Source organism: Phaseolus vulgaris, chromosome 5, assembly GCF_051622355.1.
Source record: "Phaseolus vulgaris cultivar YP4 chromosome 5, ASM5162235v1, whole genome shotgun sequence".
NCBI classification, from domain to species: Eukaryota; Viridiplantae; Streptophyta; class Magnoliopsida; order Fabales; family Fabaceae; genus Phaseolus; species Phaseolus vulgaris.
Genome location: NC_143502.1, coordinates 6931394 through 7075572, shown reverse-complemented (window position 1 = coordinate 7075572; position 144179 = coordinate 6931394). Strand labels below are relative to the sequence as shown.

Sequence of the window (144179 nt, the reverse complement as noted above, 5' to 3'; positions counted from 1 at the left end):
TCTTCTTACATACAATTTTCTTACACTCTTAACACTCGTCCGTAGTTTGGAGATTGCGAACTCCAAGAATCATTCTCAAAAGGTTCAAACCTATTGAATGAAAACAATTTTGTAAACATAATGCAATTTGATCTTCTGAAAAACTCAATTAATTTTAAGTCTTGTAACTTCCATTACTGATAGTATCTTTGATGTATCTTATAATCTTTGTTGTCTTCATCATACTGCGTGAATTTTGATAAAAAGCTTTTTGAAAATAGATGTTAAGCCTTGTACCCAATCAAAGCTCCTAAAATCAACTTCATTTGTACCATCCTGATCCCTAATGAATTTCTCCTTCCAATTCATAAGAATGTTCATTATTTTTGCATTCATCAAGTTGATTTTTGTTCTCGTGTGGGGGTTAGGGTCTAGAGAACTATTGAGAGGATTTTTCTATCTCCTTCTATCGGTCAGTCGTACTGTCCTCAAGCTCCCTTCCTTCACTTTTCCTTCCTAGCCTCGACTCTCGGTCTTCTCGTAATCCAGACTCGGAGGATACCTGTAGAAGACACTCCGACGCTCAAGTCAGGAAAGACGTTCGGTACTCGGTTCTCAGAGCACTGTATATGATAACGTACCTGATTCTTGGAATATGTGCTATTTATATTACCTTTTCTGGGCTTTCCCTATTGGGCCAGGTTAAGGAGTTGAATCGTGTTTAGGACTGCATTACCTAACTCTTAATCACGAATTAGGTTCGCTGACCTTGGTTGAGCGTAATTGGACTTGAGTTATCGGTCGACCCAACGAACGTGTGTCTTGGCTAACTTCGGTTGGCCCAATGATGGGAACCGAGGCGTGACATCAGTCGTATGACCCTTACTGGTACACTTGCCCCCCAGGCTCGAGGATGGTTAATTTGAAGAGTCTTTTGAGAGTGATTTTTGGTCGGGCTTCTTAACTTGGTGTGACGATTGGGGTTCTCGATGTCTGACGTGACGTCAGGCGACGCGTGACGTGACTCGCATTGATGAGGGGTTTTTTTGGGCGAGAGCTGACGAAGATCGTTGGATTGAAAAGTTCTAACGGTTAAGATGGTTGCGACGTTTCGCCTCTCGATACCCTTGGGGGCTATAAATAGTGGTCCAATAGTGTCGAAACACCACACTATTACTCAGACATTTGCTCCAAGACCCGAATGGTTCTCATCCTCCTAAGTTGTTGTGTTTCGACTTTCATAAGGTTAGTCATGTCTTCTCTGTCTCGACCTACCTCGACCGGGATCATGGCTTCGGTCCCATACGTTAGGTTGTATGGTGTCTCTTGGATGGACGTCTGAGGGAGCAACAATATGCCCACATGACTTCTAACAGTTCTTCAGCCCATCGGCCTTTTGCTTTTCCGAGTCGCTTCTTCAGTTCGTTCAAGATGATCTTATTGGCAGCCTCGGTTTATCCATTGGTCTGGGGGTGCTCGACCAAGGATGTTATGGACTTGATACTGAGGTCATCGTAGAAGGATTGAAGTCCTTGGTCGATGAATTGTCGGCTGTTGTCAGTTATTATTGTGTGTGGCACGCCAAACCAACACACGATACTTCGCCACACAAAGTTTTGCATGTTCTTGGCGGAGTTTGATGCGAGTGGCTCGGCCTCGATCTATTTGGTGAAATAATCGAATCCGACTAGGAGGAATTTTGTATGTCCTTTCCTAGAGCAAAGGGACCGATGATGTCCATCCCCCAGATGGCGAATGACCATGGGGATGTCATGCTGTGTAACACTTATGGCTTCAGGTGGTGCAGGGGACCGAACTCCTGACACTTGTCGCATTTCTTCACATATTCTGTGCAGTCTCCTTGGATATTCAACCAATAGTAACCGACCCTGAGGACTTTGGCAGCCATCATCCGGGCGCCCGAGTGACTGCCACATACCCCCTTGTGGATTCCCTTGAGGACATACTTGGCCTGGTCCTTGGTGACGCACTTCAGCAACGGGGTCGAGTAGCCCCTCGGTATAGATCTTAGTTGATTATGTTGTACCTTGAACACTACTGCTTCATGGCTTTCTCCTCTTCGGGCTTGCATGTGCCGTGTTCAAGATATTGAACGATCGGGGTCCTCTAAGTCTCGGTCTCGGTGTTGGTGACCGCTAGGCATTCAGCCTCTACCACGCTAGGTTGTCTTAGCCAGATTTGCATGACTGGCCTATGGTGGCTCTTCTTCTTGGTTGTTAATAGCCGAGACAGCACATCAACACGTTTGTTCTCTTGTTGGCGAATATGCTCTAGTGTTGCCTTTTGGAACCGAGTGATGTTTTTGCAAACCGTGTGATAATACCTTTGGAGAAAAGGCTCCTTCACTTCAAATTCCCCAGTGATCTGACCGATCATAACTTGAGAGTCACTCAAGTTACCTCGCGAGCACTCATGTCATACGCTAGGTTCAACCCAGCAAGGAGAGTTTCGTACTCGGCCTGGTTATTGGTGGCCCTAAACCCAGACTTGAGAGCTTGCTCTAAGAGGAGATCACCAGGTCCCTCTAGAACGACTCCTGCTCCACATGCGGTCTTGTTTAAGGAGTCGTCCACGTACAACGTCCATCCGGCCGAGAGGTCCGACAGAGGTGTGAGCTCAGCGGAGAAATCTCCTCGCCATGGTTTCTCTTCTTTCGCGCGACCGGGAGCGCTTCCTTGAACACTAAAAGCTTGTGCATCATGATATCTAGACTTACCCCCGACATATCGGATGTCGTCCATGAAAAAAGGTCTACGTTCTGCTTTAGTGTGGCATGCATCAACTTGACCTCGACCTCGACAGCTACTATGGTTTTGCCGACAAATATATTGTGTTCTTCGTCTAGAAGAGGCACTCGGCGCAGCTCTTCTCTGGCCTCCAGCCTATCCTAGAGAGACTGTATGCTTCATTGGCATAGGTTGGTCTTCTCTACGAGGAGATTTCTATTCTCGAGAGGATTTGCGCTTAGAGGACCAGTCACTGCACAACGGCTCCACCCTAAGGCTCTCGACATAACATTCTCGTGCAACCCTTTGATCCACGTGCACCGTGAGAATGTCCCCTGAAGATCAAGAGAACTTCATTGCCAGATGGGGTGTTGAGACGATCTCCATCAGCCAGTTGATGGACGGTCGTCCGAGGAGGATGTTATACGAGGTGTTACCGTCAATCACCAAGTATCTGATCTTGATGGTCTTGTTGTTCTTCCCCTTGTCAAAGGTGGTGTAAAGCTCAATGTAGCCTTTTGTACCGACCTTCTCACCTGCGATCCCTATTTAAGCCTTTCCACTTGTTCAGCAGTGGTACCCCGATGATAGAATCGGTAAACGGGTGTCGGTGCACGATATCCATGGTACAGGTCGTGCAGACCGACTTGTTACGACAGGACTCTCCATCCATCTCCTGTGTGGGGGCCTTGTCCTTGGTCTCCTAAACCTTTCTCGGGTTAGAAGGGGAGGTAAACGACCTACCAACAAGATTAGTCGGCACAACGGATGATCCTCCCTCAATCAGCTTCCTTTTCATATCCTCGTTCTCCCTACGAAGAGCTTGGATCTGCTGCTCGTTCTTTCTGCTCACTTCTTCATTCCTTCTTCTCAGCTCGTCCATCTCTCTATACAAAGACAACAACAACATGGTCTAGTCAACTTCGGTCATCCTCTCGCTTGTCATGCTTCGAGTTGATACCATCTACTAGTGTCTAAAACTCGATTTCTCCCGGCCCCACAGTGGGCGCCAACTGTTCTCGTGTGAGGGTTAGGGCCTAGAGAACTATTGAGAGGATTATTCTATCTCCTTTTATCGATCGGATGTACTATTCTCAAGATCCCTTCCTCCATTTTTCCTTCGTAGCCTCGGCTCTCGGTCTTCTCGTAATCCAGACTCGGAGGGTACCTACAGAAGGCACTTCGACGCTCAAGTAAGTAAAGACGTTCGGTACTTAGTTCTCAGAGCACTGTATATGATGACGTACCTGATTCTTAGAATATGTGTTATTTATATTACCTTTGTGGGCTTTCCCTATTGGGTCAGGTTAAGGAGTTGGATCGTGTTTAGGACTGCATTACCTAGCTCCTAATAACGGATTAGCTTCGCTGACCTTGGTTGAGCGTAATTGGACTTGAGTTATCGGTCGGCCCAACGAATGTGGGCCTTGGCTAACTTCAGTCGGCCCAATGATGGGAACCGAGGCATGACATCAGTCATACGACCCTTACCGCTGGTACACATTTTTTATAAACAAAGATCTCGGTATTCTTTCGGGTGATCTCCATCCCCAAAAAATAAATCATAAGATGAAGATCAAATGTCTCAAATACATCTTTCATTTATTGCTTAAAGTCTTGAAGTAGGGCTACATTACGTACAAAACAATGATTAAGATTTCAGCACCAACATGCTTAACCTAAAACGTAGTTTCAGATAGGCTCTTTTTGAAACCCAAGTACAACAGTGATAATTTATTCTATTATACCACTTTTTTTTTGGGTTTCCTTTAAGTTACGCAATGGTTTTTTAGCATTTAGCTAGGGATATTAGCTTCGTAATATTTGCATTGACAAGGGTAGGATGTGAATTTCGTCGGTCAAACCCACAAAAAATCGACGCAAAGAAGATGTTGCATAGATCAACTGACGCATGAAGGACGTGAAAAGAAAGTGAATAATAATAATAATGTTGTGTTACCTAGACCGACGCATGGGGTCGATGCGAAGTGTGTTTCCATGTTTTCGTTCTTTTACGTTAGACTTGACTGACACAAAGTCTTTAATATATAGCGAAATTTCGTTGTCTTGTGTTCAATTTGTTGGGTCTATTAGTGTCTAAGTTCAAGAGGGGATGGGTGAATTGAGCTTATAAAATTTTCGCAAGAACACACAATTTTCAGTATACCAGAGGCAAAAAGAACAGATTGTTTTTACATGAAACAGATTGATTCTTCAGAGCAATCTAGCACAATTTGAACTTATTCAATATAACATTGTGATCAACAGAGGATTATAACAAAGTCAGATCAGCTGAATATTATGAGGATGAAGGATACAACGATGCTTAGAAATCAAAAAAATTTACTCAACACAAGGTTCTAAGGAGAATGATTCTTTTTCAGATTTTAATTAATAGACTGTTTGTTCACAGATCACTTAAACCATCATATACAACTGCCTTGTTTGTGATTAGAAAGCTTTAACAAATCAGGAAGAACAATTTTTACTTAAACCCAGAATTAACAGATTCAATTTCAAAAGAACAGATTTAGTTCTTGACAGAATTAAGCAAAACCAGAAATGAGTGCAGGGATGAGAAGAAAAGACACACAAGTTTTTATACTGGTTCACTCATACAGAGCTACGTCCAGTCTCACCTTACCCCAAGGTGGAATCCACTAAAAAAAGTACCAAACACTTACAAACACAGCAGTTCTTGAACACTACAAGAACAACACAACCAAAGCTGAAAAACCCTATTTCAGCACACCTTGCACTCCAAGAAACCCTATCAAGGAGTGACTAACACTTACACCTTTACAAACCAGAATAAAGGAAAGATTACACCTGAAAAGAAGATGCAAGAACTCAAAACCAGTAGTTCAATTTGCTGCAGAACTGCACCAGCACCTTCACCAAGATCAAAGGTTTCCTAGAACAAGCACACTTGAAAATCTCTTTGTAAAACCTTTCAAAAAATCTTTCAATCCTTCTTCTCACATTGAAAATGTTTGATCTCTGTCAAAATCGTAGTTGCTCAGCCCTTTTCATGTGAGAGAGACTTTTCTTTATATAGAAAACAGTTTCTAACTTCTTTTCAAAAAACAATTGAAAAGAAGTTATGAAAACAACAGATTCATTTTTGAACTTAACAGATTTATTTTGTGAAAACTGCCAACTCAGCTAACTGAAATAACAGTTTGAGTTGTACCTTTGGTGCCCTAACTAACTTGTGAAAAACCTTTCAGCTGACCAAAGAATAAACCTGTTCTTTCACAGTGAAACAGATTAAAATATAGCAAACAGGCCAGCTCAGCTTTAACTGAAATAACTGACTAAGCTTTACCTGTGGTGCCCTAACAGAATTTTAGAAAAGCCTTTTAATAGAGAAGAAATAAACCGATTCTTTCTCCATAAAACAGATTTATTTTTTGTACTGATTTAAAACTTTTAAGAGCACTTTTAAAAGCTTTTCAAAAACCATTTTACCACATCATGTGCTTGATCTAGACTTGGTTAGGCATCTAGGATGGGTCATACAGCAAAAGGCAACCTTACACAATTACAAGCCTACATACAAGATCATCTAAACCTATTACAAACTTCAAAGCAAACTAGCTATTTTTCTACATCAAACACACACAACACTAGGTAGAGAAGAGACTTCATCCATCTTCAACAATCTCCCCCTGTTTGATGGAGACAAATCCCCTTTGCACAGCATAGTTTGATGATCACAATCTGTATTAGACTAGCTGCCAAAACCTGCACAAAATTTTTAGACATAAAACCATAATAGAGCAGTTGTGAGTTTTGTGCTACCTTCATGTACCATGTAGCTTTTTGTGGCTGTTCTTCTCCCCCTTTGGATTCATCAAACAGAATAAAGCATGGGATAAAACATACAAGCCATTCATAGCAGTTTAAACTATAACTCCAGTATTAAGTTCTATTACAAACCTCAATGAAATTAACTAAAAACCAGTGCAGAATAAAGACAAACAGATTAATTCCAAAATGTTCAACATATGAAAGCTAAAGACTTAGATATAGGATCACTTGTCATTGTAGTAGAGCTCAACTAGCTGCACTTGAACTCCTTCAAGTTGGTCATCCAAGTGTTGAAACCTAGCGTAAGTCATTTCATAGTGTGCCTTCTGCTCATATGTGAGTGTGTCCAGCCTGCTTAGCACTTGTCTTTCAAACATAGACAGAGGTTCACCTCTGTACTCGGGTGCCTCATATGCAACCATTGCATTTTGGCTTGTAGCAGCAACATCTTAATGTCCAGCAGAGTGCACTGGTGATGCATCCATGTTCTGCACTCCATCAGCATTTTCTTCTTCATTTTCTGGATCAGCTGCTTCATTTTCAGCTCTGTTTGCAGCAGTCCTTCTAAATACCCAGCTGTCATCTTCCTTTTGAAAGCCCATCTTCAAGAGAGTGGAGTTGTCTATTTCACTTGCTGCCTTACTTGAGTTGGTTCATGATACAGTACAGCAGAATCAAATCTTCTTCATGGAGAGTTGCATGATTACTTCCTCTTGGAGTAAGCTGCCAAGCAATGATGTAGGCAAGGAGTCTGGGAATGATTGTGAGATTTTCAGCATGGAATCTAGCCACTGGTTCAGCAGGGTTTCTCACACAACTTCTGTAAAACTGCATCTTGTTGAATCCCTGAATTCCAGCAGTGTTACCTTTGCTTACCTTCATTCCAGAGTACTTGATTCCTTTGATTCCTCCCACATTACTCCATATTTCTCTTGTAATCTTCAGCTTCACACCTTTCACATGGGAGACCAAATTTTTTCCATCTTGAACCAAGTTGTTGTAGAAGACTTTCACCAAGTCTGGATAGACATTTCCAGTCATTTCTAGGAAGTTCTTCAGCTTTTGATGCTTGAGCAAGGTTTTTGCTTCAGTCAGATTTTCTTCTCTCAACCAAGAAAATTCCAGCACTTTGGGCGCATTGACTTGCTTTCTGCTTGTCTCATGGATGAACCTTGTCATTGCTTCAGAGTCTCCAACAAACCATTTCTCCATAATACCTTGGTTGCTGCTGGATTGCTCCTTGGATTTCTTCTTTCTGTGTGATGAGGATGCCATGCTCAATCTGTTTTTACCTGCACCAGTTTATTAATATACAATTCCAGCTAGAGAAAAAAAAATTGCAGTTCAGATTAACACTCAGAACAGAAACGAAACCTGTGGTGAAGCAAGTGTGAACCTGGACAGCTTATAGCACAAATGAGAAAGTGTGAGGAAAAGAAACTGATTTGTGCTAGGTTTATATAGCATCTTTAAATTAAATTTTGAAAATCATAAATTTTAAAGAAGAACGATTTGATCAGATTTTAGGAATTATGGGTTTTGAAGAAAAATGAAATCCATCAGATATGCTTCAGATTTTATTCCTATGGTGCAGCACGTTCAGGTGTTGATTCAGTAAGAATATCTTGGAACCTGATTTTGGCAAACCAAATCTGTTGCACCTACACAATATCCAATCAATTAGGATACCCACACACTAATTGCCATAGGCTTGCTGGTTAATAACCGAAAAAGGAGTCAAAGATAAAGTGAGAGAGAGAAAAGTAAATCTTTCTCTTTCCTAGTCACAGCTGTAATTCTGAAACAGGGAACAAAACATGTTAAACAATAAAACAACAGATTGAAATCTTACTGCAGAGGACAATTTAAGCTAATGATTCCCAATTCATTTAGAAGAAAATAAAACCTGTCTTTAGCAAGAGGTTTAATGAATAGATCAGCCAATTGAAATTCAGTGCCAATGAATTTTATATCACAAGTTCCATTAGCTATATGTTCTCTTAGAAAGTGATGTCTAATTTCAATATGTTTAGTCCTTGAGTGCATGACAGGATTCTTAGACAGATTTATGGCACTAGTATTATCACAATTTATAGGTATCTTTTTTAACAAAATTCCAAAATCACTTAGCTGCTGCCTTAACCATAAGGTTTGAGCACAACAACTTCCAGCAGCTGTGTATTCTGCCTCTGCTGTGGAGAGAGCAACACAAGCTTGTTTCTTGCAATGCCAAGAGATTAGACTTGATCCAAGCATGTGACAAGTTCCACTTGGGTTTTTCTATCCACCTTGCAACCTGCAAAGTCAAAATCTGAAAAACCAGTTAAATTTAAAGATACCTTGTTAGGATACCATAATCCAACATCCTTAGATCCTTGCAAATATTTCAGAATTCTCTTTGCTGCATTGTAGTGTGATTCCTTTGGATCTGATTGATATCTAGCACATAAACACACAACAAACATAATGTCAGGCTTGCTAGCAGTTAAGTATAATAAGGAACCAATTAAACCCCTATACTTGGTTTGATCCACTGATTTTCCTGCAAAATCTTGATCCAGCTGGCAGCTTGTTGAAATAGGAGTGATGATTGCTTTGCATTGATCCATATCAAACCTCTTACGCAGTTCCTTGCAGTATTTTTCTTGGCTTATGAAAATTCCATCCTTGAGTTGCTTAACTTGTAGTCCAAGGAAGAAATTCATTTCTCCTAACATTGACATCTCAAACTCACTTTTCATGGTTTTCACAAAGTCTTCACACATCTCTTCATTTGTGGATCCAAAGATAATATCATCTACATAGACTTGCACAAGTATAATGTCTTCTCTTTTTTTCTTTATAAAGAGAGTTTTATCAGAATTGCCACGGCTATATCCTTGAGAGAGCAGAAATTCGCTTAGCCTTTCATACCATTGCCTAGGTGCTTGCTTCAATCCATATAAGGCCTTCTTAAGCATGTACACATGTTCTGGTTTTTTGTGATCTTCAAACCCTGGAGGCTGAGATACAAACACCTCTTCATTGATTTAGCCATTTAGAAATGCACTCTTGACATCCATTTGAAACAGCTTGAAACCTTGTATGCTAGAAAATGCTAGAAGTAATCTGACAGCTTCAAGACGTGCTACTGGTGTATAGGTTTCACCAAAATCAATACCTTCTTCTTGGTTATAACCTTTAGCAACCAGCCTTGCTTTATTTCTAGTGATAGCTCCATGTTCATCCATCTTGTTCCTGTACACCCACTTGGTTCCTGTGATGTTCATCTCATGCTTTCTTGGAACCAAAGTCCACACTTCATTGTATTCAAACTGGTTCAGCTCTTCCTGCATTGCTGTTATCCAATTGCTGTCTTGCAGTGCTTCTTCCAGGCTTTTAGGCTCAATCTGTGACACAAAAGCCACTGTTATGCAGAAATTGTTGAGTGAATTCCTTGTTGAGACTCCTTTCTCAATTTTACCAATTACATTGTCAAGAGTGAGATCCATTGGAGTATTCCATTCTTTAGGCAGTCCTGCATTCACAGTAGATTCTTTGATAGAATTTAAATTAGTTGCATCAAGCTCACTATATTGATTCTGTTGCATAATGGTTCTTAAATCATCCATACCAGGTTCATCCAGAACAGATTTGGGCACAGAAAAATCTGTTTCATCAAATACAACATGTATAGATTCTTCAACTGCAAGCAATCTTTTGTTATACACTTTATAAGCATGACCATTTATAGCATATCCAATGTGTATTCCTTCATCTGATTTAGGATCAAATTTCCCCAGATTATCTTTACCATTATTTAAAACAAAGCATTTGCAGCCAAACACCCTAAGATGACTAATGCTAGGCTTCCTACCTTTAGCTAATTCATAGGGAGTTTTCTTAAGAATTGGTCTAATCAATTTTCTGTTAAGCACATAAGAAGCAGTGTATACAGCATCAGCCCAAAAGTATTTAGGTAAACCAGATTCATTTAGCATAGTTCTAGCTAACTCTTCTAGTGATCTATTCTTTCTTTCAACAACACCATTTTGTTGGGGTGTCCTAGGAGCAGAATAACTATGTATGATCCCATGTTTTTCACAATATTTATCAAACTTTGCATTTTGAAATTCTCCCCCATGATCACTACGAATCTGTTTTATCCTATTTTCATTTTCATTATGCAAAACCTTAGCTAGTTTCTTAAAGGCTTTATATGCATCATTTTTAGAAGCAAGAAACAAGGTCCATGTATATCTTGAAAAGTCATCAACAATCACCAAAGCATAGTAATTTCCAGCTAAGCTAGCAGTCCTAGATGGTCCAAACAAGTCCATATGCAAAACATCCAAAACTTTATTTGAAGAAACCATATCTTTTGATTTAAAGGTAGTTCTAATCTGTTTTCCCTTTACACAAGCATCACACAATCTGTTATTTTGAAATTTTATGTTTGGTAAACCAGAAACAAGTTCCTTAGACTTTAGCTTATTCAAATGATTTGTGTGAATATGAGCTAGCCTCCTATGCCACAGCCATGAATCATCATTTTTAGACAACAAACACTCATTTTCAGAACAACTCTTTATAATGTCTAAGAGATAGATGTTGTTTACCCTTTTTCAAGTGAACAACACCTTACCAGAAATTTCATTTGAAATTGTACAAGTGTTGGCTTCGAAATTGACCTTGTATCCCTTGTCACACAGTTGGCTAATGCTTAGAAGACTATGTTTTAGCCCTTCAACATACAATACATTCTCAATAGTGGTTGAGTCTTTAGTACCAACATCTCCTCCTCCAAGAATTTTTCCTCTATTGTTATCCCTGGTTGAGTCTTTAATACCACTGGTTTTTCCTGCTGTTTTTCTGCAACAAAATAGATTTAGCACATATGGTACCCCTTTAGTTTAGGGTCCAGCATGATTAATACCTTTCCTTAGGAAGCCATTTGGCCAATCCTTTAGGAACAAGGTACCTCCTAGCTTTACATGTTCTAGATACATGACCAGACTTCATACAATAAAAACATGTTGCAGTATGCATTGTTTTTGAATAACTAAGAGAGGAAAAACCTGTTTTGGAAGGAACAAAAAAACTAGACAGCTTTTTCACATTACTTTTCATTCCAGGATTATATCCTAGACCATTTTTATTGAAAACAGCATTCTGTGAACCTAATAAGGTTTCAAGATTTTCTCTTCCTTTAGTGAAATTTGAAAGAGTTTTTAACAAATATTCAACCTGTTTTTCCAGTTTTCTTACAATTATCACAGGATTTAATTGATGCATGCAAACATGTTAATTCAAGGCTAACCAATTCAGTTTTAGCTTTGTGCAGTTCTTCTTCAAGAGCTTTGACCTAGGTTCAAGTACCCTATTTATTCTATTCAATCTGTTGCACATTATAGCCAACCTGTTTGCTTCATCATGTGTTTCCTTAAAAGCTATTAACAACTGATCATAGTTTTCAGAATCAGTGGAAAAATTACTTACTGAGTCAGAGTTGGATTCTTTATCATTCACCATGAAGCACAGATTTGCTTCTTCACTTTCAGTTGAGGAATTACTGGATGAGGATACATCATTTTCTTCCCATGAGATGTATGCTCTTCTACCTTTGCCTTTGTCACTCTTCTTGCTTGCTGATTTTTCTTTATTTTGATTGTTTGGACAATCACCTTTTATATGACTTGGTTTACCACATCCAAAGCACGTGTAATTGGAAGAATTTGAATCATTAGGTTGTTTGGAGTACCTCTTTCTTTGTTGAGTTCTGTCACGGTTTTTCTTTCTAAGAAACCTGCTGAATTTTCTGGTGAGCAGACTCACGGTCTCATCATGTTCAGGATCAACTTCTTCCTCACTTGTATCATGTTCCATGGTAGTTTTCAGAGCAATTCCTTTGGCCTTCTTCTCCACAGTTTCTTGTTCTTTCAATCTTTTCAGCTCTATTTCATGCTCTATCAGCTTTCCAAAAAGTGCAGCAGTGGACATCTTGGATAAATCTCTGGATTCTAAGATTGCTGTTACCTTAGGCTGCCAGCTCCTATCAAGACATTTTAGCACCTTTATGTTAAGCTCTTCCTTGTCAAAGACTTTACCAAGGCCAGTGAGGTGATTTACAATGTGTGTAAATCGTTTCTGCACATCTGCAATACTTTCTTCTGATTGCATTCTGAACAGCTCGTACTCCTGAATTAGTGAGTGCTTCCTTGCCCGTTTCACATCATCAGTTCCTTCATGAGTCACCTCTAGTACATCCCACATCTCCTTTGCTGAGTTACATTGAGAGACTCTAAAGAACTCATCCATATTCAGTGCAGAGGTGATGATATTCTTGGATAAGGAGTCATATTGGGTCTTCTTCTTCTCGGTTTCACTCCATTTAGACCAAGGCTTCTTTATTGTTTCATCTTTGACAACCTGCATAGGTATAAAAGGTCCACTGACCACTGCATCCCAGATTCCCATGTCAATAGACTCCATAAAGATCTTCATCCAGATTTTCCAGAAAGCAAAGTTAAAACCACCAAACATAGGAGGTCTATTAATAGACGCACCTTCAGCAAAAGGCATTTTCAACTCAGACATCATGCATACACTTGAGCAAAATACAATCCCTAGCTCTTGATACCAATTGTTGGGTCTATTAGTGTCTAAGTTCAAGAGGGGAGGGGTGAATTGAGCTTATAAAATTTTCGCAAGAACACACAATTTTCAGTATACCAGAGGCAAAAAGAACAGATTGTTTTTACATGAAACAGATTGATTCTTCAGAGCAGTCTAACACAATTTGAACTTGTTCAATATAACATTGTGATCAACAGAGGATTATAACAGAGTCAGATCAGCTGAATATTATGAGGATGAAGGATACAGCTATGCTTAGAAATCAAACAAATTTACTCAACACACGGTTCTAAGGAGAATGATTCTTTCTCAGATTTTAATGAATAGACTGTTTGTTCACAGATCACTTAAACCATCATATACAACTGCCTTGTTTGTGATTAGAAAGCTTTAACAAATCAGGAAGAACAGTTTTTACTTAAACCCAGAATTAACAGATTCAATTTCAAAAGAACAGATTTAGTTCTTGACAGAATTAAGCAAAACCAGAAATGAGTGTAGGGATGAGAAGAAAAGACACACAAGTTTTTATACTGGTTCACTCATACAGAGCTACGTCCAGTCTCACCTTACCCCAAGGTGGAATCCACTAAAAAAAGTACCAAACACTTACAAACACAGCAGTTCTTGAACACTACAAGAACAACACAACCAAAGCTGAAAAACCCTATTTCAGCACACCTTGCACTCCAAGAAACCCTATCAAGGAGTGACTAACACTTACACCTTTACAAACCAGAATAAAGGAAAGATTACACCTGAAAAGAAGATGCAAGAACTCAAAACCAGTAGTTCAATTTGCTGCAGAACTGCACCAACACCTTCACCAAGATCAAAGGTTTCCTAGAACAAGCACACTTGAAAATCTCTTTGGAAAACCTTTCAAAAAATCTTTCAATCCTTCTTCTCACATTGAAAATGTTTGATCTCTGTCAAAAACGTAGTTGCTCAGCCCTTTTCATGTGAGAGAGACTTTTCTTTATATAGAAAACAGTTTCTAACTTCTTTTCAAAAAACAATTGAAAAGCAGTTATGAAAACAACAGATTCATTTTTGAACTTAACAGATTTATTTTGTGAAAACCGCCAACTCAGCTAACTGAAATAATTGTCTGAGTTGTACCTTTGGTGCCCTAACTAACTTGTGAAAAACCTTGCAGCTGACCAAAGAATAAACCTGTTCTTTCACAGTGAAACAGATTAAAATATAGCAAACAGGCCAGCTCAGCTTTAACTGAAATAACTGACTAAGCTTTACCTGTGGTGCCCTAACAGAATTTTAGAAAAGCCTTTTAACAGAGAAGAAATAAACCGATTCTTTCTCCATAAAACAGATTTATTTTTTGTACTGATTTAAAACTTTTAAGAGCACTTTTAAAAGCTTTTCAAAAACCATTTTACCACATCATGTGCTTGATCTAGACTTGGTTAGGCATCTAGGATGGGTCATACAACAAAAGGCAACCTCACACAATTACAAGCCTACATACAAGATCATCTAAACCTATTACAAACTTCAAAGCAAACTAGCTATTTTTCTACATCAAACACACACAACACTAGGTAGAGAAGAGACTTCATCCATCTTTAACACAATTCCCCCAAATTAAAAACCTAACTTAATTTTGGTCTCTTCTCTCTCTTTACTCTCGAAGTTTCCTCCGCCCCCAAGTCCCACCCCCGCACTACCTTCCCCGCAGTCTCGCCAGTTACTCCGTTGATATTTCCTCCACCGCTACCGCTGGTCCACCAGCTCCAACTCCAACTTTGTTGTCCATCTTAATTGGCGAAAGGTAAATTTGAGAAATTTCAAACTTTAGTTTAAGATTTAGAGTTTTTTTTTTTTTTTATGTTTGTTTGTTAACGTTGTCGTTTATGTTTATGATTTTATCTTAATGGTTTGTTTTGATTTAGTTTACTGTTTATAACTGTTTTGTTTTATGTTTTTGTTTTATTGTTTGTGGGAGAAAAAGGAAATACAAAATTAGGTATAAAATAATAGGTTTGGCAAATTAATTAATTTCAAATTGTTTTTATGAATAATGTTTTAGGTTTTTAATAATTTTTAACAGCATTTGAAATTTGAAAATCTAATTTTGATAATTATTAAAGTAAAATTTCAAATATTTATAAGGTTTGATTATATAGTCTTTATTTTTCTACCACATGCAAATTATTAATAATCTTTATTTTTTTACTTCCTTTTTTGTGTGGACTAGGCCATGCTAGTTTTGTTTTTTCAATTGTTTTCTAGCTTCCATTCTAATTTCACTTTGTTTTTATTTCTTTTGCATCGTCTTGACCGACGCATAATGGTGTTTCTGATACACCTGGGTTAGTTTGACCGACGATATTTTGTCCATGTTTAAGTCTGCTAGGTCAACGATATCCATGTCTGTCTCAAGTCAGTTTGACCCACGCAATGTTAGTTGCTCTCCCTGCCCAACATAAAATAAACTTTGCTTCTGCTCTTTTCTTGTCAGCTTCTTGGCCAACGCATAACCAACGTTTTTTCATCAATTTTCGTTGGTTTGTGTCACGTTTTGGCCGACAAAAACTCTCATCCATATTAACTCGAATTAAAAGCGTGTCTAGTTGTTTAAAGTAATCATCCACACTTAGCGCGCCTTCATGAAACCGTTGGAGTTTCAAGATAAGGTCTTTCCTAAAGTGTGGGGGTACGAATCTAGCGCGTAAACATGCTTTCAAATCGTTCCAAGAGACCACGGGCGGCCTCTTGTGTAGGTCAATGTCCATGAGGTATTGATGCCACCATTGCATGGCATAGTCCAAAAATTCTAAAGAAGCTAACTTAACCCTATGCTCATCCCTAACCCCATTTACATCAAAAATTTGTTCAACCTTAGCCTCCCATCCTAAGTATACATTGGGATCACTTTCACCACTAAAACTAGGAAGTTTTACATTAGGAGAACAAGGGCCAGCCACATGTTGGCGCCTCTCTTCATGGTGATGATGTCTTGGCCTTGGATTGTCTTCATAATAACCATGAGAAGAATGGGAGTGCCTTGAAGAATGCCGAATAGGAGGAGGAGTTCTTCTCTGACGGTTTTGATGCATTTCTTCTCGGTTTAACTCCAAACTTTGGAGCCGTGCTTCCATCTTCCTTATCACCTCAAGATAGTGAACATTGGATTGCTTGGCATTCTTTAAGTCTTCATAAAGGGCTGCCTTTGGTGGTGAGCACGGTTTGGAGGACTCTCCACTAGAGAAATGAGCCATGAGCAGAAAATACACAAAAACAGAAAACAAAACAGTGAAAGAAACTTGTTAGACAATTAAAAACAGTGAGATATAGGTTGCTGGAAAATGCCCAAGAAAGCACTCAAACCACTCCAAGAAAATATTCTGTCCTCAACCAAGCCTTGCTTGTGGAATGGAGTAGCTTCAAGTGAAATATGTCACAGCAAACCAACTTACTTAAGAACAAGTCTCCACACAACTTTAAGAAGAACAAAAAGACAAGCAAGAAAAGGTGTAAACAATAAAAGCTAAACCAAAAAAAACAGAGAGCAATGTATGACAAACTAGAAAGAATATGAATGAAAGACAATCAAGAATATTCCTTCACTCTAACTTTTAATTTAGTTGGGTCTTCGCACCATTGATCTCCGACCTTAATGTTTAAGTTGTATTTTGAAAAATTATATGCGACCTCTCTTGAATTTATAGTGAAGTAGATAGTTTGATGGGGTATTAATTATATATTAAGAATGCTAAATTATATATATGTATATAACTTTTAAATTAAAAATATTATGACAAAAAAATAACATAACAAGTTTAAAAAATTTAATAATTTTTTTTATTAATAGTAATATAATGATAAATGTTATATATTGTATCTAGTAAGAGCCTCGTCTTGGAGACTGAGAACAAATGGGTTTGGAAGGGTTGCAAGTTGGTAGAGTTTCCTATCAAATCTACTTACGGCTTATTAAGGGGAGAGAAAGCATAGGAACATTCGTGGATGTACAACTTTTTCTGGAGGATTAAGGCTCTTCCTTCAGCTCATGTCACTACTTGGAGGGTGATTGGAAACAAGATTGCTACTAAGGTCAACCTGGAAAGACAAGGAGTTCAAGTTGAAAGCAATCTTTTTTGTTTGTGCAGGGTCTCAGAAGAGTCGACAAGTTATCTGTTCTTTGGATGCAAAGTCGCTTGGCTAGTTTGGAATCTATGTTACGCTCGGTTAGGAGTGAGCTCGGTAAATCTTCTCTCTCCCACATTTTGAGCAGTTTAAAATTCTTGATGCGACCACTTCAGTTAATCTTATTTTGGGTAATGTTTAAATTGCATTGGTAAGCGAGATTTAGAGACGTAGGAATAAATGTTTATTTAATAGAGGAGTCTTATTCTGAAGTCTTTTCCTTGCCACAAGTTTAGGTTTGGTCTTGGATCTGGTTAAAGGTACCATCAACGAGTTTCTCATTCTTTGAATGGTGTCTTGAACCTCTGGTATGTATGTATTCAATAAAAAATTGTTGATAGAGCGACATGGTTAGTCCTTAAAATTTAAGTCATTTTTAGCTAGTTTTAGCAAGGTGGGCAGTTGAGGTTATTTTTGAGTTCTATGTCTCTTTTGCTTTATATTTCTCATACTTGGTATAAAGTATAGGTACAGACTATAATGAGGCATACTATTTATAATTAATTTCATTTAAAATTAACACTAAAATTATGTATGACATAGATTAAATAGATTTATAACTACATATATTACATGTGTTTGTCATTAAAAATTATAATTTTTTAGTGAATCAAATAAATAAAAGATAAAAAAAACTTACAAAAAGTAGAAGAAGTGTGTGGCATGAAAATGATCAGAAAAATAGTAAAGAAATTTGAGATGTATTCAGCAATTACTACAACCTGTTCAGATAACCATAACCATACTGAAAAATGTTCATAAGATTACTGATCAGAACACATTATTTAATATATTTTTTTAAATCTTCACAAGAGCTAGAAATATTCTCAAAAAAACATAGTTTATATCTATTAATATATAGCATAGCATGTGATCAAACAATAGTTTTATACATTTATCAGATTATTTTATGTTATATATTCCTAAGTTTATTTTATTAAAAGAACTTTCAAAGATTTCCAATTGTTGACTTGCATGCTCCATGCTGCAGAGGAATATGTAGACTAATATTCATCTTTTAGTGTTAGTGACTTGGTGTGAACACATTGCAGGCTTCGGATATGCTTCAACATTCTCATTCTACACAGAATGTGAAAAGAACCAAATAGAACTTAAGATTCCATCTCTATTCATTTTCCTCAATTTATTATTAATGAGACTAGCAACTTCCACACGCTTGATGATTCACTACCAAAAATTGACAATTTTTTATTCAATGATGTCACAATATTTTTTTGTATACATGCACAGTATTATGGTTATAGGTTTAGTTATGTCCATGAAATTGTACTAAACGGTTATGGCCACAAATTTTTTCTATCATAGTGCATATATAATAGAAACAGATGCTGGTCTTAAACAAGAAAAAACCATTATAATATTTAAAACAAAATTCTTACTCTAACCAAAATAAAAGTATACATAAATTAATATATGTAAACTTATATATACAGCTTTTAAAAGACTAATACAATATCAAAATATTTTATTAAAAAACAAATAATAATAAGAATTCAATCCATATTTTCTTGCACTATCAAACACATGAAAAGGAATCCCATGTGAATTTTTAAGTAGTTATTATTAAAGATTTATTATATATAACTGTATGTAATTGAATAGGAGAAGACTTTTATTATGTATATATACTAATATATTAACTATAAGGAAAATGTTATAATCGGTATCACGCATTAAAGAATAAAAAACTATTAAAAATATTATTCTAAACCCAAATTCAATGTATTACTAACATAATTTCTAGTAAAAAATTTCAATTTATTAATTTCTTAATAATATACCCACAATAAAAACGTAATTAATAATAACAATAATAATATTTAAATTAAAGGACTTACTAAATTAAAAAACCACTTAGCTAACCTAATATTTCAAATTAAATAAATTTTTAAAAAGAATTTACCCAATTCAAATAAATAGTAAATACATTGCTAGCTTAGGCAAGAAATAAGCCAAGTTAGACATATTTTGAGTCTTTATTTGTGATGCATAAAATTTTGTATCATTCCAAATATTCAGATTATTATTAGACAACACCTATCTTTCACCATCATGTATTCAGGTGTTTACATGGTTAATTTGAAGGCATGAAACACCCTTTTGTAGTTGACTAGTTATGGATTTCAGAACAACATAGTTAAATAATTGTCCAACAAATGGTTGTACCTTTCAATCCATGCCCATGAAGCTATAAATAGTTTAAGCTTTCTCACTTTTTTCCACAAGGCAAACAGAAAACCTCAGTGTTGTGATTAATTTAGTCCAGTTCATCTTTCAAATCATTTCAACCCAATGGCTTCTTTCCAAAACATCAACATTGAGACTCAAATACCAGAAGAGATTCTCATAGCTCAGATTATGCAACTTCATGAAAGCATCTCCAAACTTGAATCCCTTAGGCCTTGCAAGCAAGTGAATAGCCTTTTCACTCGTCTTGTGAAACTTTGCACTCTCCCTTCATCCATTGACATTGAGGCCTTGCCTCAAGAGGTGAAAGAGATGCGTGACAGCCTCATTAACCTTAGTGGCCATGCCGAGGGACTCTTAGAGTTTGAGTTCTCAACCTTCATAAGCCTAACACCCGAGCCCTTCAAGAATGTGACCCTTTTCCCTTACTATGGGAACTATGTGAAACTAGCACACATGGAGAACAAAATCCTCAAAGAAAATGGGATGGTTAATGCAAAGAAAGTGGCCTTTGTAGGGTCAGGTCCAATGCCACTCACTTCCATCATAATGGCCACTCACCACATGGAGTCCACACACTTTGACAACTTTGACATTGATGAGAAGGCAAACGAGGTGGCTCGAAAGATTGTTGCTTCTGATGCAGCACTTGAGAAGAGGATGAAGTTTGTGACACAAGACATCATGGAAGTTAGAGAGAGGTTGGGGCAATATGATTGCATCTTTTTGGCAGCACTTGTGGGCATGAATAGGGAAGCAAAAGTGAAGATTTTGGGACACATAAGGAAGTATATGAAGGAGGGAGGGATCTTGCTTGTGAGAAGTGCAAAAGGGTCAAGAGCTTTCTTGTACCCTATTCTTGAGGAACCTGACATGGTGAATTTTGAGGTTCTTACCATCTTTCACCCCACAAATGATGTGATCAATTCGGTAGTTCTTCTTCGCAAGCCTAAAGCTTAGTTTCACCACCACCACCCCAACTTGTAGTTCTATCTACTTGAAGAAGATAAGTGCTATGTAGTTTCTATGTGTGTGTTTGTTGTTGTGTTACTTTATTCTATGCAAATTAAAAGAGTTGTATTAGTAAGAATTATAAACGTGCTAATAAATATGCTATTGTTCACAAAGAGTATTTCCACTCAATAAACAGCTCATGAAGCACAAATTTTATTTATTTATTTATTTTTGGAAAAGAATAATTGTACTACTACCCTATAATATATATGGAGTTGAGATTACCTATTTCTAAATCACTACAAGAAAATCATTAACTAAAAAACTAATTTTAGAGATGAAATAATTAGTTATTATATTGATTAAATTAGAGACTAAAAAATTATTGGTATCTAATTAAAGTAGTTTCTAAATTTAAAAACTAGTTTATAAATTGGTATCTAATTCGCTATCAATTTTAGAATCTAAATAGTTGATAGCTAAGACCTTAATAGCTAATTAGATACCAATTTAGAAAATAATTTATAAATTTAGAAACTACTTTAGATACCAATAATTTTTTTAGTCTCTAAAATAACATCTTTAATTTAGTCGATATAGTAACTAATTATATTTTTATCTCTAAAATTAGTTTTTATTTAATGATTTTCTAGTAGTGAATGGTCCATACAATATATACGAAGTTGGAAGAGGATAATTGTACCACCTAATATACATATAAAACCAACTACGAAACCAAACAATATGAATTGACTTGAAAAACTGATGGTGTTATAATAGATTGAATGGTAACAACTCATATTTGGATATTAACATAGACCCAAAAATTTATTAATGTAGTTGATTCTCTAAGAAGTACGTACTTAATCTATCTTTTATTTACTCGATAAATATTTCTAAAACACTTTTTTACCTCTTACTAACTTGAGTGTTAGAGAATCTTTTGCAAGTGGACCATCATTTGGTAATTCTAAAAGAAGATCAGCTACCATCCTTCAGAGGATTCAACTCAATCAACGCTCGACTTCCTCAAAACCTCTTTAAACCCACCAAGGACGATTCTCGCCCAATCTTAGTAAGAACATTTGGTGCCCACTGTTGAGTTTGGGTAAAACTATTTTCAAACCACAACTCTTATGGTACTCACTAGAAGTCAGACTATAACATCAACATCATCATATCGTGAGATGAACTCGTCTTCCATTGATGCCTTAAAATCATATATGGAGTCTATTCTCTAGAAGAATGAAAAAAATGTTTAGAACGTCGTCATTATCATGCATAACAAGTTTGACAAAGACTTGAAACTTCTATGGAATAAACATCAAAGCGAGTTGTAGGCTATCCAATAATAGCTCACTATAATACACCAAGATTGGATCACACCATGATTCGAGCAAAATTTGAAAGAAAAAAACTCAAGACACAGAGTAGGTCGCTGAGTCTAGTCCATTGTTTCGATAAACCTATTAAGAATACAAGTCGACCAGTACAAGGTACTTGACCGCAAAAGGTACCTACGAACTCACTCACAAAAAAAAATCATACCAAGAATCAATCCCAAGTTATTGGCCTAATCCAAGGTTCTTCCACAAAAAGAAATCATGATGTGATAAGCATATGTCTTTCAAAGTTGTGTTGAATGCAGATATGCGTGGCAACCTAGCTGGTTTTCACCCCTTCACAACAGAAGTCATTAAGGCTCGACTTCTTAACAAATGGAAGTTGTCATGTCTTGGAAAGTACGATAGCTCCTTTATTCCAGAGGCATATGTTAAGGCCTATCTCACCCAAACCAGTCTTTTTTCGAAAGATTTAGGAGTGGCACTACAAGAAATGATTGCTTTATCGAAGGAAAATTATCGACAATTTTTACTGACAAATGTAAATATCGATGAATTTATTTTCGTCGATAATTACTGATGAATTTTACTAACAAATCTGAAAATTCAACAAAAATGAGTGAAAATCAAAATTCGTCTATAATTGAGCGTGAAACATTATCTTTCAGTACTATTTGTCGATAACTTGGCGCCAATACTATTCAATAATAATTACAATACTATTAATATTAATAATAATAATAATATTCAAAATGTTCATAATAATTATACTGTTAATATTAATAATACTAGTTATAATTAAAATAATATTAATAATAATCTATACCTATATATAAAGAGGATTCCTCTTCAAAACTGTTTTTGGTGTACACAATTTTTTTCTTAAAGGGAAGAATTAACCACTCATGTTGGCCATTACAAGGATGGAAAGAAAGAAAAGAAGATCCAGAATTTGTCTCCTTGACAGTTGACTCCTTTATAATTTTCTATCTCTCTCTATTCTCCCAATGATGTCTAGGGTTATGTCTCACGCCTTCTATTTAACCTAATTGGGCTTGAGCTAAGTGACATCTCACTTAAGCGAGTTTGACGAGAAAAAACTCAACTTCACAGGAGTGAACTCGCTTGGGCGAGTTTCTCTAAAGCGATCTTGCTTGGGCAAGTTTTGAGCGAGTTTCCAATGTTCCAACTTTCCCTCCTCGTCTTGTTCATTCTCCTTTAGCCCTTTCATATTCGTTTATCCTAGAATCCTAAAATTAACCCAAATTTGGGAATAAATCGTTCTCATTCATCTTATAATCATAAAATATGTAAAAAAAATTAAATTTTTAAATTAGGGGTTGAATCATAACTATTTTATCAATAAAAATTCATAAGTGTCTATCTTTTAATATGAAATATTACTAAAATATAACACTTATCATTTCCTCATCAAGCATTGCAGATTTTTGCTCAATTGGTGTCAACTTTTTCACTTGGACTTATAGTCTAATTTTTTTCTATTTTTTTTAACACTAATTTTTCCTTTTTGCTCATTTTCCATTCTTTTAAAAATAACCAACTGTTGTGATTCACTTCCCTGATTTGGTATACATACGGTTAGTTCTCTTTCTATCAGTGAGGAAGGTAGGATTTCAGTATTTGGTTCAAGGTAAGTGTATTAGCAGTTAAGGTTCAATGATAAATTTTTCATGTGAGTTTTTTGGTTGGTCGTTTGGCTATCAGGTTCAAAACATTTTTAAGAAAAAAAAATTCCTTGATCCTTTCCATGCATCATATGTTTACTTTGGATCTTAAATTCAACACAAAACCATATGAGAATATACTTTTAGTCACTTACCCGATCTTACTATTTGTACCTTACCAAGTAGAGCCTCTCCTTGAGTTGTTTTTGTGTGTTATGTGAATTCCTGCCTATGTGATCTGTATTTTTGTAACAATAATGCACTAACTATCTTGGTTGTAGCCTCTAACATTCATTCTCATATTTTCTCAATTTCTATTGACTCTACTTCATCTATGTTTTCAAAAGAATGAATTCTACTTAATATTTTCACAACAAATTAATATTCATAATTTTTTTTAATTTTTTTTTATCAGCAAATATTCATAATTACTATGTCATAATATTCAAATGAAAATATTTAACAATCAACAAGACAAATATCTAACCAAGGTTTAAAATACAAAATTCAACATAAAGTTCTAACTATGTTACACACACAAAATGTTGAATATTTCATATTTGTTATTTAGAGCACTCACAATTGATCTCATTGTGTGAAGATTTAGAGCACTCACAATTGATCTCATTGTGTGAAGTTTACCTTATGAGCCTTCACTGCTTACTCTCTTTTCGAGAGTATTTTTATCACTTGTTGAGAGGTCTTGGTCTCAGGGGGAGATTAAGACTCGTTGCTTGGAAAGGTGTTCAATACTTGATGCTTGGAGGGATGTTTAATACTTGTGTATTAATACTTGTGTACCTGGGGAGGTGGAGAATATTTGTGTACCTTGAGAGCTAAAGAATACTTATTACCTGGAGAGGTTTATAATACTTAAGGCTCTTAAGCGAAAAGCTTAACGGGACTAGATGTAACCCTAGTGTTTGAGGTGACTAGTATAAATATGTGTATAATTTTCTATCCCTTATCTCTTATAATTTGTTTTTTATAGTGACTAATAAAAAGTTTAATTGAGTTCAAACTCCATTCAACCCCATTCTGAAGACAATTGTACCTACATAAGATCAGCTACCATCCTTCAAAGAATTCAACTTGATGTATACTTGACTTCCTCAAAATCTCTCCCAATCCATCTCAACTCGCTCCATCTCATTAACAATAACTAAACTTAGCATGCACATCAAAGGGAAAATGCTAATCAGACTCTCCATAATGTTGTATTTGGATTGAGGAGTGGAACTGTGAGGATTTGAGGAATGAGGATTTGAGAGGAAAGTGTGAAGAAGGTAAGTGTATGGATTGAGGTATATTAGAGTGAGTGTGTGAGGAAAGTTTAAAATAATAATAAATCATATAGGTAACTTTTATCCAAACTCATTAAATAAAAACAGTAATTACTTTTAGTTTTTTTTAATTATTACTTGACATATTTCTTTAAATTATAAAAATAAAATATTTTAAAAAATAAAATATTTTAAAAAATAAAATATTTTAAAAAATATTAAAAGAAAAATATAATTACCTATTTGGTCCCTACATTTAGGATCAATATTCAATTTACTATAGTGATTTTAAAAAAATCAATTTGGTCCCAAGAATTTTTAAAAGTATGTTATTTTGTTCCACCAACGACATTAACTATTGGTATGCACTTGTGAACTTAACACTTAGGGACACATGGGACAAATTTTCAATATATCGACATGGAAATTCTGCTTTTGATATGAAATTGGGAAAAGGAGATCAATGGTTTAATTGCAGTCAGTGATTGCAGCCATAAATACCACACAACACTACCTAAAATGTCCACCAACAAACCATTTACCTTTTTAAATGCTCCAAAATGGTCCATAAAAAACATGGAGAGGGACATCGTCCTTCTCGTTGGCGGTTAATGTTGATTCCTCTCCACCCTCTTTGATGGCAACGTTTGGAGGTGGAGAGGGACGAATTTATTTTTTTCAAATCGAGGGAATCTTTGTTTTCTTTCGAAGTGTCTTCGAAACTTGTGGGTTCCCAAGCCAAAGAATGATGGCAAGTGAAATGGCAACAAATTGTGGTCGTCAAAGATGAAAAGGGAGGGTTGAGGTCGAAAAGAATAGAAGCATCAGTAAAAGATTCCGTTGAAGTATCAGCGATAGCAAGACAATGTTGGAAGGGCGATGTGTTGTCATTTTGGTCGTATAGGTCATTTGAGCCTAGAAACGATGACTCCATCGAAGATTAAATGATGGAATATTAAACTTGAGGGGTTGGTTCATTTTGAAGCCATTAAATTCAAAATCAACAAATTACTAATTGCAATTGAATCATTAATTTCCTTTTCCCAAATTCAATTTGTTTAAGACTAAATCATCAAACATAGAATTTTCGTGTCAGATAATGACATATTAAAAATTTGTCCCATGTGTCCCTAATCATACTCCACCTTTGAATAACAGTGACACTTTATATGTCACATCATCAGAAGTTAATGTTGTTTGTGGAAATTTAACAGAAAGGACCAAATTGCATACTTTTTTTAAAACTTTGGGACCTGATTGCATACAGAAAGGACCTGATTGATTTTTTTAAAATCACTGTAATAAATTGAATATTAACCTTAAATGTAAAGATCAAAAAGATAATTATAAAAAAATAAAATAATAATTAAAGCAAGATATAATTAGATATAAAACACTATATTATAGAAAAATAAAATAACAAGAAAAATATAAACTAAAAATAGGACCAGTGTATAACTAGAGAAATTAAATTACTTAAATATAAATAAATAAATAATAAACAGGACCAATGTGTATCTGAAAATAAATTAAATGACATAAACATAAATAAATAATATGTAATATGACTAGTGAATAATTGAAGATAAAATAAATAACATAAATGTAAATAAATAGGACCAATACATAACTAAAGATAAAAATAAATATGAGTAGTGTGTAACTTAAAATAAATTAAATGACATTAAGGAATGGAAAATAAGTCATTCCCAATGTGTATTGTTTGAATTGTTCTTGATGAGAAAGTTCTTGCATTAAGAGAGTATTGGTGTGAATATAGATAATATTCAATTTTTTAGATTGGATAAGGGAATAGGGATGGGTATGAACATATCTTCTCCATCCTCGTCTCCATTTCATCCCTATTCGTCTTTACATTTGTTCCATTTTAAAGTTATTAAAACACTCATAGTTTATTAACCTAAAAAAGTATATCTTCACTATTGTCTTTGGTCCTTAGTTTTATTTCATTTGAAAAACCTTTCTTTATTTTTTTTTACAAAATTTCCATTCTCTCTCTCTTTTAATTGTTCGGTTTGTTCAATATCTACAAAGTTCACTTGAATCTCTAATGTATTTTTTCTCTTATAACAATTTTGACTACACATTTTTTTTTGTGAGAGTTTCATTTAAATTGTGTATTTCATTTCAAGAAACACACACCTCAATAACATTTAATTAAATAATTTATAAAACTATTATTTCTACTTCTTTTTAATTTTTTTATTAGTTTATTTTTTTCACATGAAAATGTTTGATTCTAATTTTAAGTGTTGAATCAAGTAAACATTTTCATACTTTGATTTCATATATGTAATTATTATTTTTTCCTTATAAATAAATAAAAATGTGTATACTTTTGACATTTAATCTTAAAAATATCATTTTTCATTTTTTTTATTGTAAAAAATTTAATTAATATTTAAAAGAGTAATTGATATACTCAATGAGCATAGTGATCATACCAAAGTTTCATGCTTGTTATTTTTTACGGTTTCTCCTTGCACCTCCATATCTTTTTCTGTCACCTCCATACAAAACATGAAAATACATTTTTATCTTTCTCATACCACCTCCATATAGTAGCTTACAGATTATATAATCCAAAAATACATTTGAAAAAAGACATCCAGATTACATAATCCAGAAACTAAAAAAAACTTCCAGATTATATAATTCGAAAAGTAATCATGCATATGAAAAAAGGCTTCTAGATTATGTAATCCGGAAGCTAATTACAAATTTGAAAAATGATTTCCAGATTAATCCAGAATATTACAGAGGAACATTTTTGAAAATACGAAAATTTATGGAGGTGAGAGAAGAAGGTATGGAGGTGCAGGAAGGAATAAACAGTCGGAATTTCTACTGTGAAAATTTCTCACACTTACCCATTCACATCCCTATATCTAATTCTATAGAAAGTTTGTCCCATATATCATAATCTAATTTATTTTTAAAATTATTAACTAAATACATATTTTATAAAATATGAAAGACTTCAACAAGTTTCCGTTCTAAATATTACTTTTTAGAAAATATATAGTTGTAAAAATACTTTTGATTTAAAACTGATTTTGAAAATAATTTAATTTTAAAACCCATATAAAATAAATTTATAAATACTTAAAAATATCTTCATTTTGAAAATATGAATTTTAATTTAAAATCCAATCAAATTGTTTAACAAATTATTTTTATTTTTAAATATAGATGAAATCATGGATGATATAATAACCAACCAGCTTTTTAAGAGGATGACCAATAACACAGGACTACTGAATTAGGATCTGCCATTCCTCAAAAGGATTATCAGGACACAGTGAATAGAACCTTTACATCAAGTGTTTTCTATATTTTGTATTTCTTTAGAGTAAGGTTTGAATGTAATAAATTGGACTTCCTTGTGGCCTAAAGTAGGAGGCAGAACTCTAGCTTCTAGAAACCTTATTGAGCGGCATACTTAAAGTCACACTTCTCATATTTAAGGACATTTAAAATTATACTCTAGATCTATGATTAGTGACATAAGATTAGAGAGTTAACCATGCTTAGTTTAAATTTGAATTTCCTTTCCTTAATCTAATCACACGATACTCAATTAATAGGTGTCGTCCCTCTTATATTTCAGACATTATATTTTAGTAAAGAAACTTTGTTTGATTGATTGATATCTGATTGCCGCAAAAGTTCTCTCTGACTAGAATGGCAGTGTAAGTGCAGTGGAGGTACAAAAGAGAAAAAGAAAACACAGTAACAACAATGTTTGTAATTGTAATCATGAAGACAGCATGCTGCAAGAAAGAAAGATATTTTAGTTTTTCTGTTAACATGGAGGTGCACCTAGTAATCATGAGTACAGAAAGAAAGAGCCTTACATATTTTACAGAAATGTCGCTTTTTTGGACAACAAACGTCACCATGATTGCTTACCTTTTTATCTTCATTTTCTTCAGCCACACTTGCATCATTTAGCCGCACAACTTCTTGCAAAACTCTAAATTTCAAGAACAATGAATGCAGACAAATTTTAGTTAGTCTAGAGGTTTTGAAATGAACGAGTAGTTTGAAGACTCATTTTGAGTGGATGAGTTTGAAGATTTGAGTGGAGACTCATTTTGTCGACCAAAATATTGACATTTTTTAACCAAGTTACTTAGTTGCTGTTGTTCATCAAAACTGAATCATAAATCTCACAATTTGAGGAAGTTATGGTTTTTAAGTATATACAGTTTTGGATGGCGCATGTATCACTAGTCATGCACAGCCAAATTTTCGGTGCAAAATTTGTTGAGCAATTTTATAGAAAATTAAGATTCTGCTCCAGTACACATGACAAAAATAGATTGTACATAATGAATATAATTCCTGGTATGCTCTCCTCAAGATTCAATACAACTTCACAGCCTATATAGAGAAAGAAAACTTATGGCAAGACATGAAATCTGAACTTCTAGCTCAAATATGCATGAAAGAACTAGAAGCATAACAAAGCCAAGCTTCGGTGATAACAAGTCTCCATATTCTCCTGCTCCTATCGCCAGAACTAGCTCAAAGAGTTAGTATGTCACAAACCCAAACTAGTATCCCAGTAAGGGTACCACCATCACTACAATAATTAGTAATACAGTGTGTATACAACACGCCTCACTATCAAGACAAGATCAACATGCTGCAATATTTTCACAATGATAAAGAAACTATCAAATCACTAATTGATTTAAAGACTTACAGAACAGAAAAATTGCATAAGCATAAACAAATAGTTCACCTCGTACGCATGCTCAGATCAAGGTCCTTAAAACTGTATTGTTTTCTTGGATAAAGGATTGGATTCGTTCAATCATATCCTTTCGCAATGACTCAGGAATCTTTGATTTGAAAGCTACCTGCGCATCTCTAATTAACGACTTCCTGCATTGCTCGTAGTGCACATCCAAGGATTAAAACCAGCGAGTCAAATCACAATTATCATTGTACATATGTTAAGAAATGATAAAGGGAACTTCCAATTCTTAGTTGCCAAATTAATTATTAAAGAACAAAGTCTCGAAAGAAGTTCTCCTTGAATGAGTATTGTATCAGACTAAAATGAGTATTATGCGATTTCGTTCATAGATGTATTGCATTTCAGGAAATGCAATCTGCAATTTCAATGAATAAAATTGTTCTAAAGCACATATTTGATGATTTAGTTTTTCTATAATTATTTGACTTTTATTCAATTATTATTATTTGGTACTCTGATTTCATATTTATACAATTATAATTTCTTTCTTAATAGTTATCCAATTATAAAAAAAATTATATTTGACATTGAAGGTGTTCTAAAGCTTTTTATATCTTTTTTACCTGAATCATTGATAATATTGTGTTTCCTTTGCTGTGATATGATTTATTTATTTTTGTGAAAGATCATTAATATTTGGACCAATACAGAGGCATGTACAACTCTTTATTTAGGCATATATAACTCTTTATTTTCAACTGGAGAAGGTGTTCTCTTAATGAGAAAAGAGGCACTTAGGATAACATCACCCCAATAATGTACAGGCATATTTGAACCAAGCAATAAGGTATAAAACAAAGAGATGTTGCCATAAATATGATCGTATGCACCTAGGTCAATTATTCATGAATTTTGACTCAATTCAAGTTGTTGACAAAATAGGAGTTGTAGATGATTAGACTAGGTTATTGGATTTCAACCTTAAATATTCTTGATATACTTCATTAGAGAACTTTGGCTCAAAACCTTTTGATTTGGAAATATCGGATGCCTCGTCAAGAAAGTCTATGTAAAGAGTAACAATTCTCTTGAGGGTGGCCCATTCTTTTACAACGTGCATTGAGGACATCATCTACCACCACACACTCTTTTAGTGCCACGACTTCCTTTTCCACAAGTAGAAATCATGGCAGAAGAGTGAGCGGATTCTTGAAAATTTTTACTCTTTTAAGAGTTGGAACACGAAGGAGTCGTGTTGTGAAGTTTTCCATAGAAGGAACTTCTTGACCAGTTAAAATGTGATCTCTAACATGATCAAAATCTGGATTCAATGCACAAAGAATCATAACCATATTAAACGTATCCAACTTCTTTGTTGTCTCATCTAATGAGTCAATTTCCAAGAACATCTTCAATTGCTCAACAATTGACTAAGCTTCAACAATAGAAGACAGCATGCCATCATCAAACTACTAGAAAAGCCAATCGATTAGCCAAATTGTAAAGATGTTCTCATTCACAAAAACATTTTGGACCTTTTTATAAAAAGAGTTACATGTTTTAAATGGCCTAAGAGTGGTCAAAATATTAGGTCCTACGGATTGCAAAAGAGCACAAAGCTGAAAATTAGTTCTCTTCCACTGTTGAATTTGATATGGAGGTATTGAACTCCCATGTTCTAAATGATCATGGAAACCTACGCCAAGGAACCAAAGTTCAACTAAGACAGACCAAGATAGGTAATTTTTTCCATTTAATTTCTTAAAAGTTATCCTGGATAAAGAGCAGATAGTTCCTAAAGACATGTTGAACAAGGTAAAGGCAAGGTTTAGTCCAGCAATGCAAAAGAGAAAGAACATAATACAACCTAAGGCTTAAAGTGAGAGAAATTGTGATCAACACTAGAAGACTCGCATCGGTACCGAAACAAAAGATGGAAATGGGATCAGAATGCTCCAACAAGTTGAACGGTGGTGAGTCAGAAAGATTCCAACCTCTAGAAGGCAGCACATGAGACGCATGAACCTAGATTGGTAGAGAAGGTGACGGCGTGTCAGTTAGAGTTTGGATGCATGACCACTGAGATTGGGTAATGCTTCTCAAGGAACACCGAACCCAAGCATCAGAGGACAAAACTTCAGCGACAAACGAGCACAGATAGTGATCGGATGACAATTCCTTTAACGGACAGAGACAAACAGAGTGGGATCAACCCGCTCAGTACAAACAAATTAGAAATGAATTTGAGAAAGTGAATTTCCCTCTCTTGGATCTCATATTTATAATAACTTTTGATATATCAAATACAATGTAATGTATGAGAGAGAGGAGAAAAGAATATGGATAGATATATCTAGGAAATAGGTACAGTACAAAGTACACAACACATTTACAATAAATTCTATTAAAAGTTATTTTTTCTAACAACCTCAAATATGTCTCTTTCACATTGTAAACCCCTCCTTGAGTGGAAGCTTACGGTTTTTCAAAAATATTATATGGATTGTAAATAGCAAATTACTAGGACAAAAAATATTCTCAATATCACCAAAGTAATTAAAAAATATATATCTTCAGAATCTTCCTATTCATTTCAACACATTTTTATTTCCTTTTTTTAAAGATTTTAATTATTGCAAACAGAGATCAAGAGAATATAATTGGTGTAATTTTTATCAATAAAATAATTCTTTATTTTCTTACATGGTTCAAGTTGATATTAGAGTCTATTATAGTAAGGTTTGTTGGGTATATAATATTACGTCACCAAATATTGAGTCGTTGTCGGACCACCTACAAATAGTTAGTCTCACACTCAAGATGTCTAGTCCTTGGCGTGAGGTATGTTGAAGCTCCTACATCGACTAAAGATAGGGTCAAATGACAGTATATAAGTTAAACATAGAACCTCAAGAGTTCCTATTGAACGTAATCATAGAATTGGAAGTAAAGAGAGCTCTCCTATACTAGGAAAACTTATTTATTTATCACACAAGACCAAACACTGCTTAAGTAGTTATTGTGACATGTCAATTTATGCAAGATCTAAGAAAAAGACACATGTACGTAGCTAACAAAGGATTATTCTTTAGGAAATAATACATTTGACCGTGAAAGTCTACTGACGTGGAGAAGCCAAAAACGTGATAAAGTATCTCTTTCTAGTGTAAAAGCTGAATTTTGAGCCCTTACTCAAGTGTGTGAATCATGGAATAAGATCATACTTGATAACCTTAATATAAAGGTGGACATTCCTATGTAATTGTTCTGTGATAACAAGTCATCCATGATAATTGTCCATAATGTAGTCCAGTCCAACATGATAGGACCAAACATATATATTGCTCAACTTGTCCATTTCAATGCAATATAGAACTATAACACACTTGAGCTCCAATAATTGCAAGGTGAATAATATCCTATAGAATTTTATTTTATTTTATTTTGTTTATGGAACCCAATGGTATCATGTGATTCTCCTACATTCCTTCCCTTAAACCAAAGAATTAATTCTTTCAAACCAACAAGAACCAAAAAGAGGGGAAAATTGTAAAGAAAGAATGACTATGTATTTAGTAACAAAAAGAAATCTTCACAATCACTTAACCACAAATGCCAACCCCACCCCACATCACCCCAACCAAAAAGAATCATAGTTTTAACTTTCTGAACATTACCAACTAATTTATAACTAAAACTCCTCAAACTATAATGCATATCTCTATATTTCTAAAATTAATACACCCAACATTAATTCCATAGAAATCTTATATGAAGGTTACAACAAATTGATTCAAAAGTAGAATCCCGGGTTATACATGAAGTCCTCCCTTATGGTTATAAACAATTCTTTACTCTACCATCTCATGGTCAATCATACTTTTCTAATGCTTCATCACAACAAATAAGCTTCATTTTTAGAACACTACATCCCTTCCCCGAGCCTCTATAGTCACAATTGGAAACCAGTCTCTTATGTAATTAAAAGGTAATTTGTTAAAATGGTGAGTGTTATTATTCACAAAAATTCTGCAACAGCCACGTTTGTGGGTAATATCAATGGTTCAATGAATAAAGAAATCTAGAATATGATCAACTGTACCTTGTTTCATCTCCATTCTCTAAATTTCCATCTTGTACACGTAACTTCTTTATAGAACGCATAAATTCATAGACCACATTTGTCCAGCCGCATGATATCAAATATGACTTCACCTCTTTCCCAAGACTGAGTAATGTTTTGAAAACATGGTATCAGAATAAGGCATGTAATGAATATTTTAGAAAGAAAACAGCATGACTTGCACATAAAATATAATTCAGAATGGAAAGCTGTATAACTGATTGTTACAGGAAATATGTACATAAATGTTAACTGATTGTCACAGGAAATAGGCATATTTTGCTAACTTGTAAGTCATCGAGTTTGGGTGTGACCAATCACAAGCATGAAGATTTCAGTACAGTATAAATCTATTAACCATAAACAGATCAACATACTTTTAGCATGTCAGATATTGAAGATAGAAGGAAAGAGAGATAAACTATGCTATGAAAAAACTTTGAAGAACATCTATTGACATTAGTAATTGCAAAATGTTTCCTACAAATTGGAATGCTATAAGACTTGGATACCAAAATATAAGCGACAAGACCACTAAGCTAAAGGTGTTAGGAGACAAAAGAGAGGTATCACACTTTATCATAATAAGGAAGGAGAATTGGGGGCCTAACTAATCGATGACTTGGCATTACTGGTGTGGGGTGTGTGCACAAGTAGTAAGAGAGAGAGAAAGTATAGGAGGATGTAGGGAAACGGGAGGAGGCTGACATTGTATTGGACTTGGGGGAGAATTGGACACTTTATAAATTGCCCTATATCATTTTTGTTATTCTGCTATTGCTAATTGTATTCCCAGTTCAGAATCTCATTGGTTCTAGCTGAAACATCTCTTATTAATACAATTAGAGTAGGTTGTTCTATCATATTTTCCTGGTTCTTATCAGTATGATTCAAAATTTGGTATTCTCTTCCCCACCAACAAGATTATTGAAACAAAGCCTCAGTAAAAGTAAGATATCATAAATAAAAAGTCTCAATCCAAGATATGAAACGCAGACAAAAAAGTATTAAGATGCAATATTTACATAAATATCAGAATCATAAAGCATAGCAAGGAATCATCTAAAAAATCAGTGAACTATAATCTAAAAAAAAGAGTTGAAAATAACTGTCTTACTTGTCCTTCAGTTCTTGAACTCTTGCTTGAGACTGACCATCATGTGCAAGTAAAATGCATGGGTCCTCATGTACCTTTCTCTTATTCCCCAATATTTTGGGTTTATTGCTGAGGCCATTTTTTCCTAGCTTAAAGTTGTCAGAACCTTTCCCTGCTATTACCCTGTTTTTATCAGTATCTTCCCTGGGATCCGATTTTACAGAATGAATATCAACCATCTGATTATCACCGTGACCATTTGTAAGTGATGACTCCTTTCTTTTGAATTTGTCAATATCAACTTTATTTTTGTCAATACCATTCCTGGTGGGTAATGGTGAAGGATCTTTCTTACCATTTTCCAAAAAAACTGAATCTTTAACATGTCCATTTATTAATAAAGGCTGATTCCTAGAAACATCAACTTTCCCATTCACATTTACAGGAGCAGGACTTCTTTTGGAAGTAGAACTTCCATTAATGTCAAACTTCACTCGTGAGCTGGAAGGTACTTTAGCATTCTTAGCTACACTTGGCATATCCTTCCATGGAGATAGCTCAAAACTTGACTTTGCATACACAGCTTTCAGTGGTACACCAACCTTTGGGAATTCAGATGCTTGGTTCCCATTGGAATGAGGTTTTACACCGTTTGAAGCAAGAGAAATACTATTTGACACTGGCCTTTGATTAGTTCGAGAGAAAAAAAGAATGTAAACCTTTTCTGACAAAACTTCTTGCAGGGTTGCAACTGTTACACTAGAATCATCACAGCAATACCACCGACCCATTGCATCCTATGAACAAAAAGGGAAATAAGATTGGCACAATGAAAAGTTATTTAGGAATCGATGTAATAGCTACATAATTTGTGTACAGATAAACTAAAAATTAACAAACCTTTATATAAGCATAGTAGTGACCAGATTCGGGGGAGTAGCCTGAATGCACAATAGTGCCAAAGAGCTTATATTCTGGCTGTGGATCCTACATAATGATGCCCATTACAAAAGAAGCTAAAAATAATATTAAAACTGTGAGTGTGGGTGAGGGAAATATTAGAAATGTTACAAATTAGCAATGTTACAACATTTATTCTTAAAGATGCCAACCTGGGTTGGAATGTTCAACCTTTATTGGCCTTCACCAAGCAATTTATGTCTTTTTTACTGTAAGTGGCACACTAATAATTAGTAATTTAGCCTCTTTGATGTTTCGCCATTTAGTTCAACGTCCTAAATTAGCCACACCTTTTGCAATTAAATATTACCACAATGTATGTATGAGTTTTATATTCAAAGGATAATGGATTGTTCGTGTCCCACTGTCAGAAAACAGGTCAAAGCTTTTATATCTCACAAGCAAATAGACCTTGTGTATGCCATATCTTCCATATGAAATATAACTGAGTAAAGAAGCAATTTAGTGGGAAGAGAGACATTGAGTTGATACCGTGTGTTTCTGAGACAACACATACTTTATTTATATTGAGAAAATGGATCAAAAAAATAAAGAAAGAAATTTGATATGAATGATAATAAAGATATGATAAGGAATAAGTAAAAGCATTCCTACTAATACATACACAATCTATACATTCTTGATTATATAGAATTTGCTCCTTATTCCTTTAAGTAGTACACTCCTCCATAAGTTATAACTTATAATATGTATGTGTCCAGCTTGCTACAAATATGATCAATTCTCAGTCCTCTTAGAGAATTGATGAATATGTCAACCAATAGTTCACTAAAGTTCACAAATCTAGTGGTGATATTTCCAGACTCCAGTTTTTTGCTTATGAAATAGCATTGTATCTCGATATGTTTTGTACTCTCATGAAAGACATGATTAAAGATAATGTGTAATGTTGTTCTATTGTAACATATAAGGTGCATTTCAGAACTTTCTTAAAATTTAAGATATTTGGGTAGTTGTTTTAGTCATATGAGCCAACACGTGACTTTTGTCATTGCCCTATATTCTGTTTTTCCACTTGACCTTATCCCAACATTTTGTTTCTTACTTTTCCACGATATTAAATTACGTCCAACAAGAACATAGTAACCTGAAGTGGAGTGTCTATCGCTTCGTAACCCTACCAAGTTAACATCAAAATACCCAACAATTTGAGTATTTTCTTATCTTCATAAATGATGTCTTTTCCTAGAGAATTCTTAATATACTTTATAACTAATATGACTGCATCCCAATGGTCATGACAAGGAGAATTTAAAAATTGACTTACTACGTTCACGACAAAGGTGATGCTAGGATGAGTCACAATGAGGTAATTTAGCTTACCAACTAACCTTTTATTCCTCTCGAAATAAAATGCGATTCTCCTTGATTAGGTACTAGTTTTACACTCAAATCCATTGGTGTGTCTATAGGCTTATTAGTATTTAACATCCTTGTTTCTTCTAGAATGTTCAGTGCATGTTTTCTTTGAGATAGGATCAAATCATCCTTGGACTATGCAACTTCTATACCAAGGAAATACCCTCAAGTGTCCAATACTCTCTTTACCACTGCTTGTGATAACAATGTTGTCCAAATATACAATGAGATAGACACATCATTGGGGAGAATGACAATAAAATAGAAAATTATCAACATCATTTTGTATCATTCCAAGCTATTGGATGACAGTCCAAAACCGTTGAAACCATGCACAAAGTGATTTCTTAAGGCCACATAAGGACTTGCATGGGCAACATACCATAATACTGTAAAAAAAATTCTTATTGTACTAAAAACAAAATATATCAATAATTATTGTACTAAATGAACTATTTACCCATAATTGTTTATTATTTTTGTACCCTTTTGAATATTTCTAGCTTACAAGTAAGAGTCATAGGTTGTAGCCTTTTCCTAGTCTCATTCTCATTTTTTCATTATATATACATATGTATATATATAATACATAAGTGGAGGTATACTCAGTGGTTTTTGGTCATTCTCTAAATTCAAGTAGTCAACCTTCCAAGGTAGCCCTCTCCAGCCTATGAGTGGTAGCAACTCAGGTGGCTTTCCAAACGCACTCCCCCTCTCACGCCCAGAGCTATAAGTCTAGAGCACAGCAACTACCAATTCAAATGACCCTACAATAGATCTATGATTGGCTTTGATACCATCTTAAAAATTAGGACAAAGACTCCAACTCTAAACCATAAAATTGGTTTGAATGTTGATATTTCCCAAGCTTTATAACTTTTATTAAGACATCTCTAGCTATTGCTGCCATGACTGCGAACACTAGACACACCCCATTCAATGTTACAATAAGGCAGTCCAAAGAAGTCACAACTAGGATGAACCAAGGGTTTTTCACAATTAAAGCAGCTTTCCAACACTCCAACCTAAATCATGGCAAATGTAGGTAGCTCAACAATGACTCTAGGATAGGCTCCTATACCATATTATAATTTTGGTTTAAGTCTCACTCAACCTCAAAAACTAACTCTCAAGGTTGCCCACACTATTTTGGCTTATTGCCTGTATCACTAGTCCATGTGGCTCTTCCCTATGATAGAAACGTTTACTCTCTAGCATAAGTAAACATAGCAAATCATTGGAAGACTTCGGTTGAAAAAATTTCCCGTCCAATATTGTGGCCATTTTGGTTGAGTGAGAAAACAAATTTTGGGAGACCATTACAATGGATTACACACTTTGTATAATGTCCTAGAAAGCATGGAACAACATGACAGGCTCACACAAGACTATACAGTAAATCTTAAAAATTATAAATACAACTCAACTATAAATACAACTACACTATAAACAACGTACAAAAGCAATAAAAAACAAAAATTAAATTAAAAAGGAAAACAAATGTTTTCTGGTGAGAATGAGACATTGCAGACAAAATAAAATGCTATTATTCGCCTAATTATTGTCATATTTCCATCTATATTAGTGAAGAAGTATAAAATATATTTCTGATTATTGTCCAAAGCAAATGCTGGTATGATAAAGACACGACTACTATTAAAGTGACTACACTTCCTAAATGATGCCAACGAGTGCTTCCACATGAAAAAACTAACACACCCTTTTGTAGTGGTAACTAGTTCAAAACAAAACCAAACATACCTGGCTTGCTTTGCACATGAAGCTAGAAAGGACCAAAACCTCTTCAAATGCAACAGCCTTGTCAATCTTGCCACCCAATATGCCCTCAAATCTCTACAATCCAAATTTCATCAACACACTATCCTTCAAAATCCCAGGCCACCACCGATCTTAACAACCAAAAAAAACTAAATATATACATATAACTAACCTTTAGTTGTATCACAAGGATGTTGGGTGCTTGAAGTACGGACATTTGCTTCTTAGCCGCCACCAATTTCTTACAACTGAACATCAATCATTCACAGTATCATCCTTTCAACAATTAAAACCCACAAACGCATACAAAACAAATAGGACAAAACTCACATCCAATTCGATAGTTGTTTTCCAATCAGAACTATAGTTCTATCTCATGTCACATAATAAAGGTTTGCATTAAAGAATTATGCCTATTGTTGAAGTGAAACTGCAATTCTCATTGGAGAACAAAACACGCAAGACCTAAGGAACTATAAGTTTTTGTCCAAACATATATTTAAAAATCAAAAAATATACTCACGCACTTGTACCACCCGGTAACTTACCTATCACACTTGTACTTATTGTTGCCATCTAAAACCTCAGGCTGAAAGAACTTTTGCATGGAGTCTTTAAGAGAGTTACTATGGAAAACATCAAGACTAATATCCATTATCTCATCAACCTTATTCGACTCGTATCCACAGCACAGACACTTCACCTGGCTCTGCAAGGCGCCACCGAAAATCTCCTTCACAACCGTACTCCCGCCACCGTCTCCACCGCCGCCGCCATTAGCGTCTCCGCCTTTGCGGCGGAGCTTCTTGAGGCGGAGGCAGGTATTGTGGCAGGCGTCGATTACGTAGCGGAGGAACTCGTGCGCGTCCTCCTGGCGGCCACAACGGAAGTGCTCCGCGAAGATCCGGATACAGCTCTGGATCTTAGAAGGCGCGTCGTGCGAGAGATCCAATTTCAGTGAACGCGCAATCTGCTTCTCCAGTATACAGAACGGACACGAGGACGCAGAGAAATCACCTGAATTCAAAATTCGAAACGGAACGCAAGAATTAGGTCAAGGCGCAGAAATTAAACTAAAAATGAAAGAATAACGAGAATTGAATAGCCGGTTACAGAGAGAAGAGTGTTGGAGAGTGAGGCAGAAATTGGCGAGGGGAGGAGTGTAGGTAAGGCACTGGAGGACGCTGTTGAGGTAGCACGAGTTGCCTAGGTTACGAAGCCCTATAGGAGGACCGGTTTTGCGTTTCTGACTCAGGAGACTCGGCTGCCAAGTCATCTGCAGGGCCATCAACGCCGCCGTCCGCCGTCACAACGAACCGCTGCATTGGCCGTCGATTGGGGACTCAACAACCCTGACCACCGCCGCCGCCACCGCAATCGCATATCTCTCTCTCTTCGCGGGGTTCGGTTCAGTTTTCGTTTCCCTCTCTTCGGTTGTTAGCTGTTTTATTTCTCTTTTTTCTTTAATTCTTCTAGCGACTTCTTTGGTACCGAGCGAGAAGGAAATAATATTGCGGAAAAGAAAATAGTGTTCGCGAGTGAATAGTGAGAACTAAGCCATGCTTGCTGGTTGTATTCAAGTAGTACACAAGAAATGAATGAATGGGAAATTCTTGAGTTTCATTTTTTTTTAAGTTGCTTCAAGTTTCATTTTTCATATATTTCAAACTTATAGGTAATTTTTTAATATAGTTATATTAAAAGTTAATAAACTTATCACAGTGTTTGGAATTATTCTCTGTCCTTAAATATAAAATAGTAATACTAATTTACTCTTTTTTACTAAAAGAAATTGGTTAATGAAGCAGTGCTAATTTTTCTGCAATAGTGATAAATAATTTTAAAATTATCCTTAAATAATTAATGTATAAAGAGAATAATAGTAGTGATTTTAAATTTAAATGTAAAAATAATAACTAAAACATAATAATATAATTTTTTGTTAGAAATAATATATGTTTATGAGGTTAAAGAGAAAGAAAAAAAAAGGATAAAATTTAAGAGAGAAGTGTGAAGTAAATATTAATTGAGACTCGTCTTCGTTTACAATTAGATGTCTCCAAGATTTAAACTTTGATTAAAATACAAAAAAAAAAATCTAAGTTAAAAAAAAATTGATTTCATATGATAAATCAAAATTTTAAATTAAAAAAAGGTAGACATTAAAATTACGATATATTATTTAAAATGAATAAATAATTCAAAATAAAATACACAACACGCATTAATAAAGATGAACATTTTCATTAATAGTGAATATTAAAAGTTATAATATAATGTAAAAATAAATTTTGAATCTCTTTAACTTGACTCTTGAATGTACTTATTAAAAAAAAAATTGAATTGTTAGAATGGCATTAAAAATCATAAAAAATTTATCGTTATACTTTTTAATTAACTTTTCATTTTTTTATATTCTAGTTCACTAATAATATTTTTTAGCACTTTCATTAATTTTGAGTAAAACTTGTATTGTTTTTCTCACCAAATGAGTAACATCCTACCAAGTGCCCTACAGCAATGGGGCATGCCTCTTCTCACTTGTCTTTCTGTGAAATTTTAGTGACATGGCACTGTTTTTTCTTTTTAATAGCACACTTTGGACTATATTTATTGGGGTAGCACGGTTTTGGATGGAGGTTAGAATTTGGTTTTTGGATAGCTGAATTCTGACCTGTGATTAGCGCATATTTGGTCGGAATACCACCTGGTTTTGAGGTAGCTTGTTATTTCTTTTACTTTTTCAATTTAAAATAATGGGAAGGGGAACATTATACAAAAAATATATATATATATAAAGAATAATGAATTGAAAAGAAATATTTAGGGGGGAAATTGTAATTTATTTTAAAAAATTGAAGAAATTAATTATATTTAATAAGTGTGTAGGATTTAATTATTTAGACAGGTAAAAATTAGATAAAAAAATATATAGAAATAGATATGATTTAAACAATTATAAATTAGAAAAAAACTTAAACAAGAAAAAAATTGAAAAAAAGGAAATAAAATATTGTAAAAAAGGAATGCAATGTATGTGATATAATTGAATTAATTGAGTTGTAAAACTGTTAATTTTAAAAAATAAGTTTATGTAATATATTATTTTAAAGGACGAAAATATTTGAAGAAATAATTATTTTAAAATACATCTAGCTTAAGGAGAGAAAAATTTAAAGAAATATAAAATAAGGGAAATTTATGAAAAAGAATAGGAGAAAAAGAATTGTAAAAAGATGTAATGGTTTGAAATGAAATAATTTGAGAAAAAAATTTGGACTAAAAGTGTATATTATAAAAATTATTTTAAAATAATAATGAGAAAGGTAATTATATTTAATAATACTATTATGAAAAAAAAAAAGTAAGGGGTAGAAATTTATATAAGTTAATTTAGCAAGAATGAATAAATTAGAGATAAGGTAAAATAATAATAATAGTTTTAAAAAAGTGTTGTGATGTACATTTTTTAAAGAAGTGTCAATGTAACGCATTGAATAACAAAGTTATCATGGTGGCATGTTTAATTAAAAATAATAATAATAATTTTCTTAATAATTTAAATAGTTTGTAATTAAATAAGAAATAATATTTAAGTAGAAGTGAGTGGATAATTTTGGAATTATATTAATGAGACGTGCATAATAAAATGACTTATTTATTCATTGATATGTTAGAAAACTATAACATAATTAATTGGGGGAAGTTTATCTCTTATATTAGGGTTGTTGGGACAATGATTTCTTGTGTGCTCTAGAATGTGATCATAGGAGCATAACTTTCGTCAACCTTCTTCATTGATATCCATTCAGTCTTAATTCTTAATTATTTTAGATTACCTTTGGAACTTTCTCGTATTGTTTAATTAGAATTGAGGGCCTTTGTCCAATAATATTTGCATCTAAACTCCTAAACAAATTGTAATACACTTTGTTCACTTCATCCAAACTATAGAGATGATTGATGTATTGGTCAAAATCATGGTGGACATGTTTGCACTTTACAAGCACGTGAGAACACAAGTAATGAAGTTTTTGGAACTTCCCACAATCACACAACTGTTCATTAAGTCTAAGGACAAATTTTCCAGCTAGTCGAACTTTTCTTGGGTTCACCATCTCCTTCATAAAAAAAATCATGTGCTACTTTTATCAAATTCAAGCACCATGTGAGTGTTTAATTTTGAATGAGCATTTTCTAGTACCTTTGATGCAACTTCTGAATAATTATGGTCAACATTAATCATTGCAGTGATTTTCCTCCCTCTTTCAATGAAAATTTTGTTTCACCTTATGTATATGGCTATGATAATAAAGGAAATTGGAGATTCCTTGTTTTTTTTAGGATTGAATTTATGGACTCAGTTAAGTTGGTCATCAAGTAACTTCATCTTCTTCCTTTGTCCCATGCAAGTGCCCATTTGTGTCTAAGAATTTTGTCAATCCAGTTTGCTACTTCAAGATTGGCTTCCCTTATTATGTTTTAGTAGTAATTTACTTAAGGCTCAATCATTGTGTGTGATGCATATGGAAGTAAAGAAGTTAAGATAGAATGGACAACATGGCAGATAAAAACTAATGCTTTCAAAATAAAAATGCTTAACCATATTTACATGTCCTTTTTTGTAGTGGCATTCTTGAATAGTCTCATGAAATTTTGTATAATATGTTAAAATACAGCACACATGCATATATAGACCTTCAATCTATTCACCCCAAATTCTTACGTACGTGACATGAATGGGTTTGCGGTGATACGAAATTAAGCACAGGTCATCTAGAGGTGTCACGTACATGCTTAGGTTTTTTAAGAAGAAAAACAAGCATATGTAGTTTCACCTTCAACGATAGTAATAGGTTGGGCAATTTGTTGAATGATTCTTCCCAATTGTTGCATACATTTTCAAGGACACGTTTTACCAACCAAGTTTTTTGCATGTGACAGTTTATCCAATTGAGGACTTGATATGAACATTAATAGTGGCAATTGGGGTAGATGGGAACGCTTCCACAATTTCACAAATATGTTGTGAAATTATGCGAAACCCCAACATATTTTAATCCTGTGAAATTAAAGGTGTAACACAAGTGTGGACTCCTTCTGAGTTTGGGATCTCCTAATATTGTTCTCTGATGTGCAAGATTTTCTGACACTTCCAATTATAATGGTTGTGAACACATTGGACTCTTAATCTAGTGGGATTAGAATGTGCGGTTGTGTATGTACATTGGTCCATTATGTGAAACCTATTAGGAGCATTAATTACTCGATTTTGTCATAATTTTCTAAGTTAACTTTATTCCTTTATGGTTTCTTTTGCTTTTATTTTCTATTTTTAGTTCATATTTTTATTTTCTTATAAGATTACAGTTGTTGCAAAAACATCATAAAAATTGTACTTTACAACTTATATTTTGTTTGAAGCGTCTAACGAGTGTTTTGATCAATTGTATGAACATATTCTAAATTGGACTTTGACCTTAGAAGTATGAAGATATTGATTCCATGAAGATTGGGAAAAGTGACTTAAAAATAAAATAAAAAATAAGAAGAAAACAAACAATAATCAATCAACTAGCAATAGACGATCAATGTTGCACTTAAAGAAGAAGCTGAAACTAGTTTAGTTAGTTTTGTGAGCCCGATTTTTGTTGGGACCAAAGCCCATTCCTTTGAAAAGAAAAGAACCTCTATAAATAGAGATTATCTGAAAAGAAACCTACGTGCAAATTACATAAAAGTAGATTAGACACAAAGCTTAATTAGATAGTTAGACAGTGAAGTAATTTAGTTTAGTTTTATGTTTTATGTTATCTGTTTTCGATGTTTCCAATTCTATAAAAAAAAAAAAAATTCTTCATTTTCTTCTGCATTTTTCTCCATCAATTATTCTTTTCTTTGTTGAACCAAGTGGTGTTCAATCTTTGAAGAATCCAAACCCTTTGAAGGATGTTGAAGCCTTGGTTGTGCTTGTTGTTGCTGTGCTGTCTTAGTTAGGATCTGGGGTAGTTTGAGTATTGTAATCCACCCCTTGATTGAATCCAAAGCATAGGCATTCTCAATCTTTGTAAAAGAAAAGTGTTTTTCAAACTAAGTGAAAAACAATCGATTGTTTTGTCGAAACAACCGATTGTTTATACTTAGATGTTTTTAGAAAATATTGAAAACTGTTTTTCAAATGGTTGAACTGTTAGAACCAAAACAACCGATTGATTCGAGGAAACAACCGATTGTTTGTTTTGGTACCATAACAGAAAAACTGTTTTAACTTTGACTGAGTTTTAAATTATTTAACTGCTTACGCTCCAGTCTTTAAATGCTTTGATCAATCCTTTAAATGCAATTAAAAGTTTGTTAAGATTTGATAACAAACAACATCTTTGAATATATTCAGAAAAACAGATTTCAGTTTCAAGAAGAAGAATACAGATTTTGAGTTTTTCAAAGAGTTGAGATTGCTTAGAGTTTGTGATTAATCAAAGTGTGTGGAATAGGATTTCGGCTTGTATTGATTTCAGATTATCTTCTGTAACAAGTGTAATCCTTGTACTCTGTTGAACAAGTTTCGTTTGTGTGTTTGCTGATATTTGTTGTGTGTTCTTGAGGGGATCAAGATCAGCAATCTTAGTGTTGGTGTGTTGGCCAAGAGAAGTGTGTGTCTTGAGGGGATCAAGGTCACTTTCTTGGTTGTGGTGTAAGTGATCAAGGTGTGATTGCTTAGTGGAATTCCTCAGTGGTTTCTGAGAAGACTGGATGTAGCTCTGGGTTTATAGTGAACCAGTATAAACATCTGTGTGCATTCTCTCTATCCTTAATCTCTTTAATTTCAGTTTTGATATTTGTTTGCTGCCATAAACAATCGATTGTTTCTGCGAAACAACCGATTGTTTTTCTAGTGCTGCTGTTTTTGCTTATTGATTTGGCAAACTAGATTTCTTATCAATTGTTTCTTGAGAGAATTTCATTATTGACTTAAAAGTTTGCGAAAACTCTCTTTAAACAATCCCCCCCCCCCCTCTAGTTTAAAGCCATCCATTCTAACAATTGGCTTCAAGAGCTTGGTTCTTGAAAGTTATTCAAGTTGATCCTAAAACTGTTTTTAAATGGCTGATAGACTCCTTTTGGGGAAGGTGCTTCAATCAACAGACCACCTCTGTTTTGTGGTTTGAACTACCAATTTTGGAAAGTAAGAATGAAAATCTTTATGGAATCACTTGACAGAGGAATTTGGGATGCAATTGAAAATGGTCCTTTTGTCCCAAAGTTTGAAAAAGATGGATCTGTCATTGAAAAGCCATGGTCTCAATGGACTGATTCAGAAAGAAAAAAGGCCAAATTCGATTGCATTGCCAAAAATATAATAACCTATGCTTTAAATTCTGATGAGTTTTTCAGGGTCTCTCAATGCAAATCATCAAAAGAAATGTGGGACACCTTGGAAGTCACTCATGAAGGTACAAATGAGGTAAAGAGAGCTAGGAAGCATACTCTAATCCAAGAGTATGAGATGTTCAGAATGCTTAAAGGTGAAACAATTGCTGAGGTGCAGAAAATATTCACTCACATCATCAATCATCTCATGAGCCTTGACAAGATCTTTGAAAAGGAAGAACTGAACATCAAGATCTTGAAATGTCTTGATAGAGCATGGCAACCAAAGGTAACTGCTATTTCCGAATCTAAAGATCTAACATCATTAAGTATGGCTTCTTTGTTTGGTAAGCTTAGGGAACATGAGTTAGAGATGAATAGACTCAATGTTCAAGAAAGCGAAGACAAGCACATAAGGAGCATAGCCTTAAAAGCTTCCAAGCACAAAGGAAAACAAGAATCCAGTGATGATAGTGATGAGGAAAACCTTAGCTTGTTGTCAAGAAAGTTCAGCAAATTCTTGAAGAGAAACCGCAACAAGGACAGCAACAAAGATAGGTATGGACACAAGAAATCCAATGATTTTAATTCTAATAACTATACTTGTTTTGGTTGTGGTGAGCAATGTCATATAAAGGTAGATTGTCCAAACAAGAGTAAGGAGAAAAAGCCTAGCTACAAGGAAAAGAAAGGGAATACAAAGAGAGCCTACATAGCTTGGGATGAAAATGAGGTATCATCATCAAGCTCTTCATCAAGTGAAGATGAGAAAGCAAACATCAGCTTGATTGCTGAAGATGATGATGAATCTTGCAGCTCAAGTGAGGTTAGTTCATGTGCTTCTTTAAATGAACAAAATTATAGTGAATTGCTTGAAGCTTTTCAAGAAACTCATGATGAAGCTAATCGATTGATTCTTTCAAACAACCGATTGAAAGAACTTAACAGCTGGCTGGAAAAGAGAGTGAAATCACTTGAAGATGAGATTGAAAAATCTAAAAATGATTTCAAAAATCTGGAAAATCATTTCAAAAATTCTTCTTGCAAGTGTGACACTCTCATTTGCAAAAATTGTGAAAATCTTGAGAAAAAGGTTCATTATCTTGTTGAAACTGTGGACAAGCTTTCAAAGGGGAAATATAACTTTGAGAATGTCTTGGCATCTCAAAGCTGTGTTTTTGGAAAGGTTGGTTTAGGTTTCAATCCACAGAACCAACAAGATAAGTTTTCAAAAAAAAATTCAAGAAAGCTAGTAAAACAACTTATTGTTAAATTGAAACAACCGGTTGTTACATGCTTTTATTGCATGAAAAAGGGCCATTCGGTTAGATTCTGCAAAATAAGAAAATTCTCTGTTCCTAGAGGCTACATGAAATGGATTCATAAAGGATGTGAGGTTCCAAACGAGAAAAAGAAATCAATTGGACCCACATTTGTGAAGGGACCAAATCTTGTTGCTTGAACTCATGCTTGTGCAGGAATTCTAAAGAAATGTGAAGGACTAAGTGATGTTATCAAGTTCTTGGAAGAAAAAGACCATCATTGAAGCTGAATCAATGCTTTGCATCTGTCCAAAGGCCCTCAACAGTGAAAAAAGGCTTCTTGATCATAAAGCACATGACTCATTGAAGAAATAACATAAAGGATAAGATCTTCCTTTCTCTGTTCTTAATTTCTATTTTAAAGTTCTTTCACATGGTTAAACATCTTTATTAATATGCTTAACTTCATCTGCTTTGAACTTTTTCTGCTCATGGTTAAAATTCAAAATTAGTTTTAACTGCTGCAGAAAAACAACCGATTGTTTTGAGTCTGACAGCACTGATAAGAAATCAATTTAATTTCTATTTTGAATTTCTATCCGTTGCAGATCTTTTTAAAGAGAGAATCCTTGGTCAAAGAACCTATGTTGAAAGCTGATCACGTTCAGAGAGAATTTACAACAGTCATAAAGGAATATATTCCAAAATCTTAGAAATTCAAGAGTCTTAATGACTAGTCAAAGATCACATGTGAAGACCATGTGATTTTCAGCTTTTTCTGACATTTTCTGTGTAGGGCAGGGTCAAGTCCTCTCTCTCTAAAATCTGGTACCCACTCATATCATTGAATGCTTTTGATTCTTTTACTGCTATAAAATCTGTTGCAGTTGATCTCTTCCTCAAGAACAACCAATTGCAACATCTCTTGCAAAATCTGTGAAGTGAGCTTTTCTCTATTTTCTTTTCTACCATCATGGAATCAACTCCTCCCACCTCAAAGAGAGTCAAAACCAGAGCTGTAAGGTCTGGAGGAAGGCTAGAAGGCTGGTTTTCTGGAGACAATGATTTAATTGAGAGGTATAGGTATGAAACAAGTATCAAAAAGATAAACAACCCCAAGGTTGTGTGCTTTGATTGGCTGAAAAGTCAAAAGCTGGACAATGTAAGGAGGCTACTCAAAGATCAATCTCTCAGAAAGTTCCTGGAAATGAAAGGAAACATCTACCCAGATTTGATAAGGGTGTTCTACACAAATCTCAAGTTTGAGGGAAACAATCTAGTTTCTCATGTAAAAGGTGTAGACATGGAGATAACCCATGAGGTATGGGTTGCTGTTGCTGGTCTCAAGTATTCTGGCCTTAGAATCAACAAGGGAAACCTTGCAGTAGTGGAGGATTTCAACAAAATCCAATACTACAAGAGTTGCTTGAAGAATCAACATGCTCAAGTTAGAACATGCTCGGTTGGAGGTCTAAAGCTTGAAGAAAGGTTGCTAGCCCTCATTGTGACTTGGATTCTAACTCTAAGAGGAAGCAATCATTATGTTCTTACTGAGAAGGATCTGGTGTATATCTTCTGCATCATGAAGAAGATCAAAATCAATTGGATCCACATCATCAAAGAGCACATGCAAAAGGCTATGAGGTTAAGTGACTATCACTATCCATATGTTGTTTTGGTATCTAAATGTCTACTCTATTTTGAAGTGAACCTTGAAGATGAAACATCTGAGTTGATCAAGTCAACTCAAGAGTTGAACAATGGATCACTCAGCAAAATGGGTTTTACCAAAGTAGGTGGCAAATGGATTAGCAAAGATGGTGACCTTGGTGCCTCATCTAGTGCTGCTGCTGATCTTGAACAAGATGAACCTGCTGATAGGGATGTTCAACATGAAGATCCACCTGAAGATTATCAAGATGCTGGACCCAGTGCTGGTGCTGAAAATCAAGAAGAAAGGATGCAAACCATGTCTCCTTTTGAGAGACTCATGGTAAATAGGCTTGATAGCTTTGCGGAGAATCAAAGGAACCTCCATGATCTCTGTGTCAGCAATTTCCAAAGGATTGATAACAGGTTTGACAGCATGGAAGCACGTTTCATGACTCTAGATGAACAGATCGAAGCTGTACAAAACCAAATCTTTGATCTTCAATATGCTGATGATGATGAATGAAGAAAAACAATCGGTTGATGTATCAAAACAACCGATTGTTTTTGGTGGTTGTATCAATTTTTTTTTGCTGCTTTTTCTGTTTAATTCTGATGTATTCCAAACAATTATCTTGTTTTATCTCTTCTCTTTGTCTATTTGTGAAGACAAATAGGGGGAGATATATGCTATGTTTAATTTTCTGTTTTTAATTGCTTTCTGCAAAACAATTTGGATGAGTGAAACCTTAAAGGTTTTTGCTCTTATATTTGTTTGCTGAATACTCTGATATTTTGCTCTGAATTTCTGTATTTGTTTCTGTGCTAACCAAATATTAGGAGTTTTATGCTCTGCTTAAAATTGTATCTTGCAAGAACGGCTTCAGATTCAATCAGGTACAACACAAGCATCAGGGATTTGTCTTCATCAAATAGGGGGAGATTGTTGAACCAAGTGGTGTTCAAGCTTTGAAGAATCCAAACCCTTTGAAGGATGTTGAAGCCTTGGCTGTGCTTGTTGTTGCTGTGCTATCTTAGTTAGGATCTGGGGTAGTTTGAGTATTGTAATCCACCCCTTGATTGAATCCAAAGCATAGGCATTCTCAATCTTTTTAAAAGAAAAAGTGTTTTTCAAACTAAGTGAAAAACAACCGATTGTTTTGTTGAAACAACCGATTGTTTATACTTAGATGTTTAAAGAAAAGATTGAAAACTATTTTTCAAATGGTTGAACTGTTAGAACCAAAACAACCGATTGATTCGAGGAAACAACCGATTGTTTGTTTTGGTACCATAACAGAAAAACTGTTTTAACTTTGATTGAGCTTTAAATGATTTAAATGCTTACGCTCAAGTCTTTAAATGCTTTGACCAATCCTTTAAATGCAATTAAGAGTTTGTTAAGATTTGATAACAAATAACAACTTTGAATATATTCAGAAAAACAGATTTCAGTTTCAAGAAGAAGAATACAGATTTTGAGTTTTTCAAAGAGTTGAGATTGCTTAGAGTTTGTGATTAATCAAAGTGTGTGGAATAGGATTTCGGCTTGTATTGATTTCAGATTATCTTCTGTAACAAGTGTAATCCTTGTACTCTGTTGAACAAGTTTCGTTTGTGTGTTTGCTGAGATTTGCTGTGTGTTCTTGAGGGGATCAAGATCAACAATCTTAGTGTTGGTGTGTTGGCCAAGAGAAGTGTGTGTCTTGAGGGGATCAAGGTCACTTTCTTGGTTGTGGTGTAAGTGATCAAGGTGTGATTGCTTAGTGGAATTCCTCAGTGGTTTCTGAGAAGATTGGATGTAGCTCTGGGTTTATAGTGAACCAGTATAAACATCTGTGTGCATTCTCTCTATCCTTAATCTCTTTAATTTCAGTTATGATATTTGTTTGCTGGCATAAACAACCGATTGTTTCTGCGAAACAACCGATTGTTTTTCTGGTGCTGCTGTTTTTGCTTATTGATTTGGCAAACTAGATTTCTTATCAATTGTTTCTTGAGAGAATTTCATTCTTGACTTAAAAGTTTGCGAAAACCCTCTTTAAACAATTCACCCCCCTCTAGTTTAAAGCCATCCATTCTAACACTCTTTACTTTCTATTTTCTACAATTATTATTCAAAGTTGAATTTGGTTTTGAAAGAAGAGATCAAGAAAGGCGTTTATCAACACAAATTGGAAAGAACATTGGACATGGTCCGACAAGAAGAAATGTTCACCTTCTACTGATGAGAAATCTTCATATAGACGATCCATTTTCACAACGTTTATGAGATAAGTATCTTTAACTCATGTCTCAATAATATTTATTATTGAGATGGTCTAAAAAAATATTTTTCTGACGATCTAAGAGTTGCATGCGCTAGATGATCCAAGATTCCTTTTCCATCTATATAGATAGTCTAAAACTTGATATATCAGTCCATCTCACTTTATATGCATTAGACGATCTATGTTTTTATTGTCCATTTAAATAGTCTAAAACATGATGTGTTATACGATTTGAATATTTATGCATTAGAAGTTTGTGTCTAGTTAATCATATCTATATGAATTAAACGTTTTTGGAAACCTCATAGGTTTCATGATGCACTTGATTAATTTGGAATTTGTGTTCATATTATGTATTAAAAGGTCTAGGTTGTGCGTGCATTTACATAGTCTTGATGGTAAAAGCGATAGACGTTCAAAATTTGATTTTTTGTAAAGCCAAACTTCATGTATTAGAAAAGACCACAAGTCTCATTGTGCATTTGAATTGAATTTCCTGCATACTTGATTTAAATTAGTGAATATTTTTTTTATTTTTTGAATACCTGATTAAGTTCAGGTTGAATATTTTAATGAAATTTTTTTAACATTTGGTTCAAAACTATTAGCATTTTTTAGGATTTTAGTTTCTCTCATTTTAGAAAGAAAAATATGAGTTGCAATAATTTTAAAATTATTGTTGCCTAATTACTGTATGGAACATTAGTATGCTTTGCAATATATTGATGAAAAAGGTTTTGGAATTTTGTGTGGATCTTGAACACCATATCCAAAGTTTCTTAAATCACAAACCACTTACCCAAAATTGGTCAGGAAATTCAGGAAAAAAATAGGTTGGTACAAGAGAACATCATTGTCTCTATGATTTTGGTTTAAAAAGTGATAATCAATCAGTTGAAAAGAAGTTATATGGTGATAACTTCTTAGAGGAGCCTATTCGTCAAAAGGTTAATTACAGGAATATCTGTTCTAAAGTAAAAATATGGCAACAAATATGTAACAGATGCTTGCTTCCAAAATATGGTTCAAAAAACCATATAACAAAGTGCGGAAGGTTGTTGAAGAAGATAGGAAAAGCAATAGACAACATCCCTTACATAACCTTAGTGAATTGTTTAATCTACTTTCAAAGTATTTGCACAAAGCTCTTTGATGGGTGCCAAACATTCATAATTTTTGTATATATTTAGGCACTAAAACTGAATGAATTATATAGAACATCTTATGAAAAAGAGTGTTTTCCCACTTAGAATGATGATTTGACTTAATTAAAGATGATGGTGTGCATTAAGTTGAATCTTGCGGGAAATTGAGGAAACAAACAACTAAATAAAGAAGTGGAAAAATGACTAAGCTATAAAGCATATGCATGAAGCACTCACAGGATTCATGGTAGAGAATACATGATCATAAAACCTCCATCCGTTGAGCATTGAGCTATACATTGAGCTTATTTGCGCTAGTAAGAATGGGGTCAATTTGTGAAACTGGGCTGAGAAGCGAATATGTGAGAATTTGAGTGAAGAAGAAACCCCCTAAACAAGGAAAGCAGTTTGCTAGGTTAGGCTGGAAGTGGGCTTTGAGTGAAGCTTTCTTCAAGCTGAAGAAAGCTAATTCCCTTAGCGAAATTCCTATTAAGAACAACCCACACCTCAACTCTATAAATAGGGAGGTTAAAACGAAGGTTCAGAGGTAGAAGGGAATAAGCCTCAGTTGGCATGAAACATTCAAGACTCCATGTCTTTAGTTACTAGCTATTCATCTTTGAGTTTTCTTAAAAACATCATCATAAATAGCTAAACTCCTTCTGATGGGATTGAAGAATAATGTAACATTTTTAAGCTTTATTATTTATGAATGCTCATTTGTTTCAGTTCCTTTGATTTGATTGTATGTTTAAGGCCTAATATGTGATAAATCATTGTTCTTGCCTTTAGAACTTGAATGATATTGGAAAACACTTTCATTTTTTAAACTCTTTCAAATCATCCAAACAAGTCAATCTATAGGAATGAAATTGAATTTTTTGCTTGAATTGTTCCAACTTAAGGAATTGTTGGAGATACACATTACTACACATTTATTCTTGGTTGACTATTGTTGGAGATACACGTTTACTACATATAAGTTCAATTCACAATATATAATTTACAAATCGATTTTGTAAAGTGAATTAAACTTAAAGTTCAATTCTTAAAATGATATTAAAGTCATTTAGAATTTATCCTAACCCAAGTTTCTTGGACTTATTGTATCACTCACTATCAGATCGCTATTTTACCACTCATAAATATTTAGTCTCACGCACGAGTTGACAATATCAGCGTGAAGGATGTATTGGAGATCGTACATCGACTAGAGATAAGAACCATTCGTAGTATATAAGTGCATGCAAACCTTATTTTACAAATCAATTTTATAAATTCGATTAAAATATATAATAGTTTTCTTCACAAGTTCAAGACAACAAATCGTGTCATCTTCTACACTAAATTTTTTTAGAAAATCAACCATTCCAAAATTACCCCCAATGCTTACTTCGAAATTTACCTTTGGTTGAATGATTTGGATGCTCTAGAAAACCCTTTAGTGCCTTTTCGTTTTGTATATAGATGAGTGCAGGGAGTTTGCATAAAGCATGTACTAATTTCTGCACACACAAAAATTGTTGCCTCATCCAGGGTGAGTGATTTAGGTTAGACAATTGATTTGTTTTGAAATTGTTTTGGGTGGCATTTGATTTTGTGCATGAAGCAAGCAAGCAAGTCTTGGGTGTAAGAATCCTTTTTCTATTTTTTCAGTTGTCTGGGACATATGGTTGTGACGGTGTTACATTTGTGTACTGTGTATGTTTTTATTAAGCAAAATTGAATTAACCATTCATTGCTCTCTCTTTTACAATCACCTGGAATCACTATCGTACCAATTTTGGTACGTGAATGGAACGATTCAATTTGGAGCATTTAGAGGAGGAGTAGTGATGAGAATCAACTAAAGGTGGCTTTTTATAATGAAGAACAAGATCATTCGCCTTCACATTTAAAGTTTTTCTTGTTAATCTTTGCAAAAGATAAAGCCCAAGCCCAAGAAGGCCAAAGCCCTCAAAAGCCCAAAGACCATCCCATGAAGGGCAAAGCCAAGTTTTAAATAAATATTGTTTAGAAAGGTGCTTAGAGGGAAACATTAGAAACCTCTATTGTTAAAGCATCTTTTAGTCTTTAGTTAAGAGTCTTAGAGGGGGTGTGTTAGTAGATAGGTGTAGGAGTAAATAAGGAGGTGCCAAAGTGAGAGAAGGGATCACACCTTCCTCATGCTTTGTTTTAGGCGCAAATTCTAGAAGCTCTTTAGGAGGGAGTTTTTGAATTTGTGTAGCTTACTTTTCAGCACCTTAGGCTATAAATAGAGGTGCTCTCTTTGTAAAATTCAGATTGGAATTAATCTAAGAAAACTCTACTCAAATTTTGAGTGAACTTTGGAGAGCTTTCAGCCTTCTTCTCTAGTCTTATCTTGATGGATCAATGGAGTCCTCAAGTGGCGGCATCACTCTCATCTAGGAGCATTCCACACTTCTAGTGGCGAGATCATCCATCCTCCTTCCATCTTCATGAGCAATTCTTCTCTCCTTCCTTTCTCCTCTTTCTATTGTTTTTGTTAGCTTGTGTTCTTGAGTTTTGGTTTGGTATTCTTGCTGTTTTTATGAGTTTTGGTTCGGCAATTTTATATTTCAGTCCATTCATCTTGTTCCTTTGCTTTTCTTGCTCTTTTGTTCGGTTCAATTTGACTATAATTGGTTCATCCAAATGAGTTTGGGATTTGGTACTAGTTTTTGGTGAGTTCTTGTCTTAGAACAATGATCCAACTCTAAGAAAAGTGCCTCTATAATGTCCAACTCAAGGTGATTCCTAAGAAGGTCAAGAACCTTTCTCTATATGGCTAGTGGAATCACATCATGTGGTATCATGAGTCTTAGGTTCATTCTTGTTTAATTGTTAAGTTGTGTGCACTTTATTTCATTCTAAAAAACCACACTTGTTTTGCATATTTAATTAAAGGTACCGTTCTCAGAAGGGTGTTGTATGGGTGCTAACACCTTTTCTGCACGTAACCGACTCTCGAATCCTAATTCCAGCTACACATACCATTTTTTTTCATAGTTTTCCACAATAAACTATGGTGACAACTTCTTCTCTGTTTTTTTATTCAAATTTAATTTTAGTTCATTGTCCGCCTTCATGACCTCGGTTGTGACAAGATTGATAAAAATTGCACACAAAATACAAAAAATAGGTAGAACAATATGCAAAGAATAAGAAAGGGTGTTAAATATTACACAATGATTTATACTAGTTCATATCAAAATAGATCCTACATCTAGTCTTAGTTATTCAACCTTAGAACAATCAAAATCCACTATCGTTATATGTAAATTACAAGCACTCAACACATGGGAAGCATATACTAGATAGCAAACAAGAAAATCAACTTTTGAACAACTCAAGTAGGATATTTTCTACCCTTGGATTACACCAAAAATAATACAACAAACGACTCTTAAAAACCTTTAAGAGGACGACAATTTAACCTTTGAAAAACTTAAGTAGAAATAATGTGAGATTAACCTTTGAAAGCTTTAGATCACACTTTGTAATGTTTGATACAAAATTATCTCAAATTGAATCAAAATTTCAATTTACAGAGTTCTCAAAAAGTTGTTTAAAAAATATTCAAAACATTTATTTGATTATCTTAAGTTATTAATCTATTATTCTCAGAAAAAGGTCAATTTTAGTGAAAATAATCTCTATTTTTATCAGCTATGTTACTAATTAAGCAGTTATTTTGTTTTTCAGTTTTGAATAAAATTTAAGAACAACTTAATAGATTATTAAGTTATTTAATCAATTATCCTTATAGACATGTTAAAAAACCATTTGTTTGTTCTCTATTTTAATCCATTGTTAAAATTGATAATCATTTATTTTGTTAAGGAAACACATCAAGAATAAATTATTCAATTATATAAAAACTTAATCGATTAACTTGAATTTAAAACCTTTTTCAAAACAAGTTTTATGATGTTGTGTACTAAACTAAAGCACTTGTGATTTACCTTTTGTAAAAGACTCGTAATCACATTTGGTAAAAAATATAACTACTAATGCATTTTTAATACCATCTTCTTCAAACATCATCACAAAAGGCAACTTCTCTAAACTTTTCTAGGATGCATGACTTGAATTTATTCTTCAAGTCAAACAATCTTGTGTTTAGTCAGGAGTGGATAAGGTTCAAACAATACTTAGGTTTTTATCCAGGAGCGAATGTGTGTTCAAATAATAATTGTGTTGTTTTACTCAGGAGTGGTTGAAATTCAAATAATACTCACTTTTTTCTTCACAACGTTAGTCTACTTAGTGAAACTCGATCAATTGATAAAAAACTAGACGTAATATGTTTTTTTACAGATGAACCAGTATAAAAATAGCTTAGGTAAAATTTTCTCATCCTTTATCTTCTTAGATTGCATGTTATTAATCTTATGAATTAAGGAGACCATGCTAAAGGTGCGTCTCATGATCTTCATTAGAATATCCTTAAGAAAACTACTTGACTGTTCATCTATCAAGTATAAACTTTGTTTGTTAGCACCTATCAGACGAAGCTTTGTGAAAAGTTTTCAAAACACAATTCAACCCTTATTTCTTATGTTTTGACCTATTTTCACAACCCCTTCTTGGTTATTGTGGCATCAGTCTTGATACAAACCATCTCGACAAGAAGATAACCAAGGATACAAAAGCCACTTCATAATTAGGTCAGTCATCTCAGCATACAAGACCAGGCCCCACCAAACCTGAAGAGAGCCTCAGCAGAAAAAGAATCAGACATAAACCAAAATATCAGATGTTCTTCCTTCTAGTCTTTTCACAAGACAAGTTTATGTAAATAAATTGGCTCACTTTGGGGGTGCAATTAAAAGAATAAAGCTAGAATAGGGTGTACTTAGTATAATATTGGGTTTGTGCCAAACCCACCAAAAACCTAGCTTCTAGAAACCCTTTTCCAAAACTGCCCCTTAATCTAGTTTCTATAAGATTTAGGCTAGCTTGGGAGGCACTCCACTTTGACCTACCTTTTTTAAGGTTTCTCACAAATGACACCCCTACCCCTCTATCTTGCTTTCCAAGACACTCTTTCCTATAAATAGAGTGTTTTGTCTCATGTATTTCACACATTGAATTTTGAAAGTAAAGAAACTTTGTCAGAGTGTTTAGTGAGTTGAGTCTCGTAAAGGTTCTTAGGTCTTATCTTGTGAGTGTAGTGCACTTCAAGTGGCAACTCTTCACCACTCATCTTGAAAGCTCCCATCCTTCCAAGTGGCGTGATCCATCTTCCATTCCATAAGCTTTCTCTCATCTCTCTCTTTTTCTTTCTTCCATTACACGTTCCGTAATTCCATTTCCTTTTGCTTATTTGTTCTTCATTTTTTATTCGGTCATCATCTTGCTTCCTTCCATCTTATGTTATTTTAATTTTTTCACCTCATCATCATCATCACCTTATATTGTGTTTTTCTCTTTTCCCTTTAGAGGTGAACATTCACACTTACTTAACCATTTGGTTAAGTAAGTGTCCTGTGAGAATCTTCTTTGGGTTTCTCACCATATTATGCTTAAAACAAAAACTCAGAAATAATGTACCACCATAAAATGTGCAATCCTAAAATCAACTCACATCAGGTATTGACCAAAAAAAAACTATCACTCATGGTCTAAATCTTTTCACTTGGCCCTTATTTCCAAAAATAAGATGAGTTTCCTTCTTAGAAATGTTCTTACACAAGTTCCCAATGATCCTCTGTTTGATGTGAGGGAACACTACAACACTTATATAATGTCATGGTTGTTGAACTTTATGACACAATCCATCTAAGTACCGATGTTTGGAATGATTAGAAAGAAAGTTTCTCCCAAGGTGACCTACTTTGCATTATATAGCTGCAAAAGAAGATTTATGGTCTTAAACATGATACCCAATATGTCATGGATTATTTCACCAAACTCAAGACCCTCTGAGAGGAACTTGATAATTACAAACCAATGGTATAATGTGAATGTTTAACCAAGAGTTACCATAAAAAAATTTCATCATCAGGTTTACCAAAGACATGTATAGACTATTCTAAGGAAAAGGACATGGCATATATGTACATGCACACTCATATCCTTATACCCAATTTAAAAAACTGAATATTACACATACTCATACCTGTATCGTGTCAATGCAAGAATTTTCCTTCAAAATCAAGATGAGTTCAGACAATACAATATGAAGACAAATTTATATGTCATCCTACCGAGAATCCCCATTGTCACCGTGCCATAAAAGTGTTATCACCCACCCACTACAATGTCTCATTTGTATTCATGACACCTCATTTTAGTTAAATACAATTCCTCAAAAAGAATGGGAGGATTTGACCGTTTTTGGCATATCCAAATGTTGTAACACATCATTCCCCAAATTTAATCTCAAGTCATTCTCTTAATCATCACTTCAAAATATCATTTTTATCACAAAGAAAATATTCAAGTGAAGGATACTAATGAATATAATCAATGCCAAAAGTGTTGTTAGTAATGAAATCTTGTTTACACTCATTAGTGATCTAGAAATATCAACTCGCAAGGATGGATCACTTGAAATAAGTGTGGCACACGCAAGACAACGTCAAAGATAAAAACATGTTAGTACTAAATATAAACAAGTGAGACAAATGATGGAGACAAAAACTTTAAGAAGAAAGAGTTTAGATTTATTTCATACTCACTAATATGTTATGCTTCAAGACAAGAGTAAATGTTACACTTAAGTAAAACATCCAATTTAGAGAGAAATTAGTTCAAGTTAGTTCAGATTTAATCCAAATAAATAAAATTAATTTAATATATTTGAGTTGGACTGAATTAATCTCCAACTCATAAATACATCTTCAATCACCTAGTCATTAATTAAATGGGTGTTGATCAGAAGATATTAAAAACTAAAAAAAGTACATAACTAACATAATTATTAATTTCATACTTTAACTTTAAATTGTCCATATAAAAAATATAATATTTTAAAAAACTATTAAAATTAAGAATATCTAAATGTAATATTATTATCATAGTAAGTGAGACAAATGTGGACTTCAAAAGCGGAATAACAAGATATCCACTATGTTGGTATCATCTATACAAAATGTATCGGTCGGTATTGGACGAGCCAGTCACTCGATTTCAATGACTGAACAACCGTGTCAAAATACATTTAAGACACTTAATAAATTATAGCTATGGAAATTATCTACGAATCATGATCATGTCTCACCTAATCCGGATGACATCTTTGAAAAATCAGCTAAACACTGATTTAATGAAAAATATCGAAGATATTCTTCAAATATAAAATATACAAGTATACCAATATATCTTCCTATAAATAAGGGATCATGCTATAAATCAGTTAACAACTGATATTTGATAGATTCGACCCATCACAGCAGGGACCCATGACTAAACACTATAAATAAACCATTTTGAGATGTGTAAGGTACATTTCAATCAGTTTTCACTGTACACACTTCACACAAAGTACTTATTTGATCGCTGAAGTACCTTTTTAGATCAACCCCGACCGAGCTCTAACTAGCAATTAAAGAAAGAGAGTTAAAGCGAGAAGTGAAAAGAAAACTGGTATGTCCACAAGTGGACAATCGGTTTAAGATACTATATAGGCCATCTATGCAAGTACACAAAATAATTAATAATATATATACATATAAAATTTCAAAACGAGAAGTATAATTCAAAATCCATTATCAGATCATAACTATCCTGTTTCAGGTTTTAATTTTCTTTTCCCTTTTTTTATTAATAATACACATATATAATCTATAAAACCAAAAAAGAATGTGAACACCCAAATGATAGCATTTTTTTAATTTCCTGGATTTCATGCCGTCTGTCCCCGACAAAATAGCGTTGTTGCAATGACCGCGACTTTAAAATGTGACCGGGAAGTCGTCATCACACTACAGTGCCGCTCCGCCGTGATAGTGGTTGCTGCAATCATCATTGACTACCTAGATCATGATAAAGTAATTTCAATCTAAAATATTTAAACATAAATATTATAAATTAAAATTAAAATTTTGTTCGACCAAACTAAATAAAGACTTAATCCCCCTCTATAAATTCAACCTGCACTCCTATAAATTTGAAATTTCCAAATTTACACTGTTATTTAAGATTTTGAGTTTTAATTTTGGATTTTTAATTTTTGAATTGTGTAATTTGAAGATGTTTAAGTTAAATATTAATATTTTTTAAAATATATAATTTAAAATAAATTTTTAATTTGTTTTTTCGGATTATATATTCTAAACTATAAAATACTTTAAAAAAAAAATGCTTTTCAGAGTTGAGGCACATGGACCACGCTTTCCCCCTTGACGAATGCAATTGTGTAGCAGACATAAAGGGTCCAGGTAAAATAGTTAGGCTCTCAATTTAAATTTACAACATATTGATGCGCAAAATTTCTATTTTGTTTTTAATGATTTAAATTTTTTGCATTCTCATATCTGGAAGTTAAATTATAAAGTATAAATTTAAAATTAATGTCATTTTTAGATTTTATCATCGAAAATTTATTTGAACAACATAAATGACTTTCTGGATGTTAAGATTCATAAGCAAACATATAAATAAACATATAAATGAGTTCTGAATCTCAATCTTCAACATCATTTAGAGAACACTATTTCAGATATGAAAATCTGAAACTCATAACTCACTTTCAAATATAACTATCCAGAAGGTTAAATGAAATATGAAAATAATCTTTCAGATTTCGAAATCCTCGTATAAAATTCACTTTCAGATATTGGCACAGTAAGCAAATGGTGAAAAGGGCAATGAAGTTTAAAATCCTTTATTGAATATCAGTCAAAATTGATTGGGTAGAAGAAGAAATTTGTGAAATAATCATTGGAAATGACTATGTGTTCTTTAGCTTTGTAGCTGGCAACACCACAAACAAGTGTTGCATTAACCTCTGCATTTGTCATTGATTTTCCAGGAGTGAATGGTCTTGGTGTATTTGTACCATGATTAGACATAGAAAAAGGTGAATCAATCTCAATGCACACACAACATGGTGTCACTGAATTTTTGATAATGGTGGAAGGTCAAATCGCTGTTGGTTTTATGATAACATTTGCACTTTATACAAAGACACTGAAATTAGGAGATGTTATGTTTTTCGCACAAGGACATATGATTCTGAACTTGGATTATTAGATTTGGAAATGCATTAAAATATGGAAATGTATTAACTTATAAAAAAATACATTTGAAAATTCTGCAATTCGAAATAAATTTTTATTTTATATTTTGGAATATATAATTTATAATGTATTTTTTATTTTATTTAGAACAAGTTTTCCATAATTTCTTGAACATGATTTTATAACAAAATTTATGGAGTAGGATTTCTAGAATAAGATTTACTGAACAAGTTTTCTGAAAAACACGAAATACATTGGAAAACAAGCTTTCCAAAACTAAATTTCTAAAACAGGTTTTCCAAAACATATATGATGCATTCTAAAACGAGCTTTCCAGAATAAGTTTTTCCAAAATAATTTTTCCAAAACACGTGAAATGCGTTTTGGAACCAACTTTCCATAATAGAATTTCAAAACAAGTTTTCTATAATGTAAATGATAGCTTTTCAAAACGAGTTCTTTTAAACAATTCTCTCTTCCTCTCTTCTTTTGATCTAAGGTTTTATTTGGATTAGGGAGTGGAAATGAGAGAGTGGATTTATGATTTGAAGGGAAAGTGTAAAGAAAGTTAGGATGTTTGGATTAAGATAAATAGAGTGGAAAGTTTGAGAAAAGTTTGTGAATAATATGATAGATGTGATTGAAATTATATATTTTTTAATTGATAAAAATGTAAGTTTACAAATTTATCCTTATATTTAGAAATGATTAAAAATTAATTTTATATATTTATTAATAAACTATAATTATTTTTAATTAAAATATTATTTAAATATTTATAATTATAAATATTTGATAAAAAAATTATTTTTATATTAAATAAAATTATTATTTTTATCTTTACTTTTTTTAATTAATATAGTTATTATATAATTTTATTTTTTAATTATTAAAAATATAATTATTTTTATTTTTATTTAGATTTATAATTTATTATATATAATATGATTAATTATTTTTTTATAATGTTTATATTTTTTTATATTTAAATAATAATTATATTTTAAATAAAAATAATAAAAATAAAAGGGTAAAAAAGTAAATGAAAATTAATTAATTAATATATATATATAATATATAACTTTCTTCACATTGTTGCGAAGAAAGTTTTGCGCAGAAAGATTTTTTCGATTACTGTGTTATTTTGTTTTTATTACGTGTCTTTCTTCTTTATTCATTGGCAACAGTGATTTTTCGCTTTTCTGTGCTCGGAAACAAACAGAGGCTAAGAGTGAAACACGATGGAAACACAGAGATGTGCGTGATGGTAGTAAAAGCGGCAACGACAATGGCAACAATAGCACGATGCACGAGGCAGAATATTTTAGTATTTTTATTTTCTTATTATGGGGTGCAAAAAGCACAAGTCTTGATTAATATACTAATTTCTAATCAGATTGACACCTATCTTCTTCTGCAGAGCATTTACTATTATACCCTTCAGTAAAAAAATAAAAATATTATTTTGACCTAATTTCAATTGTGTTTCAGTGCGCCTCTTTCACTCTTCGCACCGCAGCCATCCCCTCCCACCTCTTTCTAAGCCTTCTCCTTCTCTCCATCACCCTTTCTCTCAAATTCTTCTTCTTTCAAAGTTCTCATCCTTTGTAAAACTCTCCTTCCCCATCATTCATTAGTGCCCTTTTCATTCACAGGTTAGTAAGTTTAATTTTACTAGTTTTCTGCATATTAAAAAGCGTTTGTGCTCCTTCACAGAAATAGGCACCGAATTATGTATTTAGGTACATTTTAATAGCAAATATATTTTGGATTATGTAATCAGTAAGTCAAATTTGAAGTTCTAAAATGACTTCTAGATTGCATAATCCGTAAGTCAAATTTTGACAGCGAAATGAGCTCTGGATTGTGTATTCCGTAAGTCATATTTGAAGTTTCAAAATGACTTTCAGATTTTGTAATCTATAAGCCATATATCAAGTTCAAAATTGTCTTTCGGATTGTGTAATCCATAGTTTATTTAATATCGAATTATACAATCCGAAAATGTGATTTTGCTACATTTCGAATCCAGTATACTTACGGATTATCTAATCCAAAACACTCTTGTTTTATACGTAAATAATCGAATTGTGTAATTCGGTGATCTAGCGACTTAGTAGAATGAGAAGCAGTGCCACCCGCACTAGCACGTTACCACCATCGACCACCAGCTCAAACAACACTTCAAGGAGCATGCACCACCACCACCACACCAAGCACCTTCTTTTTCACTCTGCACCACCACCACACCACCACCACACCATGCACCTTCTTTTTCACCCACGGACAAAATGTGAAACAACTTTAATTTTCATCTTTTTACTGAAGAACAATTTTAGTATTTTAAAAATTTATGGAGGTAAAAAAAATCATGGAGTGCAGGAAGAAACTGTCCCAATACAATCTGAGCTTGCAACAATGCATTCATGCATATGTTAGGACCCGCATTGCATTCTACAACTCCATGCCCTCATGTTTTAAACTTGCAACCCTCGTGAGGGTGAATGACAAACCTATTGTTGAAAAAATATATTTGATATTCCACATTCCAGTATGTATTTATGAAACTAGAAAATACTTCCTGAAATGTATTAATACATTCTAGATTGTCCGGTAACTTTTTATAGAATCGAAAATATATTAGTGTTTCTGGATTATACATTCTAAAAGTATTTTCAGATTCATAAACATTTATTGAATTATACAATCCAAAATACATTAATACATTTAAGATTGTACACTTCAAAAATATATATTTTTGATAAAAATAAGTTTATGAATATATATTTCGGAATTTACCATCTAAAATAGATATATGTATTTTGGGTTATACATTATGAAATACATATTTTAGATTTAAAATTTTATATTCTGAAATACAAAAGGTCACGAAATTCAAGTTCTAACATTTAAGATTGAACAATTCAAAAGGTCACGAAATTGTACATTCAAAAACTACACCTACAAAAGAAAAATGAAACACTCAATAAAATCGCTACATAAATCACCAACCACTCAACCCGCCACCAAGCGTAGTAACCACCACCTCCAACCACCAGGCAGACTAAAAAGGCTCCAAAGAAACATACTCCTACCCACATCTCACCATTTATCTCACCTAGGACTCCCGGCATTTTATTTTGAACTAAAAACCCATCCCTTCACCGTTAAACTAACAATAGACCAATACGTATGTTTTATTCGTGTGCATTATGATAATTAAACAATTTAAAAATCTTACTATATTTAAATTATTTATAAAAACTACTGGAAATATATGCATGCCAATCTGTATGCATTTTCATTTTTTAAATTAAATTGATTTCTTTTTATATTAAACAGTTAATTAACATGGTTAATTTTACACCGAAAGTTTGAAGGAAAATAGTAGGTAATTTAAATAATAATTAAAGGGTAAAATAATCTAACATGTCTGTAAACCAAATGAGAATAATCTCTTTGTCGTTATACATTATAAATTTCAAAGTGCTTAATTTGTATACTGTATTTTAGCTTTAAATTATTAAATAATATAAAAATTACTCATACGTTGTATGGATTAAAATACTAGTTATTTAACAGTGTAAAGTTATTTAGGACTTACCATTCATGAAAATTGTTAGGCAGTGTAAAATTATATCATGCAATTATCATGTATGATAAGTACTAAATATGACCAATGAAAATTATTAACCCATGTTATCTGTAACAAGATCTAGACTTTAAATTTCAAGCCTCCTATCCCTCAAGTACACAGACGGATCCACTGAATGAAAAAACAGCATGATTATCACAAATGAAAATCAGCAATAATATATATGCCGAAAAGGACAATGCAGTAACTCCATAAACACATGCTACAAAATACACGATACATGCCCTTTTTCACATTATTTTTGTCTTCCCTTATAACTCTTGAACTAGAGAGAGACGATGAGATAAATACACAAAATACAACAATGACAGTATCCAAATTAAAAAAAGAATACACAGGAGCAAATATTCCCAACAATGAAACAATGTCTCAATATCGAATACTATCAATACATTTTAAATAAACAAATAATTTTTACAAGTTTTCATCTGTCTGACAAACTGCTCTGTATACCGCTGTTACCGGACATTTGTCCAATAATAATAAATAGTGGGTGGAGGGGCTTTTAATCTTTGATCATTCAACTTGAAATAGTGAACCGCTAAGATTGAATGGCAATTGTTACAAACAAATAAGTACTATGAAATGCGAATAACTTCAAATTCCTCAAAAATCAAATGCCGTGGCCAAGCACCTCTTTTTTAAAGGATGAAATTTGTATTTTACATCTTCGTGTACTAAATTGGATCAGCACATTGCTACCCCCCGATCTAAATTTAGCTGAAATTGTTATAAGATTGAACAAAAAATGCTTGCGTATACTTTTATCTACTGGATGAACATGTGATGCCCTCTTGCTACATTATGTAAAACTACTACATAGTCTCATCAACTTCTGAAAAAGGCACCCTCTTGCTACATTATGTAAAAACTACTACATAGTCTCATCAACTTCTGAATAAGGCATGGACAACTGGAAGATATACAAAGAAATAATCTATAAGAGGAAGCAAAATTGTGGGAATAAGAACTATATTTCATATACATTATTTACATACCTCGTGTGAAAGACAGCAGCTATCTACTTGTTAAAGGTCGAGACTCTTGACTTTGGGAAGATTCAGGGTCGGTGTCATTTGAGGTGTCTCGAGAGGCTTCGTTTTTCAACTTGTAATTATTATATGCTGCTACCCCAGCAATGGCTGGATAAAAAATTAAAAAATGGTTAGAAAAGCTGATCCCTTTTCTTCATCAACACATAACATTACTCATGATTGCTTCTAATCTAAGACTTCCAATTATTAGAACTATTACATTGCATCGTTTAGCTTTTGCTTTGAGTATACCCTTTATACTTCTCTAAGAAATATTCCGTCTAAAATGAATCATTTTCGCTATTTTTAATCAACAAATTTATCAGTCCACACTCCAGATTAGTACATCAATGACTATAAATCCATCTAAAATAAACCAAAAACAAAATATGAAATATTTTTTGGTTTGAGACTGAGACTCTTGATATCCCGATCGACTAGCAGGGAATTCTCTTAGGGGAGCAAACTTATCTCAGCACCTAGTTTATCATACACAACAATTGAACATAAGACATTATTGAAGAAGAACTAAGCTTCTTACCACTTGGACCAACAGGAAATAGTAAAAAAAAGATGTTGATCACTTTCCACTCTCATCCTAAAAAAGGGATTTCAAAAGAGAGAAATTACTGTAATAGGAAATCATATAGAACTGTGCATACAGACATGGTTAATTTTGCGTAGACCTAAATTAGTTAGGGGGAAGGTGTTTGCTAAGGAGGGAAAGTCATTTGTGGAGAAAGAAATGAATATTATGAAAGGAAATAATTCCTAAGTAAGAGAGAGTATGGTTAATAGTTCTCACTTATAGCTTTTGGCAGAGAATCCATTGCTCAGCAAGGGAGCTTCTGCTTTTATACTTAACTGTATCTTGTATACTCAATTTCCATTAATACAATCTCTATATAGTTTTGCACCATCAATAACATCCTAATAGTTAATCTCCAACCATGTTAGATTTGCTCATATTAATTTTCAACATGAAGTCTTTGCTTCCATGAGCTTTTAAAATGTGTATAAGCTAATGACACATAGGCTTCCAGGGAGCACCCAATACTGGGCCATCATATTTCCTGGACAGTCGAATATGTAGAAGTACTCTAAGGCCTTCTCATTGTGAAAAAATCTCACTGGCTATATCTAATGAGACTGGAAAATGTAAAAGGACAAAAAAGAATCCGATACTCACCAATAGCATAACCAAACAAATTGATAATTGTTAACTTTGTATCAGCAAACAGAACAGCAGACAGTAAGACAACCACCCAATCCTTGACAACTCCAGCAACACGAATGGTTAAAGCACTTGTATGTGTAATAACAAGGAAAACTGATAAGTTTAGAGCAAAAGTACAAAGGCAGTTTAGGATGAGCAAAACAGGAGGGAAGTTCCATGGTCCATGTTCATCCATCTTTGACTTCTCCAGAAATATCCAAGGAAGGAATAAACAAATTGCACTGCAGAAGAATCCAAAATTATTTTCACAGGAATTAATGCACGATACACAAACTTTTTTCAAACATTTTTGTAACAGTAAGTGAAATTACTAAAAGAAACACTTGCCTGCAGGGACTAACATAATACATCACGGATATAGGGTTCAACTTAAGACCTTTCTTCTTAACAAAAATCTCCATGAAGATAAGTCTCAGAGCTTCACCAACAACACCTCCCATTTGGTAAACTACTCCAACCCAGTTTATATTTATCTCTCCATAAGAAGCTACTAGGACGCCAAAACTAATCACTGACATGATTAATAGCATTTTACAGCTCATTACTTCAAGTCCTACAGCTACTCCAAGCACAAAAACAGCTACAGGCACTGTGATTGACAATTGCAGAACTAAATTAGTTGCCATATTGGAGAAACAGTGTAAATATAAAATCATTATATGGTATATATTGTACAACTAATGCGAGTTGTTTAACTAATAGATCTGATTGTTTTAAATGTCTCACGATACACATTTTGTGATTACACTTTCCATTGGCAGATATCATATATGGACAAAGATACCTAACGACTATCAATAATCAACAAGATCACTAAAACTTACTGATTGCCTTCAGCATTTGTGCAAAAGCAACAGAAATGTACAGGTAGGCAGTATTTCCCAGCCAAAGAGTCATCGCAAACATGGCCCCAATTGGCACTACCGAAGTAACATATCTGAAACAATAAAGGTATAATTACAACTGGAATTTGCAGTCCTAGTATGTATTTGTAATACGATAAACTATTACGGTAGATAGACTTGAAGTTAATCATATATATGACACATACATACAAGATGTATATGAACAGGCACAAGCATTCAACCGACCCAGTTCATTCTTATAAACTAAACCATGTAAAAGACAACAGAAATATCAATTAAAATGTCCAAAGAACCTAATCAACAAATATGCAGAAATTTCTGGAGCCAGTCACTGTCACAGGATTAACACTACTTTTCAAATGAAAACATTGCAAATGAACTTCTAAAACAAAGAAGTTCACTTACAGAACAGCCATTAAATAAATGACTTGAATCCTTGTCTAGAAATAGCAACACAACATACTGCTATCCATTTTAAATCAGTTAACTAGAAATCAAAGTCTCATGCTGATGTCTCATCCCTGAAAAAAAGTATTCTTTTATGGTTACACAAAATTACCATTGTTATATCACAACTAGCATGTGTTTCACAAAGGTACAAGGGATACAAAGGAAATAGAACAAGGAAATTCAATTCAAAACAACGATTTAAACCTTATAGATTGCTCTACACTAGAATAACAATTTAAATCAAGAACCACCGAGCTAATTTTTGAATTGTGAATAAAAAATTGAAAAATCAAAAGAACAATGAACAATCATGTGACAATTGGTAACTCTTTAATTTCTTTGATGACAATTGGTAAAAGGAAAGCTAAAAAAATAAATAAACATTTCACTGAATCGTGTCAATCATATTATTAAGTGGTACAGAATTACAGTAGTTCATTCATACATCCCAATGACATTTGCAGATTGCAATTCATTACATGATACCAACAGTAGTTTGCCAAATCAATCACATCATCTGTATTTAAACAGAAAATCTTTCAATTATAACCATGCACTGTATATTATTGCTTATTTTCTACAGATCAATCATGTCATGTGTCTTAAAAGGATATATTCGTAAGGATTTTGCTTCTTCCTAAGTTCCATATCTAGAGTGGATAATTATTGGAGTGTAATAGTTAGTAAGTTAGTTAATCAGTTAGCACTGTTAGTTAGTCAGCACAATATACACACTATTACTGTAACAATCATTGTATTGAAAACAGAACAAACTTTGACTTCCTTCTCTGTCTCAATTCTAATATATATCCTAAATCTATTAAAAGGGTCACTCATCATGTTATACTATTCTAAGCCTAATAGTGTTGAACGTAAGAGAATATATTGAGAAAAACCAAAGTCTCACACTGATTAGAGATGGTGTCAAAATACAATGTATAATAAGTGTGATCAAAGATAACAGGCGCACAACCATATTATGAAATTCTTTAATAATAGTATTCTCAATCAGCAAATGTCATAAGATCCCACTTTTAAAATACCAAGAGTCATCACCAAGAGCCAGAGAAATATAACAATCAAATTGTTCCATATATAAAACCGTATTTTAAATCAAGCATTAACTATAGAATGCTTCTTTATGTACTCACACTTCAGGAGTCATTCCCTCATCAACCTTCATAACCTGTAAGAAACAGATCATTAACCTGCATTACATGACAGAAACCAATTACATAGCTCAATACACCAAGCACAGATCCATACCTTCAGAATCTTGGTTAACGTGAAACACAGAACAGAGGAGAAGACCATGTGAAGTAGAGTCAACCCCAGAGGATAGGGGAAGTTAATTTCTTTAGAGGACAAAACCCACTGCAGACACAAATTGAAAAGACAAATTAGGCATCAGCTACATAACAACACAGCTTTTAAGCATTTTCTCCTCGATTATTAATTCCTCAAATGAAATCACTCACAAACTAAGCATAAATCTAGGATCAAACAGGCGAGAATAGTACTTCCAAAAAAATCACTCCAATAGACACCCAAACCATAAATAACCACAATAAAAAATCCAAACGACAAGCTCTAACACAAGGGACTCTTCCATTACCAATTCAGGGACATCATTAAACGAATGAGATACGACATCAAAATTTCAGAAAAAAATGAAGAAAATTTGCACAATTCTCTTACTCTGACCAAACTCCAGAAACAGCCAAATTAAAACGCTTCCGTTCCGTTTGAACAAAATGCCCAACTACCACTAACAATCTCAACTGACAAATCACTCATCATCATATCCAATTCCAATCAACAACGCACGCCGCAAATTTGGGCAAAACAATTCACAGACAGAAGCAAACAAATTAAAATAGAAACACGCAAACAGAACATCGAATCCTGGCTTCCAAATCAGCACGGAGCGATCTTCGCGATATACTTCTGAAAAGCATTTTCGCTTTTTTTACAGGCAACAAACGGAGAAGACAGTGCATGAGTTTAAAGTGATTGGCGATAACCTTATTGAAGAAGATTTGGCCACTGGAGAGAGCAATGTAGATAAGAAGGTAAGCGTAGGTGCGCAAAGTATCAGTCTTCAGATCCGCCATTGATGCAAAAAGCAGCGATGTGTTTCAGCTTATGACTTCACTGACTCTTTGTATCTCTTCAAAGATGCATTTGAAACCCGATCCCGAGATGGGTCGGGTCACCCGATACCAGGTAGAAGATAATGAAAGAAAGAGGCTCACGATTACACATCAACAACAATTACATAAAAAAATTCCCACATGTTTCTTTTCATATTTTTTATGATTTTGGGTGTTGATTTTTTCAAAATGTCCATTGTTATGCTATTATGACCGACACATGTTTTTTTATTGTTTTTTTTTTAGTTGGTAGTACTTTTGTTATTACTTATTCGAAGAACAAATTTTAAAATGTTCACTCCTCCTTTTTCGACATGTGTGAATTTTATTAGTTTTATTATTTTTTTCTTCCTTTTTATTTTTTAAGTTCTTTTACTCCTTTTTTCTGTAGCATGAACATTGGGTATCGAAGAGTTTGATGGTACAACTCTTAAACATAGTGTTCAAGAGTCTATTATGATGTTATGAGAGTTTTCTATTGGTTCATTCGTTAACGTGCTTTAAAAAGTTTTTTTTAGTGAACTTATGTTCAGTTTCTATTTTTTTTGTTTTGTTTTGTTTGTTCTTTTGTTTTTAACGATATTCTCATTTAAGATGAAGAAAATGTAAGCTTATATATAAAGGTTGTTTTTTTTTAGTTAATTTCGTTGATGAAGAAATTTCATTTTTGGAGTTGTGCTTTTTACATGCTTTTCTAGATTTTCTTATTTTGATATTAGTTTATTTTATTTTTCATTTTATACGTGATATAAAATTTTTATGTTTTGATACTCACCTGTTTTTATGCTTCTATTCTTAGAAATATTGTCATATAAGTTGAAGAAAATGTAAAACTTTCTAGTTTGTTTTTTCTATTCGGTTTATGTTTCGTTATTGAAGACAAGAAAAATGTTTGGAGGTTGTGTTTCTTACTTGGATTTATGGGCTTGTTTATTTTTATATAAGTTCATTTTATTTTCATTTTATAGGATATAACATTTGTTTTCTTGTTTTGATACTTGAAGCCTTTTCTACTTTTGATGTTAGGAATATTGTCATATATGCTAAAAAAAGTGTTAGGATTTTTTTTTATATGATTAATGTTTTGTATTTTTGAAGAAGAAATGTTTTTATATTTTGTTTCTTACATGTTTTCTACGTTTGTTTATTCCCATGAATATGCATCATTTTGTTGTTATGAATGTTGATATGGTGATTGTCTCCTTTACTTCATGTTCATCTAATGATAAGCAATTTTTATGTACATGTGTTTGCTTCCATTTCAAGGTTACAAGTTGTTCTCGAACTAGGTTGATCGGTCATCCCGGTACACAAGTAAAGCCTCAATGGTTACATTTCGTGATTATGACATCTTTTGTGAATATAAGTTAATTTTGTCCAAATTTTGTATAAGGAATAAGTTTTAGGATTAGTATGCATTTTAAGTTGCTTATATGTATTAGTTTTATTTTAACTATTTTTAATTCAACTTGATTTTCTCTAATTTTATATGGGAAATAAGTTTTGGAATATGTTTATGTACTAGATAGGAGTGTTCGGGACCTCGGTCCAAACACTTTGATATGGTTATCTCGGTTTTTGGGCTAACATGAGCCCAAAGAGTGGGCCAAGAGCTTAGCCCAAGCGCTGGAGTAAGACAACTCGAAAAAGATAGTTAAAATAAAAGGAATATTCTGTTTGTTTATAACACATACACTAATTAAATGCAAATAAAAGCTGTTGAGAATAATGTTGTTAGCACTCGAGAATAATGGTGCACATATAAACAATATTTTCTTGTACGTGAACATGTGGTTTTTCTGTTATGATTATATGTTTTCTGTTGGGATTATGTTCTCAATAGTAGAAGTTGTTGAAGGGAAATCTATAAAAGGGGTTTGAGATCCCGGTAAAGGTACGTTGTTTCTGAATACTTAAGACTAAAACGGAATACTTATTTTGTATGCTCTCACTGACTTGATCGTCGGAGTGTGATCAACAGGTAGAGCCCCCTTTGTCCCAACGAAGCGTTGTTCAAGTGCACCAAGAGGAGACAAACTAGAAGTGCAACTCTTCATCCAATCCAACCGAGGTCAACCAGCAAGATCATTTGGCGCCCATCGTGGGGCCGATAAAACTTGATCTCATCCTTATTCGTGATTGAGCCTTTTGACGTGATGAGAAACACAAGGCAAGGCCCGCAGGGATCTGAAGGAAGTGATGCCCCCGTCTTACAACAACTCATCGATGCCATGAAGGCCCTCCAAGAGGCGAACGAGGAGCACAGACGAGAGCAAGAGCGGATCCAAGAAGAAGCCAAGGTCGAGCAAGAGAGGCTACAAGCGGAAGCCCGAGCTGAGCAAGAGCTTTTACAGAATCATCTTGTTGAAGAAGAGCTTTGATGACTCCAAATCTCCATGGATTGCTTGAAGGTTGATTGTAGCTTTGTTGGGTGTGTTATAGGGTAGTTTGAATTTGTTAATTCACTCTTAAGTTGAATCCAAAACTGGTTTAATTCAAATCTTTTTGAAAAAAAGTGTTTTATGAAAAAACAGAAAAATAACCAGTTGTTTTATCATTTCAATCGGTTGCTTCATACTTAAGGTTTTTGAAAGTGGTTTTGGCAGATTTTAATTTGGTTGACTTTGTTGTCAAACAAATTCAATCGATTATTTCGACAAAACAACCAACTGTTTTTTTAACCGTCTTAACAAAATTTTGTTAAGTTTGTTAAATCTGCTTCAAATGATTTGAAACTGATTTGGCTTTTATAATAAATGTTTTCAACTGCTAATTGGAGTATAAATGTTTTGTTATATGCTTCTAGCATTAAGGTTACAAGATCAGTTTTTGAAATCAAGTTTTCTCCAAGATTGCTTAAGGCTTTAGATATTTCTCTAAGAGTGAAGTAGGATTTTTTTGTGTACTTTGATTTGATGTGTTCCAGGTGTGATCAATCCTATTTCTTCTTGATTTGTAATTCTGTAAGTACTGGTGTTCACAGAGTCAGAGGGTGTTCTAATCTGTGGTGTGTTTATGGTGTGCCAAAGGAAGTGTGTGTTTTTTAGGGGATCAAGACCACTTCTTTGGTGGTTGTGTGTTTGTAATATGTTTTTTGATTACTTAGTGGATACTCAGAGGTTTCTGGGAACTGGATGTAGCTTTTAGTATAAGAGTGAACCAGTATAAAATTGCTTGTGTGATTCTTTCTCTCCCTTAACTCTTGTATATCTATTTTTAGTTGTTTTTACATTTTGCTGATAAAAATAACCGGTTGAATCGTAGAAACAACCGGTTGAATTTCTGGAATTAAACTAAAAGTGTTTTTTATCTTGTGTTCTTTGATTCCTTTGGCTGTGATTCTTCTTTGACTTTCTTCATACCTTCAAAACTTTCGAAAAACGTTTGAAAACAATTCACCCCTCGTCTTGTTTAAGACCCTCAATTTTAACAATTGGCATCAAGAGCTAAGTTCTTGAAAGATATTCAAGTTGATCAAAAGTTCTGAATTGATGGCTGATAAACTACCTTTTGGGGAAGGTGCTTCTATAAATAAACCACCACTGTTTTGTGGTGTGAACTACCAATTTTGGAAGGTACGAATGAAAATCTTTGTTGAATTTATTGACAAAGGTATTTGGAATGAAATTAAAAATGGACATTTTATTCCCATGGTTGAAAATGAAAAAGTTATTTTTGAAAAATCTTGGTCTCAATGGCCTGAGCAAGAAAGCAAGAAAGCTCAATATGATTGCATTGCTAAAAACATTATCACATCTGCTTTAAGTTTTGATGAGTTTTTCAGGGTATCTCAATGTGAGTGTGCAAAGGAAATGTGAGACACTCTTGAGGTGACTTGATAGCGTGAGGTCTTCATCTTTGAGTTTTTGATGTGGAATTTGCGGAAGCATCCATGGATTGAGATGGAATAAGGCTCTCCTAAGAGTTGTGCAAGCCTTAGAGGTGCATGAAGAGTGTGAAAGTGAGAGAGGTTCGGCCAACTCTCTTTGTAGGTGAAGGTTTGAAGATTAAAAGACCAAAATCCTAAGAGAGTTTAGGCAAGGAGTATGAATGACACATTTTGGCAGCATTTCATTACTCAAATTAATCTTGCAAATACATGAGTCAAGCCCTCTTATTTATAGTGTTTAGAGGGCTGGTAATTCAAAAGAAAGTGGAGGTAAATTCAAATGAGAAGCATTTGAATTTGGAGCCAATTCCTAGTCACAAGGAAAGTGTGACTTGGTTTCTTTTTTTTGGCACCTCCTAAATCTACACCTACACCTTCTTTTTATGTCACATGGAAGGTGTGACTTAGCTTTATACATTTGCACTTCTTATATTTATGTGTACACCTCCCTTTATGTTCTACTAAAAATACTCAAAAGTAATTACAAAAGAAAGACATCCAATGATGCTTAGTTGGCCCATATCTTCTATTTGTTGGGCTTGAGCTAAAGCTTGAACTTGTATTTGGGCTTGGGCTTGGGCTTTTTCTATCATGGGTTTGGGCCTCTTCCATCATCCCCTCCCTCTTGAAAAGGATTTGTCCTCAAATCCAATGCTTCTTTTTCATCATCATTATGTGGAGGTATGTGGCTGGATGGTTTCCACCATCTCCTCCTTCTTGAGAGGATCTGTCCTCAGATCCACAGGTTTGATCTCGAACAACAGCCTTATTCTTATTTTGAAAACTAGGCTCGTCATCCCGGATCAAACGTCCACCTATGGGAATCATCAAACAAAGCAAAGGTGTTAGTTTGAAAATCAATTTTACTAAGTTGCCATTTCTCTTGTTTTTCTTTTGTGTTTGACAACTTTTCATAAAATTTTAAAGAGAAGTACAAAATTTTTCTTTCTAGGTGTTTCCTCTTTTTTTCTAAATTTTCGTTATTAACTTCTTTAGAAATTTTTCTATGTGTTCCTTTAACAAGACTTGAAGGTTGTTCAACAAGAATCATATTTTCAAATGTATTTTTAATGTTTTCTTCTTGTTGAATGACCTTCTCCCACTCTTTTTTCTCCCTAAAGGATTTTTCTTGGTTTTCTATTTTTGTTAATTTTCTTCCTTTTTTTTTTCATTTGTACTTGATCCTCTACCACTTGTGAAGGTGATAAGGGATAAAGTATAAAATTCTTTTCTTGGTGAGTGAAAGTTATCTCGTTAGTTAGGCCATTGTGCAAGGTTTTTTTGTCAAATTGCCATGGTCTACCTAATAAGATGTGGCAAGCTTCCATAGGAACTACATCATATAAAACATTGTCTTTGTAGTTACTTATAGAAAACTCGAATTTCACTTGTTTATCTACACTTAGTTCCCCATTCTCATTGATCCATTGTAATTTGTAAGGTTTAGGATGAGGAACTACTTGTAGATTTAACTTTTCAACCATCCTAGTGCTACAACAATTGCAACATGAACCACTATCAACAATGAGAGAACATATGTTTTCTAAAACTTTGCATCTTGTGTGAAAGATGTTCTCTCTTTGTGTTTCATTGGTTGCACTAGGTTGATTGTTGAGGGTTCTTCTAATCATCAATAATTCCCCCTCTAAAGAATTCACTCTCTCATCATCTCCCCCTTCTTCTTCTTTCTCACTAGGTTCGTCTTCACAACTAGTATATTCATCTATTCCTTTTAAAAACAAGGTTCTTTGGTTTGGACATTGTGCTTGCACATGTCCTCTTCCAAAGCATTTAAAACATTTGACATCCCTAGTGTGAATGGGTGGAGTGAAGGTATCCTTGCCTAAGGGTTTAGGAGTCTCTTTTGGTGTTTCCTTAGATGTACTCTCCTCCCTTTTAATTTCTCTTTTTGGATAAGAGTTGGAGTATGAACCTTCTTTATGACTTGAAGTTTTCCTTAAATTTTGTTGTTCAACTTTGATACAAATTTGAACCAAGTCATTCAAGTCTTGATAAGGTAGAAATTCAACCCTATCTCTTATCTCAACATTTAGCCCACTTAAGAATCTAGCTATGGTGGCGGACTCATTCTCCCTAATGGAGGCTCTCATCATGTATAGCTCCATCTTTTGCCTATACTTCTCTACACTCATAGTTCTTTGTTGGAGTCTTTGGAGCTTGTCCATCAACTCCCTATTATAGTAGGAGGGTATATGGCGGCGCCTTAGGGCTCCCCTAAGGTCATTCCAATACTCTACGGGAGGCTCCCTATGAAGATGCCTATCTCTTTCTAAAGATGTCCACCAATACATAGCGTTTTCTTGAAAACTAAGAGTAGCTAGGGGTACTTTTCTTTCTTCACTCACTCTATGGCAAGCAAAAAGTTGTTCTACCTTCATTTCCCAATCTAGGTAGGTTTCTACATTTTCTTTTCCATGGAAATAAGGTAAGTCTACCCTAACCTCTCTTAGGGCCTCTTGTTCTCTTCTATCCCTTCTATTTCTCCTAGAGGGTGCATGATAATACTCATTGATTCTAAGATTATCCTCCCCAAAAAAATCAAGGTTTTGAGAAGTAGATGCATGAGAATGATTTTTATTTTTATTTTTGAGAATTTTCGTCCTTTTCTTTAGTAAATTCTTTAATTTGGGCCTCATTCTCCAATTGTCTATATGAAAGTGTTTGAAAATCCTTGGCAAGTTGTTTTAAAAGAGATTTGATGGACTTCATATTACTTTCATTAGATTTAGAGGAGTGAGTTGACCTGACTAAAGATTTGTGAATAAAAGTAATTTACTTCAAGAAAGAAGAGGAAAGTAGTGAAGGTAGCTTTCCAGGTAAGAGAGGTGAGTCACTATGACTTCTTAAGTACCAAGTCTTGCCTTAGCCAAAAACTATCCCTCAGAAACTTCACACAATTCTTTTTCTAAGTAAATTACTTAGATCAAAATGAGGAATGAAAAGTCAAATTTTATGCAAAGAAAACAATGCAAAGCAATTAACAAAACAAAACAATTAAGTAAAGGTATACAAGTAATTGACGTAAACAATTAAGCAAAACTAAGCACAATTAAAGATTCCTAATCTACAAAACTTTAAACTAGACGTTTCCTAGGTGAGGCTTCTAGACACTTTGAGCCTTTGAAGACACACTCACCGTCTAATCGTGATTAGTCCACTAATTTAAACAAAGTTGAATGTAATTACAACTCAAAGGAATACAAAGAAATTGAATTTACACAAACATAAAATTCAGATTTCTAATCTATGCACTTCATGGCTTGTATTTGCTCTTCTTTGTTGTGTCCTTCAAAGTGTATGTGTTTGGTATTTGTATTTTGTGTTTGCTGCTGCTCCTTGCCTTAACCTCTTAAGATTTAAGCAATTAAATTCTCCAAAACAGTTCCTACTAAGTAGAGCTAGACTCACCACAAAGTCAAATTCCACTTAACAAGCACCAATTGAAATTCATCCACCAACAATTTAGAGGTCAAGAAAAGAAAGCAAGAAACAAATTAAATTTTAAAAACAGTACCACAGCAAATGGATTTGATGATATGACACAACTTAGAAAGAGTTTAGAATGATATTTGGACAAGCAAATAAAAATAGGCACTCAACAAAGGATATCACACAAAAGAAACCAAAAGAAAGGCACTAGAATTGATTTGAAAAACCAAAACAGCACTACTGGAAAATTTTAAGTTCAGAAAGCGTGACTTGAAATATTTATGCTGAGCTGGCTATTTTGAATTTGCTTTTGAAAATTTAAACAAAACCGATTCAATCTCTTAGCAAACTTTTGGCGCTGGAATCACACCAAAACTATGCACCAATTAATTGTGATAAATTTTTCAAAATCACTGTCCAATTACCGTCAGTTTTGGCGCCAGAATGCACACTTTTCTTGTATGATTTATCATTTTTTTCTATTTTGTTTTTTCAATTGATTTTTTTTTTCTTTTTCTAACACATCAAACCACTGAAATCCAGAATCTCAGAATTTTCTTTCAACGTATTTAAATTTCATAACACAAAACAGCCAGAACAAAATTTGTAAAAACAGAGGAGTCCTAATTCTGGAATTAAAAACAAAATGAGAAACTTCAAAAAGACAATGGAGTGGATGTTATATGAATTTGTGTGGATCTAACACACAAATATGAACTCAAACTAAAATAAAAATGCACCAAAGGATCAACAATTTCAGAAAAACAGATCTGGACTCAAAGTAAATCAAGAAACCAAAATCATCAACAAATTCAGCAACACATAGAATTGATGACAAATTAGGAAATACATGACTAGACAAAACATGATTTAGATTCAGAAATTAAAATGACTCAAGAACATCATATTGCACCGAACAAAAATTCAAACAAGACTCAAGTAACCTAAAATCAAAACAACAACACAATTCACCATAGATTCCTACACAAAATGTGAAAATAGGAAGCTCAAGAACAATTTGAACAATTTGTACTGATTGAAATGCTTAGAACAACATCTAAATCAAATTAAAAAGCAAAAAACAGCAAGACAACATGAACAAATGATGAACAACACGAAAATAAGAAGAACTCAAACATAAAAATGAAAAGAGACACTTATCTCTTGAAGACCATGACTCTAGATACCAAATGATAGCTTGAGGTCTTCATCTTTGAGTTTTTGATATGGAATTTGTGGAAGCATCCATGGATTGAGATGGAATAAGGCTCTCCTAAGAGTTGTGCAAGCCTTAGAGGTGCATGAAGAGTGTGAAAGTGAGAGAGGTTCGGCCAACTCTCTTTGTAGGTGAAGGTTTGAAGATTAAAAGACGTAAATCCTAAGAGAGTTTAGGCAAGGAGTATGAATGACACATTTTGGCAGCATTTCATTACTCAAATTAATCTTGCAAATACATGAGTCAAGCCCTCTTATTTATAGTGTTTAGAGGGCTGGAAATTCAAAAGAAAGTGGAGGTAAATTCAAATGAGAAGCATTTGAATTTGGAGCCAATTCCTAGTCACAAGGAAAGTGTGACTTGGTTTCTTTTTTTTGGCACCTCCTAAATCTACACCTACACCTTCTTTTTATGTCACATGGAAGGTGTGGCTTAGCTGTATACATTTGCACCTCTTATATTTATGTCTACACCTCCCTTTATGTTCTACTAAAAATACTCAAAAGTAATTACAAAAGAAAGACATCCAATGATGCTTAGTTGGCCCATATCTTCTATTTGTCGGGCTTGAGCTGAAGCTTGAACTTGTATTTGGGCTTGGGCTTGGGCCTCTTCCATCATGACTCATGAAGGGACAAATGATGTGAAAAGAGCAATAAAACATACTCTCATAAAAGAGTATGAGATGTTTAGAATGCAGAAGGGTGAAACCATTGTTGAAGTGCAAAAACGGTTTACCCACGGAGTAAATCATCTTGAGTCTTGGGAAAACTTTTGATAAATAGGAACTCAACATCAAAGTTCTCAAGTGTCTTGATAGGTCATGGCAGCCCAAAGTCACTGCCATATTTGAATCAAAGAATCTCACCTCCATGACCATTGCCTCATTATTTGGAAAGCTAAAAGAGAACGAATTGGAGATGGATAGGTTGAATCTTCAAGAAAATGAGGATAAGAGAGTGAAGACAATTGCACTGAAGTCTGTTGGGAACAAAAATTGTCAAGACTCAAGTGTTGAAAGTGAAGAGGAAACATTTAGCTTGCTGTCCAAGAAATTCAGAAAGTTCCTCAAGAAGAGAAATATAAAAAATAACTTATCCAACAGGTATGACAGCAAGACACCTATCAATTTTAATTCTAACAAATATACTTGCTTTGAATGTGGTGAATAATGTCATATTAAAACTGAATGTCCTAACAAAGAGAGGAAAGACTTCAAGAAGCATGAGAAGAAAGGAAAATCAAGAAGAGTTTACAATGATAACTCCTCAAGCTCCTTTTCAAGTGAAGAAGAAGAATAAGTAAATTTTTGTTTAATGACAAGGCAAGAAAATAAGTTTCAGCTCTTCTATTGATAATGAAAATTATAGTCAACTTCTCAATGATTTTAAGGAAACACATGAAGTCCGAAGAGAAGTGTGAATTGACCGACCGAAGCAGAGTTCAACAGGTAGAAGTTCTCTCAGTCCCTTTTGTACGACCACAATTATACTTTTAATTCTTATAATTATTTATTAAACTTTCCTTAAATGTAGTACTCTTTTATTAAAATAAAAAAAAGATGACTATCACTTTATTAAAAATATAAAAAACTAATGTTATTAATTAAAAGAAATATGAGAGATAGTATTTTAAAGTTAGAGGGGTGAACATCATTTAGTATAACATTAGGAAAGATAAGCAGAATTTTTCCTAAATCTAATTAATTTATTATTATTTTATGTTGGGAATATTTATGATCAAATACTTAAAAGTAAATTGAATGAAATAAACTAAAATAAAATAAAATCCATCTTATTTGATCTTATTTTAAACAATTTAAATAATAAAAGTTGGTGTCATTTTATTTAATTACACTCTATTTATCTAAGTGTATTATAAATCTATTAAGGGTTGGTAAATACAATCATATAAGATATAAGTATGAATGATTCTTCAATAGCTTTCTATATCTTGATATTGATGTTATAACCCTATTTTTATATTATTATTTTTTATTAAATTAAACAAGCCTAACAAATAATATTTATTTCGGTTAAATTTTTTTAACCATATTCTCAAAATGAGCAATTCATTAATTTTATCGAACAACGTTTTTATGTAAAAAAAGTGATACCTTATTTAAAATAATCTGAATTTTATTGGGATTAACAAATTATTAATTGATTAAAGTAATTATATGTAAATCCTTTGATTGCATTAATTTTTTTTATATGAAAAGGGATTCAGGACTCTGTGGTTTGAAAATAACTTCACGAGATCTTTCACCTTTAATTTTTTTGTTTTATGCTAATATATTAGAGGTAAATGTGTTGAATAAAAATTTCAGGGTTCAAATTGGAACTGCAGATGAACCAATTCCCAAAAAAGAAAGTGATACAGTTTAACTAAAAAAATTGGATGTAGACGTAAGATATCAGAAAGTTGAAATATGTGGCTGAATTGGTGTCAGTAAAATTTGGTCAAATCACATATTTATATATCAAAACATGATCTTAACAGCTAAAGAAGCCATTAATAATATATTATTAGATCTTATGCAAATATTTTTCTTACAAATTTTACATTTAAGTCTGAAAAGTGTGTAGGAAATTTCACAACAAATAGTAATATAAACTAAAATAACATATAAGAAAGGGAATTTTCATTGGTAAAAGTGAATTAAACCTAATTCATACTAGCTAATTGTTGGAAAAAAGGGGTAATTTTCCCACTAAAACAGAACCCTATCAGGGCTACCCGACAAATAATATTGAATAAACAGAGCAGAATAATAAAAGAGATAAAGAGAAAAAACACACCAGAAAATTGTTAATGGAGTTCGACCAATTTAGCCTAATCTCCGAGCACAGCAAAAACAACTCACTTTTATTATTATGGGAGAAGATATTACAAATTGGGATATATAACAGTGAAGGAGGAGAGTTTAATTTATAACCCTCAAACCTCCTTCCCAAACAATGAACTCACCGATGTGGGACTTGGGATTAAGCCAAAATCAACAAATCTCCACCTTGGCTTAATTTCAAGTCCCACTTAAAACAAATCTTCTCAAAACATAATAAAAACAAACTTTGCAGTGCTTCAAATTTGCGCCTCCAGGCGCCAACTTCAAATGTGCAAGATATTAACCAAGTCTAAACAGTGTTCAAACTTGGTCTTTGTAACCACCTTGGTGAGCATATCTGCAGGATTCTCCGTAGTGTGAATCTTCTGGAGAACAATCTATGTGCTTCGTCCGTGCATGAAAGACTTGATTCTTTACTAAATGAATAGCACTCTAACTATCAGAATATAACTCAAGTTGTTTCTGACCAACTCCCAAGTCTTTAAGCAACCCATGAAGCCAAATGGCTTCCTTCACAACCTCTGTAATCGCCATATACTCTGCCTCTATCGTAGACAAAGCCACCGTAGACTGCAAGGTAGACTTCCAACTAACTGGCGCTTTTGCTAAAGTGAACAAATAGCCAGTTGTAGACCGTCGCTTATCCAAATCACCTGCATAATCAGAATCACAATATCCAACTATGCATTGACCAAGTGATTCATCTTGCTCAAATGTCAATCCTACATCTAAGGTATTTTGGAGGTACCGTAGAATCCATCTCACAGCTTGCCAATGACCCTTGCCCGGATTATGCATGTACCTGCTAACAACACTCACAGCCTGTGAAATATCTGGTCTTGTACACACAATTGCATACATCAAGCTTCCAACTGCATTTGCATATGGGACTTTCGCCATGTATTCTTGTTCTTCATCAGTCGTCGGAGATAAACGACTACTCAATTTCAAATGAGGAGCAAGTGGGGTACTTACAAGTTTTGTATCTTCGTGTATACCAAAACGTTGTAGTACCTTCTGCAAATACTGCTTCTGTGACAACCAAAGTTTTCCCCTCTCCCTGTCCCTGTTTATCTCCATGCCGAGAATCTTCTTGGCTTCCCCCAAATCCTTCATCTCGAACTTTTTACTCAACTGAGCCTTTAACCTGTCAATCTCAACTTGGCTCTTTGCTGCAATCAGCATATCATCAACATATAGGAGTAAGTAAATGTAGGAACCATCTTCAAGTCTGCGCAAATACACACAATGATCATATTTGTTTCTCTTGTACTTCTGATCCTTCATGAACTTATCAAATCGTTTGTACCACTGTCTCGGAGATTGTTTCAGTCCGTACAATGATTTGCTAAGTTTACAAACCCAATCTTCTTTACCATCAACCTTGTATCCTTCTGGTTGAGTCATATAGATTTCCTCCTTCAAATCACCGTGTAGGAACGCGGTCTTTACATCAAGTTGAGCAACCTCCAAATTCAACTGTGCTACCAAGGCCAGCAAAATTCGAATGGAGGAATGTTTAACAACTGGAGAAAATACCTCATTATAATCAATTCCCTCCCTCTGAGCAAAGCCTTTAGCAACCAACCTTGCCTTGTAGCGAACATCTTCTTTATTAGGAAATCCCTCTTTCTTTGCAAATACCCATTTGCACCCAATTGCCTTCTTACCTTTTGGTAATTGTGCCAGCTTCCACGTCTTGTTCTTCTTCAAAGACTGCATCTCCTCTTCCATCGCACCTGCCCAATTACCACTCTCTGAACTCAGAATGGCTTATGGGTAAGTGGATGGAATGTCATCAACAACTGGAAGTGCATAGGCAACCAAATCCATGAAACGAGTAGGCTTCTGAATATCTCGTCTTTGTCTTCTAACTGCAATTGGCGCTGATTGCTGTTGAGATTCTTGGGTAGGAACCTCTTCCTCATCTGACTCTTCTTCTGCCATAGGAGAGTCACTTGTGGTATTTCGTGTTGGGATCACCACTGTCGGCTCAAACTCCACCTGCTTCCGGGCACACTCCACCTGTTGTGGAGTACTATTAACTCCTTCTGGATTTACCTTCTTTAACATGGAAGATTCATCAAAGGTAACATCCCTGCTGATAATCGTCTTCTTTGCCTCTAGACACCACAAACGGTATCCCTTCACTCCAGGACTAAAACCCATGAAAAGAGAATTCTTTGCCCGAGGATCCAACTTTGATTCAATCACATGATAATATGCAATAGAACCAAAAACATGCAAAGAATCATAATCAGTTGCAGGTTTTCCAGACCATACCTCTAACGGGGTTTTGCCATCTATAGCAGATGATGGCAAACGATTGACGAGATGTTGAGCGTATGTCACAGCCTCAGCCCAAAACTCTCTGCCTAACTCAGCATTAGACAACATACAACAAACTTTCTCCACAAATGTCTTGTTCATACGCTCTGACACCCCATTCTGTTGTGGTGTTTTTCTAACAGTGAAGTGCCGAACTATGCCACAATCTTGGCATACCTTCAGGAACGGATCACTCTTGTATTCTCCTCCATTGTCTGTTCGGAGAACCTTAATCTTCCTTCTTGTCTGGTTTTCAACTTGAGCTTTCCACTTAAGGAAAATTTCAAGTACATCATTTTTGTTCTTCATAGTAAACACCCAACTCTCCTGGAAAAATCATCCACAAAAGTGACAAAATAATGCCTACCTCCGATTGATGGAGTCTTGGCAGGTCCCCACACATCTGAATGCACATAATCCAGAATACCCTTGAGATTATGAATTGCAGTGCCAAACTTCACTCTTCGTTGTTTTCCCAGAACACAATGCTCACAAAATTCAAGTTTGCAAGCCTTCGTACCTTTCAACAATCCCTGTTTGGTAAGAATTTGCAAGGATTTCTCTCCAGCATGTCCCAACCTCATATGCCACAACTTCGTTGTCTCGACATCCTTCTTAGAGCTAGAAGTTGTTGTCGCTACTGTCCCCACCACTGTACTACCTTGATAGTAATACAGATTGTTCTTCCTCACGCCTTTCAACATCACAGTGCTCCTGAAGTTGCTTTAAGAATTCTATCTCGCATCGTTACAACTAGGCCTTTAGATTCTAAAGCCCCCGATGAGATGAGATTCTTCTTCAACTTTGGCACGTACCGTACATCCCGCAAAATTCTGGTGGATCCATCATGATTCTGCAGCTTGATTGAACCTATCCCAGCTGTCTTACATGGATTATCATTACCTATGTAAACAACCCCGCCATCGAGTTCTTGAAATTCAAAGAACCATTCCCGAATGGGACACATATGATAGGTACAACCTGAATCCAATATCCACTCATCTGGATACGATGATGCTGAAAGCGAGACAATTAAAGAGATATCTGATTCCACATCACTTTTGCATTCTGCAACATTTGCATCTTGCGGAGCCTTCCCTTTCTTCTGCAGTTTTGGACAGTCTTTCTTCTAGTGTCCTTTCTCATGACAGAAAGCACACTCATCTTTGGCAACGGCTCGACCTTTAGACTTAGACCTCCCTCTTCTCCCCTTTGTTTGGCTTAGCTGACGACCTCTTGCCACCAATGCTTCTTCTGATGTCGTTGATTTGGTTTTCATCTTATCCTGCTTTCTCAATTCATGACTATATAAAGCAGAACAAACAACATCTAACGACACATTCTCCTTCCTGTGAAGGAGCGTAGTCTCCAAATGTTCAAATTCATCAGGAAGAGATGATAACAACATCAAAGCCAAATCCTCATCCTCAAACTTCACATCTAAATTCAACAGGTCTGCTACTAATTGATTAAACATAGTGATGTGTGCATTCATAGTAGTACCTTGTTGGTAGTCAAATCGGAACAACCTTTTCTTCATCAGGAGCTTGTTCTGACCACTCTTCTTCAGAAACTTGTCCTCCAATGCCTTCCACAGTTTGTGTGCAGAAGTCTCGTTTTTTACAGCATACTTCTGCTCTCTGGACAGGCAGGATCGAATAGTTCCGCATGCCAACCGGTTGATGACGCTCCAGTCTTTCTCCTCTACCTCTTCTGGTTTCTCTCCTTCAATAACAATATCAAGACCCTGCTGAAAAAGAGAGTCCAAGACCTCTCCTTGCCACATGCCAAAATGTCCAATGCCATCAAATATTTCCACCGCCAATTTCAAAGTGGACACCGGGAACCTCGACCATGATGACGAGGAGCCCGACACTCTGGATACATCCTTCGCTTCTTCTTCTTGATTTGCCATTACAAAATCAAAATATAATATTCAATATTACAAATAATTTCAAACAACCCAAGACGAACCTTCGGCTCTTGATACCACTTGTTGGGAAAAAACGGGTAATTTCTACACAGAACCCTAACAGAGCTACCCGACAAATAATATTGAATAAAAAGAGCGGAATAATAAAGGAGATAAAGAGAAAAACACACCAGAAAATTGTTAACGAAGTTCGGCCAATTTAGCCTAATCTCCGAGTACAACAAAAACAGCTCACTTTTATTATTTTGGGAGAAGATATTACAAATTGGGATATATAACAGTGAAGGAAGAGAGTTTAATTTATAATCCTCAAACCTCCTTCCCAAACAATGAACCCACCGATGTGGAACTTGGGATTAAACCAAAATCAACACTAGTTTCATTTTTAAATCCTAATGATAACAAGGCACTAAAACCTTTAAAAGGTGGATGATAATGGAGAAAGAAAGAGTGTTGTGAAACACACAAGGCGTTTGTGGCTGAGAACCACCTCACTTTGTTGATGAGATGTGGATCAAAATAATACTCACTCCAAAAGTTCTTCCACTTGAAAATTCCAATTCTCCTTCATTTGAAGCTATACACGTTACAACAAATATGAGGGCCATCTAACTCTGTCTCTATTCCCCCACATATTTATGAACCCTTCCTATTTTCCCCTTCCTTCTGTTTCTATTCCTCACTAGGAGTTTCTCTCCATTGGTTCCTCTGCATGCACACAGGTCTGCTCCTGTTTCTCATCAGTTACGTAGTTGTTTCCATGCTCAACATGACATCACTTCATGTGGCCTTTATCACCATGCTTCTTTCTTAGACAGACTCTAGCAGAAATGAAGATTGAATAGTAGTGTTTGTGTTATGTCTATGCAATCATTTCAATTTTGGTTGTGTTGGCCAAACTGATTCTATGCATGAGTTAAGGCTCACTTGCTGAACCAAGTTTTGTGATGGGATATAGCTCATAGCAGCAATCTTTATTTCCATCTGTTTTTTGTTGTTTTACTCCTTTTTTATATATACATGTTGCTCTTCCCTTTTAAATAATACCATGCTTTTTGTAGACTTTTTAGAAGGCTTCAGCCACGTAAGTGAGGGGTAGCATTCTTAGTTGAAATATAAAAAAATGTTTATTTTTCTCTTAATCCAAATCTAGGAAATATTTTCCAGCATCCAGTTATTTGTTTATTTGAAAATTTTCTCAGCTGAAATTTGCCTCAAAAATTAATTATTAATATATTATTCCAAAGTTTTGGGTTGGCATAGTAGTTGTCTTCCTATACCAACCCATAGTTCATTGGGATATCTCAAACGTTTATAGCCATAGATTTTGATGAAAAAACTGATTGCTGAATATATATACATATGTATATTAGAATTCCTGAAGGGTAACATCAACAAGAAGTTCTGAAAATGGAGATTACCAATGTCAGTGAGTATGAGGCTATTGCAAAGCAGAAATTACCAAAGATGGTGTTTGACTACTGCGCATCTGGTGCAGAGGATCAGTGGACTCTGCAAGAGAACAGAAATGCCTTTTCCAGAATTTTGTAAGATTTATATTTTTACAATTATAATAATTAATTATGTTACTTTGATATTTCATAATGCAAGCAAATATTGATATGGTGAAAATATGATTGAAAAATATACATACAGGTTTCGGACTCATATTCTTATCGATGTGTATTTTGCCAAAAGGAAAGACTAGGATAATGCCATACTTTCTAATTACTTTTTGGTAGAAGGACACATATTTTCCAAATCAATTTCAGCAAGATAAAATCCTTGAACTTGAATTAAACAATTTTCGGTCACACTCACTCATTAAATGACACATGCTAGAGAAAGTGAGAATTGAGATCTTCTCATCTCCTCGTTTTCCAGTTTGAGGTCTCGGACCTCTTCCGTTGTTTCGCTGCCTCATGTCAGCCATCTCTTGGTGGAGTGCTAGAAACAAGGTCATGTGATACTCTTGTATTGTTGTTCGTTGTTCCTTTTTTTTTTTTTTCTCTTTGCTGCTAGCATAAATTTTCTTCAAATCTTTTTTTTTCCTTCTTCAATTTTTTTTTTCCTTCGTTGGGGCTCAATTGTTTTTATAAAAAAATGGAAGGTTTTGGTTTTTCCTTTATCTTTTTGCGTTACCATCGATCCTAGAAAATTATGCCGCAAAATCTTCGATAGGACATTGAGGGTGAGGTACTTGCAAAAAGTACTTTGATGCCTAAGTCAAAACTCAGATGAGATAGGTGAAAAGTAATAAATATTGTTCAATGCATACCTTTGCCTTTGTTGGTGTGCAGATTTACAGGATCGTGGTGGGCTTAGGGCAGGTTATCGGGTTTACCTAGAGTTAATGAAACATCTTGTACTGTCATTATGTTAATCACATTGCGATATGTTGCGTCTAAACCTTTCTCCTAAATCTATTTTGCACTATTACAATTGTTGGCCTACAAACATGATGTTCTGGGTAGTCAATCGTGATCTTTTCTCTTTGCTCCTTTCACTTCTTCTTATAATAATTTTAAGGGTTGGCTTTTTAAAGTTTTTGTTGAGCCGAGTGGTTCTCAGTTTTTCTTTGATGACCAGAATTGTCCAAGGTTCCCCTTCTATTGGACTTAGAATTTGACTTGCTACTAATCATGGACGAGGTCCTTCATGACTGCCGAGGACGAGGTAGTATTTAAGATTTTTGATCAACAGCTGAGGAATTTGCCCACCCAAAAGCTACTCGCCATCTATGACTCCCCCACCGATGGGTGGATTTTAATGGCTTTGACATTCCTTGCCTTACTTGATTTTAACTTTGTCGAATTTTCTTATATATTTTAAGTGTTACGACTTAGCATGCTCCATATGTTCGTTCCATGCTAAAGCAATTATGTTAATATAGGGGGAGGAGGCCCGACGAGGGTTTGTCCCCTATTGTGCCTAACTAGCCCAGTCCAAACTTGGTAGCCATTCCCATCATCGACCTTTTCCCTCCCCCTCTGTCGAATGCGAAAAGGAAAACAGAAAGGGATAGAAGTGGAAAATCACCAAGGTTTCCTCGAAGATCGCTAAAGAGGCCTTGTACTCCCCCAACTGGCGTCATCTCTATCTCAGCCCCGACCTTAATGGGTAACAACTACAAAGTAGCTTAGGCAATCTCGTACTCGCTTTCACCTTTAGAAAAGGGGTCAGTCATTGCCGCTTCCACGGCTGAACTGGTATCGACCTGTATAGAATTTCAAAGTTGCGCCTTTGTGCTTGCAAGGGTTATCAGAGAGGAAGCATCTCAGAGGTCTTCAACGAAGATGCAAAAATTAAAGCAAAAGTTGTGCTTGAAGCCTACTCTGATCTTGAGGAGAGGGTTCGGGGAGCCGAGGTCGATAGGGACCTGTTCGCTAGGGAGTTGGGGTCACTAAAGACCCAACACATGGAGTTGGAGAAAGACTATTCTTTTCTCCAAAGTAATGAGTCCCAATTATCGGTCGAGTTAAAGGAATTAAAGCGAAGTTTGGCGGAGACTGTCACTGCCCGAGATGAGGCCATAAGAAAGAAAGAGAGTGTCGTGGCCACAGTTACAAAGTTTCAAGATTACGTATTCGATGTTCACGAAGAAGGTTTTAATTAGGTTGTTTGCTAGGCGGCCTTCCTTTTCAACGTTAATGAAGTAAGGTTCAACATCTCGAAAGACGTTTATAACAACGAGCTCGTTCCAGCTGATGACGTTCCCGGGAGTATACATTTATTCTTTCATGTTTGGCCAGATATGCCCCAACTTATAGTTTCTCGTTGATTCTTGTTTTTGCACGTTGTATTTCATTTTTGAAGAATTGTTAGAGTCGTGCTGCGATTGATACTTGACTTTTGTATCTTGCTTCATACTTGACCTTTTGCATCTCATTTGATGCCTAACAAGTTGTTTCGGGCTTTTAGCCGAAAGTATCTTAGTTTATACTTGGCTTTTTGCATCTTAGTTGATGTCTAGCACGTTGGTTCGTGCTTTTACCCAAAAGTATCTCAATTGATACTTGGCTTTTTGCATCTCAGTTCATGCTTAGCACGTTGGTTTGTGCTTTTTGTCGAAAGTATCTTGGTTGATACTTGGCTTTTTGCATCTCAATTGATGCTTAACATGTTGGTTCGTGCTTCTAGTCGAAAGTATCTTAGTTGATACTTGGCTTTTTACAGGTTGATGCTTAGCACATTGTTCGTGCTTTTAGCCAAAAGTATCTCAGTTGATACTTGGGTTTTTGTATCTCAATTGATGCTTAACGCGTTGGTTCGTGCTTTTACCGGGAGGTCTCAGACGATACTTTCTGAAAATGTGCTTTATTAGGTGCCTTTTTAAAATCTTTTCGGTCTTTAGGGAAAAAAGGATTGAGGGAGGAAAGAGTAGACTGGTAATCATTACATTTGATTGTTAGCTGATATAAAATTTTAAATGCATGAAGTTCCATTTCCCAGGGACCTATTACGCAATAGGTGTTTAAGCTGGTATGCTTCGTTCTTACCTTCTTCTATTACGTGGAATGGTCCCTTCGAGTTTGATGAGAACTTGCCTCAATTCTCTCTGGCTTCGCTACACATTCTCCACACCAAGTCTCCCTTATGAAAGGATCTCGACTTGATTTTGGTGTTGTATCTTTGTGACGTCCGTACCTTGTAGGATTCATTCCTTATCCAGGCTTTGTCTGGTAGGTTGGAGGTTAGGCTTTCATTGTTTAAGTTTAGATCGAAGAGCGTTCTCTTGAGGGAGGGCTCGCCGATTTCGACTCGGATCATTGTATCTGTCTCGAATGATTGTATGGTGTCTCAAGGGTGGCCAAATGTGACGTACATCTGTATGCCCATATCACCTCAAATAACTCCTCAATCCACTTGTCCATGGCTATGCCGAGTCATTTTTTAAGTTTTGCGAGAATGACTTTGTTGACAGTCTCAACCTACCCATTTGTTTCAGAATGTTCTACAAAACTCGAGATAGGCATTATGCCAAGTTCATTGTAAAAATCGATAAGTCTTTTATCAATGAATTGTCAATTGTTGTTCGAAATGATGGTGTATGATATTCCATATCGACATATGCTGTTATTTCAAACAAAACTTCTAAACATTATCTTGACTAAAAAAAAGCCATTAATAATATATTATTAGATCTTTTGATATTAGACTATTATCATTCATATGCAAATATTTTCTCTTAAAAATTTTACATCTAAGTTTGAAAATGTGTAGAAAATTTCACAAGAACTAGTAATATAACTAAAATAACATATAGGAAAGTAATTTTCATATTTGGTAAAAGTACTAGTTTCATTTTTAAATGCCACTAAAACCTTTAAAAGGTGGATGATATAATTATTAGCTTTTAAAAATCTGATTTGAAATGTTAAAGATCACGTGCCAAATGTGAAATCAATAATTCTAGTATTAGTAACCATATAATTTTGTATAAAACCGGTAAAATGATGTCACATATTTTCTTAGTGAGATGATATACAACACTGCATATTTCAGATTATATGTAGGCAATGCCCAACCCACTTGTACAACTCATGAAGAGAGTATTATTCTTCTGTTTTCATGACTTCAAACGTATATGAGAAAGAAAAAAAATATTTTGACACCCAAACAGTAAATCACATATATATTTGACAAACAATTGTAATAATATAATAATATTTTAATTAAAAAAATAAAATAAATATAATTAAAATAATAATTTTTTAGTTTGTAGAATGTATGTATTTTACTATGAGAAATGCTCAAATAAACAGTTTCTTACTATTTTTGGGTTGTTTTTCTTTTTCGAACTTATGGTAATGGAAACAGAAAAAGTACTGGGAAACATAGAAGGCGTTTGTGGCTGAGAACCACGTCACTTTGTTGATAAGATTTGGCTCAAAATAATGCTCACCTCCAAAAGCTTATCCACTTGAAAAATCCAATTCTCACTAGGAGTTTCTCCCCATTGGTTCCTCTGCATGCACACAGGTCTGCTCTTGTTTCTCATCAGTCACGTAGTTGTTTCCATGCTCAACATGTCATCACTTCATGTGGCCTTTATCACCATGCTTCTTTCTTAGACAGACTCTAGCAGAAATGAAGATTGAATAGTAGTGTTTGTGTTATGTCTATGCAATCATTTCAATTTTGGTTGTGTTTGCCAAACTGATTCTATGCATGAGTTAAGGCGCACTTGGTGAACCAAGTTTAGTGATAGGATATAGCTCATAGCAGCAATCTTTATTTCCATCTTTTGTTGTTTTACTCCTTTTTTATATGTATACATGTTGCTCTTCCCTTTTAAATAATACCATGTTTTTTTTTGACATTTTAGAGGTTTTTTTACCATCCTAGGGTTATATTTTTACTTTTTACTAAAATGGGTCTGTTTAAAAAAATTATAAATTTAGGCAAGTCGTGCCAATTTGTCACGACTTCTCCACATTATATTTTTTTTTTAAATTTTATTGTTTATGTATTGAGTAGTAAATTATGTAATATTAAAAATTAATTTGATACATAATTTTCTAAGAGTGTTAGTTTTAAGGAACAAAAAATTGGATAATCGTGTATGGATCATGTTTGACGCTAATGTAATACGCTAATGTAATACAATAACTTGATTATTTGATTAATTAAAAAATAAAGAAAATTGTTATTGAATTTGAAAATAAATAGATAAATGAAAATTTATTGTATTTGAAAAATAAATAGAGAACTATTGTTGTGAATTTGCAAAATAAATAGCTTGAGAAGTAATGATTTTACAGAACACCTAATGATAAGAAGATTTTACAATGATCCATACACGATTATCCAATTTTTTGTTCCTTAAAACTAACACTCTTAGAAAATTATGTATCAAATTAATTTTTAACATTACATAACTTACTACCCAATATATAAACAATAAAATTTAAAAAGAAATAAATAAAATTTATGATGTGACAGAAATTGTGCCAAGTTGGCACGACTTCAGTATGACATGACAGAGTCATGTCAAATTGGGACGAGTTGTGCATATGCAGTCGTGCCAAATTGGCACGACTTGCCCAAATTTATAATTTTTTTAAACGAATTCCATTTCGATAAAAAGAAAAAAAATAGCCTTCAGAAACCCCCATTTTAAAAGGCTTCAACCATGTAAGTGATGGGGAGCACTTTAGTTGAAAATGGTAACATGTAGCTTTGATTTTCTTGGGAAAGAGTTTTTCATTATGTATCTTTTTCCCATCTTGTACTTCCACTGTTTCTGCTCTTAAATTTTAATTTCCAATTGACATTCGTATTGTGCATCCAAAATGTTTATTTTTCTCTTGAACCAAAATCTAGGAAATTTTAGGAAATATTTTCCAACTTCCATTTATTTGTTTATTTGAATTTTTTCACAGCTGAAATTTGCCTCAAAGTTAATTATTAATATTATTCCAAAGTTTTGAGTTGGCAAAGTAGTTTTCTTCCTATATCAACCCATAGGTCATTGGGATATCTCAAACGTTTATAGCCATAGATTGTGATGAAAAAACTGATTGCTGAATATATATACATATGTATATTAGAATTCTTGAAGGGTAACATCAACAGGAAGTTCTGAAAATGGAGATCACCAATGTGAGTGAGTATGAGGCTATTGCAAAGAAGAAATTACCAAAGATGGTGTTTGATTACTGCGCATCTGGTGCAGAGGATCAGTGGACTCTGCAAGAGAACAGAAATGCCTTTTCCAGAATTTTGTAAGATTTATATTTTTACATTTATAATAATTAATTATGTTTCTTTGATATTTCATCATACAAGTAAATATTGATATGGTGAAAATATGAATGAAAAATATACATACAGGTTTCGGCCTCGTATTCTTATCGATGTGAGCAAGATAGACATCACAACTACTGTCTTGGGCTTCAAAATATCCATGCCAATTATGATTGCCCCAACAGGCTTGCAGAAAATGGCTCATCCCGAGGGTATAATTGTTTTTCCTTTCATGCCATACTTTCTATTTACTTTTTGGTTCAAGGACATTTTCCAAATCAATTTCAGCAAGAAGATAAAATCCTTGAACTTGAATTAAACAACTTGCATTCACTCTCACTCACTAAATGACACATGCCAGAGAAAGTGAGAATCTGTGACATTTTCTATGGGCAATATTAAAATAATGGGGTTGTAGCAAGAAATTTAAAAGTGTTAGACAGTTTTTTATATGACGCCTTTTCAAGGACCGGTAAAACAACTACCTAAAGCTGAATTTTTGTTGGATGAAATATATATTATTTTTATGCAGGAGAAAATGCCACAGCAAGAGCGGCCTCTGCAGCTGGAACAATTATGGTAATTTTCTTTTATGTTTATAATCATGAATAGTGATACATGGGCAACCGCTTAATAGCGTAATAGATGCTTTAATATACAATTATTGATGTCATAAAAAATATTAATATTTTAAAATTTTATGAATTTTTGGATTTTTTAATAATTTTTTTTAGATTACATTTTCTTTTACTAGTTTTTTTTAGCTTTTTTCAATAGTAGTAAAATTTATTCTTGTGCATGAAAGTTTTGTTTTTGTGTTTTGTTTTGATTTCTTATTTATTATTATTATTATTATTGATATTATTATTAAAATTATTATGATATTATTAATATTAATACTAATTTTAATAATATTATTGTTATTAATAATAATGTTAAGATTAATAATATTAATAATAATTACAATAATATTCTTTCAACTTAGTAAGTGTTATCTATCTATCTTCATATTCTTACAATCCTCATTTAGTCTAGTCAAATATGTTGTTAAATAAAATAAATATTTATCATAAGCATACTTTTAAATTAGACTTTCTTGATAGTATTGCTATAATTTTATTCAAAAAGTTATTTTGTATGCTTAAATGCAGATTGTGATTAGCTTTAGTATGAATGATTTCATTTATTGAATTACTGACCAATTGGACTTGAGTATGGTTGAGGTTAATGTGTTGGCCATTCACAAAAATATTTAGGATGTCGTGTCCTGGTGTAAGATTTTGCATAGTGGTAAGGGAGAATGATGAATAAGGTGAACTGAGTTTGTTTATCACATGTAAAATTTATTTATCACATTAAAAAAAGAAATCGATTACTTTAAACATTTTGAACAATGTAACATTGGTAATTCAAATCCACTAACTAACAAAATTGTCCAACCTAAAACATAAATTATAAATATTGTACACTACTACAGGTTCGACTGATCCATTGTGATAATTGTACACCAATAACAATGAAATAAGAGAAATTCACCTTGGTGTCTTCCATTGGGGTCACTTCACATAGACCTCATGCACCATCCCACCGAAAACCAACAATAAGCTCTAAATCTCTGAAACTTGTTCAGTGTGCAAAAAGTTGATAGTAGGTAACCACTTATTCCTACACAAGTCACCACTTATTGTGACTAACTACATTGATATTATGACTCACTTTACACACACCTCATGTACCACCCCACCCAAGAATAACATAAAGCTCAAAATTTCCAAAATTACTTCACTGTGCAAAATCTTGGTAGCAGGTCACCATGTATTCCTACCTAGGTCACCACTTAGTGTATATGTCACTAACTACATTGACACTAAGATTACGACCTTGGTGTCCTTCACTAGGTCACTTTACACACACTTCATGCACCACCCCACCAAAGAACAACAATAACCTCAGATTTTCAAAAATTTGACCAGTGTGCAAAAACTTGGTAGTAGATCACCACTTATTCATATACAGGTCACTACTTACTGTGACTAACTACATTCACATTGCGATTAGAGAACTTGACCTTGGTGTGCTCTACTAAGATCACTTTACACACACCTCATGCACCACCCTACCCAAAACAAAGTTTATAGTTTTCAAAATTACATCACTGTGTAGAAAAATGGTAGTAGGTCACCATTTATTGCTACACAAGTCACCACTTATTATGACTAACTACATTGACGCTAAGATTAAAGAACTTGACCTTGGTGTTCTCCACTGAGTTCACTTTACACACATGCCATGCACTGAACAAAACAAAGTTTAAAATTTCTAAAATTATTTAATTGTATAAAAACTTGGTAGTAGGTCACCACTTATACCTACACAGGTCACCACTTAATGTGATTGTGACTAACTACATTAACAATGACATTAGAGAACTTGACCATCTTGTCCTCCACTGGGGTGATTTTACACACATCTCATGCACTACATCGCCCCACTCAAGAAAAAAACAAAGCTCAAAATTTCTAAAATTACTTTGTTTTGCAGAAAGTTGGTAGCTGGTCACCACTTATTCATATAGAGGTCACCACTTACTTCGACTAATTGACACTGTGATTAGATAATTGTACCTTGGTGTCTTTCATTAAATTTACTTTACAGACACCTCATGCACCACCTCACACAAGAACAACACAAAGCTTAAAATTTCTAAAATTACTTAACTGTGTAGAAACTTGGTAGTAGGTCACCACTTATTCCTACATAGGTCACCACTTAATATGACTGTTGCTAACTACATTAATGTCATCTTAAAATTTGTGTCCTCCACTGGGGTTACTTTACACATACCTCATGCACTGCACCACCATACACAAACTTCAAAATTTTTAAAATTAATTAATTATGCAGAAAGCTGGTAGCATGGGTCACCACTAATTCCTACACAGGTCACCAACTTACTCTGATTAACTACATTAACAATGAGATTAGATAATCGTACCTTGGTCTCCTCCATTAAGGTCACTTTACACACTCCTCATTCACCACCCTGCCTAAGAACAACACAAAACTCACATGTTTACATAAGTGGTAGCCCTTGTATAGGGTTTTACCTTCCCCATGAGATCGTTGAAACAAGGAACACCCTCAAATATGGTTGGTTAAATTTTCTTGGAGTAAAATTGACTATATATAACTTATATTTAGCTAGGCGGGGTTTGTGGTGGTGCTAAAAATGAATGCACACAGACCCTTTCGATTAAATGATTTTGAAATTCATAATCCATATCATCATTTTGTTCTTTTATTAATACTTCTTTTATTTTTGTAAATTTTGTGATCTTTTTTATGATAGTATTTTGTTATATTGCACATAATCAGTGTATATTATTATGAGTATGTACTTTATTAATCAGTTTACGATGTCAAACTTTTTGGATTTCTTGCAATAATTTAGGAAAAGCTTAAATAATGTCTATTAACATTCTAACAAGAAAAAAATAAGGATGTAAATGATCAATAAAAAATACTATTAAGTTTTACTATATTAATAATATAACTATTTCGCAAGTTTATAACTTTCATGTCCAAGGTTTTAAATTTTCAAATAATTTTAGAGAGACATTAGGTATGCGATTTTTTTTATGCTTGAAAATTATGAATCTCATAAATTATAAATTTTATAAATAAATAAATTTGTTGGATTCATAAAATATATTATTGATAATAACACATGAATTTTATTATTCAAATTTTCATTTTATTTTGAGGAAAAAATAGATGTTTATATGTTCTCTTGGAGCTCAAAGAAATAAGAAACTGTTGCTCAATCCACTGCTGAAGCAGAATTTATTGCTGCAACAGCTGCTGTTAATCAGGCCTTATGGTTAAGAAAGATTCTCTTTGATCTAAATCTGGAGCAAAAGCAAAGCACTGAAATACATGTTGATAATCAAGCTGCAATTGCAATCTCAAATAATCCATTATTTCATGGAAAGACAAAGCATTTCAACATCAAGCTTTTCTTTGTTCGAGAAGTCCAGAAAAACGGTGACATAATTCTTTGTTATTGCAAATCTGAGAATCAAATTGCAGATGTTTTTACCAAACCTCTGCCAGTCAGCAAGTTCGAAGATTTCACAGCTAAACTGGGAGTTTGCAGCATTTAAACAAGGAGGAGTGTTAGAATAATGTGTTTAACATCCTGCAAGTTAGCTTTTTCTGTTATTGAATAAGTCTCCATATTTTTAGGGATTTAATTATTCTGTTTTAACCACTGGTTGGTTTGTTACCAGATTTATTTCCTGTTTTTTAGAACAACTTTGTTCATTCTCGTACAACTTTGTTCATTCTTGTACAAATACATAGCTTTCCAGTTTTAATACATCATCTCAATTGATCAATCAAATATTTGTTTTGTTTCAAGACTAACAAATTGGTATCAAGAGCACTCTTCTTAAGGGATCTGTGAGGTCAAAATGGAAGGAGAATCAAGTTTTTCAGCTGTTGCACCACCAGTCTTCGATGGAGAAAATTATCAAATATGGGCAATTCGTATGGAGACTTATCTGAAGGCTTTGGATCTTTGGGAAGCAGTAGAAGAGGATTACGAAGTTCCTCCACTTCCAGCAAATCCTACTGTTGCACAAATCAAAGCACAGAAGGAGAAAAAAACCAGAAAATCAAAGGCAAAAGCTTGCCTATTTGCAGCTGTATCTCAAATGATCTTCACACGAATAATGTCCCTCAAAACAGCAAAGGAAATTTGGGATTACCTCAAGGGTGAATTTGCAGGAGATGAGAGGATTCGTGGAATGAAAGTCCTGAATTTAATTTGGGATTTCGAGTTGCAGAAGATGAAGGAGTCTGAGTCAGTGAAGGAGTACTCTGACAGACTTCTCAGCATTGCCAATAAGGTGAGATTACTTGGTTCTGTGTTTATTGACTCTAGGATTGTTGAAAAGCTGCTGGTCACTGTTCCCGAGAAGTTTGAAGCCACCATTACTACTCTGGAGAACACCAAAGACCTGTCAAAAATTTCTCTTACAGAGCTCTTGAATGCTTTACAAGCACAAGAGCAAAGAAGGTCTATGAGGCAAGAAGGGGTGATTGAAGGAGCTTTACCTGTCAAGCATCAAGGCAACAACAGGTACAAAAAGAAGAAAAACTTCAAAAAGGAAGGAGGTTCCAAAAAATCCTACCCACCTTGCCGCCACTGTGAGAAGAAAGGTTATCCACCATACAAGTGTTGGAGAAGACCTGATGCCAAATGCTCCAAATGCAATCAACTTGGACATGAAGCTGTGATCTGCAAAGTCAAAGGTCAAGTGCAAGAAGTAGATGCACAGGTTGCTGGTCAAGAAGAAGATCAATTGTTCGTGGTCACTTGTTTCTCAAGTAGAGAATCAAGTGAGAGCTGGTTGATTGACAGTGGGTGCACAAATCATATGACATATGACAAGGAGCTTTTCGAAGAATTAAAAAACATTGAAGTTAAGAGAGTGAGAATTGGAAATGGTGAACTCTTGGAAGTCAAGGGAAAAGGCACAGTAGGTATAACAAGCTATGAAGGTACAAAATTTATTTCAGATGTTTTATTTGTACCTAAAATTGATCAAAATCTCTTAAGTGTTGGCCAGCTACTTGATAAAGGCTATAAAGTGTTGTTTGAGAATAAACAGTGCTTGATTAGAGATGCTAGTGGCAAAGACTTGTTCAATGTCAAAATGAAAGGAAAAAGCTTTGCTTTAAATCCAATGGAGAAAGAACAAATGGCCTTCAAGTCCAGAGCTAGTGCCATTGAGATTTGGCACAAAAGACTTGGGCACTTTCATCATCAAGGATTGTTTCAGATGCAATCAAAGAAGCTGGTTGAAGGACTTGCAAACATTGATGATAATATTCCTCCTTGTCATGCCTGCAATTTTGGGAAGCAACACAGGCAACCTTTCCCTAAACAAGCTTGGAGAGCCTCAAAAAAGCTGCAGTTGGTGCACACTGATTTGTGTGGTCCTCAGAGAACACCTTCATTAAATGGTAACCTCTACTACATTATTTTTATTGATGATCTAACAAGAATGTGCTGGATTTTCATGTTGAAACAAAAGTCAGAGGTTCCCAATATATTCTGGAAATTCAAAACCAGAGTTGAAAATGAAAATGGATGCTCAATTCAGATTATAAGGTCTGACAATGACAAGGAATACACCTCTGATGCTTTCAACAAATTTTGTGAAGAAGCTGGAATTCAACACCAATTAACAACACCATATACTCCTCAACAGAATGGTGTCAGTGAAAGGAAGAACAAATTCATTATGGAGATGACAAGGTGTATGCTCCATGAAAAGAATCTTCCAAAAGAATTTTAGGGGGAGGCAGCAAACACTGTTGTATTCCTACAAAATCGAATTTCTACAAAAGCCTTGAAAGATATGACACCATATGAAGCTTGGTATGGCTACAAACCTTCTTTGAAATTTCTTAAAATATTTGGTTGTCTTTGCTTCACATATATTCCACAGGTCAAGCGTGATAAACTTGATAAAAAAGCAGAAGCAGGCATCTTTGTTGGATATAGCACTGTATCCAAAGTTTACAAAAATTTTCAGCCACAAACTGGTCGTGTGATTGTAAGCAGAGATGTTCATTTTGTTGAAAATGAGCAATGGGATTGGGAAATTTCAACTAAGGTGAATCAAAGTCCAAATGCTCCAAACATTCAACCCTTGGGAGCATGACTGAAGAATCTGAAGATGATGCTGCAGTTGATGATGCACCTGTCAAAGGAACAAAACTGTTGTCTGACATCTATCAAAGGTGCAATGTAGCTGTTTGTGAGCCTACAGGATTTCATGATGCAAAAAACAGTCAACACTGGATGGCTGCAATGCAGGAGGAGCTTTCTATGATTGAGAAAAATAAAACCTGGGAATTGGTTGATCGACCTCCAAACAGAAAAATAATTGGAGTAAGATGGGTTTTCAGAAAAGTCCTGATGGTTCTATCAACAAATTCAAAGCAAGACTTGTTGTGAAAGGATATGCACAAGTTTTTGGTGTTGATTATTCAGAGACATTTGCACCTGTTGCCTGGCTTGACACTGTAAGATTGTTGCTTGCTCTTGCTGCTCAAAGGAGCTGGAAAGTATACCATTTGGATGTTAAATCTGCATTCTTAAATGGAGATTTACAAGAAGAAATTTTTGTTGAACAACCTGAAGGCTTTGTGAATGAGGGCAATGAAAATAAAGTCTACTTTCTGAAAAAGGCTTTATATGGATTAAAGCAGGCTCCACGAGCCTGGTACAGCGAGGTTGATGATCATCTGGTGCACCTTGGCTTTCATAAAAGCCAATCTGAACTCACGTTGTATGTCAAACATCAAGGTACAAATATTTTGGTCATTTCTCTTTATGTGGATGACATGTTAGTTACAGGAAGCAATGTTGAAGAAATCAACTGGTTCAAACTGGAAATGAAAAAGGTCTTCGAAATGACAGATCTTGGTCTTATGTCATACTTTCTTGGCATTGAGATCAAACAGAATCAAGATGAAGTTTTCTTAAGTCAAAGAAAATATGCAAAGGAGATACTCAAGAAATTTCTTATGGAAAATTGCAAAACTGTGAACACTCCCATGAATCAAAAGGAGAAGCTAATCAAAGATGATGGTTCTGACAAGGTTAATGAATCTGAGTTTAGAAGTTTGATAGGTTGTCTGATGTACTTAACAACAACCAGACCTGACATTCTAAATGCTGTGAGTATTCTTTCAAGGTTCATGCATTGTCCAAACGAAACACATATGATAGCTGCAAAAAGAGTTATCAGATACATCAAAGGAACTTGGAATTTTGGTGTGAAGTTTCTGAAGCAAAAAGAAATGAAGCTGATTGGTTTCTCTGACAATGACTGGGGTGGATCAATTGATGACATGAAGAGCACATCTGGTTACTGTTTCTCCCTTGGATCAGGCATGTTCTCTTGGAGCTCAAAGAAACAAGAAACTGTTGCTCAATCCACTGCTGAAGCAGAATTTATTGCTGCAACAGCTGCTGTTAATCAGGCCTTATGGTTAAGAAAGATTCTCTTTGATCTAAATCTGGAGCAAAAGCAAAGCACTGAAATACATGTTGATAATCAAGCTGCAATTGCAATCTCAAATAATCCAGTCTTTCATGGAAAGACAAAGCATTTCAACATCAAGCTTTTCTTTGTTCGAGAAGTCCAGAAAAACGGTGACATAATTCTTTGTTATTGCAAATTTGAGAATCAAATTGCAGATGTCTTTACCAAACCTCTGCCAGTCAGCAAGTTCGAAGATTTCACAGCTAAACTGGGAGTTTGCAGCATTTAAACAAGGAGGAATGCTAGAATAATATGTTTAACATCCTGCAAGTTAGCTTTTTCTGTTATTGAATAAGTCTCCATATATTTAGGGATTTAATTATTCTGTTTTAACCACTCGTTGGTTTGTTACCAGATTTATTTCCTATTTTTTAGAACAACTTTATTCATTCTCGTACAACTTTGTTCATTCTTGTACAAATACATAGCTTTCCAGTTTTAATACATCATCTCAGTTGATCAATCAAATATTTGTTTTGATTTAAGACTAACAGATTTGCTGAGAACCTGTAGTATTTTCGTTGTAAATGGTACCTTTGTTGCTTCACACAATATTTCACTCATAGACACTCCAATTAACTTCAAAAGATTGTATGCTTGCAAATTTATTTGTTGTTTATCAATGCATGTCCATTGCGCTCTATGTACTTTATTGATGAGTAAGATTTTGGTTCTTTCAGACTTTGTCCTCGGGGGCCACTTCAAGTATTGAAGAGGTGGCTTCAACAGGACCTGGCATTCGCTTTTTCCAACTATATGTAAGCTTCAAAATTTTCATTCAGTTCCATTTCACTGTTTATTTGAATTTTCATTCATGATTTGTTCCTTTTCTTTAGGTGTACAAGGACAGGAATGTGGTTGCTCAGCTTGTGAGAAGAGCTGAAAGGGCTGGATTCAAAGCCATTGCCCTTACAGTTGATACTCCAATACTAGGACGCAGAGAAGCTGATATCAAGAACAGGTACAACTCTTCCACTTCAACCTTGTTCTTTATATAAATTTCTCAATGGATATGAGTAGCTTTTCTTTGAGTTTCAACTTTAATCGTTGGAACTAAAATTAGTATTCACACTGCCACCATTTTTGACATTGAAGAACTTTGAAGGATTGGACCTTGGAAAGATGGACAACGTAAGATTAGTTATCACAGAATTATTTCTGCTGGCTAATTTCCTTGCCTTTATCACTAATTGAATTTTTGTCTTGATCCTTTCAGGCTAATGGCTCTGGACTTGCTTCATATGTTTCTGGTCAAATTGATCGCACTCTAAGTTGGAAGGTATGTTACATAATCAAAAAGGCATTTTTGTTTTCTTCTTGGTAATTATTATCCTATTCCTATAGTAGAGAAGAATTTATTAAAGTAAAATGATTTAATATACAAACTACAAATAGTATAAAAAATAATATATTGTTAGCTAATCATAAATTGTTATGTATGAAAAATTGTTGATGACTTCTACAGTTACTTTATAAGTCGTACTCATAATGATTCCTAACTGGTTGACAGTAAAAAATTTAAATACTGCATTGCATAAAACTCAAGTGGCAAATTGTCCAATTCATTGATTTGATTCATAAGTTACTTGCAATCTGAACTTAGAAAAAAACTACAAGTGCATTCTGGAATCCTTCAGAGGAGAGTAATGAGTTCAACTTCCCCATAGTTTACATTTGTTTCATAACTTTTTGTGTATACTTTGGAGCATAGAAGGCTCAACTGAATAGAGTCCATCCAAATAATCATTCTGAACGCTGTAGGATGTGAAGTGGCTTCAAACAATCACCTCTCTCCCAATTCTGGTGAAGGGTGTGCTGACTGCTGAGGACAGTAAGGATAACCAAAGCTATATTCATGTGTTCATCCTCTTTCAATATTTTACTAATACCTTCTCTTGAACATGGCAGCAAGGATAGCTATACAAAGTGGTGCAGCTGGAATTATAGTGTCCAACCATGGAGCTAGACAACTTGACTATGTTCCAGCCACCATATCAGCATTAGAAGAGGTACATCAAGTTAAGTAACCATCTTAGTCACCATGAAACTTCAACACACTCATTTTAAACTGTTATATGCATTTCTTTTGTGGAAACTTAGGTTGTCAAAGCTGCTGAAGGTCGTCTTCCTGTATTTCTGGATGGTGGAGTTCGCCGTGGAACTGATGTCTTCAAGGCATTGGCACTAGGTGCCTCTGGCATATTTGTGAGTAGTTCATTTCTCCATTTTGGAATGAAACAAAATTCTCAGTCCATTTCATTTCTCTCAAATTTAGGAGGGAATCATAAATTTCTCCAATCTCCATTATATTTTTCATCCTTATTCTTTTATCAATCCAAACCGTAGAAAGTAATACCATCATATATTTCATTCCATTTGTGTCCGTCTATAAGAATATTTTGGATCATATCTAATACTATCTTTTATCATTACCTTATCTATAGTGTGTGTATATCAAATTTATAACATATCAAGAACTGTGGCAACAACTAACAAGCTTTGTTTTATATCAGATTGGACGCCCTGTGGTGTTCTCCTTGGCTGCTGAAGGAGAGGCTGGTGTAAGAAAAGTGTTGCAGATGCTACGTGAAGAGTTTGAGCTAACCATGGCCTTGAGTGGTTGTCGTTCGCTAAAGGAGATCACTCGTGATCACATTGTGACTGATTGGGACCAGCCTCGCTCCCACCCTCGCACCCGTGCGTTATTGTGAAAAGCTTGCTCCTCATTTGAGCCAAGTTTGCATAATGCGGTGCAGAACAATGGGGAAACACTTCTATATATGTTTCATGAACCTGTTCTCATCCTTTCTTTTCCTTTTCCTTTTTGGAGAACTCATTTAAGGTTTCTGTTTGGAAAACTCTATGCTCTCTTTGTAAGCATTATATACTTGGTGGCTACTGCTGCTGCATGATACTTTGTGGCTGCTGCTGCTGCATTCCCTCATTGTATATTCTTCATTTCTGAATAATTTATCAAGTAAAAATTTACCAACTTTCTCTCCATATCTTATAAAATAGTTTGGATCTCCACAAACATCTTTAGAAGATTTTTTTTGTTTAAAATTAACTTATGTATAACTTAATTTATAAAACTTTTTTACTAATAATTCTTTCAAAAGATTATTATTACGAAGTGTACTTTAAGCCTAACTCAACCCCATAAAACCTGGGCTCATGGGGTGAGGTTTGCACCCACTTATATACAATGAAAGGCTCTAATGATGTGGGATTTCCAACAATTATTTTCAATCTATGGAAAATATCTTCTATACACTTGGTGACATGACTACTAAGTTAATCATTATTTTTTTTCTAAAATAAATAAAATTTCCTAAAGTGTTATAAATTTTGACTTATTATATGAGATTTCTTATACAAAACCCATCATTTTTCGTTATATAAATTTATAATTATATATTTGAGAGTTTCTTTCTCTGACAATGCTCTGAGAATTTCTTGTTGGAGAGTTTAGGAAGTATTTTTAATTATGATTATCGATTCACAACACTTTTGAGATAACATCATTATTTTTTATGAGAATTTAGTTTCCATTTTTTATAACATCCATAATATCAAATATAATATGATTTGATGAACGTAATAATGTGTTCTCTAGTAATTGAATTTTTCAGTATTTGAATAAGGAATGTTTGTCCTACATTTTTCATTGTAGCTTGAATCATTGCCTCTTGTCTTGCAAAGAATTTATCCGAAGAGGTAAGAACTCGTACCAATTCAAAGATAAGGTTAATTCTATAAGATGGGATTTGAAGTGATAAAGAGAGACATTCATCTCTTGAGTTTAGTAATAAGTACCTAATGTATCTTCAAGCTAAGTACATAAAACTCCTATAGGATATACAATAATAAAGTTGTTTTTACCAGTTTCACGCTTAACCGAGTGGATATGAAATACAATCACTTTGAACGTATTTATGTGTATGATAAACTTCTATTAGTATGCATCACAAAGAGATTTGTTATGACCTAGTGTTTGTGTATTGTCTTTGGTGTAGAGTTTTTCAACATATATTTTTTAATTTACGATGGCATTGTTATAGTCCTTTCGTTGAGTAAAGGGGCATGGTTAATTTGTTCAACTATGATGACCATATATACTCTTAAAGAGTAGGTTATGCGTGTTTCAAAATCTTTGAATATTACAAAGTGGACTTTAAGCCTAATTCAACCCCATAAAACCGGCTCATGGGGATTGCGGTTTGCACCCACTTATATACAATGAAATACTCTAATCTCTAGTCGATGTGGGATCTCCAACATTGAAGTTTATGAGATTGCTCTTTCAAACTTGTAGACAATTTTCTTGTGCATCCAAAATAATAAGTCATTTGTTGAGATCTTGATCGTTTAACACTTCATACTCTTGTTATTTCATGTTGATTCATTTTATGCTTCTTTGTAAGATGTCCAAACCTTGGGTTATGATGAGGTTCAACTTTTAGAATTAGGGATTAGATTTATCAAACAAAACTAGAAAGGGTGAAGTTCATGTTGGTCTTCCTTAAGTTCTTAATTTTGGTAAAACACTCAGTCTTTAGGGTCAAAAATAGTCGCATGCTTCATGGTTCTAGAAGTTACTTAGGGCAAGAAACTTTACCTATCCCACTAAACCAAACACTTTGCCCAAAATGTACCCAACACGCTCTAGAATTTTGAACCACTAAGGAATGTTTATATGATATGAGATGGTTTTTCTTTGAAAGATAAAAGTTGAAATTAAGACGACGATTATGTTTCCTTTGGCAAATCGAATTGGACATAAACATGGCATTGTGCATCCTTAATTGCAATTGACCATTTTTCTGTGTTGAGATGCTTCGATTATTGTGTATTAAATGTTTTGTCATTTTACCATAAATACCCTTTAATGCATCTTATATTTCCTAATGATTACTTCATTGAATTATTTCTCTGTACAAATTTCAACAAACACATTAGTACTACACAAATGATTTCATTTTCTTGTCAAACTCATTTAAATAAGTTTTTGCATTATCAATACAAACAAAGGATCTAATAGTTCAAACGATTATGATTTCATCTAAGGGCATTTGATTACATATGGGGACATACACTTTGTGTCCTTTGTGTATTCCTATCATCCAACGGTGATCGTCAATATTTGTTTGTGGCCACCTCTTATGCATCATTTCTGCAATAGAAATAATGAATTCTTTGGTACCTAGATTTTCCCGAGTCCTTTCTTATAGCATTAGTAGACTTTCCCTTGTGTCTACACTTGAAACTAAAGTGTCCATGTTTACTATAATGAGAAAAAGGAGCTCCTTAATATTTTAAAAAACATTATGACCTTTTCTATTTTAGATATCATAGTCTAAACCAAACTTACCTAACTCATGTGTGGAAATTGAAAATAAAAGATTTAGAGCTTTAGAGCTCTGTCAAAACTTCTCAAAATCATGCTTATAACATGTAATTTTTTATTCAAATATTTTCATTTCCTTTATGTTTGTGTTATAGTATGCTCCAAGACTAATACTTTCTCATTAACTACAGTTTTATCTCTCCTTAAGTTCTTTACTTTACCATAAGCAAGGTTTTAAATTTTTGCTTTGATTTTAAATACTAGTCAGATATAGAATTGTAGCTGTTAAAATGATCCTCACAGAATAGATCATCGTCATTTTCATAATCACACAATGAATTATTTCTGCAGGCTAATTTCTTGCCTTTATCACTAATTGAATTTTTGTCTTATCCTTTCAGGCTGATGGCTCTGGACTTGCTTCATATGTATGAAAATTGTTCACTTATATTACAGTTATTTTATAAATCGTACTCATAATACTTCATGTGTATAAATTCTTTTAATAGTGCATTGCATAAAACTCAACTGGCAAATTGCCCAATTCATTGATTTAATTCATAACTTGCTTGCAGTCGGAAATTAGACAAAAACTACAAATGCAATCTCGCATCGTTCGGAGGAGTGTAATGAATTCAACTTTCCCATAGTTTACATTTGTGTTCATATTTTTGTGTGTATATACTTTAGAGCATAGAAGGCTCAACTGAATAGAGTCCATCCAAATAATCATTCTGAACGCTGTAGGATGTGAAGTGGCTTCAAACAATCACCTCTCTCCCAATTCTTGTGAAGGGTGTGCTGACTGCTGAGGATAGTAAGGATAACCAAAGCTGTATTCATGTGTTCATCCTCTTTCAATATTTTACTAATACCTTCTCTTGAACATGGCAGCAAGGATAGCTATACAAAGTGGTGCAGCTGGAATTATAGTGTCCAACCATGGAGCTAGACAACTTGACTATGTTCCAGCCACCATATCAGCATTAGAAGAGGTACATCAACTTAAGTAACCATCTTAGTCACCATGAAACTTCAACACACTCATTTTAAACTGTTATATGCATTTCTGTTGTGGAAACTTAGGTTGTCAAAGCTGCTGAAGGTCGTCTTCCTGTATTTCTGGATGGTGGAGTTCGTCGTGGAACTGATGTCTTCAAGGCATTGGCACTAGGTGCCTCTGGCATATTTGTGAGTACTTCATTTCTCCTTTTTGGAATGAAACAAAATTCTTAGTCCATTTCATTTCTCTCAAATTTAGGAGGGAATCATAAATTTCTCCAATCTCCATTATATTTTTCATTCTTAATTTTTTTTATCAATCCAAATCGTAGAATGTAATACCATCATATATATTTCATTGCTGATAAAGAAAAAATTCGTATTTCATTCTTTTCCATTCTATTTGTTTCCACCTATACAAACATAACCCAAATAATAACAAATTAATCAACATTATATGTATCCTTATTATAGAATTAGCTATTTGTTTAGTCATTATTTTAAAAAAAATATTAGTTAGGATAACTTCATTAAGCATTAAACTCAAAGTCGTGATTAATTTTGTTTGAAAATTTGAATGACCAATAATTATTTTTTTTAATTATGATTTTAATGTCATTTATAGTATTGCTTTAAAGGTAATTTATAGTATAGATGTTATAAGATAATAGATTTATTGAAAAATCTAATGTGGGACTATATATTAATATTCTATCCTCCATTTAAAAACTGCAATAGTGAAATAAAATATTTTTTATTTTACAATTTGGTATCAGAGCTATACCTAGCATAATTAATAATCTAACACTGTCCCGATTAACAAAAACAACAAACTATGACAATTGGAGCATCCTAATGAAAGTCCTTCTTAAATCTCAAGATTCTATGAAGGTGGTTCAAGAAAGTTTAGAAGAACCAGAAAAAACCACAAGGATACTCGAGGACCCAAAAAAAATGTTGAAACAGACTCGATCAAAAGATAAGGCAACTTTATACACGTTGTATCGAGTTGTTGATGAGTCAATTTTTAAAAGATTGCTAGTGCATCAACTTCAAAGGAAGCTTGGGAAATTTTGGAAAAGGTATTCAAGGGTTTCGTCTGAGTTAAACAAATGTGTCTTCAAACTTTACGAGGTTAGTTGGAGGCCATGAAGATGAATGATTCAGAAGATGTATCTAGTTACATTACTCGTGTGTAAACGGTTGCCAATCACTCCAATGCAGTGGAGGAACTCTTATGGATGCAAGGGTTGTGGAGAAAATTCTTTAGTACTGACTCGATAACTTTGAAAGTGTTGTATGTGCAATTAAAGAGTCATGAAATTTTGAAGGAATGACCATTGATGATCTCATAAGTTCTCTTACAAACAAGAATGACCATCGAGGAATGAAATAAGAAAAAGAAACAAGAAGTCTTAGAGGAATCCTTACAAACAAAGATGACCATCGAGGAAGACAAGGTGATGTATATGCAACATAACCGTGGAAAAGGATGTAGACGCAGAGGTCACGATTTTGGGCGCAACGGAGTTCGTGGTTGTGGACATAACAATGAAGAGAGAAGTTAAACTAACCAACAAAAGTGGCGTGGATGATGCCACGGTCGTGGAAGAGGTGGTCGTTCAAATAATCCAAATGTTGAATGTTACAACTGCAAATATATATATATATATATATATATATATATATATATGAACATTACACAAAGGATTGTTATGCTGAGAAGAAAGTGGAAAAGGCAAAAATTTAGTCGAGAAAGATGAGACAAAAGATGAAGGAATTCTCATGATGGCTAATAAAGGTATCACTCTGGATAGTGACATGGTATAATATTTGGACATTGTTGCTAGTAATCATATGTACGGACACAAACACCTCTTTCTTGATATACAAGAGATATAAGATGAACATGTGTCTTTTGGATACTCAACAAAGATTCCAGTCAAAGACCGGGGAAACATTTTTTTCCCAAAAGGATGGAGAAGAAGATACTATGGAGGACGTCTAATATGCACCTGACTTGAAAAGTAATATTCTTAATATGGGATAATTATTGAAGAATGGATGTTTGGTTTTCATGAAAGACCGAATGTTGCACTTGAGGGACAAAAAGGATAAAGTGCTTGTACATGCGGAGATGTCAAAGAATCGGATGTTCAAACTCAACTTAAAAAATATACAAGAGAGATGTTTGCAAGTCAACATGGAGGAAAAACATGGTTATGGCATTTACGATTTTAACACTTACACTACAATGGGCTAAAAGATGGTCCATGGATTACCGGACATGGACTATATCAACAAATTTTGTGAAGGTTATGTATTTGGTAAGCAAGTAAGGACAAGTTTTAAAAAGAAGGTAGAATATCGTGCAAGGAGATGTCTTGTGTTGGTTCATACTGACATATGTGGCCCAATCACTCCCAAGTCTATTAGTGATAAAATTTATTTCATTACTTTTATTGTCGACTATACAAGGAAAATTTGGGTTTATTTTTTGAAGGAAAAATCAGAAGTATTTGAGGTGTTCAAGAAATTTAAGGCGGTGGTGGAGAAGATAACCAATTTATACATAAAGGCTTTATGGTCAGATAAAGGCCAAGAGTACATGTCAATCCCTTTCCCAAACTATTGTGAGAAGCAAGGTATCAAAAGATTCTTAACAACATATTCACCTCAACAAAATGGCATTATAGAAGAAAAAAACAATATTTTATAGGTTCGATCCATCTTAAAGAGCAAAAGCATGCCGAAGGAATTTTAGGCAGAAGTCGTGCAATGTGTTGTATATATGCAAAAACGATGTTCCCGTACAAAATTAGTGAATCAAACACCACAAGAAGTCTGGAGCGGTCATAGACCAACAGTATCACACCTTAAAGTGTTTGGTAGCGTGGACTAAGCACATGTACCAAATCCAAGAAGAACCAAACTTGATGATAAGATTAAGAAATATGTGCTAAATTGGGTATGACGAGAAGACAAAGGCTTTTAAGTTGTTTGATCCCATTGATAAAAACATGATTGTGAGTCAAGATGTACAAGTGAATGAATAAAGCACGTGGGTCTGGAAGAATCAAATGGAGGTAAAACAAGGAGAGTCATTGAGTGTTGCACCAATAAATACGCCAATAATTTCTCCAGATCATGAGGAAGAAGAAGAGCCACACCAACCTAAGATGCAGAGCCTACAAGACCTATATGACTCAACTGATGAAGTGCATTTGATTTTCTTATTACAGATTCAGACACCATTGAATTTGAGGAAGCAGTAAGAGACAAGAAATGGAAAGTTGCAATGGATGAAGAGATAAAAGCAATTGAAAGAAATGGAACGTGGGACTTGGTAGAGTTTCGAAAAGGATATAAACCCATAGGTGTAAAATGTTTGTACAAGAAAAAGATGAATCCCCAAAGGAAGATTGAAAGGTACAAGGCACGCCTAGTTGCAAAAGGGTACAAACAAAAGGCAAAAATGGAGACAATTCAACTTCTTTTGTCTCTTATTGCTCAACTTGAGTGACCAATCTATCAAATAGATGTGAAATCCGCATTTTTAAATGGAGTCCTTGAAGAATACATTTATGTAGACCAATCGCTTGGGTACAAGAAATCTAGAAAGGAGAGTAAAGTGTTGAAGTTGAAGAAAACATTATATGGTTTAAAGTAAGCGCCACGTGCTTGGAACACCCGAATTGATACTTACTTCAAAAGAATAAATTTTTACAATGTCCTTATGAGCATGCACGGTATGTAAAGAAAGTATAAGGTAATTTATTTTTTGTTTCTCTTTATGTTGATGATCTTATTTTCATGGGGAATAATGAGAAGATAGTTGAATATTTTAAAGAAGTTATCAAGTGAGAGTTTGAAATGACAAACTTAGGATTGATGAAGTATTTTCTTGGCCTTGAAATTAAAGAAGGAGATTTGGAATTTTTGTGTCTCAAGAAGCATATGCGAAGGATATTTTGAAGAAAAGCAAGATGGAAGATTGTAATTCGGTAACAACGCCACTGAAGCTCAGTATGAAATTCTCTAAATTTGAGGGAGGAGACCAAGTGAATACCGCAGTTTAGTTTAGTAGGGAGACTATGACATCTCACATGTACAAGGTCAGAAATTACGTATAGTGTTGGCATAGTAAGTTGATTCATGGAGGATCCAAGATGCTTGCACCTAAAAGCTATTAAAAGAATTCTTCAATACATTCAAGGAACAAAATCACTTGGGCTATTCTACTCAAAGACAAATGAATTTAAGTTGGTTGGATACTCTGATAGTGATTGGTGTGGAGATGTAGATGATTAGAAACGTACGGTAGGATATGTGTTCTACGTGGGGAATACAAAACTTTCACATGGCTGTCAAAGAAGTTGCCAATTGTAACTTTTTCAACATGTGAGGTGGAATATGTTGCAACATATTGGTGTCTGTGTCACACGATTTGGTTAAGAAATTTATTATGTGGGTTAAATTGGCAACAATTTGAGGCAATCAAAATATGAGTAGATAGAAAATCAGCTATTGAATTGGAAAAGAATCCTATTTATCATGAGAGGAGTAAGCATATTGATGCTTATTTTCATTTTATTAGTAGGGAATATCGAAAGAATGGAGAAGTAAAAATAATGCATGTTGCAAGGTATGACCAAGTAGCAGACATTTTGACAAAGACTTTGCCAACAACTCTGTTTGAAAAATAAAAATTGAAAGAGATGATTAGAATGAAAAATATGAAAGGTTTGAGTTTAAGGGAGGAATTTGTTAAGCATTAAACTCAAAGTCGTCATTAGTTTTGTTTGGAAATTTAAATGGTCAATAATTATTACTTTTAATTCTGATTTTTAATGTCATTTATAGTATTGCTTTAAATGTAATTTATAATATAGATGTTATGAGAGAACAGATGAATTGAAAAGTCTAATACGAGACTATATAGTAATATTCTATTCTCCATTTAAAAAAAAATCAGCAGTGAAATAAAATATATTTTATGTTCACAAAGTTGTATATAGTATTGGAACAACATATCACTAAAAAAAATATAATATTAGATAACAACCATACACCATTAGAAGGTGTTTTTTTTTTTATATTAGCAATAAAACCAAACTTATCTTTTATACTAAAATTTGTAATTTTATCATAAAAAAATATGAAATAAGGTTAATATTTAAAGTAAGGATCATAAAAATTGTTTAGTTTTCATTTTTTTATGGGCACTAATGTTTCAACACAATATTTAATATTTGAATGCAAACTTTGATTACTACGTAAGATTCATGCAGGAGCACTAAATAATGTGAATCAGTATGGGACAAAAAAAATAAAACAGAGGTTATTAGTGGTATTAATATGTTATCATAAGCATACAAATTGTGGCAACAACTAACAAGCTTTGTTTTATATTAGATTGGACGCCCTGTGGTGTTCTCCTTGGCTGCTGAAAAGTGTTGCAGATGCTACATGAAGAGTTTGAGCTAACCATGGCTTTGAGTGGTTGTCGTTCACTAAAGGAAATCATTCGTGATCACATTGTGGCTGATTGGGACCAGCCTCGCACTCATCCTCACACCCGTGCGTTATTGTGAAAAACTTGTTCCTTAATTCAGTCAAGTTTGTATTAAACATTAAACTCAAAACCATCAGTTATATTTTAATTGTCATTTATAGCATAACATTTATGAGACTATATATTGATATCATACTCTCCATTTGAAAATACAACAATGAAATAAAAGTATATTCTCTATTCACAAATTGGTATCAGAGCTGCTATGGTAAGTGTAACCAATAATCTGTCACTACCTCAACTAACAAAGATGGCGAATTGTGAAAATTGGGTCATCCAAATGAAAGCCCTTTGGGAGGTGGTTCAAAAAGGTTTTGAAGAACCGGAAAATACCATAGGATACTCAACGACCCAAAATAAAACATTGAAAGAGACACAATCAAAAGATAAGGCACCTTTGTACATGTTGTATCGAGTTGTTGATGAGTCACTTTTTGAGAAGATTGGTAGTGCCTCAACTTAAAAAAAACATGGGACATTTTGGAAAAAGGTGTTCAAGGGTTTCGTTCGAGTTAAACAAACGTGTCTTCAAACTCTACAAGGTGAGTTAGAGGTCATGAAAATGATGTATTCGCAAGTTGTATCTAGTTACATTACTCGTGTGCAAACGATAGCCAGAAAAATTCAAAAGCAATGGAGAAACTCTCACGAATGAAAGGTTCATGGAGAAAATTCTTCAATCTTTGACCGATGACTTTTAAAATGTTGTATATGCAATCGAGGAATCAAGAAATTTTGAAGAAATGGCAATTGGTGACCTCGCGGGTTCTCTTGAAGGACACGAACAATTAAAGAAGAAAAGGAAATAAGAAGTCTTAGAGGAAACCATACAAATAAAAATGACCATCAATGAAGACAACGTGATGTATGCGCAACATAACCAAAGGGGCGATTTTGGAAACAACAATGAAGAGATGATGGTTCTTCAAATCGTCCAAATGTTGAATGTTACAACTGTGAAAAATATGGACATTACGCAAATGATTGTTATGCCAAGAAAAAAGTGGAAGAAAGCGCAAATTTAGTTGAGGAAGATGAGACAAAAGATAAAGGAATTATGAGGATGGCCAATGAAGGCATCACTCTAAATAGTGACATGGTATGGTATGTTGCTAGTAATCATATGTACGGGCACAAACACCTCTTTATTGTTATAGAAGAGATAGAAGATGGACATGTGTCTTTTGGAGACTCAACTAAGGTTCTAGTCAAAGGTCGGGGAAAATATGATTTTCCCAAAATGATGGAAAAGAAGGTACTATGGAGGACATTTATTTTGTAACTGACTTGAAAAGTAATATTCTTAATATGGGATAATTATTGGAGAAAGGTTGTTTGGTTTTCATAAAAGACCGAATTTGCTCTTGAAGGACAAAATTGGACGAGTGCTCGCACACGTGGAGATGACAAAGAATCAAATGTTCAAACTCAACTTAAAGAATATCTTGTCAGAGAAGTCCTCTGTGATGCAAAAATTGAGCTTGATGGTTTAAGAGTGAAATTAAGTAGCTAGGAAGAATTTTTCGATTTACTGAATAATGAAAAGCACAATCTTTTTTAATAAAAGGAGTGTCCTGGTATCTGAATTGGAGAGTGTTGAAGCAAAACTAGGTAACATGGAAAGAAGGTTTACAAAATTGGAAGAAAAATATGTTGATATGGGGAAAGACAAAGAAAGTAAAGTCAGTCAAGTAGAAGAGGTCCATTTTCTGTTTTTGGCACAAAAAGAGAAGGAAAATGAATTACAATCCAAATTTAAAGCCCTTGAAGCTATCAACAAATTGAGGAGAAACCAAAGACCAATGAACCATAGGCCAATGACAAGTATCTGCCATCTTTTGTTATTGTTGATGAGAGTGGGAACTTGTTGGTCCAATAGTCGATGGTGATGTTATTGTTACATTAAATTTTTGAGCTAATCATATCATGATTGCGAAGTCTCTTGAATATGAAAATTTTGACAAATTTGATAAAGTTTATGTTCTAAAAAGTCTAGTATGTTGGAATGCTTCAATATCTTCGTCACATGATAGCGAGGAAGAATGATGGAGGACCGTCTTCACTTCCAAGCCACCATACACTCAGCTAAGAGTAGAAGGCCAACCACAAAAAAATGCAGAAGAAATCTCTGCCTTAGCTTGTACAAATTTTCAAAAGTAGAGTAGTATTTTCTTTTGGCTTTGTATTTCTAAAATAGGTTAAAAAAAAATCAAAGCACTCTATAAACCTTCACTGGTTATCCTCTAAACTCCTAACGTTCAACCGAGAGTGGATATGAAATACAATAACTCCTTGTCAAGATTCTAACTTCACACAAATGTGAAAGATTATACAAGTTAAGCAAACTCTTTTACAAGCCATCTAGTGCATGAAGCTTCATAAACAAAAGAAGCTTTTTAAAGAAGAAAAAAATAAAGCTTTTGCACGTATTTATGTGCACGATAAGCTTTTATTAGTAGGTGTCAAAGATATTCGTGTTGACCTAGTGTTTATGTGTTGTAGATCTTTTCAACGTATATGTTTGAATTTAGGATGACACTATTATACTTCTTTCATTGAGTAAAGGGGCATGGTTAATTTGGGCCACTATGATGACCATATATATATATAGTCCTAATGGTAAGGTAGGCTGTGTGTGTTTAAGAATCTTTAAGGTTTGTGAGTTTGCTCTTTTAAACTTGTAGAAAATTTTCTTGTACATCCACAAAACTTCATATGGGTTTGAACCCTACTAATAGGTCTACTAGAGACCAGAAATTGTATAAAAAAAGAACAAAAGAAACATTTTTCTCTTTTCATGGAAATACTATTGAATTCATGTGTTGAGATCTGGACCGTTTAACATTTCATGCTCTTATCATTTCTTGTTGAGAAATTTGATGCTTCATTAAAAGATTTTCAACCTTGGGTTATGATGAGGTTCAACTTTAAGAATTAGGGATTGTAATTATAAAAAAAAAGTAGAAAGGTTGAAATTCTTAGTGGTTTTCCTTAAGTTCTTAATTCCATTTGGTAAACAAATGGTTCTAAAATGTCTTTAGGCCAAAACTAGTCATATGCTTCATGGTTCTAAAATTTCCTTATTAGGAAACTTTACCCATCCCACTAAACTTAACACTTTGCCTAGAGAATACCTAGCACGCTCAAAGTTTGAACCCCTTAGGAATGCTTTTGTGATATGAGATGATTTTTATTTGAAAGATGAAAGTTGAAATCGAGACGATGGTTATGTTTCCTTTGGTGACTTGGACGTAAACATGGCATTGTGCATCCTTCATTTCAATCAACCGTTTTTCTACGTTGAGATGCTTTGATTATTGTACATTAAAGGTTTTGTCATTTCACCATAAATGCCCTTTAATGCATGATATTTCCTAATGATTACTTAACAGGTTGTTACTTTGTACAAACTTCAACAAACACATTAGTACCACACAAATGATTTCATTGTTTGGTCAAAGTCATTTAAATAAGTTTTTGCATTATCAATACAAATAAAGGATCTAACATTTCAGAGGATTATGATTTCATCTAAAGGCATTTGATTACATTTGGGAAAATACATTTTTTGTCCTTTGTGTATTCCTATCATCCAATGGTGATTGTCAATCTTTGTTTGTTGCCACCTCTTGTTCATAATTCCTACAATAGAAATAATGAATTCCTTTGGTACCAATATTTTCTTCGGCCCTTTATTATAGCATTAAAAGACTTTCCCTTGTGTCTACACTTGACACTAAAGTATCCATGTTTACTACAATGTGAAAAATGAGCTCCTTAATCTTTTCAAAAACATATGTAATGATCTTTTCTATTTTGGATATCATAGTCTAAACCAAACTTATCTAACTTATGTGTGGAAGTTGAAAAAGAAGATTTAGAGATTTAGAGCATTGTGAAAACTTCTCAAAATCATGCTTACAACATGTAATTTTTTCCTCCAATATTTTCATTTTTCTACATCTAACGCTATAGTCTGTTCCAAGACTAATACTTTTTCATTTAATTGCAATTTTTCTCTATTAAGTCCTAAATTTTTCAAGAAGTAGGGGTTTAAATTTTTTCTTTAATTTAAAATACTAGTTAGATATAGAATTATAGTTGTTAAGAATATCCTCATAGGAGAGATCATCGCCATTTTCGTCATCAAACAATAAGCATGAAGAATCAGAGGCTGGAAAAATATCAGAGAAGGGGTTAGAATTTACCTTTTCGTCTATGTCAACTATTCGACATAGATTTATCTTCTCTTCTTTTGACTTAAAGTCAGAACTTGAGTTTGACTGACCCCCTATATTTTCCTTATAGTTGATCTCTAAGGAGTCCATTTCTCCTTGCAAATCTTCTTATATTCTTCTTTTGATAGAGTGCAAATTAAATTATACCTAGCTTGTCATTGATTTGCATTTAATAAACTTTTGTTCATTCTTCCTTTGGGATCTTGATCTCTATATCTCCTTTGGCTATTATATACCATAATCGATATCGTCTAAACATGATGTACATTTCCATCCTGTCTTTGCAATAGAAGTAGTATTCTCCCAAGAATACTAGAGGCCTTGCAATGGATACTCTCATAGTTATCATTTATTGTGTCATGCAAAGTAAAAATGATAAACAGAAAGATAAATACACAACAGACTATGTTTAGTTTTTAATCAAAAAAATTGAGTTCCATTGAGCAAACTAATGTTGCAAAGTAAAAACAGTTTTCTTTGGGCTTGTAGTCATTCTTGGCTAACCCCTTGAGTATTATTTGAGCTTATAACTACTCTTGGCTAACTCCTTGAGTATTTTTTTTACCGTAATCAGTCTTAGCTAAAACAAGTATTCTTTGGACCAAATCACTCCTGACTAAAACAAGTAATTTTTTTATAATGTATTGCTCTTGGTTAAAATGGGTGTTCTTTGGAACATGACCACTCATTGCTAAAATTGAGTAATATTTGAACAACAACCATTCCTGACTAATAACTAAGTATTCTTTGTTGAACAACCACTCCTAACAAAGATAAATAAGTTATTTGAATAGTGATCATTAGATCAATGAGTTGCTCACTAGAAAGGGATATTGTCTTTCGACGTATACAATGTATATGCACTCTTTTGTAGTTTTTTAAGTGAACGAGAATAATGTTCCTTATGAAATTTTTGGGGCACAAAATATTTGGACAAACTTTCAGCACTATGCAATGTGGTCTTTCATGTTCTTCTTCTTAATGAATGACTTTAAATAAGCAATGAAGAATATAGTTGTTCCAAATCCATTTCAGACCATTAAGTAGCTTCAATTCACTTGAATGTTGTTCTTGCAACTAATGAACTTGATTGTGAAGAATGAATTAAATGCATTTCATGCAACATTACTTGCTCTTTTTTACTTCACACAACATCCTTGATAGTTGAAAGTATTTATATCCCTAGGTTGCATATCCTTTTACATAAAAACATGGTAAAAATGCACACCGTACAAGGAAAATGATTGGACTACAGTTGACATATGTTTATATTGGGGATTTGTTGAAGAAAGTAGTTTTAGCTCTTCATTCAAGAGATCATTCATGTAACTTATGTTTAAATGGATCTTCTTGGAAAATGAAATCAATTGATATTCCATCCAACATATAATAAACATATAAAAATTTGTGTAGTACGAGGTTAACTTAGATATATGTGTGTATTATTTGAGCATATCCATGCTCTATTAGATGTAAAAGAAGACAACATAGTGTTGTATCATCTGACAAACAAAACACTTGAGTCTTACATTATTTGTTGCGGAACTAAAAACTATTGTATCATAGACGAAGCATGACCATATTTTGCACTTAGTTGTTTTCAACACTTAATCAAAATCACAAGTGTTGGACTTTTTCGTAGCACAATACTTCTCAACAATCAAGCTCATCAGATGATAAAAGAAAAGTGAAGATATTTAAATGAGTTCAAAGCTACTCAACGACCAAAAAAAGGATTGTAATAGCTACAATTTTCAAGTGCCCATATAAAGATATTCTTTGATGAGAAGAATAAGAAGTTATGTCATTATTTGTAAGTGCAAAAGTGCTGCCAAATTTGCTTTGTGCCTTTAGAAGAACATTGTTTGTGTTCATTAGAAAACTAGGAGAGAGTGTTTATCCTTGTAATCATCAAAAAAATGCATTCCTAATAAACAAAACCTATGATATTTTTATCACATCTTAAGACTATCTTTTGTATTAGCCAAGAGTGAGTGTGATTCAAACAATACTTAATTTTAGACAAAAGTGATTGTGGTTCAAACAATATTCACTTTTAGCCAAGAGTGGGTGTGATTCAAACAATACTCAATTTTAGCCCAGAGTGGTTGTGTTTCAAAGATTACTAAATTTTAGATAGGAGTGGTTGCAATTCAAACAATACTCAGTTTTAGCCAGGAGTCGTTGCATTTCAAAGAATAATAAATTTTAGCCAAAAGTGACTTAGTTCTAAAAAATACTTGGGTTTTTAGCTAGGAGTGGCTGAGTCAAAAAATACTTGGGTTTTAGTAAAGAGTACTTGAGTTCAAATAGTACTTGCTTTGTACTTCATAGTATTAGTCCGCTTAGTGGAACTTGATTTGTTAGTAAAAATTTGAACATAGTCTACGCTATCAAATAAACTAATATAAAAATATTGAATAATCTTTCTTTCCTTAATATATTACACTGATTGTTATTTCAGTTATGTTGATTAAAGAATAAGAGTTTTCTCAAAAATATTTTTTAGAACTCATTGATAGATCGTTTCTCATACACATTGTTGTTTGACTATAAACTATTAGATGATTCTTTGAAAAAATGTTTTAAAAAGATTTTAAAAACAAAATTCAACCATCTTTTCGTGTATTTTCCTGTTTTCTATAAATACTCTATTGTATTTTGTATCATTAGTTTGTCCTATAAAATTTGATTATTTGAACAAGAACTAAATGTAGTTAGTGTTATTGATGAACAATATGAAAATATCCAATATAAATTCTTCTTTTCCTTAAACTTATTTAAATTACATATTACTAAAACAAAAGAAGGAGAATATTTTTAACATAATTTTTAAAAATGTTTTTATAGATCGTTTGTCATATTAAAAACTTGCATCTATCAACACAATTTAAAATAAAAAAAAATTGACACTTAGTTCAACATTCCTATTCCTATGTATTTGATATGTTATTTATAATTATGACTAGTTATAGTTTTTTCATGTTTAAAACATATGTATTTGTGATAAAAAAAATTTAGTGATTTTATTTCCACTGTTCATAATTATGATACTTATTGTTAAATAAGAAAAGAGAAATCATAAATGTGATTTTGGCAATTGATAAAAAGTGTCAAAGTATAATTTTGAACATAGATTTTTTAGTGTTATTTGATAACCAGTCGTGCTTTATAGTGATAAATGTAACCATCAAATCCTATTTTAAGAGGATACCACCATTGTGTCATCCATTTTCATCCAGATATTTAAAACTTTGTTCCTAATAAAATAAGTAAAAAATGTTTAAAAAATATATAATTGAAAAAAATATATATCTTCTTTTAAAGTTTGTTCTCTTTTGAAGAAAATAAAAATGGGTCAAGAGGATGCTAGTTTTGAAAATAAAGAGAGAAAAGAGAAAATTAAAATTAAAAATATCCTATTTTACTCTTCATCCCCATTATTTCTCTTCGCGCAACCCCTAACTCATCTAGCTCATTACTCTTCGCACCCCCTGTTTCACTTCGTGACCCCTAGCCCATCTCACTTATTACTCTTTACACACCCTTATTCCTCTATGTGCACCCCTAACTCATCTCGCTTATTACTCTTCGTAGCCCCATTTTTCTCTCAGATTTCCCCTCTCTCTCAATAGCTTTCAGTTTTTCTGCCCACCTATCTTGATACAACTCTTGATATCAACACACCCTTACTAACAAGACTTCTCCCACTCTTCCTCACACACAGATTCTCTCATTCTCACTTCATTCTTCTCCAACCTCACACTCAAGATTCACTCTCATCCTCTTTCATTCACACATCCGCCGTCCACTCCAACGCTTAATCGTTTGCACCTCCAACCATCCCAACAGCTCATCCAGCATCGCTCAATGATGAAATGATGTGTTTCTTTTATTTGGGTTGCATATATGTGTATTGGGCCGCTCATCAGCTTTAGGCCCATTTCCATTTCATTTTGTTTTTTTCGAGTGTTTTATATCAACACTGCCAGAGAATCTGTAATTGGGATTTTGACAAAATAATAAAAGATTCTTTCTATCTTTCTCTCGCTTATTCTCTGCCTCTGTTTCTCTAATCCCTTCTCATCTTCTAGGGTTCCTTTCCCTATCACTCTACCTCTGTTCTTTGTTTTTTGCCTTCTGTTTTTGGTTGATTTCTTGTATTGCAGAGAGAATCCTAGCAGAACCGCACCGCCGCATCACCACTACAGGAAACACCACTCTCTATGGCCTCTTCTATTATGGTATCAGAGCTCTTCATTTGAAGAGCTCTGCTATGCACTCTGATATTGTTTTCATTCTGGTTTTAGTTCTTGATTCTTTTTTTTATATATTCCTCTTGTTTTCTTGGTTTTCAATCGTACCTTTTCTTTCCTCTCCTTTTTTCTGTTTTTTTTTTCGTCACATTGTGTTTGAAGTTTTGTTCTTCTTTGCTCCGCAGTCATGGCAGAAGCGGCGAAAGAGACATCTGACGAAACCTATCTTTCTCTACATCTTAATGAGAATCCTGGAATCAGCTTGGTATCACCCGTTCTGGATTCGACAAACTATCATTCCTGGAGGAGGTCAGTCATGACGGCCTTGAGTGCGAAAAATAAACTAGAGTTTGTTCTGGGCACGCATCCCTGCCCAGCTAAGAATCATTCTACTTATGCCGCGTGGAACCGCTGTAATAACATGGTGGTATCGTGGCTGGTGCATTCCGTCTCAGTCCCGATAAGGAAGAGCATTATTTGGATGGATTCAACTGTTGATGTGTGGAACAATCTCAAAACTAGGTATTCCCAAGGTAGTCTTTCTAGAATTTCTAATCTGCAAATGGAAGCTGCTACCCTTTGTCAGGGAGACCAATCTATCACTGATTACTTTACTAAACTTCGCATTATTTGGGATGAAATTGAGAATTTTAGACCTAACCCGATATGTGCTTGTAAGACAAATTGTTCTTGTTATTGTGTTGTTATGACTCTTCTGAATCAGAGGAAGCTTGAAGATCAGGCAACGCAGTTTCTCAGAGGGTTAAATGAGCAGTATCACAATATCAAGTCTCACGTTCTATTGATGGAACCTATCCCTCCCATATCAAAGATTTTTTCTCTGGTGGTACAACAAGAACATCATTTGGTTAGTAATACTTTGGTCACTAGTATCAACAATGTTGTTAGCAATATTAGTATCAACCGCAACCCTGGTTCTGCTAGTTCTGCCTCTGTTATCTGTAACTTTTGTGGTAAGATAGGGCACACTGAAAAAGTTTGTTTTCGAAAGAATGGATTTCCAAATAAAGACAGTAGAATATACAAAAATAACAGTAATAAGAAAATCTGCACTCATTGTGGCATAAGTGGTCATACTGTTGAGAGTTGCTACAAGAAACATGGTTATCCTCCTGGATATAAATTTTCCAATGGTGGAAAACCCAGTCAAATTAATAGTATTGTGTCTACTGATGATGTTTCTTCTGAAAATTGTCTAAAAGGACAGGAAGAGGGCAACATTACCCTCACTCCCTTGCAGTACCAGATCCTTTCCGACATATTCAAGCAAAATAAGAGTGTTGTTGATAACAAAAGCAAGATCAATCCGGCACAAGTGAATCAAGTGGGATCTCTCTCCACCCATTCAGCTCACCAAGTGACGGATCAATCTAATTCTTCAACAGGTAATCTCCCTCTCAAAATTAATTCTTACTGGGTCTTAGACTCAGGAGCTACTGATCATGTATGTGTTTCTTTATCTAATTTTGCCTCATATAAATCTATTAAACCTGTCCCTATAAATCTGCCAAATGGCCATCATGTTTTGGCTAAATACTCTGTCACTGTTGTCTTTAGTAAAAGGTTTTACTTAAGAAATGTCTTGTATGTACCTCACTTTGCTTTTAATTTGATATCTGTCTCAAAAATTACTTCTGACTTGGATTACAGATTAATTTTCTCTTCAAATAAATGTGAAATACAGGACAATGTTACCAACGAGAGGATTGGTACAGTTAAGACCACAGATGACCTGTATATTCTTGATTCTGCTGTTGTTTGTAATTCTAGGCTCAAAATTGTTGCCTCTTCTTACAGTACCACTGATAAAGACCATAATCTGTGGCACAATAGAATGGGTCATATTTCTGATGAAAGATTACTTGTTTTGAGAACTCAATTTCCGTTTATTACTGCTGACAAAACCCATGTATGTGATACTTGCCATAGAGCAAAACAAAAGAGATTGTGCTTTCCTTTGAGTAGTTCTCGTACTAATTGCTGTTTTGAATTACTTCATATGGATATTTGGGGTCCATGTTCTATTTCTTCTATGTATGGTCATGAATATTTTTTAACTATTGTTGATGATTTTTCACGTTTTACTTGGCTTATTCCCATGGTCACTAAATCTGAAACTAGAACTCACATTGAAAATTTCATTGCATATGTTAAAAATCAGTTTGAAAACAATGTCAAAATAATTCGTACTGATAATGGACAAGAATTTGCCATGAAATCTTTTTTCTCCTCTAAAGGTATTATTCACCAAACTACTTGTGTTGAGACACCCGAACAAAACGGTGTGGCTAAGAGGAAACATCAGCATATACTAAATGTAACTCGTGCTCTTATTTTTCAAGCAAACTTGCCTCCTATATTTTGGAATTTTGCTACTTTACATGTTTTTTTTATAAACTGCACTCTGACTCCTTTATTAGAGAATAAATCTCCTTATGAGAAACTGCATGCTAAATCATATGATCTAACTGCTCTTCGCGTGTTTGGATGCCTTTGTTATTCTAGTACTATCACTTCTAACAGAAGAAGCTTTGATGCACGTGCTGTTTCTGGAGTGTTCTTGGGTTTCTGGCCTCATACCAAAGGCTATGTTTTTTTAAATCTTAAAAATCACAAAATTGAGGTCTCAAGACATGTAATATTTCATGAACATCAAATTTCCTATAAATTGAATGTTGATAATAATGAAAGACCCAACAACTTATCCCTTCCAATTCCCCATAATTATGTTTTTACTGATGATTTTATTCATGATGATTCTCTTGATAACACTAAGGAAAGTCTGGTGACTGGTAATACTGAATTTATTGGAAATAATGACATTTATGATCAATCTGGTGATTCCTTTGAACCTGATGACCTTGCTAATGAGGCACAATTCACTCCCACTGAAGAATAACCTGATACCACTCTAAGAAGGTCAACCCGTCAGAGGAAAATGCCAATGTACCTACATGATTTTCATACCTCATCCACACATACAAATAATGTAAGTACAAAATACCCTATCTCTAACTTTGTCTCTTATAAATCTTTGTCTACAACTTTTAAAAAATTTGTTTTTTCTGTCTCATCACATATGGAGCCGCAATCCTATGTGGAAGCATCAAAGCACCCATGCTGGCAGCAAGCCATGAAAGAGGAGCTAGAAGCGCTTGAAACCAATCACACATGGGTCATTACTTCTCTCCCTCCAGGTCAGACTGCCATTGGCTGCAGATGGATATATAAAATAAAAAGGAAATTTGATGGTACCATAGAGAGGTACAAAGCCCGTCTTTTTGCCAAGGTCTACACGCAGTTAGAAGGACTTGATTTCCTGGAAACCTTTGCACCCGTTGCCAAGCTCACTACACTTCGCCTGTTACTTGCTCTTGCTGCGGCACAAAATTGGGTATTGAAGCAACTAGACGTCAACAATGCTTTCCTACATGGAGACCTTGTTGAGACTGTCTACATGAAACCTCCACCAGGTCTTCTTCTTCCTAACAACACTCATGTTTGCAAATTACAACGTTCTTTGTATGGGCTTCGACAAGCGGGAAGGCAATGGTATGCAAAACTATCTAATTTTTTGTTGTCTCATAATTATATCTTGTCCACTGCTGATAACTCTCTGTTCTTAAAACATAAAGGCACTAACATCACTGCTCTTCTTGTGTATGTGGATGATATTGTACTCACTGGAAATGATACTGAGGAAATTGCCCGCATTACAAATCTGCTGGACCAACAGTTCAAAGTAAAAAATCTTGGAGACCTCACCTACTTCTTGGGCCTTGAGGTGGCACGCAACTCAACAGGTATTCATCTCTGTCAGAGAAAATATACTCTGGATCTGTTGAATGATGCTGGTATGTTGGACTGTGCACCCATGCCTACTCCTATGCTCCACTCTTCTCGGCTCTCTCCAACCCAAGGTGCTCCCTTGTCTGATACAGACGCATTTGCCTACCGTCGCCTCATTGGTCGTCTTCTCTATCTCACAAACACAAGACCTGATATTACCTTTAGTGTGAACAACCTTAGTCAATTTGTAACTGCACCAACTAAAGACCATCAACAAGCTGTTTTTCGGGTTCTGCGGTATCTAAAATCTGCACCAGGATCGGGTATATTCTTCCTCTCTTCTAATTTCATTAAATTAAAGTGTTTTAGTGATTCTGACTGGGCAACATGTCCTACTACAAGAAAATCCATTACTGGATTTTCAATATTTTTAGGCAACTCTCTCATTGCATGGAAATCCAAGAAGCAGCAAACTATCTCCAGAAGTTCCTCAGAAGCAGAGTACAGGGCCATGGCAGCTACAACATGTGAAATCCAGTGGTTAATGTACCTTCTACAAGATTTTCGGATTACCAGTGCTCAACCTGCAGTTCTCTATTGTGACAACCAATCTACAATCCAAATAGCCAACAATCCAGTCATCCATGAGCGTACCAAACATATAGAGATTGACTGCCATATTGTTCATGAAAAGGTTGCAGCTGGTCTTCTCAAACTTCTTCCCGTTTCCTCCTCCATGCAGGTTGCGGACATCCTAACCAAACCGCTTCCCCACAACATCTTTACCTTATTACATACCAAGCTGGGAATGAAGAACATCTATTCCCAGCTTGAGGGGGGCTGATGAAATGATGTGTTTCTTTTATTTGGGCTGCATATATGTGTATTGGGCCGCTCATCAGCTTTAGGCCCATTTCTGTTTCCTTTTGTTTTTTTCGAGTGTTTTATATCAACACTGCCAGAGAATCTGTAATTGGGATTTTGACAAAATAATAAAAGATTCTTTTTATCTTTCTCTCGCTTATTCTCTGCCTCTGTTTCTCTAATCCCTTCTCATCTTCTAGGGTTCCTTTCCCTATCACTCTACCTCTGTTCTTTGTTTTTTGCCTTCTGTTTTTGGTTGATTTCTTGTGTTGCAGAGAGAATCCTAGCAAAACCGCACCGCCGCATCACCACTATAGGAAACACCACTCTCTATGGCCTCTTCTATTACTCAATGCCGCCACCTAATTATAGCAGCTCCGTCATGTCCTCTACCACCGCTCAAGCAACCAAGACAGAGGCATCAGCTTCCAACCTCACTCTCTCACACGGTTTCTTTTTTTCTCTTTTCTTCACACCCTCACACTCACCTCTGACGTTGGAGGCAAATTGACAAAAATGGTGCAATTTGATAACCCAATTACAAAAATAGGTAAAAGCAGAAAAAAAATAAAAAAATAGGCATTTTGCTACATCAAGTCCCTAATGCAATGTACCAAATTAATTAAACTCATTAATCTTTCATTTTGTCTGGGGTATGGGTCGGGAGTCGGATCAGGATTGGGTAAGTTAATTAACTTAAACGTGTTTGGATTAGGGATTTGTGGGAATTTGAGAGAGTAGATGTGCAAGGTTGGTTGGATTGAGAGATGTTAGAGTGGATTTGTAATGATGGTTTATTGAAGTTTGTGAGTGATCTACTTGTTGTTATGATGGAATTTAGAATTTTTTTAAAAGTGTAAAATGTAAGTTTAAAAATTTACCCTTATTTTAAAAAATATTTTAATAATAAATTATGATATATTTTTGTGTAAATTTGAGTTTACTAAATTTTTGCAAATTATTTTCAATATTTTCATAAAAAAATGAGTTACTAAACATTGAAAGATTGAATGTTGTGATAAAAATAATATTCTCAAAGCATAAAACAATTATATTTAATAAAAAATATGATTTATTTATTTTATAATTCGTCTCTGAGGTAGCATGTGTAAGGGTTTGGTAGTAAATTGCTTAGATCTTACATGGACAACATCTTCAATGAAAAATGAGGGTCACTCGCTCCCCATTCGCGTAAGCACCTCCAAGAATCCAAATAATCTTAGCACCCCCTCTTCAATCCTCTTTGAGAGGTCATGAATAGAAACACTAAATCAAGTTTTGATATCATTTATAATGTTGTTTTCATCAAATATTTTAATATCATCTTCTTTTAGTGACTTATATTCAATAATTTAATTTATTTTTTAATACATTTATTTTAGCATAAATATATGTATACTATTACTTTTTATATATTATATAATCTATATTATCTATACTTTCATTAACATTCATATTATATAATCTAAAAATTTATACATAAACCATACCCATTTTATTTATAATTGTATCAACCCTAAAATATAAGTCACAAACATGATTTAAATTTATTTATTTTATAAATATTTTTAACTTTAACATTAATAGTCAATTTTTTTTAATTTATCACACAACTTACTTTTAACCTAATTTATTTAAAATATTTCATATACATTTTTAATATATTGATTTAAGGTAAGTTTATTTTTTGTGAACAAAATTTTGTTTTAATTCCTCAACTTTAAATATGATTTTCTTAAATCAAACAAAATTAAATTTTTGATATTATTTATAAAATAAAAAATTTCACAACATTTTTATTCATTTCATGTAATTTTAAACAATTTCTAAATTATTGTTTTATACATATTTTTATTTTAAAATATAAATTATCATTTTTTAAAGAAAAAAAATCAACTGCACTTAAGTTGTCAATCTAATATAAAAAAATTTACATTTTATTTGAAGTGAAGTTGACAACCTAGTTGGCGACATTCATTAAAAAAATTAAGTGAGAGATTAATGGGTTTAATTAATTTCAAACATCTCATGGGCGACTTCATGGGTTATCAAATTGCACCATATTAGTCAATTTTTCCATGTTGGACCCCCTATACACTCTATCCAACCTCCCTTTCTCTCTTCACCATCACGCCCTTATGTAAAGGCTTGCAGGCATGTGAACTTAATTCTTCATTGAGTTATTGTATATATATTGAGGTGTTTGTGAGAGGTGTGCCTGAGGTTTCGTTGTTCCAGATAGATTGAAGAATTTTTTATGTTCTTGAGCAGTTTTTTTCTGTGTGGTTGAGGAAGAGCAAGGAAGAGATACAAAGGTAACACAAAGGTAAAATTCCTTTTAGCATGCAATGTTTAGAGCATGAAAATCTTGATTGTGTTAGTTATTTTTTTAAGAGAATCAATTTTGGTAATTTCTAGGTTATGTAAATTGATTCTAATGGTTGTTTTAAACAAGCATAACCAATTTTCATTTGTTGGTGCCATAGAACCGATAATCGATTTTCTAGTGTGCTAGAATGCTAGAATCGATTTTGCCTTTATTGACCTAGAATGAGAATTGATTCTCGGTGTGGGGTTGGGGTGTTAGAATCAATTTTTCCTTTGCTTTAACTACAACGAGAATCGATTTTTGTGTTTTGTTTTTTTATGAAGTTTGAAAACCTTTTAATTTTGTGTTGTTTTTTTTGTGTTTCAGGTTGGATCTTCGTTGTGGTTGGATTCTTTGTGCCGTTAATGAGTCGTTGGGTCGTGTTCATCACACTATGGTGGTCTTCTTCTTTACTACTCTTCATTGGTAAGTTAATCATTGTTTTTTATTTTTATAAATGTGTTTATAGTTTTTTTTTCTTCATGTTTCCTGCTTTTTTATGTTTGTAAATGTCACCAAATTTTTAATTTTGTTAAATATGCACTGTTTTGATATTTATTTTTTAATTTTCTATCCAGTACAATTTATATAAGACATAACTAATGACAATTATAATTTATTACCATATGTTTAATATTGAAAAAATTATTGATATTATGGTTGTATTTAATATTAATTATTGGTTATTGTGTATTGTAATTAAGTTAACATCACTATGATTCGAAATAAATTTAGAATTAGTTATAAATTTATTTTTGTTTATTAGTAGTTGTAGTCCTAATTGTAAGGCTTAAACTAAATCATGACCCTCACACTAACCCTAAACCTTATCCCTAACCCAAAATTATATACCTAAACTTAAATTGAAGGAAATAATTGTAGGAACTAATTGAAGGAAATAACATAAGGCAAAAGGTTGTATAAACTAATTGAACGTAATTGTATAAGATTGCAAAATTGTTGAACTGATTCATTCATTTTGATTTACTTCAATAATATATATAATAAAATTACAATTACTGAAAACTATAAAATAGGAATACTAACAGCCCTGTAAATTGACCGTTAATGCAATAATAACGGTAAAATAGTTTAAGCGTAATAAAATCAAAATTAATAACCAACATTTAAGGCTAACAAAATCTGAATTAATAACCAACATCCTCCCTTAATTCTGATTTGTAACAACTTTCATGCCCAACATATCTCTTAACTTGATGAAAGCATCGATCTTCAATCGCTTAGTGAGAATATCTGCAATCTGATCTTCTGATCTGCAATATTCCAATTTGATCATGTTCTTCCCAACTTGGTCTCGCAGGAAGTGTTATCGAATATCAATGTGTTTACTTCTTTGATGAAAAACTGGATTCTTTGCAAGATTAATTGCACAGACATTGTAAACATAAATCTTAATTGGAACATTTAGATTAAAACCAATTTGAGTCATGATATTGTTGAGCCAAACTAATTGACAAGCATTTGTTGCTGCTGCATACTCAGCTTCACAAGTAGATAATGCAACAATTGACTGTTTCTTTGATGACCACAAGCAAACAGTCTTTCCAACCATAAAACAATTACCACTAGTGTTCTTCCTCTCGTCTGGATCTCCATCCCAATCATTGTCTGAGTATCCGACGATCTCAATCTTCTTAGATGAAGAGTAAAATAGACCAAAAGTTGTAGTAACCTTTGATGTAGCGCATAATTCTCTTTACAACTTGTAAATGAACTTGTCGAGGTGACTCCATGTATCGACTAACCAATCTCACAGCATAACATATGTCGGGTCTAGTACACGTGAGATATCTTAGGATCCCAACAATTTGCTTAAAGTATGTTGCATCTACAGTTCGCCCATCACCTTCCTTCGTGAGTTTAATTCCAGTTTCAATTAGAATCTTAACTGGGTTTGAATCCTCCATCTTAAACTTCTTTAAAAACTCAGTAGCAAATTTCCTCTAATGAATGAAGATTTCATCATCTCCTTGGATGACTTCAATGCCCAAAAAGTAGGACATAAGACCGAGATCAGTCATCTCAAATTCCTTCATCATGATATGCTTGAAGTCACCAATCATTTTGAGATTACTTCTTGTAAAAATCACATCATCGACATATAGGCATAAAATTAGAAAATCTCCATAGTCATTAGTCTTTACATAAAGACCATGATCTGATGCACATTTTTTGAATCTAGTGGCACGAAGAAATGAATCAATCCTTTTGTTCCAAGCTCTTGGTGCCTGTTAAAGACTATATAAAGCCTTAGTTAGTTTGTAAACCTTCTCCTATTTGCCAGATTGTATGAAACCCGACGGCTGCTTTATATAAACCTCTTCATCAAGTGGGTCGTTTAGAAATGCAGACTTGATGTCCATTTGGTAAATTTTCCATTGCCTTTGTGCAACTAAAGCAATGATTAATCTCACTGTTTTCATTCGAGCTACAGGAGAAAATATTTCTTCGTAATCAAAGTCTTCTCTTTGCTCGAATCCCTTTGCCACCAACCTTGCCTCATATCTATCAATCTCACCATTTGCTTTCACTTTAATCTTGTACACCCACTTCACATCAATTGTTTTGTGTCCTTTTGGAAGATCAGTGGACTGCCATGTATTATTTTTCTCAATTGCCATCAATTCTTCATTCATAGCTTCTTGCCATTTGGGGGTGTTGAATGGCATCTACAAGTCTCACGGGTTCTGAATCTGCAAGAAAAGCAGAGTGAACCAAATCTCCATTGTCATCAACTTCATCATCAAGATCTACTTCACAATCTTGAAGGTGTACAGGTTGTCGTTGTTTCCTTCTTGGTCGCTCCATCATAGTTGCAATTGGAGCTGCAACTTCAGGTTGAATTACAGCTTCAGGTTGAACTGCAGGTGCGTCAAGAGTGATTCCATCTTCCACATCATCGTTCAAAACGTAAATATATCGTTTTTTCGAATCCATTTCAGCTGCTGCATTCCATTGCCATTCCTCATTTTCGGAAAATGTAACATCACGACTAACAATCACCTTCTTTGTCATTGGATTGTACAGTTTGTATCCTCCACACTTATATCCAATGAAAATGGTCTTCACTGCCAAATCATCCAACTTCGATCTTGTTGTCTTGGGGACATGAGCATAAGTAATTGACACAAATACCTACAAGTGTTGCACATTGGGTTTGAATCCGTTCCATGCCTCAATCGGAGTTGTGTTAGGAACACTCTGAGTGGGTGATCTGTTTATCAAATATACCGCACATGTTACGGTCTCAGCCCAAAAATAATTTGGCATACCTTTCGCTTTAAGCATGCTCCTCGCCATGTCCATGATTGTTCTATTCTTTCTCTTGGCAACTTCATTATGTTAAGGTGTGTAGGGACAAGTTATGTTATGTTGCAACCCAAGTTCTTCACAGTGCCTCTTGAACTCATTAGACTTGTACACACCTCCTCCATCACTACGCACCATCTTAATTAGTCTGTCACTCTGTCTTTCAACAAATGCTTTAAATATTTTAAAGCAGTGGAATACCTCATCCTTGCTTTTCAATAGATAAATCCAGGTTTTCCTTGAGAAATCATCAATAAAGGTTAAACAAATACTTATTACTTCCATGATATATGTTCATCGGGCCACAAACATTTGTATGAATAAGCTTCAAAGGAAATTTTGCACACCAAGGCTCCTTAACAAATGTTATCCTGTGATTCTTTCCAAAAATGTAAGTCTCACACAATTGATCAGGGTGATGAATATGGGGTAAACCATTCACTAAATTTCGTTTGGAGAGATTTTCCAAACTCTGAAAATTTAAGTGCCCAAAGCGTAAATGTCACAATCACGATTCATTATTCACTATTGCATTCAAACACTTGAAATCACCCATATGAAAATCTATTGGAAACATGCAGTTTTTTGATAAAAAGGTTTTAAGAATCAAATTACCTTTTTTAGCAAAAATTGAGAATTTATTTTCAACTATGTGCATCACGTAACCCTTTTTGGCCAGTTGTCTCATACTCAACAGATTACTTTTCATATCAGGTACATAGAAAACATCATAGATGTACCTGTGATCACCATTCTTCAATGTGATAAGAATTCGCCCTTTTCTAGTCACCGGAACGAACCTGCTATCACCGAATTTCACTTTTGTGCGAAATGAGTCATCCAAATCTGCAAACAACTCCTTCTGACCACATATATGATTTGTGCAACCTGTATCCAAATACTAAGTCTGATTATTTGTAGTTTCATTTGATGTGGTTGTCATTAGTACTGAATGATCCTCTTCATCTTGTTTGTGATTACTATCTTCTTGAGCACAATTGGCAACATGATTATCACCTTTTGATCTGCACTCATTTGCATAATGGTGTGTTTATGGATGTTATAACACTCCACATTTGATTTATTATACATGCCTCACTTGCAGTTGTTGCTCCTTCTATCTGCTCAAACGTCTCGTCATTCATCCCTTGATGGATTAGATACAAAACCTTCTTGTCCTTCTTCTTCTGGTCATGATGCGCTACTCGGTGCGCCTCAGTTGCATTATTAGCTAATGGAGACATTCCACTCTCAACGACATCCCATAACTCATGATAATCAAACAAAACTCTCATCTGCACACACCACCGATTGTAGTTTTTTCCATCAAGGATAGGGACTGATAATTGGGTAGAGTTCATGATAACAGACTAGCTTTGATACCAGTTGTAGGAACTAATTAAAGGAAATAACAGAAGGCAAAAGGTTGTAGAAACTGATTGAACGTAATTGCACAAGATTGCAAAATTGCTGAACTGATTCATTCATTTTGATTTACTTCAATAATATATATATATATATATATATATAATAAAATTACAATTATTGGAAGCTATAAAATAGGAATACTAACAGCTCTGTAAATTGACCATTAATGCAATAATAACAGTAAAATAATTTAAGGGTAATAAAATCAAAATTAAGAACCAACATTTAAGGCTAATAAAATCTGAATTAATAACCAACAATCCATAACTCAAAATTATATACCTAAACTTAAATCCTAAACATTTTCCATAACCCTAACACCTACACTATCCATAACCATAAACCTAACTTTAACCTTAACTTTAACCCATATCTTTTACCTTTACCATAACTTTAAACCTAATCATAAATATTAACCTAATCATAACTCTTACCTTAACCCTAACCATTACCCTTACCTTAATCATAATACATATCTCTTAACCTTACCCTAACCTTCATCATAATCCTAGCATTAACCTAATCTTAATCTTACACATGACCATAACCTAACTTTTACCCTAACTTTAACCTTTATTGTAATCTAACCATCACCCTAACCCTGACTTATGTCTCTTACCCTCACCCTAACCTAACCTTAGCACATATCTCTTACCCTTACCCTAACCATATCACTAACCATTATTGTTACCCTAATCCTAACCCTTACCGTTTTCCTTACCTTAACTCATATCCCATAACCTTAACATTAACCCTAACATTTACCTTATCTTAACCCTAATCCTAAACCATAACATTAATCCTAACTTGTATCCTCTAACCATAACCCTAACTCATATCTCTTACCCTTACCTTGATCATATCCCTGACCTTTATTATAACCCTAACTCTTACCTTAACCATTATCCTAACCCTAACTTTTACCTTAACCATAGCCTTTAGCCTTACCCTAGCCTCAATGTTATGGCAATAACTCCAATCAAAGTGGTTAGTTATTCGTAGCATAAACTATTTGAAGCGTATACATAAATTATTTAATGGTTGTTAATGAAAAGGTAAATATTACACTGATAACGAGAGGAATTCTCCACCACTTTTTGACGACTCCGACATTGAAGAATTTTAGGAGACAATTGCAATTTATAATGATGTTGCTCATGCAAACATGAATCTAATTTTAAAAATATAAGAACAATTAAAAAGAAGTATTGAACTTGCATCAATGATGATCCTTTGCATCATTTCTTTTGGTTTGAATTTGTTGCGTATATTAAGTGATACAACAAATTTTATTACTAAGTTCGAACCACAATAAGAGTGTCACAAACAAGAATTAATGGAGTATTTGGTGCACACCAAACGTTCTCGGGATATTATTCGCATGTGATCAGAAGCATTCATTAAATTATGTGAACGAATTAGGAAAATCGAAGTTGTCAAGGATGCATATCATTCAATAGTTGAAGAACAAGTTGCTAAATTTCTTCATATTATTGAACATAACTTCAAGAATTAAAGTGTTTCATTTTTTTTCCACTGGTCTTGAGAAACAATTTCTCATCACTTTCACAATATATTAAATACAATTTTGATGTTGGAGGGACAATTCATAAACCAACCAAATGGTACTTGTGTCCAAGCCCAAATCTTACACAACAATTGGTTTTTTCCTTACTTTAAGGTTCATTTATTACAAATTTCCTTTGTGATTCTCATAATGTCCTTTGTATTTGTATTTCTTTACACATGGAATTTTGGTTACCATTAGGATTGCTTAGGGGTCATAGATGGTGCTCATGTACATGTGAAGTTCTCACGTGCTAATGCATCTCGTTTACGAGGAAGAAAAGAATAGTCAACTCAAAACGTATTCACAACTTGTAATTTGGACATGAAATTCACATATGTTCTAACCAGATGGGAAGGAACAACCTCAGATTCGAGGATATTGAAGGAGACATTCATAGGAGAGGATCCTTTGGTTATTCCAGAAGGTAAGTTTAAGGTGTTTGAGCGTACAATAATTTGGTCATACTATAGACTACTAATTCATGTTTGCTTGGAATCTTTGTAGGAAAAATACTATTTTAGCAATGCAAGTTTTATGTAAAACGACAAATATCAACACCTTATCATAGGGTTAGATTCAACTTGAAAGAGTACTCTAGAAGAGGACCAAAGAATGCGAGAGAGTTGTTTAATCATCGACATTTGTTGCTTAGAAATGTAATTGAAAGGACATTTGCTGTCATGAAACGTTTATGAATTACAGCTAGTGGCACTTAGCCACATTACGATTTGTATACTATGACAAATATTGTTTTAGCTTGTTGCATTTTGCATAACTTTCTTCGCAGACAGGGATGAGTCTTTGATAGAAGAAGTGGATCGTGAATTGTTGCAACAATATATACAAGTTTCTACTTCTCAAGCTCGTGACGATGATCATAGACTAGGTTCACACATTAGGGACACTATAACGAACAAAATGTGGCAAGATTATGTAAACAATTGATATTGTAGTCAATGTTGTTTTCTATTGTGCTTACTCTATTTGGTCCTAACATTCATAATGCTTGTTTAGATCGATCATAGTAAAAGTGTTCAACTAGGTTCATTCATTGGGTTCACACAGACGACAAAGTGGACCGCGAATATGGATTTTATAATGCTTAGAGCCATGATGGACGAGGCACAACGAGGGTCTAGAATCGTTAGCAACTAGAAAACTCAAGGACATAACAACATTGTACTTGCATTACACGACGTCAGACTCCCTACCATTACAAAAAAAATGTGAAGAACCGACAAAAATGTTCAAAGGACATGTGGAGGGAGGTTCACAACCTATTTAGTGGTCTTAGTGATTTTGGTTGGAACCAAGCCACAAAACGTTTCGAGGTTGAGGATGAACTCTGGGAAAACTTCATTCAGGTAAAGTAATTAAAGATGGAAATATGACATAAATTTTTATTATAATAACACCTCATTCTTTGTAGGTGAAATCATTTGTCGCTAAATGGCGTGCAAATGTCATTCGGAACTACAATCTTATGGAGAAATTGTGGTCAAACGAAAAGGCTACCGGAAGTGGTCAAAGAACAACTTGGCTAGCATCTAAATAGGTGCACACAGAACATTTAAGTGTGTACCTAAAGGATAATAACATGGACTACATACCTGAGCCCTCAGAGTTCCATGTTGCTGACCACGAACTTCCATTCTCACCTATAACGCATGTTGAATCAATTGACAGTCAGGTAATACTCCATTTGAGCCTTCTCAGCCATCCGGTGGGACATCGTCTTCTAGGAGGTCAAAGAGAAAATGCCCCATGGTGGATATAATTGAGAATCAATTCACGATGTTGAATATGGACTTGCAAAATTGGGTTGCCTCCATCAACTGTGGTAACGATGTCGCTGATTCAAGCCACAACATCATAAGAAATCGTTGCGAAAATTAGACGACAAAACTTCGTATCAATACTCATCGTCAAATATTTGATCCATTCTACTTGATATAAATATTCAAGATGAAGCAATAATGGACCAATGCTACAACCTCCTCTGTGAAAATCTAGCTAAAACGATACGAGTATTGGGTATGCTGAAAGAGTGAAGGATGACAAAATTGTTTAACATAATGACTTGAAGTCAATAAATTTTGTTTAATTGTATTTTTATTTTTTATGTTGTAAGAGTTGTAATTTAATTACACCGACTTTCAATTGAATACAAACATTGTACTTTTCATTTGATCTCTAATATTATTATTGGCTACTTCAACCTTTTGTGTATATTATTATTGCTCAACTACCATTCATTTCAAATTTTTGTGTGAGGTTATTTTTTAATATATTATTATTTTGTCATTGTTTCATAACATTTTCATCATAGATTTTAACTTCCCTATCCATGACATCTTCATTCACGAAGAGGCAAAAAAATCCTGAGGGTAAAGGAAAAATTGGACCAAATGATGATGAAGTTCCTATGATCCCACAACAAAGGAGGGAGGGTGCCGATGACTATTTTACGACAAGTGTACCAAGTCAGAAGTCTTTGAGGACGGATATCGAACCCATAAGAAACCGTTCTAAAATCTCAAGTATAACATTCACTAAATATAAGAAAATGTGTAAACGTATGTTTCAAAGGTTGTTTGTATCATGTATTTGTAAGAAATTAAATAAAAGAAAAATAAATTATTTGGATTAGTCAATTGGGAAAATTGGGATTGGGGTTAATCCTTCTCACTCATTTGTATTTTCAATGAATAAAAACATATAACATTCCATCTTGATTGACATTGGTGCACATATAAAAATCATTCATATCGATTCATTGCATACAACATTATTAATAAAGTCTCATAAATATTGATTCCTTGCATATTTATAAAAACTTCTTATCATTACGAATAGATGTTATAAAACAATTAACATTTAAAATTTATTCCTAGCATTCAAATATATTAAGCATTATCATTTAAGCCAGATGCTTAGAAGTACTTTCCAATCAAATTTAAGGATGAAAATGATGAATAATGATTCAAAATTTAAGAGTAAAATGATAATATCAATCATCAATTAAGAACAAAATATTATAGATAAATATCACCTCAATATATAAGAGTTTGAACATATTACTCTCAATCCCAAAGAGAAGAATTAGCCACACATATTGGTCATTACAAGCATGGACAACAAGAAAACAAAATCCATAGCGTTTCTCCTATGAATGACACACTACTTCATTACACATGGGTGCACATGTTGTGTCATCGGGGAAGCAACTTCTCGTAGCTGGTTCACGAAGAAAAGTAATGTAATGATTAATTGGCCTCATTATATCATGCAACACATTATAAAATGTGATGATATGCCTTTTCCGTATAGTTATTTAATAACACACCTCATGTTGTTGTATGGCATGAACTTTATGGGAGAGTCATCAATCACATGAAGGTGGAATAACTTGGGGGAAAAAACCATGAAGAAAATGAATATTTTTTAGGTCAATGGTGTGTGGCAACTTGGAAGGCCTGACGATGAACATGAACAAGAAAACTAAGACACTCCATTGCCACAAGAACATGTTGCAGACGGTCATCCTCACCTCGAAATCCCCATGATTCAGTGATGTTAACACAAATTAGGGGGGAATTTAAAATATATTGCATGAAGTTGGATATCAACACACGTTCGAGCCGAATCGAATATATACTTCATCAGCTTGAAGGCAATGATGAATATTGATTGTATTTTTATTGCGTTATTATTATTATTATTTATGTTGGACTTGTTTTGATTGTTAGTTAAATTGAATTAGACATTATTATGTTTGTGATTTTTTTAAAAATTCTCATGACATTACCACTCTCTCCATTTGGGATTCTAATTTAATGACTTCTTCTGTTATGTTTTGTAGTCGCCGACTATTTCATTTCATCCAGTATTTATTAGTAATAAGCAAAGGTTGTTATTTTATTTTCTCTGTTTCATTTAATACAAATTGAAATAAAAAATTATACATAAAAAATAAAATACAATCTTTTTAATCTTGTTAGTTCATATTTCATAATTTTTATGAAAATATACAAATTTTATTATATCACTATGTTTAAATTGTACATTATTTTTAAAATATATTAATTATTCAAACTATTAATGTACATGTATGGATATTGGAGGCCAAGTAATCTTAATCCACGTCGATACACTGTCTACTTCACTCTTGGTTGTCTTATTCTTCACGTATCCTTTCCTCTTCTCGTGCCTCGGTCGGCCGGCGGGGGTACCTGCGATTGCACTCCGACGCTCAAGTCAACGATGGTGCTCAAGTGAGAATTCTCTGATATTATGAAAAACGTACCTTTTCCCCCTTTCTCAAGTCCCTTTAGTAGGTTGACTTGGGCCTTGGTCTTCTGGGCCAAGTAACTAATGGTTAGCGGTATGCTTAGTGGTCTCTGGGTCGTGCTTGATGGCCTCCTAAAATCCAGGGTGTGTTCCAGAGAGCGTGTGCTTGATGGTCTCCTGAAATCTAGAGAGTGTCCCAGAGAGCGTGTTTGACTTATTCAGCGGAAACTATAACTGCTCGTTCCACATGTAATCACTTCCTTTATCCAGCTAAGTTATTTGACGCAAACCTTTCGGTCGTCCGGTGCCAACCGGTACAATTAATAATATTAATTATTTTTATTACTATTATAATTATTAATATAATTATATATATACAATATACAAAATTAATAGATTAAATATTACACAAATTTATTTAACAATTTTAAAAATATTTAATTATACTATTAATAACAACATATAATTATAAATAATAAAAATAATAAAATAAAATTATAATATCAACAAGATATATATATATATAATTATATAAAATAACAAATGTATATAATAATAAATATTATTTTAATTTAATACAAAATTATTTTATATTATAATTAAAAAATATTATTAAGAAATACTGACAATTATGAATAATATTACAAAAAATTAATTAACTTAAATCTACACATAAAAAAATCATAATTCATTACTTAAATATTTTTCAATAAAAGAATAAATTTATAAATTTACATTTTATATCTTTAAAATAATTTTTAAATTTTCTCTCAACTATAATATCATTTTTAAATTTTAATTAAACATCCTCACAAGTCCACTTTGACATTCCTGAACCTAAACAACATCACATATTGATGTAACCCTAGCTTTTATCTTTATTTGTAGACTTTTTCATTATTTTTGATTTAAATATCTTTTATGGATGATGAGGACTACTACGGTAGCATGAAGAATTGTAGAAATTTGGAAGAGATGAAAATCATTACTAGAGGCCTTAGGCAGGGGGATCCGATGACACCGTTTTTGTTTCTGATTGTCGCACAAGGTTTAGCTGGGTTAGTAAATCAAGCGACAAGAAAAAACCTGCTCTCGGGTATTAAAGTAGGGGATAAGAAGGTGGAGGTGAATTTACTACAATTTGCGGATGATACCCTTTTTGTATGTGAACCTAATGTGCAGAACATCAAGTGCATTAAGGCTATTTTAAGATGTTTTGAATTAAGCTCGGGCCTAAAAGTAAACTTTTACAAGAGCAAGATTGGCGCAATTGGAGTAGATAGGTATGAGGTGAAAATGTATTCGGCAATATTTCACTGCAGTCTAATGGATATTCCCTTCACATACTTAGGCTTACCTATAGGTGGCAACCCATCCAGGTGTTCCTTCTGGGAGCCTGTATTATCAAAGATAAGAAAGAAACTTTCTGTATGGAAGGGAAAAAATTTGTCATTTGCAGGAAGAGTCTGCCTTATAAAATTTGTTATCAACGCCGTACCACTATTTTTTCTATCCTTTTTTAAAGCACCAATCAGAGTGTGCAAGGAGATAACGAAACTACAGAAAAAGTTCTTGTGGGGGTGGGGAACGGATGGGAAGAAAATTGCTTGGACTAGTTGGGAGAACATCTGTAAAGCGAAAGAGGAAAGAGGTCTAGGTATCAAGCGTATTGATTTTTTTAATAAGGCACTCTTGGCAAAATGGTTATGGAGAAGGTGTTCTACAGAGAGTGGACTTTGGAAGGAGGTCTTAGAATCAAAGTATGGAGCGAGGGGGCTGTTGAATTCAACTGTACCGAAAAAAAATAGGTATACATCTAGATGGTGGAATGATTTAGTCAAAGTAAGTCTCTCTGACCAAGGTGACAATTGGTTCAATCAAAATATGACTTGGGAAGTAGGATCAAGGGAGAAGATCAAATTTTGGGAAGACGAATGGTTAGCTAATGGTCAACTCAAAGGAAGATACAAGAGATTGTACAATAACTCTGAGTTGAAAGACAAGCTTATTGGAAGTTGTGGAAGTTGGAATGCAGATGGGTGGGAGTGGAAATTAAGTTGGAGAAGAGAATGGTTCGAATGAGAAAAGACTATGGTAGAGGATTTCTTGTCTATAATATCACAGGTGACATTACAACCAGGTAAAGAGGATTCAAGGATATGGAACGACCCTCCATCATACATTTTCTCGGTAAAATCTGCTTATAATAAGTTAGTAAATCACAGGTCGGGGGGGTATTAGTGTTCGGGTCTCTTTGGAATCTGAAGGTTATGCCCTCATCCCTATTTTACGTGTGGAGGGCTCTCTCGAATAGGATAGCGACAAAACAGAACCTGCATAAAAGGGGAGTGACATTAGGGGATACTTTATGTGTTTTATGCGGAAGGGAAGAGGAGACAACGACACATATCCTCCTCTCATGTAGGGAATCAAGTAAATTGTGGAATATGTGTTTTAGCTGGATGGGAATTAGTTCGGTGAACCATAATGAGTTGAATTATCATTTCGAACAATTTTCTTGCATCTGCTTTAATCAGGAAGGTAATAGGTTATGGAAAAGCCTTTGGGTCTCAGTAGTATGGAGTATATGGAAGCATAGAAATAGGGTCATCTTTAACCAAGCAAAGGTAGATGCAGAGGAAATCTTTACTATGGCACAAGTACAATCATGGGTATGGATGAAACATAAAGAGAAGAAAATTATATTCTCCTTTTCTGATTGGATTTTGTCACCTATAACTTGTGTTAGTATGGTAACAAGGTAAGTGCATAAGTTTGTAAGTTTTTTTTCATAATCTAATGAAAGTAATTTAAAAGAGTCATTACAATCTTCTATACATATTGTAAGTAAGGTTGGATGTTACAATAAATTGGCATCAATTACTCAAGGTCAAGGGTATAGGTTGTTTTGTCTCTTTGAATTAGTTTGATTGGTGGGGAAGGTTGTTTTCTTAGTGCAGGTTAAGATGGTGGGGAGCAGGGAATCTATCCTGTAAAAGAAGCACGAAGTGAACAAAGATCGTGGAAGGAGGTTGGAAGATTTTATGCATCCAGCGTAAAAGAGTGCCTTCAATTAGTGGGATGTTTGTGGAATTGTTTATGCAGATAAAACTGGATGCAGATTTAAGTAGAAGTTCAAAGAATAATAATTTTGTTACTGATGTAGAATCACAAAGGTTATTCGTATATGCAAGCTTTGAAGGTTTTGTGGCATTTCAGTACTGGCAAAATGTTGATTCTTTAGGAGGGTTTGGACTACTAGAAGCGTTAGACTTTCTGTGTGCATTGTAGCAGCCAATTTAAGATGCTTATAATAGGATGCTGATTTTTTGGTGTGCAGTTTTGAGTTTGGTGATGTAGCTCAGGGACAAACTTCTTAAGTAGCTTTTTGGCTTTGAGTAGTGAGCCTTGAAATCCGTA

The 144179-nt window shown here is 34.0% G+C and overlaps 5 protein-coding genes, 1 long non-coding RNA gene and 1 pseudogene across 17 annotated transcripts; 5 read left to right on the top strand and 2 right to left on the bottom strand.

The window, feature by feature from the left end:
- Window positions 1-19570: 19570 nt before the first annotated feature.
- LOC137835006 (nicotianamine synthase) lies at window positions 19571-20659 on the top strand. Its single transcript, XM_068643300.2, has one exon. The coding sequence runs from the start codon at window positions 19638-19640 to the stop codon at window positions 20490-20492; it is 855 nt and encodes a 284-aa protein (XP_068499401.1). The 5' UTR covers window positions 19571-19637; the 3' UTR covers window positions 20493-20659.
- Window positions 20660-28436: 7777 nt separating this feature from the next.
- Window positions 28437-40468, bottom strand: UBP25 (ubiquitin-specific protease 25). Its single transcript, XM_068643299.2, is given in 11 exon segments — window positions 28437-28591; window positions 28676-28794; window positions 29569-29625; window positions 29627-29711; window positions 33629-33754; window positions 34767-35542; window positions 35646-35732; window positions 38847-38939; window positions 39037-39112; window positions 39413-39881; window positions 39978-40468. Coding segments are annotated over 9 exon segments (1917 nt in total). The 5' UTR covers window positions 40153-40468; the 3' UTR covers window positions 28437-28591; window positions 28676-28794; window positions 29569-29595.
- Window positions 40469-65750: 25282 nt separating this feature from the next.
- Window positions 65751-71319, bottom strand: LOC137835004 (Nucleotide/sugar transporter family protein). Its single transcript, XM_068643298.2, has 8 exons — window positions 71017-71319; window positions 70259-70366; window positions 70144-70178; window positions 68501-68613; window positions 68004-68265; window positions 67629-67897; window positions 66404-66547; window positions 65751-66318 (listed from the first exon to the last, which is right to left on the bottom strand). The coding sequence occupies exons 1-7, from the start codon at window positions 71104-71106 to the stop codon at window positions 66423-66425; spliced, it is 1002 nt and encodes a 333-aa protein (XP_068499399.1). The 5' UTR covers window positions 71107-71319; the 3' UTR covers window positions 65751-66318; window positions 66404-66422.
- A 15942-nt stretch (window positions 71320-87261) lies between these two features.
- LOC150027453 (glycolate oxidase 1-like) lies at window positions 87262-105673 on the top strand. Of its 2 annotated transcripts, XM_090302436.1 has the most exons (12): window positions 87262-87531; window positions 88183-88356; window positions 94646-94770; window positions 95091-95137; window positions 103362-103439; window positions 103518-103642; window positions 103746-103812; window positions 103898-103960; window positions 104443-104512; window positions 104590-104690; window positions 104782-104886; window positions 105195-105673. In XM_090302436.1, exons 2-12 carry the CDS (start codon window positions 88220-88222, stop codon window positions 105390-105392), a joined length of 1116 nt encoding a protein of 371 aa, XP_090158562.1. In that variant the 5' UTR covers window positions 87262-87531; window positions 88183-88219; the 3' UTR covers window positions 105393-105673. The 2 variants fall into 2 exon arrangements, with proteins under 2 accessions (XP_090158562.1, XP_090158561.1); XM_090302435.1 differs by lacking the exons at window positions 87262-87531; window positions 88183-88356 and adding an exon at window positions 94400-94536.
- A 1214-nt stretch (window positions 105674-106887) lies between these two features.
- Window positions 106888-114624, top strand: LOC137833896 (glycolate oxidase 1-like; annotated as a pseudogene). Its single transcript, XR_016521233.1, has 7 exons — window positions 106888-106899; window positions 108430-108456; window positions 108604-108654; window positions 108776-108845; window positions 108923-109023; window positions 109115-109219; window positions 114446-114624. The product of XR_016521233.1 is annotated as a glycolate oxidase 1-like (transcript).
- An 8662-nt stretch (window positions 114625-123286) lies between these two features.
- On the top strand, window positions 123287-126019 carry LOC150027452 (uncharacterized). Its single transcript, XM_090302853.1, has one exon. The coding sequence runs from the start codon at window positions 123287-123289 to the stop codon at window positions 126017-126019; it is 2733 nt and encodes a 910-aa protein (XP_090158979.1).
- A 3803-nt stretch (window positions 126020-129822) lies between these two features.
- LOC137835003 (uncharacterized) lies at window positions 129823-139124 on the top strand. Of its 10 annotated transcripts, none has more exons than XR_016520737.1 (5): window positions 129823-129927; window positions 130045-130099; window positions 130469-130567; window positions 136668-136893; window positions 136974-137250. It is a non-coding gene; the product is annotated as an uncharacterized LOC137835003 (long non-coding RNA). The 10 variants fall into 10 exon arrangements; XR_016520741.1 differs by having other exon boundaries at window positions 129844-129927; window positions 130045-130088; XR_016520743.1 differs by lacking the exons at window positions 129823-129927; window positions 136668-136893; window positions 136974-137250 and adding exons at window positions 137257-137833; window positions 137899-138578 and having other exon boundaries at window positions 129937-130099.
- The last annotated feature ends 5055 nt before the right edge of the window (window positions 139125-144179 follow it).

Excerpts from the sequence above, each read along its gene's own strand:
- LOC137835006 (XM_068643300.2), top strand. The coding sequence starts at position 19,638 with ATGGCTTCTTTCCAAAACATCAACATTGAGACTCAAATACCAGAAGAG.
- LOC137835004 (XM_068643298.2), bottom strand. The coding sequence starts at position 71,106 with ATGGCGGATCTGAAGACTGATACTTTGCGCACCTACGCTTACCTTCTT. Across the intron at positions 68,614-70,143 it reads GAGGGAATGACTCCTGAAGT|ATATGTTACTTCGGTAGTGC; the intron begins GTGAGTACATAA and ends TTATTGTTTCAG. Across the intron at positions 68,266-68,500 it reads ACAAATGCTGAAGGCAATCA|TGCCTGTAGCTGTTTTTGTG; the intron begins GTAAGTTTTAGT and ends TGTCAATCACAG.
- LOC150027453 (XM_090302436.1), top strand. The coding sequence starts at position 88,220 with ATGGAGATTACCAATGTCAGTGAGTATGAGGCTATTGCAAAGCAGAAA. Across the intron at positions 94,771-95,090 it reads GAAAATGGCTCATCCCGAGG|GAGAAAATGCCACAGCAAGA; the intron begins GTATAATTGTTT and ends ATTTTTATGCAG. Across the intron at positions 103,440-103,517 it reads TTCGCTTTTTCCAACTATAT|GTGTACAAGGACAGGAATGT; the intron begins GTAAGCTTCAAA and ends CCTTTTCTTTAG.
- LOC150027452 (XM_090302853.1), top strand. The coding sequence starts at position 123,287 with ATGGCAGAAGCGGCGAAAGAGACATCTGACGAAACCTATCTTTCTCTA.